At 36.2% G+C, this 144,179-nt stretch overlaps 3 protein-coding genes across 3 annotated transcripts in view; 1 reads left to right on the top strand and 2 right to left on the bottom strand.

The window, feature by feature from the left end:
- Positions 1 to 1,140, bottom strand: part of LOC135157040 (uncharacterized) — a 7,396-nt gene extending 6,256 nt beyond the window's left edge. Inside the window, exon 1 of the mRNA XM_064111439.1 lies at positions 1 to 1,140. This exon is cut by the window's left edge and continues 3,218 nt beyond it. The gene's annotated coding sequence lies outside the window, so the exon portion shown is untranslated.
- Positions 1,141 to 26,286: 25,146 nt separating this feature from the next.
- LOC129278864 (uncharacterized) lies at positions 26,287 to 122,541 on the top strand. Its single transcript, XM_064111200.1, has 37 exons — positions 26,287 to 26,321; positions 27,663 to 27,917; positions 30,983 to 31,178; positions 33,135 to 33,256; positions 36,950 to 37,246; positions 40,397 to 40,645; positions 47,855 to 48,157; positions 51,105 to 51,359; positions 60,966 to 61,223; positions 63,531 to 63,785; positions 65,336 to 65,590; positions 66,984 to 67,238; positions 68,789 to 69,043; positions 70,437 to 70,691; positions 72,085 to 72,339; positions 73,888 to 74,142; positions 75,379 to 75,633; positions 77,182 to 77,436; positions 79,906 to 80,160; positions 82,275 to 82,526; positions 87,693 to 87,947; positions 88,168 to 88,422; positions 89,106 to 89,357; positions 91,467 to 91,721; positions 91,942 to 92,196; positions 92,879 to 93,130; positions 95,245 to 95,499; positions 95,718 to 95,972; positions 97,269 to 97,523; positions 97,930 to 98,181; positions 99,708 to 99,950; positions 101,103 to 101,219; positions 102,814 to 102,941; positions 105,688 to 105,892; positions 111,504 to 111,647; positions 116,542 to 116,672; positions 117,413 to 122,541. The coding sequence occupies exons 2-37, from the start codon at positions 27,740 to 27,742 to the stop codon at positions 117,551 to 117,553; spliced, it is 8,310 nt and encodes a 2,769-aa protein (XP_063967270.1). The 5' UTR covers positions 26,287 to 26,321; positions 27,663 to 27,739; the 3' UTR covers positions 117,554 to 122,541.
- Positions 122,542 to 125,334: 2,793 nt separating this feature from the next.
- Positions 125,335 to 137,715, bottom strand: LOC135157096 (coagulation factor XIII B chain-like). The gene is made up of 9 exons (XM_064111598.1): positions 137,563 to 137,715; positions 137,005 to 137,034; positions 135,064 to 135,078; positions 133,689 to 133,868; positions 132,181 to 132,366; positions 130,315 to 130,488; positions 127,021 to 127,197; positions 125,989 to 126,165; positions 125,335 to 125,519 (listed from the first exon to the last, which is right to left on the bottom strand). The coding sequence occupies exons 1-9, from the start codon at positions 137,639 to 137,641 to the stop codon at positions 125,335 to 125,337; spliced, it is 1,203 nt and encodes a 400-aa protein (XP_063967668.1). The 5' UTR covers positions 137,642 to 137,715.
- Between the last annotated feature and the right edge of the window lie 6,464 nt (positions 137,716 to 144,179).

Genomic DNA, 144,179 nt, shown 5'->3' with positions numbered 1-144,179 from the left:
AGGCTTCAATGCACACCTTGGGGAGAAATACTTTAAGAGCTATTACCAATAGACCATCAATAAAGTATCCACCACAGATTAATTTCTTTCCTAAATAATTTTGAATTATTTCAAGCAGCAGTGTCTCGGTGGGACCTCCAAATTGTCACGTGGGAAGTGACTTTTTTTAATTATTTACTTACTGCTGCTTGACACCAAAAAAGAATACGTGAAACTGATAAATACATTTATTAAAAAGATTTAATCATATCTCTTCAATCTTTCTGATGTTCTCTTTTGATGGTTTTACAATAATTTGTACATGAAAATGTACATGGATAAAACAAAATACAACTTAACTTAACGGTAATCGTTGACTCTAGCCCCCATCGTCTCATCTGGCCTGACATGCATGCCCCACTCGGCCCTGGTGGTCGGTCCAGTTCCTGGCCTCCGCAGCTAGCGATGTCTCTTCCACTCGGCCTCGGCCTCCGCAGACTGTGTTGCCCCTTTGATGAGTAACCCCCAGATCAGAGATGTGGCTTCAACGAATTAGTGGACGAGATCGAGCCCCCAATGATGACATGAGTTTTGACGAAAACATGTCGGTGGAGAACCGGTGGCAGCTGGGGTCGTTATCTCGTCACCGACGTAGTCCCTTCAGTTATAACTTAGACTGCCTATACGAACGTCTGTAGTCTATTCTAGCTTAGGTGGTTCTCCTTGAATTATTGAAACTAACCTCCTAATATACCCTACCGTTACTAGGAATAACTGTAAAATTTCTATAACGTAATTCAAAGAATTTTTATAGCAGATGAGTGCATAAAGCAACACATTCTTAATAACAAAAAGACTTCCTGTGCATCTGTACATCTACATTCTTCAATGCTAAAGCACAGTATTAACTATTTATGACACCTGTATGAAGATGCTTAGCTAGTACGAAATATGTCTAACACTTGAACAAAATATGACATCCACCTGATCTTGGACTCTAAGGGGGGGGGGGGGGTATCAAACGTTCCCAACGCTTGCTTTTGAAACATTCAAAACATATGTACATATACAATTGTCTATAGGCCTACCATAAGCTGGACCAAGTAAATATTTTAAACACATGTCTGAACTCAACTGAAATACTCTATAATTAAATTTCTTTCCTGACACTGTTCAAATCACATTAAGTCATGCCTGGAGTATACCCTTTCAAATTGAATGTGCAGTGTGCAGCTGCCACAAAAAAAATAGAAAAGAAAGAAATGAAAATGGGTTACTTCGCCCTTTTTTCCTTTGTGCAAAAAAAAATTTGTTATGCCGACTTTGTGGCTTGAACTTTTGATGTGCAGTTCACCACGACGGTATTATACCATCGTGATTAACAAAACTGAGAGAGTGGACTCCAACACTGATGCAATAGCGTGTTTTCGCATCAAAACACAGAGCGAATTTAACAACACAGTAAATAAATCGTAAATGCCCGTCAAGTTACAATGAACATCTGGACAGTCTTTGTCGAAATTTGGTGAACTGGATCAGCAGTTTCGGAGCTGACCAGAAATTGCGAATATTTCGTTCGTCCAGAGTCCAGCACAAAACTTCGATTTTGATTCACCAATTTTCGATAAAAACTTAATGTTATTTTATTGTCATGATTGGTAATTGACAGTACATTGTCTACGTTCTTGAAAGAAGAAGAGGAAGAGGAGGAGAAAGAGAAGAAGGAGGGATGGAGGAAGAAGAGGGAGGAGAGGAGGAGAAGTAGAAGTAGAAGAAGAAGAGAAAGAAAAAGAAGAGGAGAAGGAGAAAATGGAGAAAGAAAAGTAAGGAAAGCAATACGGTCAATATTTCTAAATATGTTTGATCTCCGCGCCTGCATTACGTGTTGAGATTTTATACGAAGTCTTTTGAAAAAATATTTTAAGATGTCCCTTTTTAGGTCTAAAACTTCGTTGTCGTATTATTTGTCTATACAATATGAATTGCTTATAGAATTCAGGTCTGAATGCAATAATTAATCTCGCGCTTCGCGCTCGCAATACTTATTTAGTGGAAAACGTTTCCTGTTCATAGATCCTATCAGTAACGCTTTTTTGAGGTAGTTGTATCGAAAAAATGTTAGAATGTTCTGTTTTCGGGTCAGTTTATGAAGAAAAGCAGCTCCCGCTTTGCGTTTGCATTATTCATTTAGGTCCTGGATCTGCCCCTGGATTGGATATAGATGAGTATTGGTCGTCAGACGTCAGTAATCGGTACTGGTATCTGTTGGTAAAGGCCTAGCTATACCCATGCTTACACATTCCTCTGGTTATTACTGTCCCCCCTTTCTATCCTATGTACCCGATCCCTTCATCCGCCTATCTATATTTTCCAATTTCAATTCCCTCAACCTTCTGACATTCCTGCCAGTGAGTGAGTGATTTTCCCCATATCTAGTGATATATCATGTTACTGTCGCATATATTTTCACGTTCATATTTTTTTTAATGAGTAAATGGATGCATTTATTTTTGTTTTAACTGTGTGTATGGAAATAAAACAAATGCAAATCAATACATGAATACAACTGATTTCAATTTCAAATACCTCTTTTATAACGTCTCCAAATGAGCAGAATTGGGAACATAATGTAAACACCTTTAAAGAGGAATAAAAGAAGTATTTTGATATAAACATTGCAATTACCACTTGATTAGAAATATATCGATCACGATCCAATACATTTCATTTCTGGAATGATATACAAAAAAATAATAATTTCGACGATAAAGTGCAATCGCCCGATAGCAAATATCAGTAGTAGCAAGATTCCAACTGTTTTATTGAAATGGGCATCCCCTGGGTAACCTTTCCCACCTTCAGTGCCACTTCCAGACCTACACATCCAAACGTATGGGGGGTGGGCTGCAAAATGCAGGGCAACAGGGACTGCGAGGTGCCCAAATATCCTCATGTATTGGTAATGACCGAATGTATAATTTATGCAATATCATGTAAAAAGGCTAAATAATAATTGAAAAAAAATGTTCGCTCGCTTCGCTCGCTCGAAAATTAAAAACTGTGAAGTTGATATTTGGGCAATGATTATCAGCCCCCTCCCCTTGAAAAATGGTGCCTATACGTCAATGCCTACTACCCCCCCCCACCTTGCTCATTCTTGTCGCTTGCCCCCCCCCCCCCCCCCCTGACGAAATATGCCAGGTACGCCATTGCTGACGCTGATGAGATTCCTGGGTCCCGTAACACAAAGGTTAGCGATTAATCGTACGCCTGATTTTCAAGATTGTACATCGTATTCAAAGGAATCAATCGTACAACAATGTTCTACGATCATTGCTAAGCTTTGTGTTACGGACCCCGGGTGCTATTTGTAAAAAAAAGTACGCTTACCTCTTTGAGCAGCCGATTAGTGTGGATGAAGAGGCTAATTGTTTTGTAATTCTTTAACTGTTTTGATATTTCATTGATTTTTTTAATCCCTAAAGCAGTCCATACAGGTTTTCAGTCACTAAACTTGGAATCGACGGCAAAATTTTCATGATGGTCATTGGGATTAAAATATGATTGAAAATTAAGAAATGTTTGTTTTATTCATCGATTTCCCCCACATAATCTTCTATTTTAGTTTGCTTAGGCCTATTGTTTTTGTTTCTACTGCGAAGCCGTGAATGGTGTGGATTGTTATTAATTGATTCAATTGTTTTCGTTTCCCATAAGTAGTTAATCTGGGCCTTGTTTCATAGACTAGTTATAATAACACATTAATACACGATTTCTACTAGGAGCACCTTGAGCACCTAGCAAGGTGGATACGTGCGCTATACAAGTCATATATTATAACTAAAGAATTTACTATAAACCAGACAGATCTAATGATTTCAGTATCTTTTATTAACTGTAGTTACAAATTTGTTTATACAGTGCGTATCAAAAAAAAGTTCACACTGTAAAATTATACATTTGTAATATCCTGAAGATTTGTCCACATTTTAATTATTTAATACATTTGTATGATATATAATTTGAATTAGATTGAATATAAATATTTCCTCATTTTTTGTTTTGTATATCACATACTTTAAACTTGCCGTTTGACTCATATTGGATTTTTTCCCCCTCAAACTCAACTTTCATATAATACCGGTTCAATTATCTGCTATTTATTTTCATCTGCTATTTTGTAGACATATATACATCAGTGAAATATGGATGGATATTTATATTTATTTTGCAGATCATTGACTATGAACTTAAAACTTGCTATTTATTTTTTTTTCTTTTGAATTATATGTTTGTATATAATATGTATGTGTTTGTAAGAGACATCCCTCGCTGCCTTACCTGGAGTTGGAAGGAATGACTTGCGGGTTACAGGAATTTTACATTTCTTTTTTTCTTCCAGGCAACTCCAGGACTGCAGCGAGGGAGTCCTTTTTTAAAATTCTGTCATACTTTGTAATGTCATCATTCTATGGTTTTTGTTTGTCTGATATGCCGAATAAATAATAATAATAACATTGATACACATCCATTAAAGCAAATGACAATATAACTGTCGAATAATATATCCGCTTGAGTGAGTACCACTTACTTTTGAAAAGTTAGTGAAAAATGATTTGTGCAGAACTTTGAAAAAATATTATTAGTCAAAGTTACTTTAGTTCGCACTAGTTCTCATTGTTTATACCTTCTAATTCTTATGCATTATTCCGATTGATATTGTACTTTAAATCTGACTATGTATTGTTACTTTGATTTTGTTGTGCTTTGTGAACGGAAAATGAATAAATCAAATCAAATAATTATGCGAATAAAAGTAAACCTTAATCATGAAGAACACATGGAATTTAGCTAATAAAATTGTTTTGAAGATAACTTTTACCTTTTCTAAATTGTTTCCTTGCCCAAAACACTTCGAAGAGTGCCATAGCGCCCCATCCCACTCCTCCACACACCGAGGCCATCGTGACGATATTTGCTTTACACTGAGCTGTGATTTACATGAAGTGGCTTAGGCTTGATTTTCATTTTGTTTATCATTGTCAAGGTTGGGAATAGTGTGAAGAAACAAGTATTAAATGAAAAATGAAATGTAAACCCACTTTAAATGATAAAAAATGCTTGAGATATCTTATCTAAACTTTTGTTTAGATTCAGTTATGTCCTCAGATCCAGCTGGCACAAAAATGGTAAAAGTTGTGTTTACTAGGTGTCAACATTTTATTTTGAGTGGCAAAACTGTTACAATATGCTTGAATGTATCCGTTTTATTTCAATTGACTAAACGTACAAGGGAAATGCATGAATAATGTTTCGCAAGGTAAGTTTGATTTCGCCTTTTCCCCTTGACACAGCGTGAAAACGAGCATTTCTGCGCAAACATAATTCTGCGAGCTTTACAAAAATGGACAGTGCTCACTCAAGTGTAATATTCCTTCAGAACTTTTACTTTCATTCGATAGATGAGACCCAAACCCAAGAATATATGTGAAACAAATTACCCACATGTTGTATATTTTCTAATTCCTCTTTTTCGATACGCACTGTATAAAAGTTTTTTTATGAGTCGGGCCCCGGCTTCCCATAACCTCGATTATGTGAACTTAATCATCATTTTTGTATAAACCTGAAATAGGGCCTTCATGGACAAATTACCTCTGAACTCAACCATGGCTCTATCTTCTGTTCAGCATTGTGCATCACAATAGGTGTTTTCTTTTTGGTCCTGAATAAGTTAAAAAAACCAAGGTCATATCCTGTGACGACAAAGCACTAAAGAATGTCTGATTAATCATTAGACCAAATCAGCATGCAGTAGAAGGTCACTCTGATGAAAAGTTCATTGTAAAGATAGCAAAATTTTTACTGTGTTTACACACTGCATCGGCTCGCGGTGCAGAATCGGCTCTCGGGTTATCTTGTATCGAATTAACACGCTGTCACACTTCGCGGTGCCGAATCGGCTCGCGGGACAAATACATAGATCAGTGGATTCTATCTGCGCATATTTTGTGCCATGCGCAATGACATCATAATAAGTGAACAGGTGAGCAATAAGCTGATTGCCAGTGCAGACTTAGTCCAGATTGGACCTTGTTGTTTGGAAGTGCTTTTTCCCAAAGCTAACATAGAGGGCACATGTCTCCCAATCTCTAATCAGCGCCAATCCACTCATCTTTCCTCCCCAACAAGGTCCAGTACAAAACTTTGCTGTACCAGAAAAGCTAGGCATCAATCAAACAAGTTACACGGTAGGGGGTCAGGTGCCCTAGTCTCACACACCAAACAAGACACATTTTTACCCAAAACAACTTCACCTCAAACAGGGTGAAAAATGCAAAGTTGTGTTTTTTTTTTTTACACTGTAAACATAAGGCTCCGTGTTAATGCACTTAAAAAATATCTATTCAGCGCCTTCCTCTCTCGTCAAATGATTCCACCCATGAACCAAGTATCAAAGTTTGAATAAGTAGACTACACCAGTCACAAGGAGGCAACAGCTGGTAAACATCTCTGGCTCAGGCAGTATCAACAGATCCTGGCCCCCACCCCCATCGTGGTCAATGGGCAGTGGAGGGTCAGGGGAAACCAGACCAGTGGCCTACAGGTACGACTAGTCTCTTGTACCAAACTTTTGCCTCCACTCAAATACAAGTTTACCCCCAAGGACGATGAAAATACACAGATGTGACCGATGTTCTACAGAATAGACATATACCACCATGATAATTTGATATTCACATTTTGTTCTATTGAAATTTTTTTTCTCTTACCCAATGATTTCATCCGTGGAATAAGTATTACAGTTTATAAGACTAGACTATGAAACCCAGGACCCTGTTGCTTCCATGAAATTACCTCCTGACCTCCATGATAAGGGGCAGTCAGTGGTTTTTGTATTATGGAGCTATATATAGCTCCATGGTTTGGACATGGTTTGATATGCATGTGTTTGCAGTGTATTCCATACTATGGACATCCATGTCCATACCCAGCTAACTATAATAACATTCATGAAAGATCCTAGAAATGCTTTCAAAAGAAATTTTTAAGAACATTTGTATAACATTAATGAAACAATATTCCCCTGATGTTAAACATGAACTAAACGTTAATATTATGATGCCAAGCAGATATATTTTCCTAAATGTTACATAGATCTTTACCCATAGTTGATGAAAAAAACATTCTTAAGACACAAATGATATTTTTCTAACGCTTTTATAATGTTACATAATTAATGTGAATATTTTTTTTTTCAAACGTTCGATGTTATGACTATGATGATGATAAAAAAGTCATGAATGTTTGTTTTCAAAATATTTCGACAAAACATTTTTGATAATGTTATGATTTTCTTAAATATAGTAGATAGATGATAATTTTGCCGTTTTTGCATATTGAATTAACATTTTGATAGGAACACAATAACATTTTATTGACATCTACATGTACATGAATTGGATGTAAAAATAGCATTTTGAAAATGTTGTTAGAATACTTGAAATGAAATGATCGATATGAAATATGGTTTTACAACATCTCAACAAAGCATTCTTGAAAAATGTTTTCAAGTGTTTTCCAAAATGTTAACTTTAAAAAATATATTAGAAACATCCTGATAATTTTAACATAAATTGTTGAGAAACAAAACAGATATACAATTTTATAATGTTATATACATGTACTTACATTGGATGTGATAATAAATGTTATGAAACTATATGTTTATGTATCATTTTGACTTAACGTTCTTGAAAAAAAAAATTTCCTAATATTTTTCAAAAGCGTTAATTAAATATATCATTAACATGTTTTTCTATGTTTTATGATGATATGAATATAATTTTTTCAGAAACTTGATAATACTACTAACATTTTTGTAAGGTTATACATTTGATGTAAAATAAACATTTTAAAAATCTTGTAAGAATATTATGACAACATCAACCGTTCAACAAAACATTTTTGAAATATAATTTCCAAAAATATTTTAAAACGTATTAGAAACATCCTTATTTTTAGTAGTATAATTTTAACATTTTTTTGTATTTTGCTGACATTTTGATAAAGTTATTGGGATCTATGATTTTTAACTCATCCGGCCCGAAGGGCTAGATGAGCTTATGCCGTGGCGTGGCGTCTATGGCACGCTCATAGGGAATCAATTAAATATATATTTCACTTATAAAATATATGTTTCTCTTCCACTTAACCATTTCACTCAAAGAAATTTACATTTCACTTTTAAAAATATATTCCACTTTATCAAAAAAATATATTTCACTTTAAAAAAATATGTTTCACTTTAAAAAATAATGTTTTACTTTAAAAAAAATATATATATTTCCCTTTCCCCAAACAAAATATATTTCACTTTTCAAGAAAATATATTTCACTTTTCAAAAAAAATATATTTCACTTTTCATAAAAATATGTTTCACTTTTAAAATATATATATTTCACTTTTCACAAAAAAATATATTTCACTTTAAAAAAAAATATATTTCACTTTTTCAAAAAAATATATTTCACTTTTCAAAAAAAAATATTTCACTTTTCAAAAAAATATATTTCACTTTTCCAAAAAAATATATTTCACCTTTCAAAAAAATATATTTCACTTTTCCAAAAAAATATGTTTCACTTTTCAAAAAAATATATTTCACTTTTCCAAAAAAATATGTTTCACTTTTGAAAAAAATATATTTCACTTTTGAAAAAAAAATTTAGACGAAGATTCATTTCACTTGTTACATTTTAATTTTAAGAGAAAACAAATCCTTTCACGTTTGTTGGATAACACATGCGGCTGCCGTCTGCCGTATTATCTCCGTATACGTAAAATCCATCTTTCTACCTACATGATATATCTATCTATCTATCTATCTGCCTAATTAATATATATTTGTTCAAATATGTCTATCCTTCTATCTATCCATCCATCTATCTGTCTTTTATCTATCTCTGGATCTGTCTATTTATTTTTCTATATATCTGTCTCATAATTATCTGTTTAAATGTGTCTATCTATCTACAAATCTATCTATCTGTCTGGTTGTCTTTCTATCTATCTATCTATCTATCTATCTATCTATCTATCTAATATATATTTATTTCGTTTAATATGTCTGTATATCTATTTATTTATCATTCAATTTATATATATATATATATATATCTACCTACATGATATATCTATCTATCTCTCTGCCTAGTATATATCTATCTGTTTAAATATGTTTATCTTTCTATATATCCATCCATCTATCTGTCTGTCTATTTATCTATCTATCTCTCGGACTATTTATTTTTTATCTATCTGTCTAATAATTATCTGTTTAAATAGGTCTATCTATCTACAAATCTATCTGTCTCTTTATCTATCTATCTATCTCTATCTATCTATCTGTCCATCTATCTATCTATCTATATATCTATCTATCTATCTATTAATCAGGGGCCACGGAACGGTTTTCAAAGTGGGGGGGCATGCAAAAAATCACAATCATACGGGTCACTTTTACGTTTTTGTACACGGTTTGGGGAAAAAGTGTTGGGTGAGGGCTGAAGCCCCCCCCCCCCCCCCAGCTTCCGCACCCCCTGTTAATATATATCTATCTTCTATTAATCTATCCATCCATCTATCTATTTATCTATCTTTCTTATATGTATCTGTTTGAATATGTCTGTCTGTCTGTCTATTTATCTTTCATACTTATATCCACTCATTTGTTTAAATAATTATGTGTGTTTGTCTCTGTATCTACGACAGACCAACCCCTAATTCGTCCGCCACGACGAATTAAAATCTAGTTTCACTTGTTTCATTTTAAATCTGAGAGAAAACAAATCCTTTCACTTTTGTTGGATAACACATACGGCTGCCGTATTGGACCTACGTAAAATTCGTTCCTCACGTAAATATCCATTCCTCTCGCTGCGAAAAACATTTCACTCATGTTGCAAATTCATTTCACTCAATTGCAAAAAATACGTTCCTCTTTTTTCTCGGCCTGTAGGCGGCGCACGCCATTGTTCGCTGGCTGGCGGCGCGAGGACAACGCACCACGAGGTGGGCCCATAAACACAAATCGTAAAGTTTGAATTTATCGCTGATTATGTACAATAGCCAGTGCAATCAGCTGTTGCATTCGGCCCTATGATCAATCACTAACCTTAGCACGGTCTGGCTATACGTTTTGTAGGCATGCATGAGACATGAATACTTTATACATACGGAGCTGAATGGTCAAGGTATAAGTGTTGAAATTTCCCTTTTCTCCCTTCCGTCTGTTTTTTTTTTTTTTACTTCATTGACATACGATGATCGTAATGATTGATGAAATGAAGCTTACAAAAAGCTACATTTCACTGGTCAACTCGCTTGTACCTGCACTGCAAAACCAAATTCTCTCCATTTTGTATGAGACATGAATGGGGGGTCCCCATCCTTAGAACAGACATAAAAAGTGAGTTACGGGACTGAAGTTGGGTGATGACATCGTCGCTTTCGGTGGACATTCTCGGCTAACACCTCAGAGATGTATACTAATTACGCGTTATTAGTATATATCTCTATGGCTAACACCAACCTGTTCGGGTTGAGCGATGACGTCATCACCCAACTTTAGTCCCGTATACTCACTTTTTATGTCTGTTCTAAAGGTGGTGACCCCCCCCCCCCTTCATGTCTCGGACAAAATGGAGAGAATTTGGTTTTGCAGTGCAGGTACAAGTGAGTTGACCAGTGAAATGTAGCTTTTTGTAAGCTTCATTTCATCAATCATTACGACCATCGTATGTCAATGAAGTAAAAGACAGACAGAATGGAGAAAAGGGAAATTTCAACACTTATACCTTGACCATTCAGCTCCGTAGATAGTGTATGTATCATGCCTCATGCCTACAAAACGTTGTAGCCAGACCGGCCGTGCTAAGGTTAGCGATTAATAGGGCCGAATGCAACAGTTGATTGCACCGGTTCTTGTGTTTGTTTTTTTAGTTCAGTGGGTCCACCTCGTGGTGCATTCTCGTGCACGTGGGAAAGTGATGTAATTGGGTTCGCTGGTATTCCCATATCCTCGTTATTTTGTGTGTTGCAACCGCATTCATGATTTCTCCCCTCAGCACAGCGAAAATTTTGCAACCATCCCTTTTCCTCGTCCCACCAACAATGGTGTGCGCCGCCTACAGGCCGAGAAAAAAGAGGAACGTATTTTTTGCAATTGAGTGAAATGAATTTGCAACATGAGTGAAATGTTTTTCACAGCGAGAGGAATGGATATTCACGTGAGGAATGCATATGAATTTGTTACCCCCTATTTTGTTCACCTAATATGAAGGTTTTATTCAGCTTGGGTCGGCTGTATTTGGCAGTTAATGATACGCGTACCGCCTTGACCGAACTGTGCGAAGTCTGTGTGGTCTGTGTGGTAGAGATAGGCCGGGCCGTAAACACTACTTCCTGGGGGTGCATAAATTGCCCTAATTAAGTTTATTAATTGTGACAAAATAGAATCACTGTAATTTGTTTATGATATTGACTGTGGTACGACATAAGGATAACGGAGCAGCTTCTGTTTATGTTAAGATATAGACATATAAGGAAATGTTTTCTTCTGACCAAAAAGTGAGAATAATTTTCTCTGATTCTGTACTCCTTCCCTCGATGTACTCCCGAGTTCAGGTTCAGTTGTCTTAGCGACGCGTTGTTTACGACTGCGCGCATTGTGTGTGTACGTGATTATTGCATAGAAAGGTATTCGGCGTATTGTGTGGTGTATACACCGTTCATGCGCTGCACGTATACGTATATGCACCGGTATGCACACATTATTCATCCCTGGATTTGGCTTCTTGAAATGAGACAAGCATGATTTAACGTGAAAATTGACGGAGCTAAATATTAATCAATCAATATGAATTTTATATGTATGAAAAGCTTGCATGTTACATATCCCTGTCTGGGAACGAGGATTTCCAAATCTAACGCAAAACGCGCTGCTGCCAGGTTGAACATCGTATAACAAAATCCAAACGAGCACAGTGCGACCAATTAATGGATATTGTGCATGATAAGAACAAAAAAGTTAATTGCATAGTAAAGTTTAACCTAGAAGTGACGAATTTTTTTTTTTCAAGAATGGGCATGATTTTACATGTAATGAAAAGGAAATGTTCTCTTCTTCTTCTTATATCTAGGACGAGGATATTGTACCCCCTTTCAATTTTTGATAGGAGAGGAAAGAGTAATAGTTGATAGGCATACTAAAATAGACAATCGTGCGCAGTGCGACTAATCAATTAACGTAGATTATGCGTGATAAATACAAAAAAAAGTTCATTGGATTGTAAAGTTTGACCTAAAAAACACGGCGGTTTTTTTCAACCAATTAGGTTGAACCTTATATCACAAGAAAGAGTTACAACCTGTCTATCTGATAGTCTTTGAACTGAGACATTTTGATACGAAAGTCAGACGCTGTAAGAGAAGATCGAGCCCAAAACAGTGCAAAAAGTGCTTCTCTCACACAAAAACACGAGAAAATGTGTATTTTCAGTCAAAAAAACACGGTTGTTTTTTTAATCAGAATATAAAATGACAGATATCATGAGATGTAGAACAAGTCTAAGATTAAGAAACCGTTTGAACCCGTGAAAAACCTCGAGCGGTTTTTGAGATATGAGTTAAAAGAGCCGAAAATGGGTCTATTTTGTCAAGTTTTTGACGCCGGAATAGGGGATTTGCCACGGTGCGCGTTAAGTGAACACAACAAATTCATATGAATTTTACGTACAGTCTAATACGGCAGCCGCCGTCGTATGAGTTATCCAACAAAAGTGAAAGGATTTGTTTTCTCTCAGATTTAAAATGTAACAAGTGAAAAAGAAACTAGATTTTAATTCGTCGTGCGGACGAATTAGGTGGTCAGTCGTACATAAACAGACATAATTATTTATACAAATGAGTGGATATAAGTATGAAAGATAAATAGACAGACAGATAGACATACATATTTAAACAGATACATATAAGAAAGATAGATAAATAGATAGATAGATCGATGGATGGATGGAGAGATAAATGATAGGTGGATAGATCAATAGAAGATAGATATATATTAATAAAAGGGATTAATATATAGATAGATATAAACAGATAAATATGTATTAGATAGATAAACAGATAGACATTAGATAGATATTGATTGACGATAAAAAATACGATGAGGAGGATTATGATATTATATTTGATATACACATAGATTCAGAGACAGATAGATACATACGCAGATAGATAAACAGATGGATAGATATATAGATTGAGAGAAAATAGATTTATATATTTATTGATAGATAGACAGATAGAATAACATATTTAACAGATTTAATAGATAGATATTAAATAGATAAACAGACAAATAAACAGACATGATTATTTGCACAGATCAATAGATATTAGATTGAAAGATAAAAGGTAGACATACAGATAGACATACATATTTTGAACAGATAGACTTAAGATAGATAGATAGATATATATATAAAGATAAATAGGCAGATAGATGGAAATTAAGACAGATATACAGACATTTAAACAGCCGGATAAATCATTAGATAGATAGATAGATTGAATGATAAATATACAGATATAGATATATTAAAATAAATAAATAGATATTAGATAGATAGATAGATAAAGAGACAGACAGATAGATAGATAGACAGACATATTTAAACAGATAATTGTTAGACAGATAGATATAAAAATAAATAGTTCGAGAGATAGATAGATAAATAGACTGACAGATAGATGGATAGATAGATAGATTTAAACAGATAGATATATATTAGACAGAGAGATAGATAGATATATCATGTAGGTAGATAGATAGATAGATGAATTTTACGTACGGTCTAATACGGCAGCCGCATGTGTTATCCAACAAAAGTGAAAGGATTTGTTTTCTCTCAAAATTAAAATGTAACAAGTGAAATGATTCTTTTCAAAAGTGAAACATATTTTTTTGGAAAGTGAAATATGTTATTTTTTGAAAAGTGAAATATATTTTTTTTGAAAAGTGAAATAAATTTTTTTGAAAAGTGAAATATATATTTTTTTGAAAAGTGAAATATGTTTTTTTTTAAGTGAAATATATTTTTTTGAAAAGTGAAATATATTTTTTTTGAAAAGTGAAATATATTTTTTTTGAAAAGTGAAATATATATTTTTTTGAAAAGTGAAATATATTTTTTTTGAAAAGTGAAATATATTTTTTTGAAAAGTGAAATATATTTTTTTTGAAAAGTGAAATATATATTTTTTTTGAAAAGTGAAATATATTTTTTTTGAAAAGTGAAATATATTTTTTTTGAAAAGTGAAATATATTTTTTGGAAAAGTGAAATATATTTTTTTGGAAAGTGAAATATATTTTTTTCAAGTGAAATATATATATAATTGTTTCCCTATGGGCGTGCCATAGGCGTCCGTCCACAATTTCAAAATGCTTCTTCTTCGCCATTTCTAGTCCGGAATCAATTATGTTTGCTTTATATGATAGCACTAGGTAGGGGATTCAAAACTTCTTCATAGAATTTTGAAACTCATTAAATATGCTAATTTATGCGCATTTTTCAAAATTCACAAAAAATGCTTCTTCTTAATTAGTTGACCGATTTTGAATTGTTTGCTTCCATCTGGTAGAGCTTCATGAAGGTCACCAAACTTCTACACAAAATTTTGAAATTTGGCCGGAGTAGAAAATTATTTATGCTAACTTATGCGAAATTCATAAATCACAGAAACTGCCTCTTCTTTATTTGTTGACTGAATTTCAAAATGCTGCCCGCTTCGTCATTTCAAATCTGATTTTAATTCTGTTTGCTTTTAATATGATAGCATTAGGTGGGGGATTCAAACCTTCTACACAGAATTTTGAAACTCATTAAATATGCTAATTTATGCGCATTTTTCAAAATTCACAAAAAAATGCTTCTCCTTCGTTATTTGTTGACCTATTTCGGCTTCCTTTTGGTAGCACTTCATGAGGTTCACCAAATTTCTACACAGAATTTTGACATTTTGACTAGGAAAAATTTTATGCTAATTTATGCGAAATTTATTCATAAATCAACAGGAAATGCGTCTTCTTATTTGTTGACCGATTTTGATTTTTTTTCCATCTGGTAGATCTGCATGAGGTTCACCAAACCTGTACATCATTTGTTGATCAATTTTAATTTTCTTTGCTTTATATGATCGCTTTAGGTGGTGATACAGAATTTCAACACATAATTTTGAAACTCATGAAATATGCTAAGTTATTTATATATTTTCAACTAAAAAAATGACTTATTTATTTGTTGATTATTTTTGTTCCATCTGAGAGCTACATGAGGTTCACCAAGTATCTACACAGAGTTTAGAAATGTTGACTAGAAAATTATTCATGCTAATTTATATAAAATTTATTCATAGATCACAAAAAAGCTTCTATGTAATTTCTTCATCAATTTCAATTCTATATCCTCAATTTATGTCACCAATATAATTCACTACAGTGACGTCAACTGGGCTGATATTAAAATTGTGTTAAATATGCTGGATGAGCTCCACATCATTGATGTGCTAGTTTTAAAAGGTTGTAAATACTAGTATCATATCAATGACATCAAACGTTCTTAGAATGTCATAACTGAAACTGCTTTTATTATAGTATTTTCACTAAAAAAAGAGAGAAAATATTGTTTTAATACATATTTATGATATAACATCATCTGATCATTTAAGAAATAAATTCATTTTACTATCATCGTTTTTATAATGTTATACATTATGTGAAAAAAATAATGTTGGTAGAATATGACAATAACACAAAACATCATTCTCGAAATGTCATGATTATGATTATGCTTCTCAAATATTTTAACAAAACTTATTTTTAGAAATGCTTTTCCAATGTTTAAAAAAAAATGTTTGAAAAATGAATCAGAAACATCCTAATTTTGACATTTTTATGATATCATTTTTAAAGGACAAGTCCACCCCAGAAAATTTTTGATTTTTATAAATAGCGAAAAACTCTAACAAGCACAACGGTGAAAATTTCATCAAAATCTGAAGTAAAATGAGAAAGGTACGAAGTTTCCATTATTTTTCACATAACAGTTATATGCACGACTCGGACATGCAAATGAGAGACTTGATGTCCCTCGCTCACCATTTTTTGTATGATATTGTTTGAATTATAAAATGTATTTCAATTTTTACAGATTTGACAATAAGGACCGAATTGATCGAACCATAAATTGTTAAAACAAAGGTAATACCACATGTTCAGGGAGGAACAAAACTTTGTTTCACAGGACAACAGGGATATAATTGGAATATTCAATATTTCATATAATAAAATACAAAAGAAATAGTGAGTGATGTCATCAGTCCCCTCATTTGCATACCTGTCCAAGATGTGAATATAACTGTTTTGTGAAAATTATAAAGCGAGACTTAAAAATGTCATAACTTTCTGATTTTGATTTAATTTTTAAGTATTATTCTTGTTGGATTTTTTCTCTTTTTATTCAAATCAACTTTTTATGGGGTGGACTTGTCCTTTAAGAAACAAATAATTATCATGCCATGGGTGTGACAATAACAAACTTTCCCACAAAATTATGATAATATATATTTTTTTTTAATAACTAAACATTTTTGAAAAAAAAAAGGTTTTCTAATGTTTTCCTGAAGTACTAATGAATTGTACAACAAACATTCATATTTTGATGTTTTTATGATATCATAATTTTAAGAAACAAAATAACATTTTACTATAATATCTCTATAATTACGGTAAATATATATAAAAAATACTATCTTAAAACTTTGGAAAAAATTTAATAATAATAGCATTAAAGGTTCTATAAAAGTTATGAAAATATGTTCTCAAAATGTTTTAGTTAAACATTCTTGAAAAATGTTTTTTCTTTTGTTTTCCCAAAATGTTGAAAAAAAATATTGAACTCATATTTTTTATCGTTTTTATAATATAATTTGGATATGAACGGGGCAGCAACAGGAGGGCACCAGGCCCGACAGATGAATCATGATGATGCAAAACTATACTTTTGATCATTTCAGACATGTCTTATACTTCATAGACATCACCATTATTGTTATAAAAATTGCAATGCACTTTCCGCCTTCATCTGGTGTTTACAAATGCGAAATGATGTTGATATTTTTTTCGAGTTATACCATATTTTTAACTTTTATTTAAGTGAAACAAAGCTTGCGTGCACTTGCGAAATCTCTTCTATCCAATGAACGGCCTTATACCTCTCAAATCTTAAAGGTCAAGTCCACCCCAGAAAAGGGTTGATTTGAATAAATAGAGAACTCAAACATGAATAACGCTGAAAACTTCATCAAAATCGGATGTAAAATAAGAAAGTTATGACATTTTAAAGTTTCGCTTATTTTTCACAAAACAGTTCTATGCTCAACTCAGTAATATGCAAATGAGAGAGTCGATGATGTCACTCACTCACTATTTCTTTTGCTTTTTATTGTTTGAATAATACAATATTTCAATTTTTACGAATTGGCGACAATTAGGATCCCCTTGCTTGAACCACAAAATGTTAAAATAATGGAAGTTCAGGGAGGAATGAGACTTTGTTTCACATGACAATGACGATAAAATAAAAATATTTAATATTTCATATAATAAAATACAAAAGAAATAGTGAGTGGATGATGTCATCGGTCCCCTCATTTGCATGCCGACCAGGATGTGCATATAACTGTTTTGACAAATTAAGCGAAAGTTTAAAATGTTATAACTTTCTTATTTTACATCCGATTTTGATGAAATTTTCAGTGTTACGTTTGTTTGATTTTTCTCTTTCTATTCCAATCAGCTTTTTGTTGGGGTGGACTTGTCCTTTAAATTATAAGGCCAAATCTACTGAGAAATGATAAAATATATTTTTTTTTATATGATAGAATAATTTTGATTGGCGCATATACTATTTTTGTGAGCGCTGCTAAAAACCAAACAACAACATCTTGACTTTAACAGTGAAAATAGTAATTGTGACGATGGTACAACGTTGGAATGTAGTTTGTTCCTGGGTTGTTCGAACAATTACAGAAACATTCAACGTTGGGAAAACGTTTGGCCATCTGGACATATTCATTAGCCAGAGAATGACCAAAATTTCAGCTTATATATACGTGACTATGTTTACGTACCTGTTAAAAGTTTCACAAAAGTATGGAGCCTGATTAACATATGATTATTTCATTAAATAGATCATTCATAGGTGAAATTTTAAGGTATATATATAGAAAAATTGTTATTAAATGTATTCTGCCAGGTATCGGAGAGTCGTCTCATATATAGGAATCAATGGCAGGTTTCAGTGGATAGGTGTAGATATAGAATGATAGGTTTAAGATAAGGATAGGATTAGAATATGATAAACTATTTTATGGGATAAAGCTGTAGAGATGAACTTCACCTTGAAAGCATATTAAAATTTTTAAAACATTCACTTGTTACATTATAAGATACCATTGCAACATTTTCTCAACATTTTTAGAATACTAAACATTAACAATTATATTTTCATTTTTTTTTTAACTGTTACTGTTAGATATACTTGCTAACTTAATATACAATTGTCCATCAAATTGAATAGCTCAAGGAAGGATGAAGTTTATCAAATTTGAACACAATTGGTACTTGCCGGAATTTTCATAATTTTCAATTTCTTGATAAAAAACCCATTTGATTTGGTCAAGTCCATCCCAACAAAAACTTGATTTGAATAAAAAGAGAAAAATCCAACAAGCATGCATAACACTGAAAATTTCATCAAAATCGGATGTGAAATAAGAAGTTATGACATTTTAAAGTTTCACTTCATTTCACAAAACAGTTATATGCCGCACATCTCGGTTGGTATGCAAATGAGGGAACTGATGACATCACTCACTCACTATTTCTATTATATTCTATTATATGAAATATTTGGATTTTCTCGTCATTGTCATGTGAAATGAAGTTTCATTCCTCCCTGAACACGTGGAATTCCATTATTTGAACATTTTGTGGTTCGGGCATGCAAGGAGGTCCTAATTGTCAATTTCGTAAAAAAATGAAATATAGTATAATTCAAACAATAAAAAACAAAAGAAATAGTGAGTGACATCATCAACTCTCTCATTTGGATGTAACTGACTCGTTCATATAACTATTTTGTGAAAAATAAGCGAAACTTTTAAATGTTATAACTTTCTTATTTTACATCCGATTTTGATAAAATTTTCAGCATTGTGCTTGTCTGATTTTTCTCTATTGATTCTAATCATTTTTTTTCTGAGGTGGACTTGACCTTTAATTTCCACTTTATTTTCATTCATTTTGCACAACAAATAGTCTAATTAGACCAAATGGTAAATGGACTAAATGGCTATTGGCCAACTGGTCATTAGACGGAATGACATTAAACTAGATTGAAGTAGACCATGTGGTGAGAGGACGAACTGATGGTAGATCAAATAGACAGTTTGCAAATGGACGAATTAGCATTAGACGAATTGGAAATAACCCATATAGGAACTCAGTACCCAATTATGGAGTAACAAACTCATCAATACATTTGAAACAACTTAGCTCCATGCATGTATGTATTGCGTTACACTGACTGCCCCTTATCATGGAGGTCAGGAGGTCATTTCATGGAAGCAACAGGGTCCTGGGTTTCATAGTCTAGTCTTATAAACTGTAATACTTATTCCACGGATGAAATCATTGGGTAAGAGAAAAAACATTTCAATAGAACAAAATGTGAATATCAAATTATCATGGTGGTATATGTCTATTCTGTAGAACATCGGTCACATCTGTGTATTTTCATCGTCCTTGGGGGTAAACTTGTATTTGAGTGGAGGCAAAAGTTTGGTACAAGAGACTAGTCGTACCTGTAGGCCACTGGTCTGGTTTCCCCTGACCCTCCACTGCCCATTGACCACGATGGGGGTGGGGGCCAGGATCTGTTGATACTGCCTGAGCCAGAGATGTTTACCAGCTGTTGCCTCCTTGTGACTGGTGTAGTCTACTTATTCAAACTTTGATACTTGGTTCATGGGTGGAATCATTTGACGAGAGAGGAAGGCGCTGAATAGATATTTTTTAAGTACATTAACACGGAGCCTTATGTTTACAGTGTAAAAAAAAAAAACACAACTTTGCATTTTTCACCCTGTTTGAGGTGAAGTTGTTTTGGGTAAAAATGTGTCTTGTTTGGTGTGTGAGACTAGGGCACCTGACCCCCTACCGTGTAACTTGTTTGATTGATGCCTAGCTTTTCTGGTACAGCAAAGTTTTGTACTGGACCTTGTTGGGGAGGGAAGATGAGTGGATTGGCGCTGATTAGAGATTGGGAGACATGTGCCCTCTATGTTAGCTTTGGGAAAAAGCACTTCCAAACAACAAGGTCCAATCTGGACTAGTGCAGACTCGGCTTCGTGTTTACACGTATATATTTATCATCCTACTATTTTGGCGGTGCAAAATTACCGTGTCTGCACAGAGAGCCGATGCAAGTTAATCGCGTTTACACGCATTAAAGAGCCGATTCTACATCGGCTCTCGGTTCTGCATCGCGAGCCGATGCAGCGTGTAAAACGGTAACCAATTCAAAATATTGGTGAAGGTTTGAGAAAACTTCCTCAAAGATTTGAAAATTATCACAATTTATTTTTGGGGGGAGCGAGCAGCTTTTTCGAATATCGTGAGGTAAAAGGATAAATAAAATTTCATTTTCTAATGTTTCTTGAAAGAAACATATTTTTAGTCATCATGAACTTTTACAAAATAATGATGCCAGCGCTAAGCATGAGCTGATTTTTATTATTTAGACCTAGCACCGGAGCATTGTAAGGACATTTTGTCAGTATATATATATATATATATATATATATATATATATATATATATATATATATATATATATATATATATATAATATTCCTCTTCCTAAGCGCGAGATGAAACCTATATCTTGTAGGAGAGATGATCTTATCATCTCTTCTAAAATATGTAGACATGACGAGATTCAAGATCTTGCCATCTAATTATCTCTTATAAAATATGTAAACATGACGAGATCCAAGATCTTGCCATCTGATTGTCTCTTATAAAATATGTAGACATGACGAGATCCAATATCTTATCATGTGATCATCTCTCCCACAGGATGACGACATGACGAGATCCGAGATCTTGCCATCTGTCATCTCTTCTATAAGATGTAGACATGACGAGGTCCGAGATCTTGCCATCTGATCATCTCTTCTAAAAAGTGTTGACATGATGAGATCACAGACCATGTCATCTGATCATCTCTCACATAGACATGACGAGATCCGAGATCTTGTCATCTGATCATCTCTCACATAGACATGACGAGATCCGAGATCTTGTCATCTGATCATCTCTCACATAGACATGACGAGATCCGAGATCTTGTCATCTGATCATCACCACATGGGATGTAGACATGTCGAGATCCAAGATCTTGTCATTTGATCATCTCTTCTATATAGATATGACGAGATCCAAGATCTTGTCATCTGATCATATCTCCCACAGGTAGTAGAGTTGTAGACATGACGAGATCCAAGATCTTCCCTGTTCATCCCTCCCACAGTGGCGAGAACCGAGATCTCGTCATCTTATCCTTTTCCCTGAGAGATGTAGACATGACGGAATGATTATATGAACATAAAACTAAAACCTTGACAATGTGGGTGGAGAAAGGTAACTCTATAAAATGGTCATTCAATTATATTGGTCCGCCATGGACAGAGATTCCAACTCGAGTGTTACATCTCACCTGATATAGTAAAAGCACGTAAATTGAACTAGGAAAATAAATTAAACGAAATGGCAAAGATTGTTAGATAATTGGAGAAAAAGAAAGTTGGCTATTTTTGGTATAGTAACCATTGTCAATATACAGTCACTTAGTTCATATTCTCATGGTTGATATAATTTCTAAGAAAATTATAAGAAGACTAAACCATTTTATATATACTTTTATTAAGCAAACAAAGATTGAAAAAAGGAAACGAACTATAATGACCAAGAAACTGGACAATGGGAGGGGGGTCAACATGAATGATCAATATACCCCAAACATTCACAGAGCTTTCGACTAAGATGGCTGGGGCGCACCCTTGCGTCAAGTAAAGAAATTGGGGGAAATTTAGTTTATATTGCTTTAATATTTTAGGTGGTTTGAAAGTACTCCTTAATTGAGACTTTGATGCTTGGAATGTAAAACATGTATGCAAGCACCAACTTCCAGACTTTTACATTGAAATATTCACAGGCCTGGTTAAAGATTAAGAATAATGCTTGTTTAATATATAATCCTAAAATACACGGGTACAATACAAAATTTTGTGGCACAATAAAAATGTAACCTTTCACAACATCACCCTATTTCTTAAGGATGGTATAAATCTAGGATAGCATTTTTGAAAGACATTCTCAGGAATAGAAATTTCTTACCTACAATGAAAATGTATTCCCTTCTTAAATCGCAGAGGAGTAAGCAAAGATTGATATTTTACTACACTTTACTACATCAGGCTATCCCTAAAATGTGGATAAATAATAAATACTACAACAGCCTGTACCAATCGCTATAATTAACCTTCATTAGCAATTCCCAAAATACATGTAGGAGCTAAAAATCAAATTGAATATATTCATGTTTCAAGTTAACAATTCTATAGACTCTTATCTTCAGATGCATCGGGCACTAACAGATGTTGTTTATATTGGGAACAGATAATTGGGTCATCACTTGACTGGACAAAAATATTTAAAAGAAACTTGCATTACTGTAAAGAAAATAAACTGAAAGAATTTAATATTAAGAACGTATATAATTTATTGTCAGTACACTGTTAGAAAATTTATCCTTAAAATAAAAGAAGTTCCTGCAGCAGAGTCTCGAGAACACCTGTAATATTACCAAATTGCGTAATCTTACATTATATTACAGGAAATTGGTATTTGGCATGTTTGGTGTATAAAACTTTACAAATTTTCCCCTTTTTAAACAGACCTGTTCTGTTAAATCGCAGATAGATTCCTGTTCTATGAATTTACAGAATGATTCTGTTATTGCTTTCTGCAAAATCTTCTTTTATTTTTCTGTAAAATCAGGGTTTTTTTAACAGTGTAGGATAAATTTGTATATATGGGATGCTACAACAGATGTAGGATGCCTGCATTGTTGCGTAGACGAAGATAATGTACATGCTTTTGTTGAGTGTAGTCTAAGTAAGAGTTTTTTTTCCTATTTGACGACAATAGCTAAGTTTTAATACAATATCGATCTCAAAATAACAGAAATGCCTTTACTTAAAGCTCAAAAAGAAACTGAACAAGATTCGTTCCTAACAATTGCCCTTTGGTGTATTTATAGATTCGGAATAATTCGGACTAGTTCGGAATATTTATATGGAGTTTTGTGGCCCAGGGGATTAGTCGTCTGACTTTGAAATAGTGGGTCGTGGGTTCGAATCCTTCGGCAAGAAATTTATCCATATTGTGCTGCACTCAACCCAGGTGAGATGAATGGGTACCCGGCAGGATTAATTCATTCAATGGGATGAGCGCTGAAAGGCAACTCGAGCTAAAGCCGGGGTAATAATAATAATAATAACGCGCCTTGGAATATAATATTTCTAGATAGATGGCGCAATATAAATGCCTATCGTTATTATTATTATTACATGAAAAAGAAATATGAAAACATGTAATGTGATTTTGAATGTTTAAATATGAATATAATAAATGTCCATGCAGGGTTTAAAAAAAGTATATGAACATCTGAAAGGCACTTTTAAGCTTCCATATCTAAGGCCTATCTAAATACCTGCTGTACGTTCGAAGTATTTTTTTCAACAAACGAGAGAGTAGCATGTGATGTATACATCACAAATCAGTAAAATTGACTACATGTAGATCAGTAGTAAGCTGGGTGCAATTGATATGTCTCCTCACATTTTGACGTATATTCTAGTCAAAAATAAATCTGTTCTAGGAAAATAGTCAAATATTACTAGAATCACAGCTGCATCCAGCTAACCCGAGTAACTAGTCATTTTGACTGATTTGTTTTGAGAGTGTACAATGCTTAAACGTGAAAGGTGAACCCAACCGAAATGATTTGCTACAACCGAAAAGAAGTAGGCAAATTAAACTTCAACAGACACAGTAGAACAATTTAAAAGTGATGAATATTGAATCTTTTTTTTAATGGCGATATTGGCCACTCCCAACAAAGGCAGGTGATATGTACGTACTTTTCGCAAAGCGACGAATCCTGCAATGCACCTTCCTTTGAAAATGGAAGTCAAATCCCAATGAAGTTTTTATCGAGGGCCAATGAATCGAAAAAACAGTTTTGTCATTGGCTTTATAGACAAACGACGATCGACGAAACTGCTGTTTCGGTTCCCCGACCCTCGACGTAGACTCCATTTGAAATTATTGAGTTCTTGTTTGTTTCATATCAATTATTGCACTTTCATTGAATGTCATCGCAGTGATTCAGTCTAATTTTTTTCTTCTTCTTTGTCCTTTTTTCCTCCTCTTTTATAATTCCAGCAAGCTCTAATTCGGGTAAGTAGGCAACCGATTCCGTTAACCATTAATCCCTCTTAACTAATTGACCCACAATAAGATGTATTCTCTAAACAAATAAATAATTGGAAAAATAGTTCATTATGTGTATCCTAACATTATTAAAACGGTAGGAAAATTAATAACCAATTTTAACCAACACTGCTTAATAAACTGGCCATATTACTCTTTGGTTAAATTTTGTCCGACTGATATTGGGTAAATCGGTTTGATAATTTATTTTTTTGGGGGGTAAACCTAACAGCCCATTCGTTCGTAATCAATCAGAATTTACCCAACCCTAAAATTGCCTAACAACTGATTAAATTTTCACGTAAGAATTTTGTCCCCACCTCCAAAACCGTACAATTTGGCAATAGTAGATTTAGTTAAATCTTCCAACTATTGGGTAGTAATATATTTAGTTAAAATTTCTAGCCACTGTGCATGAAGTAGGTTTAGTTTAAACTTCCAATTACTGGGTAATAGTTGGTAGTTTCAACTTAATTTAAATATCTCACAGGTGAAACTTAAACTTGTATTAGTCACCCGAGTATAGAACTATACATAATAAAACAACTGGGCACAAGCACTTATGTGTTTCAGTCTTGCAAGCCAACGTGAGAATATGTTGCATCTGGTGCTGGTTTGTACTTTTAAATGTATCTTTCTTTAGTTGTTTTAATCGTTCAATCTGTCCCAGAAAGTTTTCGTAATTGTGGATAATTGTTTGCGACCATTATTTTATTACAGTTTGACTTTTCTTGAAAAGGGCAGTATTTCTTTGAGATTTTATTAATGTTTACCAAGGGCCCACTCTGATGCTGATTACACACAAATTCTAATGATATTTATGTATATATATATATATATATATATATATATATATATATATATATATATTACCCTACTATCAGATGCCCAATGATATTAACCCTATTATGGGCAAACTGTTCCCAACCCTCATTACTACACGATGTTGATAAAACACCGTCAAAGATTTGAGTAAAACTGTTACTTCCTATTAATGGTTAAATGATCGGACTGCTCAATTGGTCCGCATCTGTTTCTATTTATGAATTCTTTTTCGCCAAGGTATCAAGCAATGTCGGTAATCCTAATGCACCGAAGTGGATAAATTTATCTATTTCTTTTAATTTTGTTTTGTTTACATATATAGTTGCAAAAGAAGATACATTACTGGAAGTACGAACAGTGATTTAATAGCTGAACAAAGAGAAAAGTAGTCATGAACATAAAGTACTTACATGTTACATGTAAATACGCAATTACACCCACACAAATACACACACACAACCACACTCGCTCGCACACACACCCTCCCAAACACGCACACACACACACATATATATATATATGTAAGTGTATATATGGGTGAGTGTGTGTGTTACAAAGACGATGTGGATATCGTCGAAAATTTGTGAACAGCAGACAAATTAATAAATACGTTGAAATAAGCATGATAATTTCCTTTTTTTTTAATTCGTAATATTGATCAAACACGAGTACTATCTATCGAATATACAATTATATTCGTCATTTTCTTTCATTTCCCCCCCTCAATTTTCAGTTCAACATTTCGGAAAAGTTATCATCGGCGTCGAAAGTAAGTAGGCCTAATTATGATTATGATTGGCACTAAACAACTCTGTGACATATTTGACTTAGTAATGATAACTTATTTTGATTGCGCTTTACTAACGGAAATTAACGAATCTCAATCGCAAATCCCTCTAATATGAATGTGACAATGCCCCGTTCAGTATGTTTGTTTTGGGCGCCCGTTCACTTGTATTGCGAAGAGATAGTGTTGTCTGATGCCCTAAAAGCTATTTATTGAAGGTACCAATATTCTTGGTGTTTATGATCCCCTAACTTGATTTTGAAAATGAGGGGGTGTTAAAACTAACACCAGTTGGTGTCCATAAAAGACCACACACTAAGATGTTACGATTGAGCAGAGCGCCGAAGAGTTTAAAAGAAACATAAAAAACTGTTGCAATTATACCAATAGTCTCCTCCCTTAACCCACCTTTTAGAGGAATGCCCCGCTGATTGTCTCGAAAGAGATGGGCCTCCACTACTCCTACCACATCCACTCCCGCTCCGCGAACCCAGACTTTCGTCAGAAGCCTTCAGCAATAGTCAATATTCGCTTATTAATTTTTCATGTTTTCGGTAGCATTGTTCATATTTTTTTAATAAATAAATAAAGTCTAACATACGACTACCTTTGAGATTATATGGAACGTTGTGGCCCAGTGGATTATTCTCTAGACTTTAGAAACAGAAGGTCAGCGGTGTGAATGCCAGTCATGGTGTAATTTCCTGCTGCAAGAGATTGGTCCACTGTGCTGCACTCGACCCAGGTGAGGTAAATTGGTACTAGTAGAGTGTATCAGGGAATGACTTGTCAGACTTTTTGTCTGACAAGTCATGTTCTATCCGACAGTTACAATATCAGAATCAAGGAAAGATTTCAGAGCTGACTTGTGAGACAAAAATGATGATGAAACGCACCCCCCCCCCCCTGTAGCATTAATTCCTTAAATGCGCTATAAAGCGTTGTTGATATAATGGTACCTCGAGGTAAACCGGGGTAAAAAAAAAAATAGATAGTTGCTGATTTGTATCATCTGGCTGAAAGCGCTATATGAATACAGCTATCATCAAAATTATTAATTTCGTTTTAAAATCTTATCATTATTATTAGCATTATTGCCATTATTATTATTGTTATTATCATCATCATCATCCTCATTATTATCATGAAGATTATAATTATTAAAGTTGGGGGTAACGATAACATTATTCATCACTGGGGAAAACAGTTTTCGGAACAAAAGTGGCTACCTTGGGTAAAATATGAAGAAAAAATTATTATTGTTCTTAATTATCATCATCGTCATCCTCCTCCGTATCAATCTGTCCCTCATTTTATACTCAGTCTGCCGGGATGTGAACTGTACCGTGATTGACGGTATTATCTACTCTGCCGATCTTCCCACAACATTTTCAAACGTCATGGACCTTGAATATTCCGGCTTCAATTTGAGTAGTTATATCAATACCGAGGAGTTACTACCTAACTATGTGGACTACGATCCTCTTGAAGAAAGATTCTACTTCATGGAACGGTTTGGCGCTGGAGTGAGCGTAGATGGCATGGGTAGAAACGCAGTTTTCTTCGCCAACGGGCAAGGTATGTCGGTTTGTGCCATGTCACATCATGTTATAGCGTCATGTCGGCCAATCGCGTAACACTACCGTTCGAGAAAAGAGCCCCATGAATTCCCGAAAAGGTTGGATGTAGTTTATCCTACCTTTTGGACATTTGCCTGACATTTTTCGCAGAACATGGAGTAAATTTGATCCAACAATCATATATTCCTAATGATGTATTTATCGGTAGCGGAAATATCTCCCAAAAGTTAGGGGGGACAAGGGGTTGGAAAAAAATGTAAGGTCATTTCGACGAAAATAAATTTGACAGGCAAAAAAAAAAGGTTATCATCCCAAAAGTAAGGTCGTCTCGTCCAAAAATGTTTTATTTCGATTTTGAATGATGTATTTCTTACCATCATAAAATACCTTAATAGTAGGGGGACATTTGATATTATGCCCCCCCCCCCGTACTATTTTGAGTAGGGGGGACACGTCCCCCTGTCCCCCCTGGGATTTTCGCCCATGGTATTTATAACAAAGCGTCGGGTAAACTGGATTCGATCTTTCGGGAATTGTTAGGATGCCCTTTTCGCAAATATTGTCAGGTTGCGCGATTGCAGGACCAGACGCGATAACCCGATGTGATGGCACAAGCCTGTAAGTCAATTCGAGGAGATTTATTCTTATCAACATTAACGTTGTGTATTCTGTAGATAGCAATATTTTCTTGAAATGCTTGCGATCCGCAAGAACACGCTTCGGGATTTTATCCAGGGTAATAATGCTCAAGTCATGCGCGCGTGGGGATGATTAATTATGCCGTAAATTGTACTTTATTTTTTAAAAGAATGTGCTAAGTAGTGAATTAATCTGCTTATCCCACACTGCAAAAACTCCGGTGTTGTTTTAACACCAGCCCGGAATATATGTCCACACCAGAGAAGTATTGAAACAACACCAGTTAGAATCAAACCAATGCTGTTTTAATACTAATTGGTGTTGTATAAACACTTTTCTGGTGTTAGACCAAAACAAAACTGGTGTTATTTAACACTTCTCTGGTGTGGACATATACAGATTCCGGGCAGGTGTTAAATCAACACCGGAGTTTTTGCAGTGCATAAGTGGGTCTGTATTACCAGACTACACCGCTCAGAATGGTGCATCATGGGTTAGGAACCTGACAAGGTTTGAATAGTCGGGGACTTGACTACGCTACTACACTACATATCGGACGCATCCGCCCGGCTTCGCGATCTGAAATGGGAGTCAGTAACAAATTATTTGTATCCCTTCATAATTATGTAACCAACAAAATAAAAAGGTCTCCATTCTCAGGTTTTAATGAGGGAGGGGCAACAAAAGTACATCCGAAATAACTCACTACGGAAACAGTATTAACCAAATATACGCTACGTTTACTTACCATGGTGGAGATTGGTGGAGGGTCTTCATGGATGTTATCGTTTGTTATCCGATCCCACCCAACTAACAGTTTGTAGCCTAATTAAAAGTCGAGTATACAGTATGTGCCATCTAAACTATCTTAAACTCTTTTAAGGACTTCTTGATTGTCATTTTTTGAACCATACAAAAGGGTTGCTTTCTACACATGCCTTAAACAGGGATAGTTTTTTTGACAGATAATTTCTGATTCCAAAATCGCAAGAGCTTTCGTAGATAGAAAGGCAATTCTTGAGTCGCATATGTGTGAACCTAAAAAATCACCAACCTATTTGAGGTTGTACTTTAATGTTACAGGTCTGCTTCTATATAAATATCAATTAAAACAAGATATCAACACAATTTGGACCTATAATAAAGATTTTTTTGGAAAGATGTATACTCCAATGTAGGGCTTTAGTTATTGTAACAACGATAAGACTAATATTCTTTGATCTAGATGTTTCAAGATTATTAAGGGGAACGTCAAAACTGACAAAAGTTAATTGTAAAACTAGCAGAAAGAATAATCAAATAAATTGGCGCAGGTTTGAGGAAAATCCAAGTCAGAAAAAAAAACAAGGTTATTAGAATTATTTAATTTGTGATCATGATAGCAAATATTACACTGAAACTCGTTTTCGTTTTTTCTTGGACGCACTGTATAATACGAATACCAGTCCTCTAGATTTGATTATTCTTTCTCTAAAACTTGTACAAAATTGCTTGAAATGATTGACGAGGCAGCGGAATGTTGAAGCGTCGTGGTATAGAGGTTCTGACCCTCGCCTTGTCATCCGAGGGTCGTGTGTTCGAATCCCACCATGGCCTAGCGTCCTTTGGCAAGGCGTCAATCCACAATTTGCCACTCTCCACCCACGTGTTAAATTGGTATCCAGTAGGATGCGAAAGCCTATGTAGTGTGCATAGCAATTGAGTCTTGGAACTCTTGTTGGACTGCTCCCAAGGGGGCGGAGAAGGTACATACTTTGTATGCGGGCATGTCAGGATCCGATGACCGATGTAATAATAGCGCCAAGAGACGTCGCTTCGATGTATTAAGCGCTATATAAAAACGGATTATTTTTATTATTATTATCATTATTCCAACAAATCGGCAGACAATGGCTTCCGCTGAATGAGTGAAAATTTTGAGGTTGGCTTGAATGATATGTTTAAATTCTTTCTGTAAAAAAAATTACTTGAAATAATTGACGACGCAGGGGCGGCAGTGGGGTGACTTAAATAAAGAGAAACAACATTATGAACCAAAATTGCTTTCTCCTCTTTCTCATCTATTAACATCAAAATAGTTATAGACATCATAATTTGAAACAAAATTTGAATAGACTTTAAATCTGTCTCGTTTTTTATACGCTCTGTAATGTGAACCTCCCTGAAAGAAAAAATTTGCCTACGGAGACTCACTGGTAACATAACAATAAACTAACAGACAAAACAAAAACAAAATTAAACTAGAATTAAACAAAACGTATTGCAGTATTTAAGAGCATGTACGGGACGACAAAAATGAGAAACAAACATAAATTGTTGAAAGCTGGATTTGCCCTTGTACATTATCATAACGTGATAATGCTTAAGAAATAAATGAACCTTAAATGATGCTTTGTGTTGCTTTGTTGTTTATATTTTTCATAGACCAAGTGGCTGGAATGAGGGTACACCCAATGGAAGGACGAGTTTTCTGGGTCGAACACAGAGGAACTATACACTCCGTCGATAAGGACGGTAATGATCACATTGAGTTCGGCCTGGGTGATGAGCCGGACGGGAGCTCCACGTGCGGATGCAAAAGTCCCCGGTATCTTGCGCTTGAACTCGATGAGATTAACGAGTACGTAATTTAAATCACTTAACAAAAATATTCAGGTGATAATTTATCGGAGCTGTCGCACCGCAATGCAGAACGCTTTCAAGAACATAGAAAATGTGTTGTCAGCCAAGAAGCCTTTGAAGAAAATTGGCGAATCAAAAGAGCAGTTTCGTCCTGGGGGCCGTTTCATAAAGCTGTTCGTAAGTTAAGAGCGACTTTAAGAACGACTGGTGAACCTTTCTTACGCGCTAAATAATCACCAATGAACATTAATGGCGAATATCATTTACCATAAGAAAAGATCACCAGTCGTTCTTAAAGTCGCTCTTAACTTACGAACAGCTTTATGAAACGGCCCCCTGGACTCTGATTGGCAAGCGACATATTTGCCTTTTTTCGTCAGCTCCGAACCTAAGGGCGAAAATGCATGCTGTTTCGGTTCAACAATTTTCGACAACGACCTCCCAGCTTTTCTTTGTCATTTGAGGGTATTTTCAATTTATTTTCACTTCGTCCTAAAATTCCCTCATGAATATTATGAACAGATAAAAGATATTTTACGGTGGAGGCTATAATAACCATTTGACTTTGCACCCTTGAATATATCTATATATATATATCCACTTGGTTTGGGATTGGTTGAGGTTTCCAAAAGTGCTCAATGCCAGAGCAATATATATATATTCATACCTTTGTCAGTTCGGTCTACTACCGTCAGTTTCACGCTTTCGGCGATCTTCAGGCAGACTGATGATTTGACGACTTGGTTGTGTCTGTGTGCTGCGATGGGTCGTCACACCTGATTGGTTTTCTGGGGGGTCTTTGCCGATGTCTGTGGCGGCTCTTTGAGATTATTCCAAAGTGCCGAATTGACATAGGTATGAATATATATATATAATCAGGGGCGGATATGGGTTTTGATAAGAAGGGGGTTTGACAAGTGTACAAGTGTGATTTGCGGATCCAATTTGCTTATGTATTCTAAATCTTCCTCCAAAAGATCCACCACTGTTTTCCTTGCGCTGCTGTCATCACCAGCAGGGAAGGGGTGCTGTCGGAGTATGATCCCCGATCCTTTTGTTTAAGAAGCCCCCTAAACATCCCCTCCCCCTCTCCTTCCTAGATCCGACAATAGTATGTCAAACATGGTTTCGCCTCATGATAAAGTGTGCGTAATTCAAACCGCAATTTTTTTTCTTCAGGTTATCCTGATGACTATAAACAAACGTAGGGCTCTATTTGACGGTCAAGCTATTAACAACCATTTGATTTTAATTTGCACCCTTAAAATGCCTGTCAAACCTGGAGAGCGTTTCATGAAATGACTTGTCGGACGTTTTATCCAACAAGTCCTGTTTTATCCGACAGTTGCCATAGTAACAGACTCCTCAGCCAATCAAAACCAACGAAAGCTGTCAGATCTGAAAACTTGTCGGATAGAAATGATGATGAAACACTTCCCATGTTTTGCCTAATCGACCAACACTTATTTAAGAGTTGCACCCATAAATGGTAACCAGCTAGGACGAAATTCCTCGAATACTTGAGCACCTTGGGGTGTTTCATGAAAGGACTTGTCGGACGTTTTATCCGACAAATCTCATTTTATCCGACAGTTACCATAGTAACAATGCCTCTCAGCCAATCAGAATCAGGGAAAGTTGTCAGATCTGACAACTTGTCGGATAAAAATGTTGATGAAACGCTCCCCGGATCAACATAGCCGTGCTAAGCCAGGGTATAAATAATGTTATCATGTTAAGCAGGGCTCGCTGGGTGAACAGTTTTTTATTGTACATTATTATTATTATCATTTATATTATCATTATTGTTATTATCATTATAATTATTATTATAGGCTTATTGTTATAATAATCATCATCATTATTGTTGTTGGTGTCGTTGTTATTGCCATTTATTATTATTTATTTAATATTATTGTTATCACTTTTTCTCCCTCTTTTTCTCTGGCATCAGCCACCTTTTCATATCGACAAGGACAGACATATTTCACGTTATTCGTACCAATCTTACAGGGGGCGATAATCTCACATTGTCAGATTTAGATTGGATGCCTATTAGAGATTTACACTTTGATGGTGAGCATATCTGACCCTTTTGACAATGGCCTATATTCTTAAGTTTTTTTAACCATCGCTATAATATAGCAACAACGCGCTGTTTTAGGGCCACAGGAAACACACCGTGTTTACACAGTGACTTGGCTCGAGGGTTCGACGCGCGAGCCATGCTCAACACGGCAATTTTATGCTGTTTAAACGCGATCCGTGGGATCCGCGAACCGTGTGGAACATGGCTTTTTTATCTGCCAAATCGTAGGTTCCAACCTGCGAGCCGAGTCAGACTCGCCTATTTTTCGTGAGTAAACAGAAAGCCGTGTCGAACCCGCATGACCTAGGTCAAACACGGCATATTCGTATACGTCTATTCTACTTCCATTTGTGTAGTGCTTCATTAAAATTTTAACTTAAATTCAAAGCTTGGAGAAATCTTTTTTTCGTAAGAACCCTCAAGGTGGTAATCAAAATTTATGAGACCTAACGTACTGGTATGACCATAAAACAAAGTGTAATTTGGGGAAAAACTTATGGACCCCACCAGTGGCGTACCTAGGATTTTCCACAGGGGGGGCAAAACCGTCCGCCAAAAAAATTGACAAGCAAAAAAAAAAAAAAAAAAAAAAAAAAAAAAAGGTCTTCGATCACAAATAAAAAGGATTTCGTACCAGAAAAAAATTTGACAAGCAAAGAAAAAAAAAAAAAAAAAAAAAAGGTCTTCAAGCTCGTCTGGGGGGGGCAAAAAAGGTTTTTCAAGCCCGTCAGGGGGGGGCAAAGATACGTTTTTGCATGGGCTTTGACTCGTCAGGGGGGGCAGAGTGCCCCCCCTGCCCCCCCCCCCGTAGGTACGCTAGTGGACCCCACCCCCATTCCATCCTAGGACATTTTAGCCACTTCCTTTTTACATGAAGGACATATACGTGCCCTAAACTACATGGCATTTAGTATGTAGCCAATTTTACATCAAAACAATAAACAAATTACGAAGAAATCACGTACTACTTCTTTGGGTTCCAGGATTTTTTAAACATATTAACTAGTTTTATCAAGATCATTGCCAAAATTATACTCTTTAAATGCAATACCTCTTACCTACTCCCTAATTACTCTTTCCTCGGAGTGATACTAGGGTGTAATCCATTAAGAGTGAACTGTGCACCCTTATAGAGTGCATTGTAGCTCCTTCTAGTTAAAAAAAAAACTGCGCATCTTTTTTTAGACACTTTTAGTCAAAATAAGAAGTCAAATCCACTCCTAAGAAATGCAAATCCCCCCCCCCAAATGGACTGATCCAAGTCTGACACAGACCCTGATTGAAACTTTGATCAAGTGGGTCTCCACGCAGAGACCATGAAGACCATGGGACATATAAAGCTTGAGTGAGAGGGCCTTCAGTACACAAAGCATTACAGGCTACACAAACGAACGTAGAGGGCAGCAACACACGGCAGTGTTGCTTTTAGGAAGGTCCACTTCGCATAGATTTTGTGACCATTTTCTCCCAGAGCACTTTTTTTTTTAAGATTGTAGAGTTGATTTTTTTTCATTTGTTCAATTTTGCTATTTTTTATGGATAATGAAACCTCAAACAAAATATGTTAAATAATATTATTTTTGTATGTATATATTAAAAAAATGTAAGACAAAAGGAAATCATTATTCTTGTAGTTTACATACCAATAAAAATGCATAGACTGATGACATTTGTGTTACCGTTCTTCTGCTTAATTTCGCTGTCCCTACCAAATCTACACAAGCTAACGCCAGAGCCAAGACCGTGATGTTCTGGTCTGGCCGTGCCGAAACTTCCCCGGTCACCTCGGTGCGCGTACTGCGCTGCGCGAATGATATGCTGGCCGCACTGCACTGGCAGGATAATCTCGACTTAGCTAGATAAGATATAGACTTGGTCTGTCATTGATGTGTCACTATAGCGGATGAGCAACGCTAAATATTCTTGGTTAGAATTTTAATTTTCATTTACAGTGTAGATTGTAGTCTAGAAAATCTAAAATGATTATGCTATATTCACAAATCCAACCCACATTTTGCAATTTATCAGGCAGGAACGAATACGGCCACTAAACTAGCAAAGTCAAGTCCTAGTCTAACGTTAGACCTAATATTAGACAGAAATTATTTGGTTCAGTATTGTATATTCCGACGGGTCTTGACTTGGGAACTATCAAGGGGCGAAGGTCAATGTCACATTTACTATTTTCATTCCATAATTTTACAAAAAATTTGTGTTAAATAGCATATGCATGCAGTCAACCGTACCCTACCTCAGCACCGACCGGCCCGAGGCGCCGGCGCGGTCAGCCATGGCGCTTGTATACTCAAGAGGCGGTGCTGGATTGTTTAGGACATTATGGTGCAGCGAAATTTAGATGAAGACGTATCAACCTCACGTATACTTGTTATCATATTGATATGCAAAGTCATAAAACCGTTGTCACCACCATGTAATATTTTAAGAAAAATACAGGGAAAAGTATTTCATATTTTTAAGCATGATATTTGATGTAAAAAAAATTCAAGCAAAAATAGTGATAAAGAGTAAATTAAAATAAATCAACTCTTGACTACCTGTCTACAATCTACTTAAAAAAGTGCTCTGAGAGGATTTCGGTGGGCACAAAATGAGCTTGGCTAAATCCGGGTGAAATTAGCGGACTGGTTTATTTATGACAGAATTTAATCCTGTTTACTGAAGATGTACACAAAATTATGACGATAACTTAGTGATATATTAATTTTAAAATGTGGTACATTATTATTTTTTTTTTTGTATATATTTGTTTTTATTGATTGAATCTACTATTGTCTTAATATATTATACAAATAATGCACGTAAGCGCGTGCATGCAGGGCCAAATAATGAACGATGTGCCAGAAGAGCCAATGGAAATACTGCACGAGGTCCGCAGGTATATCCATTTGGCGAGTCGAGCACAGAGTTCATTATTTAGGTCCTCTATGCACAAGAATGCGTGCATTGTTTGTTTTATACAACCCCCTCCTCTCCCATGTTACTGACTTGCCGCGAATGCTATTATTTGATCTAAATTCTAGATAATTCTAGATCATTCCAGACCTCGTACTATCCTGCACTCTGACGTCAGAGTGCAGGATAGTACCTTTGGTATGACGTCAGAGTGCAGGATGGTGCGTTTTGGATGCAATAGTGCAATTCGCTGAATATCATGTGATCCGATTTGGACCAATCAGATTACTGAGCATTCTGAGGAGTTGTATAATAGTTTACCTCTATTTTGCTACCACCCCGTGACTGTATTGTATCGGTTCATGGTGTCGTTGGCATGACTACCAAATTGTTCGCGCACTTCATTTCTATGCGCGTATCGAGTGGACCTTCCTAATAGCAACACTGATGTGTGTTGCTGCCCTCTACGTTCGTTGGGCTAGAAGTACAGACCCTTTACGCAACTGAAGGGTTTGCACAGCAGACTGACTGATCCATCTTCTCACTCCGAATAGTGCAGGGGCCGCGGAACTGTTTTGAAAGTGGGGGCTGCAACAAAATTTGGAGAGGGACTGACCATGCAAAAAAAATCACAATCAGATGATAATTTGTACGTTTTGTATGGAATGGAAAAATAAGTGGGGGGCTGAAGACAACCAATCACCGAACCCCCTTATTTCCGCGGCCCCTGGAGTGTGCGACTAGGTACTAGGTATACTTTGTTACAGGTGTTCGTCTTTTCTACGCATCTGGTTTCGGGGAACTAGGACATATAAACCCCGACGGTGAGGAGAAAACCATCTTGTACGTCGCCCCCGGCTCAAACCCTTTGCTATTCAACATCGCCAAGTATGGGGAACTGGTATTTGTCCACGAAGATCTATTCAACACAGAGTTCAACGACTACGCTCTCTCCATCATCAACATCCCTGATGAATCCCTGATTGAGCAGAGGACAGGCTTCGCAACATCCGATGGCGAACATGAGTTTGGGCACATTGATCGGTTCCGGGTCCGGCTTCCACGTAAGTTTCCCTCGCTTCGAAATTAATGCACTCTAAAATGGCATCATCTTCGTCACCAAATTTCTATCGTAATGGCGTGACACACGAGAAAGATATTGCCTGTATAAACGTATACGTAAACATGGAAACTAGGTACGCTCAGTAGTGTAAACACTCATGATTTTACGAAGGCGGCAGGTTTCCTGCAAGGTTTCCTGCAATAGTATATTGCAGGAAACTGGCAGCCTTCGTAAAATCAAGAGTGTTTACACTACTGAGCGTATATATACATATATATATATATATATATATACAGTGCGTCCCAGAAAAAAACGAAACCGAGATTTAGCGATGATTTATCATAACTTAATCACAAATAAAATAGACAAATGACCTACCAATGTAAAGCTTAAAATCTCCTCTTTAATCTGGTATTACTTAGATTATTTCTCCTTCACGCATGAGTGAGCAAAAACAATTTGAAGAAAGGATACCAAAAACTCATTTGGCGGGGGGTATCTGAATTTCAACAAGAAAATCACATGTCTTAAAAGCTCAATATCTGCTCTTTAATTTGATACCTCAATTACAGAAAATAGTCAAGAAATAACAAAGTTCTGGTTATTTGAAATAAGGCTTGAATTTCCATAATTCCATTAAATAAACTGTTTTCACCGGTTTCCCACAGAAACTATCGCATCGTTAACAAGAGACTTAATGCATGGCTGATCGTAAACAAAACGGAGTGTCGACTGAGTTTGAACGCTAGCCTGTAAAACCTCTTCATTTTATGAAATTATTGAAATTCAAGCCTTATTTCAAATAACCAGAACTTTGTTATTTCTTGACCATTTTCTGTAATTGAGGTATCAAATTAAAGAGCAGATATTGAACTTTTTAAAAATGTGGTTTTCCTTTTGAAAGCCCGATACAACCCGCCAAATGACTTTTTGGTATCCCCTCTTCAAATTGTTTTTGCTCACTCATGCGTGAAGGAGAAATAATCTAAGTAATTTCAGATGAAAGAGGAGATTCTAAGCTTTACATTGGTAGGTCATTTGTCTATTTTATTTGTGATTAATTTATGATAAATCATCGATAAATCTCGGTTTCGTTTTTTCTGGGACGCGCTGTATATATATATATATATATATATATATACATATATATATATATATTTATATATATTTTTATATGTACATATATAATGTATATATATATATTATATACAGTGGCGTACCTAGGGGGGGTAAATTCGTCCGCCAAAAAATTTTACAAGCAAAAAAAAAATAGGCCTTCAACCACAATTAACACAAAAAAAGGATCTCGTCCGCCAAAAAAAAAGGTCTTCAACCACAAATAAAGGATTTCGTACCAGAAAAAAATTTGACAAGCAAGACCCGTCAGGGGGGCAGGGATATGTCCCTTGCATGGGTTGTGACTCGTCAGGGGTTGGCAGTCTGCCCCCTCTGCCCCCCCCCCCCCGTAGTTACGCCAGTGATTATATATATAGGTTGCATATGTAATACATTTAATATAATGCATTGCATTATTTTGAACGCTGAAATAAAATCAAGCAAATAAAATGTTTCACATCACGTATTTAAAAGGCAAATGTTAAAGTAGATATACACGTGTCATGACAAGATACAATTTCTTCTACTAATTGATATCAATTAGACAAAGACATACAGTACTTTTTATGAGAATTATTCTTTTCGTTTATTTCCAATTCTACTGAAAACAAATACATAAAAAATATATCTAAAAAAGAAGACTTATAAATATAAATGCAAAGAATATGAAGAGCCAGCTGAGGCCATTTGCCTTTCGCAGGCTGGTCTTCAATATCATAGCCAGGGGCGGATCTAGGATTTTCAAAAGGGGGCATATTTTTCTAAGGAAAAATGTGACAAGCAAAAAAAAAGTCTTCATTTTCAAAAGGGGGGCACGCTTCTCTTTAAACGGCATTTTTACATTACAGGTTCAAATTGTGCCTCTCAGGGTGGGGTCTCATCCAGATCAGCAGTTTCGCCGTATCATTCGAAGTTGACGAAGCATTGCAATATGTCGTTTGTCCATAAAACAACCTTTTTTCATTCAGCAATTTTCGACAAAGACTTCCTGCTTTTTTTTTGTTATGAGGGGCATTTGGCAATAAATTTAATATTTTATTTAAAGGGATGTTCCGGGCTGAAAATATTTATATCTAACTAAATAGAGTAAAATTAACGGAGCAAAATGAGGGAAAATGTCATCAAAATCGGATAACAAATAGCGAAGTTATTGGATTTTAAAGTTAAGCAATATTTTGTGAAAACAGTTATATGCACATCTTCATGAACATTCATGAGGTAGGCTGATGATATCACATCCCCACCTTCCCTTTTCTTATTTTATTACATGAAATCATAAATGTTTCTTTTTTCATACATGTGTAAATGGTGTGTCTCCATTATGATGAAATAAATTGCGGCAATAAATAACTAATGCACTTAATCAGTTGTCAATCCCATTGTTTTACTTCTTGGTAGGAAAATTTTGAATAAACCTAATTTCATATAATAAAAAAGAACAAGTGGGGATGTTACATCATCAGCCCACCTAATGAATATTCATAAAGACATGCCTAAAACTGTTTACCGGAATAATGCAAATCTTTAAAATTCAGTAGCTTCGTTATTTGTTATCCGATTTCGATTTTTCGAATTTTCAGCATTTTGCTTTGTGAATTTTACTCTATTTATTGAGATATAAATATCTTCAGCATGGACCATCGCCTTAATACATCGTGCTTCAGTCACATCTTGCTTCCTTTCGCAGTACAAAATATATGTATACAGAAACGTAGGTTTCACTTCGGCGGCGCCAGATTATCTCGGGGCGAGGGGGCGTTGAAGACTTTAAGGGGACGTCACTTGTTCCGAATTAAAAAGGAGGCTAAGTATAGACTTACACATATCAAACCTCGTGGTGATACTCATCTGTATTTTTCTTCCGTTGCCTCTCTTTTTTTTTTTACTTTCTACCTCTCATTTTTCTCTACCTAAAAAAAATGTAGCACCGCTCCGGGTAATATTATAACAAAGTTCGAATAATTTTTTTTCTTTTTCAATATAATATTATTTACCTCTGTCATATATTGTTCTCTTTCTTTATTTTTGGTGCCAGCTAATGCGCATCCTCCTTCGATCACCTGCCCGAGCAATATGAATGTCCCCACGGAGAGCGGTCTCGCGACGGCCCGCGTCTCGTGGGCCGAGCCTTCCTATGCAGACGCGGAGACTGTGTCCTTCCTCAAGTTCTTCGGACCGAAGGATAACGATACTGATTTTCAACTCGGAAACACTAGGCTAACTTACATGGTTGTCGACGAAGGCGGCAGGACAGCACGATGTTCCTTCATCGTTACTGTCTTTGGTAAGTTACTTTTTCATATTGTCATTAGCCTTACTGAAAAAAAGAATTAGGTAAAATATTTACTTGTATGGATACATATATTTTCCCTATTCTATGCCCAAAATAATTTTCCAAATTTTGCCTTCCAATTTTTTTTGTTTAATTACATATTTATTTGACTTAAAGTCAAGCTTTTACCTTATAACTCGACTGATTGTATCATTATACTATGTTATTGCATACTTCTCAGTTGTTTATAATGTAATAGTTTTGCATTATTGTTACTACTTTTTATGTGAATCAGATGTTAATGAGAAATATGAAAATAAATGAAATGAGGTGAAATATGTTTAGTAAAACAGTTTGCTATATGCATGTGTGTGTGAAGGTGTGTGTGGGTGTGCACGTAAATGTGTTTGACTGACAGAAATTTCAATTTAAAAATATTATGGTCTCAAACTTCTGAGCATAGAATTCCTCCTGTCATTCTGTTGTTTATGCGTACGTTGGAAAAAAATGTTGTCAATTTGAGTTGATGAATTTTTGCTAATTCAAGTGGATTTATTGATTTAGCTTCATGAAATTGTTTGAGTTATTATTGTCGACTGAGGGTAGGAAATTGATATTAAAATCACCAATAATAAAAGTATTTTTGTTTTCACTATATATTGTATGGAGATATTGCTCTGTTTCCTCAAAATAAATCAAAATTAGAGCCTGGCGGTCTATTAATATCATTGTACCTATGATGAAAATATTAAATCCTGCGTTTTGAATTTCAATGATTCTTTAAACACAAAATGGAGCAAATTTGAATTCATTGAATATTGAAAAGGAACGAAACAATTAGGGATTCAAGACAATGTATATTTTTAAAGAGAAAATGTGCCGGAATGAAGGATGCTTTCGACAAAAGTAATTACACAGTGCGTCCCAAAAAAAACTATACACTTTTGAAAAGGCTGCCAAATAAAAAGTATATCGCTTTTGGGGAAAAAAATTATATATATGGAAAGACAATAAAGTCATCTTTTAAATGACACCAAAATGCTGGAAAACTATTCATGCTTGAGTGAGCACTACCCACTTAAACAAAGGGTATGAAAATTAGGGTGGACAGGAATTAGCCTTTCGGTTTCTTTCCGTTTTTGAGAGGCGAGTCCCTTGAAACTTGCAAACTTGAGGGTGTTGTGATGAATTAATGGTCATTTATGATCTATTTAAAATGTTAGAGCAAATTTCATGAATTATCAAATTGAAATGCCATGCATGAGTGAGCGTGAATTGCAATCTTTAGTGCAGCATTTTAATTTTACAATGTGGGTCTCAGCCGTGTGTTCATTGGAGTCAGGAGAATAGGGGTAAGAAATGAATCAGTGGGTGAAGTAAGCTGATGGGAAAAGGGTCAACAGAACGTTTAGCCTCCCTCCTACAGGTCCGTTCCGATCTATGTGATCAATCAAATATTCACCTGTTTCAATAAATTATTAATCAAACATTCAGCTTTTTCAATAAATCATTTCATAAATCATCATAATAAGTCAAGTTCTTAATAAACATTCAATGGAAAATAAAGACCCATGAACCATAAGTCACTTGGCATTTAAGTTTTAAATACCATCAAGGAGAAAGAAAGGGGGTGGAGGGCGGGGGTGAGTACATGACATGTAATTTGTAAGAGAACACAAATAAGAATGCCCCTTTAACCCAGTCTTACCCTATCTCACCCCCTTGAATGTAACAGGTACCATCATATTACTCTGACTCTCACAAGCACACTTGCTAAGATCCACATAATAAACTAAAAATGCTACACTAAAATTACAATTCCTGTTTACTCATTCATTACATTTCAATTTAGTTACTCATGAAATTTGTTTTAGAAACCAAAACTGATCTCAATTCATCAGAAATTTAGCATAACACCCTTAACTCTGCAAGTTCCAAGGGAATCACCTCTAAAAAAACCTGGAAGGCTAATTCCTGTTCACCCTAGCAAAGGCTAGTCTCGCATGAGGGGTGAAAGGGGTAGAGAGAGAGAGAGAGAGAGATTGGTCTAGTGTTTATAACACTGACGATGTCGATCTATCCTTTTTTAGGCAATTTTTTAAGTATATTTAAAAAACATCTAGATGATCATATTCCTAAAAAGAATGATAATCGAGTTAATTATAAAACATCTCCCAGACTTCCATTGATTTCTAACTCCCTCTTGCGCTCAATTAAAAAAAAAACGACTGTACTATAAATTCAAAATAAAAAAGAATGAACATTCAAAAATTAAGTATACTTCTTATAAAAATACATAAATAAAAATCTTGCGTGCAGAAAAAAAGAAATATTACTCAATTCAATTAGAACAATATAAACATGAAATGAAAAACACATGGAAAGTTATTAAACAAGCCCTGAATATTTCAAAAAAGAAATCAAATATTACTAAAATAAGATTTAATAATCGGAATATTGAAGATCCCACAGAAATCGCCAATGTTTTAAATTCATACTTTTCTACCATAGGGGAAAATCTGGCACAAAAATTCCACAATCTAATAAGCATTTTTTTCTAAATTCTTGGGACAACCTAATGCCAATTCCATTTTCTTCTATCCGACTACTATTTATGAAGTGACCGATATTGTTTCCTCCTTAAATAGTAAACACAGTGCTGGTCATGATGACATAAGTAATTTTATATTAAAAGGTATCATTTCGTCTATTGTTGAGCCCTTGACACATATATTGAATAAATCTATTTTAAGTGGTATTTTTCCTAAGCAAATGAAAGTTGCGAAAGTTATTCCCTTATTTAAAAAGGGAGACGAGCTTGATGCTGGTAATTACCGTCCTATATCTTTACTCTCTTCTCTTTCTAAGATTTTAGAAAGATTTTTTTTTTTTTAGAACAACTAAATTTCTTAAAGTCAATGATATATTTACTAACTTTCAATTAGGTTTTAGACAAAAACATAGCACTATCCACGCTCTTTTAAATTTTGTGCATAAAGTAGCCCATTCTTTGGATGCTCATTCGCATCTAATTGGTATATTCCTGGACTTCTCCAGGCATTCGACACTATTAACCATGACATTTTACTTTACAAACTTTATCATTATGGAATACATGGAATTGCCTTGGAGTGGTTCAGGAATTACCTTAAAGAAAGAAAACAATATGTTTATTTAAATAATCACATCTCTGATCAACATTACACTAATTGTGGTGTCCCACAAGGTAGTATATTAGGGCCTCTTTTATTCATTATTTACATTAACGATTTTCACAGATCATCTGACATTCTTTCGTTTATTCTTTTTGCAGATGATTCCAATGTATTTTTTGCTCACAAAAACCCTCACACCCTAGTTCAGATTATGAATTTGGAATTGCTAAATTTGACTCAATGGATAAATGCCAATAAACTATCTCTTAATTTAAACAAAACCAAATATATGATATTTAGTAATTATATTGAATATTTACCTTATGACATCGTCTTTGATGTTACACCTTTACAATGTGTTTCCCAAATCAAATTTTTAGGAATTATAGTTGATAATAAACTTTCTTGGAAACCCCACGTTCTTAATGTGAGCAAAATATTATCTCGTAATATTGGTGTATAAGTTAAAACACTCTTTTCCTTCCGTCACATTACTCATGTTATACTCCTCTTTGATTTTACCTTACCTTAATTATGGAATATTAGCTTGGGGTAATACCCACAATTCTTTATTGGACAAAATATTAATTTTACAAAAGAAAACACTCCGAATTATATGTAATGCACCATTTCGTTCTCATACAGATCCATTGTTTCTGAAACATAAAATCATGAAAATAAAAAAATTATATTTGTTTCAATTAGGTCAATTCATGTTTAAATATACAAATAATTCGTTGCCACGCATATTTGATTCCATGTTTCCCCGAAACCAATCCCTCCATAACTATCCCACCAGGCAGTCAAATGAATATCACTTACCCCTTCTTAGAACGCTTCTAGCACAAAATACTTACTTATATACAGGTCCAAGATTTTGGAATTCCCTTGACGATGAGATTAAAGACGCCCGTTCTTTACTGTCCTTTAAAAACAAACTAAAACTTATGCTCCTAAGTCTTAATGAATTATGTTTATTATTCCAAACTAAAATTTTGCCTTATTGCTAGTCTATTATCTATGTTTATACAGAACATGACATATTTTTTTCAATTAGACATACAAAAGTTATAGCTTGTCTATACATTATATTCTACTTTTTATATTGTGTATGTGTGTATGTCCGTATGTATGTGTGTGTATATGGTTGCGTGTGTGTGTGTATATGTATGCATATATATATATATATATATATATATATATATATATGTGTGTGTATATATATGTACATGATGTGTATGTATGTGTAGACATAACACATATGCAGCAGATTAGCTTTGCATCCCTCTCCCTATCTCTATTTTTCTTTCTATATTCTAGGCAGTTGTCATCGTACTATTGTCCACCCTCATGTACCTGTGTTGTGTTGTGTCGTGTTATTGTCTTTTGTCTCTGATTTTCACAATCCTGTATATAAGATTTTTGTTTGCCCCTTTCGTTATCTTCATGTATTCCTTTACGTATATTTCAATATTTTTTCTATCCTAACTTTTTGAGGGGTTCACAATTTACAAGCTTTGCTTTTCAGTGGACCCCTCCATTCTTCTCATGATATATGATTATATTGATTTAATTATATTTAATTATATTGATTATATTGATTTAAATTTGACATGCATGTTAATTTATATTTGAATCACTTATTGAATATGTATATTATTTATTCAATGTTGAATTTTGTTCCTGCTTTTATTTGAATTGAATTGATTTATCATGTAATTATTTGTATTATGTTGAAGAATGAAAATAAATTGAATTGAATTGAAAGTGTTCTGTTGACCCATATCCCGTCAACCTACTTCCCCCACCTAAGTCCTATCCCCATTCTGACTTCCATGAACACATTGCTCAGATCCACTTGAAAAAGTGAAAAATTGTTATTTCATGTTCACTCATGCATTAATTTTCAATTTAATGATTCTTGAAATTTGCTCTAAAAACCTTAATTGATAATGCTTGATCATTGATTTATCAAAACACCCTCAACTTTGCAAGTTCCAAGGGACTCGCATCTCAAAAACTGAAAGAAATTGGAAGGCTATAAATTCCTGCCCACCCTAATTGTCATACCCTTTGTTTCAGTGGGCAGTGCTCGCTCAAGCATAAATAGTTTTCCGACTTTTTGGTGTCATTTGAAAGTTGACTTTATTGGCTTCCATATTTGCAAGAGTTTTCCCTAAAAGTGATATATTTTTTATTTGGCAGTCATTTCAAAAGTGTATAGTTTTTAGGGACGCACTGTAGTAATTCAGCGTTTTAGGGGTGCAAACAATCGAGGGTTAAAAAAATCAATAAAAAATAGTAAGCAGGTGTGTTTTTCTGTAGCTTTTATAACCATGATAACTGATTTGATGTTTCCTTTGGGCGTCTTAGGTTCTCGAAAGATGATAGAATGAGATATCTGTCTGGCATCCTGATGAATTTAGCGATTATCGGAGCGGGTCGGGAACGGGCTGTGGCGCCGGCGTCTGGGGTCCTAAGTGGGTTGCGACTGGCACTGGGTAATCGATGTGCGTTGCTGAGTTGGATACCGTTTCCTCTTGCCTCGTCAACACCAAGGAAGATGAAAACTTTTAGCAGTGTGTTATATATATCCTCATTAGGCTCGCCATTAATCCCGGAAAATAACAGACTGGGTTTTCGGTCGTAGATTAGCTCCATCAAGATAAGTTTCTCTTATAAATGGGATATTTCATCTTGTAGTGGGGCAATGCGAGCTGGTATAGAATTCTCAACCTCAGATATTTTGATAGTAAGAATTAACCTCAATTGTAGCTTACACATCTGGAAGGCGGCGATTAAAGGATTGAAGTTCGGTATTGATGTTGTCAAGCTTAGACAAGATTCTGTCGGAATAGTTGGCAATATCACGCTGTAATTCCGAATTGGAGGGATCTGGAGAGATTGGAGAGCTAAAACGCACTTTGTCAGCCACGGTCGCCGATGGGGCGGGCTGCTTACTAGCAGTTTGTCGGGTAACGGGCCTTGGGCCATGGGATACCATAATTCATAGTTGAGAATTGTGTGTAATTCAGTAGGTTACGAGAGGTCTGCTCAGTGTGTCCGTTCAGCTCGAAATCATGTCATTTGTGAAGTGGATATGGATCGAACTCAATAAAGAGCTGATATTTTCATTATTATTACTTTTGACATAGGACCGGGACATTCTGAGGACATTATGTCATCATATGAAAATGATGACTTTCTATTCAGATAAAACTTGTCGATATTGCATTCTGAAAAGAGGACAATTTAATAATTGAATTAATATGTTATTAATCTAATAAGCCTAATGAGAGCAGGAACTCTGTTAGAATCATGGCCTGAAAATTGGAAATTTTAAGCACTTTTGCAATTATGAATAGGATGTATGAGTTAATATTTTCTAACAATTGATGCGGGCGCAAACCGCAAGCCGAAAATTTTGATAAACTGTCATGAAATAGGAATGTTAAATAGTTTGTTATAGAATTGATATTAAGATGTACATAACTCATCAATCAAAATGCGAACGTGCAGCGCATTACGCAGATACGTTTTTACAATCAGACATGGATAGGGATATTTTGAGAACTTTATGGAACATACGAAAATATTAAATAGGTACCTGGCAAATCAAAATTTTCGAGGGCACAGCGCGAGCAGAAAATGAGCCCTTAAAAGAAATCAATTTGTAAATCAAACAAAATAATGAAAGTTCGATTTCCGAGCTGAAATATTGACTTCCAACCTTGATATTTTAAGCTCCGTATTAAGCAAGAATCCCCTGACAGGCAATGCGAGTGCAAAGCACGAGCGAAAATTTCCTAGTCAACATGAAAGTTTTTTTGTCAAGTCTTTTCCTCATCTTATTTTATTCACTCGTCTTCCTCCTCTTCTGTTTTTCCTCCTCCCTTTTCTCTCCTTTTTTCCTTTGTTTCCCTTTTTTCTCTTTTTTTGCTCCGCCGATAGGGGGGAGGGGGAGGGCCCCTCCCCCTGGATCCGCCTATGGATATGAAATCAAAAGAAAATTATTAACGGACTGTTTACTTATTTTTTTCCTACATCTCCTTTTAAATTCATGTAGATGACGAGGCTCCAGTGTTTGATTACTGTCCACTGAGTTTAACCGTCATTACTGCTCGAGGCAATGCGACTGCACACGTGACTTGGCACGAACCTCTGGTATCCGACAACTCACCTAGACCGGTTGCTGTTGTACCCGCCATAAACCGAAATGATAGCGAATTCAGTTTGTACCACAGCGGATCGATGTCCAATACCGGAAACAACATGGAATTCGATATAGGGATATATACCGTACAGTACAATGCAACTGACGGTGCAGACCAGGAAGCCGACCCATGCTTTTTTGAAATACATGTCATAGGTACTATATTATCTGATTTTTATACCATTGTATGAGCAATGCACGGTTGGAAGAAACAGAATAATTGAAGAATGTGAACTTCTAACAGTTGCAATTTAAGACTATAAATAATTTCCCTCGCTATATACTTATGCCAAAATTCAAATGGAATAATTTTACTTATTGGACCTTTCAAATCAAATGCAAAATTCGAGTTATTAAAATGAATCGGGTAGTATCGGGGGTGGTGAATCATCGGATGGACTAGTACCATTTGGTCTACCTATCGCTTCGTCCAAATTCCATTAGTCTAAACCCATTTCGTCTACAACCAGTTCGTGTAATATCCAATTCGTCTGATTCCCACTTGGTCTAATATCCAATTCATCTAATTTTTATTTGGTGTAGTGAACAGTTGGGAAAATTCCCACTTGGTCTTATATTCAATACGTCTAATGAACAGTTGGGCTAACACCATGAAGTTAAGTCTAATTTCCAGTAAGTCTAACACCACTTGGTCTAATTTTCAATTCGGCTAGTTTCTACTTAGTCTAATTTTCATTTCGTCTGAATGTCACATGGTCTAAATAAATGACCGTTGTTCTAATTTACACATGGTCTAATTTCCATTTAGTCTAATTTCCACTTGGTCTAATTACCACTTGGTCTAATGGCCAAATGGTCTATTGACAAGTTGGGCTACTAATCAAATGGTCTCATTTTCATTTCGTCTAGTTTTCATATGGTTTAATGATCGTTTGGTTTAATTCACATTTGGTTTAATATGTCCATTTAGTCTAATATAAAATCATTCATTATGATTTATTTGATCTAAAATTAACAAATATGGTTAATAATAATAATAATAATAAACAGTTCTTGTATAGCGCATATCACGATTATGAATAATGTCTCTATGCGCTTCCAAAGGACTTGGATATTATGAATAAATAAATACACCATGCATCTGTTAATACATGTCGCCAGAATCCGGAGGGGTAGAGCGGGGGGCGCGTTTCCGTTTTACACCCTGGCGAAGGCATTTTCCGCAAAAATAGCCACAAAGCGACTAGTGAAGAGTCTACACACGTCGCTGGTTGCAGCGTGCGACACACCACCGCATTCAATCAGCTCAGTTACTGATATAATATATGATCAGAGCACAGAGTTCCTCGGCATTTCATGTACAGAGAGCAGTCATAATCCGAACATGCTTTTGCAGTTACGTTTTTTTTAAATGAAAGTTAATGACAGACAAAATAAAAATAAACAGATACCTATAATAGAAATACAAATTGAAGTTTGATGGATTGATACACATAGATGCCGAAAGATAGATATATAGAAGACTGATAAATAGATAGAGACATAGATAGATAGATAGAAATAGAGAGTGAGAGAAAGACATGCAGAGAGATGGATAAATATAGATAGATGGGGGAGAGAACTTGAGAGAGGGGGAGAGAGATGTTATAGATAGATAGATAGATGTATGGACGGATAAAGAGAGATAGAGAAAGAGAGAAAAAAGACAAATGGATAGATAGATAGAGAGAGAGGGAGAGAGAGAGAATTTGAGAGATAGATAGATGTTCAGATAGATAGATAAAGAATGAGAGAGACATAGAAGATAGACAAATTAAAAGATAGATAGATAGATAGATAATGTAGTTACATAAATAGATAGATAGATAGATAGATAGATAGATAGAGAGAAATACAGACAGATAGATAGATAGATAGAGGGGGAGAGAGAGAGAGAGAGAATTTGAGAGATAGGTAGATGTTAGATAGATAGATAGATAAAGAGGGAGAGAGACAGAGAAGATAGACAAATTAACAGATAGATAGATACTGTAGTTACATAGATAGATAGATAGAGGGAGAGAGAGAGAGAGAGATAGACAATTTGAGAGATAGATAGATAAAGAATGAGAGAGACAGAGAAAAAAGACACAGATTGATAGATACTAGTAGATAGATACTGTAGTTACATATATAGATAAATAGATAGAAGATAGATAGATGGGGGAGAGAACTTGAGAGATGGAGAGATATGTTATAGATGGATAGATATATGGACGGAAAAAAGAGAAATAGAGAAAGAGATGAGAGAACAAAAGACAGACAGATGGATAGATAGATAGAGGGAGATAGAGAATTTGAGAGATAGATGTTCTGCGGATATCTTCGGTGCGGACTTTTGGATCGCGCGCCCAGCTGATTATGTAAACAAACGTAGACGTAGACTCTTCACTAGTCGCTTTGTGGCTATTTTTCCGGAAAATGCCTTCGCCAGGGTGTAAAACGGAAACGCGCGAGCGGGGGTAGGGCTGATGGCGGGCACAAAAACCTCTCCGTGAAGGACTATACCCATGATGTGATAGTCGCTCATCGAATGAATTATTATAATCAAATAAAATTCTTATAATTTGGCAGATATCGATTATCTATGATGCTAAAAATTATATCATACTCATATTCCTTAGAACACCGCATGCAATATAGACCAAATTAAAATTGGACCAAGTGACGATTAGCCCAACTGGGCATTAGACCAAATGGCTATTAGACCAAATGGTCATTGGACCGGTTGGGTATTAGACCAAGAGGTCATTGGACTAATTGGTTAGCAGACCAAGTGGTCAGTAGACTAATGAAAATTGGACTAAGTGGGTTTAGCCCGAATGTTGTTTGCCAATCTGAAGAGTAGACCAAGTTCTATTTGACCAACCGTCAGTAAACCGTATCGGGTCCTGTAAGGTGCGCCAGGAAATATACATAAAAATCGAATTATATTGTTTACAAATAATGAAAAAAAAACCATCAGGTATGATATTTCTGGTTGTTATGGTGACGCTGGTTGTTTGTGCTTGCTGCTTGTCTTGGGAAACAATCATTATGATCATTACATGCATGTGAAAGTCAATGTTTAGATAATGATAAGCACATTATCCTTTTCCTCTAGACATTGAGGAACCGGTTATAACTGGTTGTCCGCCATCCATTACTGTACCCGCTTCAAGGAAAAAGAAACGTGCTACTGTGTTTTGGGATACACCAAATGCAACTGATAATTCAAATAATGTTACACTGACTTTCAACGAGGAACACACCTGGGGCAATCCTGGCTCGTTTCCCATTGGATTCACCAATCTTTCTTACACAGCCGAAGACGCCTCAGGGAATAGCGCCACTTGCACGTTCACCATAACTGTCATAGGTAGGTTGGTACATTGCGTGAGTATGAAATCAAAGCTCCATATCTTACAATGAGTTGCGATCGATCCGGTCCAATACAACAATGGACAGTCAGCAACGTCAACATCCAAATTGAACGTTTGTTCAAGATATTTTTATAGATATGATGTACATTCATACACTCATCGTTCCCTTGAAAATTCAGTGCGGTTGGTTGTTGTGTGTGTGTTCCTACAAAGGACATGGTTTGTTTGTTAGTTTGCTTTGCTTCTTCTACTGCATTCCAAATATATAATGCGATATCAAATGTGACATATTTACTAGTATATACACAAAAATCCATATCGTTACACAATCATAATACAAAATAACGATGAGAGCATAAATTCACTATTCAATGATGATAATAATATCAATAACAATGATAATGATGATAATAATAATTATAATAAATGATAATAACGATGATAATAATAATAACAATACTTTATGAAGACAGGAGACCGCAATCGCAAATTCCTGTTTGATAAAATATTGACATATATCGATATATTTTCGACATCCCCCACACGGATAGTTTGATGTCATGAATTTTCGTGAAATTACGTCCAAAATCGGATTAATCGTCAGTGTTTGGAAGATGGGACCAAATGATCGATATTTTAGCTTAAAGGAGAATGAAACCCCTGAAACCAGCTGAATCCATATCAAAGAGAAAAATCAAAGAAACATATTGTTGAAAGTTTGAGGAAGATTGAATGAATAATAAGAAAGTTATGAGCATTTGAATGTCGAGATCACTAATGCCATGTAGATCCTCCAATTGGCAATGCGACCAAGATCTGTGATGTCACACACGTACAACTCCCTCATTACTTTAGTACTTATTTCACTTATATTCTCACTTTTATAGAGTCTATCACAAGGTGAGGTGTTCTCTTTATGAGAGGACAAATACAGAGGTTTCACAACATTATATCATTGATGAATCGTTTGTCATATGATTAGAATGAGCAAAAAGAGATGTTTTGGGGTATATTTTCAGTGTCCAAAAGGGGAGAGTTGTTCATCTGTGACATCATAGATCTTGGTCGCATTGCCAATGGGAGGATCTCCATAGCATTAGTGATCTCGACATTCAAATGCTCATAACTCTTCTATTGCTAGTCCTATTTTACTCAAACTTTTGTTGATCTTATTCTTTGATTTTTCTGCTTTCACTAAAGCTAACTTGCTCCAAGAGTTTCATTCTCCTATGTATTTGAATAACACCATAAAAATAGATCAAAGCTTGCGGATCAGGGGTGAAAATTAAAGAAATATCTCAAATTTCTAAATCCTATTTCTCGATTAAATATATTCAGTAGCCTAATATTCATTCTTGTTTTACCATTGTAGCGATGGAGTTCATGTGTAGAGGAATGATATTCCAAAAATTATTAGGACATTTACTCGGATCATGATCACCATCTTACTTGCGTGTTTACCATTGCAGTTATAGGTAGATTGAAGCTGATACATTACGTTTTTACAATCAGACATGAAAAGGAATATTTTAAGAACTTTATGGAACACACGAAAACAATAGGTACCTGACAAATCAAAATTTTCGAGCGCGCAGCGCGAGCAGAAAATGAGCCCTTAAAAAGCCATTTGTAAATTTGATATTTTAAGCTCCATATTGAGCAAGATATGTCAATCACCTAACAGGCAATGCGAGTGCGAAGCGCAAACGCAAACAGTGTTCTTTGTTATTTGACAGGTATTTAAATCCATAATGGTTTTTTGAATCCTCCGTTTCGGAGCGAAAACTCCCTATTCTTAAATGTGTATTGTAGAATGTGTGTGAATACCGTCATTGCTTTATTTGCCATTCGCCAAACCTTTGCTTTGTCTATCACAATATTAATTGAAAGTAAAACACAGTCGGCTACTTTTTTTTATGATATGAGATAAATTTGCTCGAACGTCTCAGGTTAGTGCATATCCCCGGGGGTGATATAGCATCCCCATCATTTTCCCAGGGGATGCTACGTGTATTATTCTCCATAGGCAGCATCCTCTAGCACTGTGGTAGGTGTGGAAGATTTGAAAAAAATGTAAGGGATATGAGCGACATTTTCTGTCGAGACCAAAAAAGACCAAAACGACCTTTATTTTGTGGTGAAAACCCTTTTTTTTTTGCTTGTACATGTAAAATTTCTTGGTCGAGATGAAGGCAGTAGGACGGAGCCTCAAACAGAGAAAGATCTTACAGTATAGCAAGGCTGATCGGGATGGGCTTGCCCGAAGCACAATAATTCCATCTCAGGACATAGAACGAAGGGCTTCCACGTCTTCTGTAAATGAACTATGGACAGATCTGGTGAGTGCTGTAGAGAAGTTCATCCCTCTTAACATGACAAAGACTAAGTGCAATCTACCTTTGGTTACCAGGCAACTCATCAAGAAACGAGACAGACTGAGTAGATCAAGAATCGTAGATTGGAAAGACTTGGACCTGCCCCTCTTGCCATGCAAAAAGCACTTCAAGACACTAAACGCAAACTCCAAGCCGATCTTAGGAAGGCGTATTGGGTCTACCATGGACCTATTACAATAGGTCCATGGGTCTACGTAGAGTCCATCTTTACTCCTGCTGATGAGAATGGTGCATCACATAAGTTTGACTCTATTAAAAGGCTTCTGGGGCTTCAACAAGCACAACAGGTCTGACAATACTGGCATTGCAAACCTCAGGACAAAAGAAAGCACAGTGACAGACCCAATTACTGCAAAAGTCAACACCCTAAATCGGCAGTTTGAGAAAGTCTTTACTCATGAAACACCGGTACCACCACATCTCTTGCCATAAGTATCCCGCTATCCACACATGCGAGAAATTGACATACTCTTTGAAGGTGTTAATAAGCTGCTGAAGAACCTCAAGTGTCGCAGATCTCCAGGACCTGATGGCATTACACCTAGAGTGTTGAAACAGTTATCGAAAATCATAGCTCCAATCCTTACCACCATCTACATGATCTCATATGACACTGGCGAGATTTCAGATGACTGGCGCCAATCAAATGTGGTTCCAGTGTACAAGAAAGGCAACTGACTGGACCCTGGTAACTACCGCCCAATATCACTTAAGTGCATTTGCTGTAAGCTCTAGAGCACATTATATGTGACACTTGGCAGTAAAAATAATATTCTTTACCCTCTTCAACATGGGTTTTAACAAAAGAAATCATGTGAACTGCAGCTGTTTGGGCTTTGTCTCAGACCTGCATGAAAACCTAGAAAAGGGTTTACAGACAGAACTGATGTCCTTGTCATGGATTCCAGCAAAGCCTTTGACAAGGTTGGTCACCAGAGACTCCTACGCAAGCTGAAATACTTTGGAGCAAGTGGGAAAACAAAAGGTTGGATCTCGTGCTTCCTTCACCACAGAAAAAAGGAGGTAGTGCTTAATGGTCAGCATTTTTTTTATCAAGGAATGAGCTTGTAATTGGATGATGGAGCTCAACACCCAAAATGTGAAGTTATTAGAACCTCAAGAAAGAGAACGGGAATTGCTCATAACTACACTTTGAACAATGCTCCCCTTAAAGAGACCGATTCTATCAAGTATCTTGGAGTCACCATCACAACTAACCTAAATGCGAATTGGCTCAGTCGGTAAAGCGTCTGCCCGTCGAACCAAAGATCGTGGGTTCGAGTCCACCCCGGGTGGATGACTGAAGCCAGTGCGTTGTGTGTAAACGTCTCTCCCCTGTTTCATAGATGCAGGTTATGTTACAGTGGAAAAAACTCCGGCCCTCGGATAGGACGTTAAATGGAGGCTCCGTGTAGAGGAGAATCACCACCTTTGCACGTTAAGAACCCACTGCACTATTCGAATAAGAGTAGGGGGAAACCCCGGTGTAGTGGTCCACCTGCATTCCCCCAACCAGTTATCGGGAGGAGAGACCTGCGGGTCACAGTTCTGTGTGCGCGCCCTTGTAGGCGACCCAGATGGGCTGGCTCCTCCAATGCGCCTTTGAATGTCTTTGACAGATATATGGCGCTATACAAATGCTGTGCATCATCATCATCATCAAATGGAACGTGCCTAATTTTTATAGGAAACATCTGTCGGAAGACCAACACTACTCTTGCTTTCCTCGCCCCAACTGAAAAATACCGTCTACAAAGAGCTGATACGCCCACTTGTAGAGTTCAGTAGTTCTATTTGGTATCCTTCCACTAACCAACTGATACATCAAGTTGAAATCGTCCAGTGTCGAGCGAAAAGTTTTGTGATGAACAAGTACCACAACACCTCAGGCGTCACACCCATGCTTCAGAACCTCGGTTGGATACCTCTTGAAAAGCGCAGAGAAAATTAAGGACTGGTGCTCACGTACAAGCTACGCTGCAATCTTGTTGATTTCCCAGTGAAGGAGTACATTGTCCCACTCACTGGTACTTCAAGAACTAGATCCTCACATGCAGCTGGCTACCAGATTCTCCCACTGCAGGACAGAACTCTACGAACAGTCGTTTTTCCCCAAAACTGTCAGAACATGGAATGCTCTTCCATCCAGCTCCATCAATGCCTGTAATCCAACAGCCTTCCGTCAAAGTACATAATACACACTGCACCTGAATCCAGCTACTCACACACACCGCATTCATAATATCTGCAAAATTCTTCAATCTTTAAGGAGGCAGATCAACCTTCATTTTGAGTTAACTTGAAATTTACTTCAGCACCCCAGCCAAAAATATCGTTCCCAGGGCCCTGTGGTTTCATGATGTCAGCTTAACTGTGTCTCATGTTAATTTAGATACTGCAGTTTTAATTTGTAAGAAGTGAAAACTATGATTGGAGAAAATCATATGAATTTATTCAAAGTTTGCCGTTAGAACATTCTTTATCTATACATAATACATACAAAAACTTCAACTTAATTGTTGTAGGATTTTTTACAATTTCAACAGATAAATTATTTCCTTTCGGTGTGATCGTATTTAAGATTCGTGGATGTTATTAGTTATCATTTTTTTTCTACAGATAAAGTGGAGTCAGGTATACATTACTGCCCACCTTTCATGTCTGTATCCAAGGAAACATGTCTTGCTTAAACTATGGTGTCCTTGACTGCACCAAATGTAACTGACAATTCTAATAGCGTCATACTGACATTCAATGTAGCTGCATGACGGCTGGAAAAATCCCGACAGACTTTTTGTAGGATTCATTTCTCTATCTTACAAAGCTGAAGATATACTGGAAATGAAGCGACCTGTATGTTCCCCATACTAGTGAATTTGAGGCCAGATTTGTGAATATGATATCGGACTAAAAGTGATATAAGTTTATTTAAAGGGCACAGAATGAAATGTTTCATGTATATTCTTTTTTTTTGGGGGGGGACAGACGTAGCGATATTGAGATCTGGAAGACAAAACTGCTATGAATTACGAAAAAAAAAAAAATCAGAACCATCAATGTCCTGGGGCTAGAATTGAACCAAACATTTTGTGTTTTGATGGTATACACAGATAAAATGAGTCAGTTTGATTCTAGGCTAGCGGCTTTCAATGCATTCATATATCATTTGATGGAAAATAAACTTATGCCCGGTATGCATCGTCGAGGCATAGGAAATAGAAGTTTTGTTTTACAGATCTTAATATCGCTACGTCTGTTCTTTTTCCCCCAAAATCCCTCTTTTTATGCATGAAGAAAAATTCATTCTGTGCCTTTGAAATAAACGTACATCACTTTCAGTCCAATATTATATTCACAAATTTACCTACCAGTCACTGATATGGAGAACACACAAGTCGCTTCATTTCCAGCTATACCTTCAGCTATGTAAGAAAGAGAAATGATTCCTACAGAAAAGTTGTCACTTTTATCACTTTTAGTCCAAACTCTTTTTTTCCGTTTGTGCCTTGATTGACAAGCATGAATATTCATGTGTCCGAATATTTCTTCAAGGCAGTTCCGATTATATTAGATCTATTTCAAGTTAGTACTCGATTAAGCGATCTGGTTGTCTCTCTTCTTGTAGTGTATGGATGTGTTGCGGTTGATCTTGACGGAATATCCAAAACTCGAGATACTGCTGGAAGCTCGGCATAGTCATGCCTCGGATGTTGAACTTAAATGACACTGACGCGACGGTAGTTTCTTTGACGTGTCAAAATTTCTTTAGACTGTATCATTGGACCAAATAAAACACACTTGGTAGTTTTGCCTTCACAACACATTATTTCGACCATCTCTTGATGTGCACGTCCAGAAATCTGGTATGTCGATCAAAATACGAAATTCTGCGAGATCACGATCATGTTTCTGTTTTGCCCGCTGCCTCTCTGTCCTTTCCTTCCTTACTGTTATGTGGCTCAACGAGGTTGTCTAACTTGGACATGTTAGATCTTATACGGGAGTTGATGATTAGTTCTGCAAGAGACTTGCCACAATCAAGTAGACAACTCCGTTTACCTTCTGTCCGTCTGTAGACCTGGAGTGCTTGGTAGTTATATTGACTACCATGCTCTAACTGTCTGAGAACATTCTTTGTAATCCTTACTGCTTCCTATTCAGGACAATTAGATCACGGATAATAGACTTCTTGCTGCAAAAAGGCTCACTAAGTTGAATATGCTTCGAATTCGAAGACTTACATACTGAGGAGTTTCGAGTTTGAAGCTTTCACATGGCAAAACGATGTATCTGAAAATTTTGACTTTTTCAGGTTTTGACATTTGGTGGGGTTTTTCAGGGAGATCGTTTCATTTATTTTACTCTCATAATTACAGGCATTTTAGTTTTCAAGATAGCTTGGGCTATCTGCAATACGTTTTTCAAATTTGCCAACTCGTTTGATGGTAAAAGGATGTATCTTACAGATACACTCCAAAAGTGCCGCAGTAGAGCGCAATGTTCTTTGGTAAAAAGATGTATCTGTTAGTTACACTTTTCTTCCATCAAATGAGTGAGCGCACCCAGCTCCGTGAAATATGGCAAAAGGATGTATCTGCAACATACATCTTTATCCACAAATTGTGCCCAAAAAGACAGATACTAGTTTATGGTAAAAGTGTGTATGTGCAAATTACACCCTTTTACCAGTTGTCGTGTCTTTTAAGTTTAAAGGCTTGTTTAATGGCTAAATTGAATTTGACCATAAACATAAAATGATGTATCTGCAGATACACCTTTTGCCATGATATCGCCGTAGGAATTGTATGATGTATCTGCAGATACATCATTTTGCCATAAACGTAGGACTAATGTGGACAGTTGAATATTTTGGCTATATGCTGTATCTACATAAAAACAGTTATTTTGATGAAAAACAAAAGTTGAATGTTATAAAAACTATTAAGGAAGATGAATTCAATGACATTCTTATGGATATAACTAAATTCAACACTGGGAAAATTTCTTTTGAAGAAAGACAAAAGCTGTAACTTCAAAGTGATTTTTCTAAGAATGTGCATTTTCCAGATACATCGTTTTGCCGTGTAACGGCCGTGAGGGCGTGTGTATGTGTGTGTATTCATTTTGCTTTTAGCTATATGTTTAAAGGAGAATGAAACCTTTGGAACAAGATAGATTGTGTGAAAACAGAAAACTCAAAGAAACACACCAACGAAAATTTGAGAAAAATCGGACAAATAATGAAAAAGTTATGAGCATTTGAATATTGCGATCACTAATGCTATGGAGATCCTTACATTGGTAATGCGACAAAGATGTGTGATGTCACTTGTGAACAACTCTCCCCATACTTTAGTATATATTTCACTTAAACTGCCTCTTTTATCACATCTATCAGTAGATCATGTGTTATTTCTATAAGAGGGCATGTAATACAGATTTTTAAAGAATACATTATAGATAAAGAGTTTGTATCACCATAAGAAAAAAGAAAAAAGATACATTTAGGGGTATTTTATAGTCCATCAAAGGTAAAAATGTTCACATGTGACATCACACATCCTTGTCGCATTGCCAATTGGAGGATCTCCATAGCATTAGTGATTGCAATATTCAAATGCTCATAACTTTCTCATTATTTGTCCGATTTTTTTCAAACTTTCTTTGTTCTTATTCTTTGATTTTTCTGTTTCGACACAAGCCTAATTGTTCCAAAGGTTTCATTTCCCTTTAAGGATCCAAGTCTATGGTGCTGCCAATAACAGACTTATAATATAATGATATCATCGATTTTTACCATTATCGTGTAAACATCTTTACCTACTGTCCAAAATTTTCCTCTTGAATGTAATGGTGTTTCAGACGTTCTTGTTCTCTTTTATAAACCCCTCAAAAAAAAATTGAAATCTGTGTTTGGCCATTTATTCCTCCCAACTGCCAATTTTACACAATGCATATTTTACATCATTCAAAGGATCATTTAATTATATTTAAAATAATACCATGCTTGTTATGATCATGCCATCACGAAAAGAGCAGGATTCAAAAGTGCTGGATGAGGTCTGAATTGAAAAGCTGCAAAAAAACGAGCAGAAATAGTCATAAAGGGTCAATACAGAACATGATTCCTTTGTCCGTGTCAATAGCTAGAGATGAAAATCCATTCAAATCAAGCCCCTGCTTCTGTGATGGTTCTGTGAGATAACATGGTTTGAGTCGTGGTTTGAAATACCCATGCATGTTTGTTTGTTTGTTATGTGTTTGCTTGTGCAGAGGTGTGTTTGATTCCATGTTAATTTTGATGTGAAGGTGCATGAACAAAATACAAAAAATACCGCTGAGAAACCCACTCATCACCACTGAAAAAAGAACAGTGACTTTCAATATTGTGTCATTTTGCAACATTTGAATTTTGACTTTGGCCCACATTTCAAGGCACTGCACCTCAATGTAAACCATAATCATATCATGTAGGGTATCATTTTAAAGAAGATTAAATGCCCTATTTATTGATATTAATTACACATTGATATTTACTAAAACCGAGGAGGAATTTTCGATCAAAGACAGATTTCCAAACTTTTTTTGAGGAGCTTATATTACAAGCTGAAATGTACAGTTGTGATTCATGTCTTTGATATTTTGATTTTTTTGTGGCCAATGTGAGGCTTTTTTCGGACACTTTTCTATGTGTCCTACGTGCGTGTACTTGATCATTTGTTCTCTCACAAATTTGTTACTAGTATTTTTTATGGTTGAAGATTGGCTTCGGGATACTGCACCTCTTACATTCCAGCAATTCCTGACAATAGACATTGGTGTTTTGCAGCTGAGCATCTTGCTCTGCTTCATATCTTCCTTTGATATACAGTGTCATTTTGTTTCTCGTTCCTGGTAGTTTATGTTTTAGAAATAACCTTAACATAAACTTTTATCTACTGACCTCAAGAGTTATGAACTTGCCAGGCGTGAATGATTCGTTCAGGTAATACCTTTGTAACCTGATCAGAAGTCTTGTGATCTGTAATGGACAGACACTTTTGAGGTTTGGTAAAAAATTGAATGAGCGGTTTATGATCATTCTAAATTTCTGTCACTTAAACAATGACGATTATGAAAATTTAGATTTTCGTAGGTCTAATTAATGAAGTTTAATATTTCAGATTGAATTGATATATCATATGGATCATATTGATTTTTCTCCAGATAATGAGGAGCCAATTATTCGAAACTGTCCACAATCCATGTCTGTTCCCATGATCGAAGGAGAGAGTTACGCGACAGTGTCCTGGACTGCACCAACCGCAAAGGATAATTATGATAACACAGTCTCACCTGAATTCAATGAACAAAGTGTCTGGAGCAACCCTGGTAACTTTACTGAAGGAATCACCTCTCTTTCCTACACAGCAGAAGATTCTGCCGGAAATAAAGCTACTTGTATGTTCACCATATCAGTTATTGGTAGGTTGACTAGGTCTTACAGATAGTTACGATTGGTCAAGCCAGCAACGTCAACATCTAAAACACATGTTGGTTCAAAATATTTTTTGACATAATGTATATCTATACATTCATAGTTTTCTTGAAAATTCAGTGTGCTTCTTTTTCTTTACAAAGGACATTGTGCATTTTTTTTGGAAAAAATGTGACATCATTGGATTTCCGTATAGTTAAGGTTGATCGGACCAATCGTAACTCATTGTAAGACGTTCCCAGCTCTCCATAGTTCCACCTCCCTCAGCCATAAAATTCAACCGTCCATAATATTCCCCATCTGGGGTGCCATTAGGGAGTTTTCAGAAACACTACGAAGACGCTTTCTTAAACGTAGAGAAGCTAATGTCAAAAGCCCTTTCATTGAAAAACAGTCTTTGTCGAAAATAGGCAGCAGTGTAGTTCGTGATTCTGGACAATTTGTTTGCAATTTTTCGTTAGCCCAGAATTGTAGGACGATGTGCTGTCCCGGTTCACCACTTTTTACAATGACCTCTGACCGTTTATTGTGATTCGATAAGCAATTTCAATAGATTTTCGACGTTCTAACAATTGTTTGCGAAGTTGATGCTAAAATATGTTAGTAGCTAATGATCTATAAAGATATTGCAACTTGTGTATTTTGATTTTGAAGACTACGACCCATGGATGATGAAGCTGGGGTCTTTTGCGTCAGACGTATTGCTGACGTTTCGCGAAACAGAACTTACCTCGTAAAGGCAAAGACAAAAGTTGCGCTGCCTCCGCCTAGATTATATTCTGGGGTGATATAATCAATCACATTCTTGGGGGGTGCTTTCAAAAACTTTTTCTCTCTTTTTGGTTCTAACGCTTTGCTTTGTCGTTCTTAGCAGTGGCGTGAGTACGGGGGACATGGGGGGCACGTGCTCCCCCCCCCCCCCCATCGGCTGGCAAAAAAAAACCGGGGAAAAGGAGAAAAAGAGGGAGAATGGAAGAGAAACGTAAATTATAATTATGTTATGTTACTGTATACTTCATAAGAAACTTTTTTTTCATAACTTTATGAAACACAATTTGCTCAGGGCCTATGTCTTCATTGTTCTTGGTGCTCGCACTGTCTGTTTAACTAGATATAATAGATCAAATACTTTTTTTCGGAACTCTATAGTTTTCAAGTATATTTGAGGGACCTAACGTTTTCAAATCAAGTCAGTATTTACCAATTATATTTCCTCGCACTTCGATTTTTATTTAGTGACATATGCTTCTTTTTCATGACTACTTAAAGTGATTGCCCCTTAAGGTCTTAAGGTCTTCATTTTATAAAACACGTCCTGTCCTAACCCAGGGAGCTCCGCGAAGCGGGCCGGAGTCCAGGAGTCGACCGTGCAAAACGAGGGAGACAATGAGGTAGATTCGGGTCTCAATAGTAATCTCAATAAAATGTGGAAACAGAAATTATGCACTTACCAAGATTATATGGATGAAGGTCTATCGTGACACACATCCTGACATCGAGGCACAGACTGAAACCTCAAAAAACGAAAAGTTCTGTCGCGATACCTCTCCTTTTTTCAAAATTCAAAACAGAATGGCCGATCGAGACCGAGGCTTTATATTTTTTAACTCATTTTGTACGACCCCTTACTGGTTTTGGATAGCAGATCAAAAGCAAATGAAACAAAACATTATGTCAAAAGCTCAAAGTGTTCTTCCTCCCATATACGCACAACGAAAAGACGAGTCCAATATCAAATTATTGTGGAAACCAGCTGGGCACTGTCTTATAAAGACTTGAGATTGATCCGATCAATCACAACTATGGAAAGCCAGTCACGTCAACATCTAAAATGTATGTTTGTTTCTAAATGTTTTCTTGATATCATATATACTAACACATTATTCCCTTGACAATTTGATTTGCTTATTTTTGTTTAAAAAAGAGGTTTGTGCAAACTTTTGGTACGAAAATTATGACATAAATTGATTTTTTTCGGAACACTCTCGTTTTCAAATATATTTCAGAGACCTGACGTTTATGTTTCCTAGCACTTCGAGTTTTTATTGTTTTATGTAGTGACATATGCTTCTTTTTCATTACTTATTAAAGCAATTGCCCCATTTTAAGGTCTTGATATAAAACACTTGCTGTCCGTGTTTACGTTAGCATAAATGGATTTCCATATGGTTGAGATTGATCGAATCAATCGCGGCTCTTCGTAAGACAGGGCCTAGATTTCCATTTTGGTATTTTCTCTACGTATATCCAAAATACATTGTATTTGGAGCATGATTCTTTTATATTTTTTGCAGATACTGAGGAGCCGGTAATACAAAATTGTCCATCCTCCCAGAGCGTTCCCATGGAAACTGGTCAGAATTACGCCAAGGTATCGTGGATTGCACCAAATGTAACGGACAATTCTGATAACGTGACACTGACATTCAATGAAGAACGCAACTTGACTAATCCTGACAATTTTCCCGAAGGAATTACCTCTCTTTCATATACAGCTGAAGATATAGCCGGAAATAAAGCAACTTGCATGTTCACCATATCTGTGATTGGTAGGCGAATCTTATACGTACTAAAGTCAGTTTTAATTTTCATTGCACTGTTCGGTGGTTATTATTCCGTAGTAATAGTAGTAGAAGTAGTAGTAGTAGTAGTAACAATAATAATAATAGCGATGGTGATGATAAATAGGTTTAATTAATGAAGTTTAATTTCTCAGATTCAATTGATATTTCATATGGACCATATTGATTTTTATCCGTCCGTCACAAACCTTATGACACATAACTGCGCATCCGTAAGTCACTTTTCAACCAAACTTGGATGGTAGATGGACTTGGGGGACCTACATGTTATGCTGCCTTCGGAGGTCACATGGTAAGGTCAAAGGTCATTTTTAGGTCAACGTTAAAGTTTACATGCAAGACTCTCTTATGACACCTAACCCCGCAACCGTAAGCCACTTTTCAACCAAACTTGGATGGTAAATGGACTTGGGGGACCTACATGTTATGCTGCCTCCGAAGGTCACATGCTAAGGTCAATGGTCATTTTTAGGTCAACGTTAAAGTTTACATGCAAGACTCTCTTATGACACCTAACCCCGCAACCGTAAGCCACTTTTCAACCAAACTTGGATGGTAGATGGACTTGGGGGACCTGCATGTTTTGCTGCAGTCGGAGGTCACATGGTAAGGTCAATGGTCATTTTCAGGTCAACGTTAAAGTTTACATGCAAGACTCTCTTATGACACCTAACCCCGCAACCGTAAGTCATTTTTCAATCAAACTTGGATGGTAGATGGACTTTGGGGACCTGCATGTTATGCTGCAGTTAGAGGTCACATGATATGATCAAATGTCATTTTCAGGTCAACATTAAAGTTTACATGCAAGACTCTCTTATGACACCTTACTCTTCAACCGTAAGCCACTTTTCAACTTAACTTGGATGGTAGATGAACCTTGGGGACTTGCATGCTATTGTGTTGGGAGGTCACATTGTATGGTCAAAGTTCATTTTGAGGGCAACATTAAAGTTTACGTGCAAGACTCTTATGACAAGTGTTATTCCATCCTAGTCATTTCAAAATGAAGTTTTGATACAATTCGGTTGCTTGCCCTCGCAAATCATGATATTTCTGGTTATTTTCATTAGTGGGCGAGACACAAAATCGCTTTTGCCTTGTTTTTCTTTTTATTCTAATGCTTCGCTTGCTTTGTTGTTCCTAGCAGGGGCATAACTACGGGGGAAATGGGGGGGCCCATGCCCCCCATTTTTTTCGGAACACTCTCGTTTTCAAATATATTTCAGAGACCTGACGTTTATGTTTCCTAGCACTTCGAGTTTTTATTGTTTTATGTAGTGACATATGCTTCTTTTTCATTACTTCTTAAAGCAATTGCCCCATTTTAAGGTCTTGATATAAAACACTTGCTGTCCGTGTTTACGTTAGCATAAATGGATTTCCATATGGTTGAGATTGATCGAATCAATCGCGGCTCTTCGTAAGACAGGGCCTAGATTTCCATTTTGGTATTTTCTCTACGTATATCCAAAATACATTGTATTTGGAGCATGATTCTTTTATATTTTTTGCAGATACTGAGGAGCCGGTAATAGAAAATTGTCCATCCTCCCAGAGCGTTCCCATGGAAACTGGTCAGAATTACGCCAAGGTATCGTGGATTGCACCAAATGTAACGGACAATTCTGATAACGTGACACTGACATTCAATGAAGAACGCAACTTGACTAATCCTGACAATTTTCCCGAAGGAATTACCTCTCTTTCATATACAGCTGAAGATATAGCCGGAAATAAAGCAACTTGCATGTTCACCATATCTGTGATTGGTAGGCGAATCTTATACGTACTAAAGTCAGTTTTAATTTTCATTGCACTGTTCGGAGGTTATTATTCCGTAGTAATAGTAGTAGAAGTAGTAGTAGTAGTAGTAACAATAATAATAATAGCGGTGGTGATGATAAATAGGTTTAATTAATGAAGTTTAATTTCTCAGATTCAATTGATATTTCATATGGACCATATTGATTTTTATCCGTCCGTCACAAACCTTATGACACATAACTGCGCATCCGTAAGTCACTTTTCAACCAATCTTAAAGGGTAGATGGACTTGGGGGACCTACATGTTATGCTGCCTCCGGAGGTCACATGCTAAGGGCAATGGTCATTTTTAGGTCAACGTTAAAGTTTACATGCAAGACTCTCTTATGACACCTAACCCCGCAACCGTAAGCCACTTTTCAACCAAACTTGGATGGTAAATGGACTTGGGGGACCTACATGTTATGCTGCCTCCGGAGGTCACATGCTAAGGTCAATGGTCATTTTCAGGTCAACGTTGAAGTTTACATGCAAGACTCTCTTATGACACCTAACCCCGCAACCGTAAGTCACTTTTCAATCAAACTTGGATGGTAGACGGACTTTGGGGACCTGCATGTTATGCTGCAGTTGGAGGTCACATGGTATGATCAAATGTCCTTTTCAGGTCAACATTATAGTTTACATGCAAGACTCTCTTATGACACCTTACTCTGCAAACGTAAGCCACTTTTCAACTTAACTTGGATGGTAGATGAACCTTGGGGACTTGCATGCTATTGTGTTGGGAGGTCACATTGTATGGTCAAAGTTCATTTTGAGGGCAACATTAAAGTTTACGTGCAAGACTCTTATGACAAGTGTTATTCCATCCTAGTCATTTCAAAATGAAGTTTTGATACAATTCGGTTGCTTGCCCTCGCAAATCATGATATTTCTGGTTATTTTCATTAGTGGGCGAGACACAAAATCGCTTTTGCCTTGTTTTTCTTTTTATTCTAATGCTTCGCTTGCTTTGTTGTTCCTAGCAGGGGCATAACTACGGGGGAAATGGGGGGGCCCATGCCCCCCATTTTTTTCGGAACACTCTCGTTTTCAAATATATTTCAGAGACCTGACGTTTATGTTTCCTAGCACTTCGAGTTTTTATTGTTTTATGTAGTGACATATGCTTCTTTTTCATTACTTCTTAAAGCAATTGCCCCATTTTAAGGTCTTGATATAAAACACTTGCTGTCCGTGTTTACGTTAGCATAAATGGATTTCCATATGGTTGAGATTGATCGAATCAATCGCGGCTCTTCGTAAGACAGGGCCTAGATTTCCATTTTGGTATTTTCTCTACGTATATCCAAAATACATTGTATTTGGAGCATGATTCTTTTATATTTTTTGCAGATACTGAGGAGCCGGTAATACAAAATTGTCCATCCTCCCAGAGCGTTCCCATGGAAACTGGTCAGAATTACGCCAAGGTATCGTGGATTGCACCAAATGTAGCGGACAATTCTGATAACGTGACACTGACATTCAATGAAGAACGCAACTTGACTAATCCTGACAATTTTCCCGAAGGAATTACCTCTCTTTCATATACAGCTGAAGATATAGCCGGAAATAAAGCAACTTGCATGTTCACCATATCTGTGATTGGTAGGCGAATCTTATACGTACTAAAGTCAGTTTTAATTTTCATTGCACTGTTCGGTGGTTATTATTCCGTAGTAATAGTAGTAGAAGTAGTAGTAGTAGTAGTAACAATAATAATAATAGCGATGGTGATGATAAATAGGTTTAATTAATGAAGTTTAATTTCTCAGATTCAATTGATATTTCATATGGACCATATTGATTTTTCTCCGTCCGTCACAAACCTTATGACACATAACTGCGCATCCGTAAGTCACTTTTCAACCAATCTTGGATGGTAGATGGACTTGGGGGACCTACATGTTATGCTGCCTCCGGAGGTCACATGCTAAGGGCAATGGTCATTTTTAGGTCAACGTTAAAGTTTACATGCAAGACTCTCTTATGACACCTAACCCCGCAACCGTAAGCCACTTTTCAACCAAACTTGGATGGTAAATGGACTTGGGGGACCTACATGTTATGCTGCCTCCGGAGGTCACATGCTAAGGTCAATGGTCATTTTTAGGTCATGGTTAAAGTTTACATGCAAGACTCTCTTATGACACCTAACCCCGCAACCGTAAGCCACTTTTCAACCAAACTTGGATGGTAGATGGACTTGGGGGACCTGCATGTTTTGCTGCAGTCGGAGGTCACATGGTAAGGTCAATGGTCATTTTCAGGTCAACGTTAAAGTTTACACGCAAGACTCTCTTATGACACCTAACCCCGCAACCGTAAGTCATTTTTCAATCAAACTTGGATGGTAGATGGACTTTGGGGACCTGCATGTTATGCTGCAGTTAGAGGTCACATGATATGATCAAATGTCATTTTCAGGTCAACATTAAAGTTTACATGCAAGACTCTCTTATGACACCTTACTCTTCAACCGTAAGCCACTTTTCAACTTAACTTGGATGGTAGATGAACCTTGGGGACTTGCATGCTATTGTGTTGGGAGGTCACATTGTATGGTCAAAGTTCATTTTGAGGGCAACATTAAAGTTTACGTGCAAGACTCTTATGACAAGTGTTATTCCATCCTAGTCATTTCAAAATGAAGTTTTGATACAATTCGGTTGCTTGCCCTCGCAAATCATGATATTTCTGGTTATTTTCATTAGTGGGCGAGACACAAAATCGCTTTTGCCTTGTTTTTATTTTTATTCTAATGCTTCGCTTGCTTTGTTGTTCCTAGCAGGGGCATAACTACGGGGGAAATGGGGGGGCCCATGCCCCCCATTTTTTTCGGAACACTCTCGTTTTCAAATATATTTCAGAGACCTGACGTTTATGTTTCCTAGCACTTCGAGTTTTTATTGTTTTATGTAGTGACATATGCTTCTTTTTCATTACTTCTTAAAGCAATTGCCCCATTTTAAGGTCTTGATATAAAACACTTGCTGTCCGTGTTTACGTTAGCATAAATGGATTTCCATATGGTTGAGATTGATCGAATCAATCGCGGCTCTTCGTAAGACAGGGCCTAGATTTCCATTTTGGTATTTTCTCTACGTATATCCAAAATACATTGTATTTGGAGCATGATTCTTTTATATTTTTTGCAGATACTGAGGAGCCGGTAATACAAAATTGTCCATCCTCCCAGAGCGTTCCCATGGAAACTGGTCAGAATTACGCCAAGGTATCGTGGATTGCACCAAATGTAACGGACAATTCTGATAACGTGACACTGACATTCAATGAAGAACGCAACTTGACTAATCCTGACAATTTTCCCGAAGGAGTTACCTCTCTTTCATATACAGCTGAAGATATAGCCGGAAATAAAGCAACTTGCATGTTCACCATATCTGTGATTGGTAGGCGAATCTTATACGTACTAAAGTCAGTTTTATTTTTCATTGCACTGTTCGGAGGTTATTATTCCGTAGTAATAGTAGTAGAAGTAGTAGTAGTAGTAGTAACAATAATAATAATAGCGGTGGTGATGATAAATAGGTTTAATTAATGAAGTTTAATTTCTCAGATTCAATTGATATTTCATATGGACCATATTGATTTTTATCCGTCCGTCACAAACCTTATGACACATAACTGCGCATCCGTAAGTCACTTTTCAACCAATCTTAAAGGGTAGATGGACTTGGGGGACCTACATGTTATGCTGCCTCCGGAGGTCACATGCTAAGGGCAATGGTCATTTTTAGGTTAACGTTAAAGTTTACATGCAAGACTCTCTTATGACACCTAACCCCGCAACCGTAAGCCACTTTTCAACCAAACTTGGATGGTAAATGGACTTGGGGGACCTACATGTTATGCTGCCTCCGGAGGTCACATGCTAAGGTCAATGGTCATTTTCAGGTCAACGTTGAAGTTTACATGCAAGACTCTCTTATGACACCTAACCCCGCAACCGTAAGTCACTTTTCAATCAAACTTGGATGGTAGACGGACTTTGGGGACCTGCATGTTATGCTGCAGTTGGAGGTCACATGGTATGATCAAATGTCCTTTTCAGGTCAACATTATAGTTTACATGCAAGACTCTCTTATGACACCTTACTCTGCAAACGTGAGCCACTTTTCAACTTAACTTGGATGGTAGATGAACCTTGGGGACTTGCATGCTATTGTGTTGGGAGGTCACATTGTATGGTCAAAGTTCATTTTGAGGGCAACATTAAAGTTTACGTGCAAGACTCTTATGACAAGTGTTATTCCATCCTAGTCATTTCAAAATGAAGTTTTGATACAATTCGGTTGCTTGCCCTCGCAAATCATGATATTTCTGGTTATTTTCATTAGTGGGCGAGACACAAAATCGCTTTTGCCTTGTTTTTCTTTTTATTCTAATGCTTCGCTTGCTTTGTTGTTCCTAGCAGGGGCATAACTACGGGGGAAATGGGGGGGCCCATGCCCCCCATTTTTTTCGGAACACTCTCGTTTTCAAATATATTTCAGAGACCTGACGTTTATGTTTCCTAGCACTTCGAGTTTTTATTGTTTTATGTAGTGACATATGCTTCTTTTTCATTACTTCTTAAAGCAATTGCCCCATTTTAAGGTCTTGATATAAAACACTTGCTGTCCGTGTTTACGTTAGCATAAATGGATTTCCATATGGTTGAGATTGATCGAATCAATCGCGGCTCTTCGTAAGACAGGGCCTAGATTTCCATTTTGGTATTTTCTCTACGTATATCCAAAATACATTGTATTTGGAGCATGATTCTTTTATATTTTTTGCAGATACTGAGGAGCCGGTAATACAAAATTGTCCATCCTCCCAGAGCGTTCCCATGGAAACTGGTCAGAATTACGCCAAGGTATCGTGGATTGCACCAAATGTAACGGACAATTCTGATAACGTGACACTGACATTCAATGAAGAACGCAACTTGACTAATCCTGACAATTTTCCCGAAGGAATTACCTCTCTTTCATATACAGCTGAAGATATAGCCGGAAATAAAGCAACTTGCATGTTCACCATATCTGTGATTGGTAGGCGAATCTTATACGTACTAAAGTCAGTTTTAATTTTCATTGCACTGTTCGGAGGTTATTATTCCGTAGTAATAGTAGTAGAAGTAGTAGTAGTAGTAGTAACAATAATAATAATAGCGGTGGTGATGATAAATAGGTTTAATTAATGAAGTTTAATTTCTCAGATTCAATTGATATTTCATATGGACCATATTGATTTTTATCCGTCCGTCACAAACCTTATGACACATAACTGCGCATCCGTAAGTCACTTTTCAACCAATCTTAAAGGGTAGATGGACTTGGGGGACCTACATGTTATGCTGCCTCCGGAGGTCACATGCTAAGGGCAATGGTCATTTTTAGGTTAACGTTAAAGTTTACATGCAAGACTCTCTTATGACACCTAACCCCGCAACCGTAAGCCACTTTTCAACCAAACTTGGATGGTAAATGGACTTGGGGGACCTACATGTTATGCTGCCTCCGGAGGTCACATGCTAAGGTCAATGGTCATTTTCAGGTCAACGTTGAAGTTTACATGCAAGACTCTCTTATGACACCTAACCCCGCAACCGTAAGTCACTTTTCAATCAAACTTGGATGGTAGACGGACTTTGGGGACCTGCATGTTATGCTGCAGTTGGAGGTCACATGGTATGATCAAATGTCCTTTTCAGGTCAACATTATAGTTTACATGCAAGACTCTCTTATGACACCTTACTCTGCAAACGTGAGCCACTTTTCAACTTAACTTGGATGGTAGATGAACCTTGGGGACTTGCATGCTATTGTGTTGGGAGGTCACATTGTATGGTCAAAGTTCATTTTGAGGGCAACATTAAAGTTTACGTGCAAGACTCTTATGACAAGTGTTATTCCATCCTAGTCATTTCAAAATGAAGTTTTGATACAATTCGGTTGCTTGCCCTCGCAAATCATGATATTTCTGGTTATTTTCATTAGTGGGCGAGACACAAAATCGCTTTTGCCTTGTTTTTCTTTTTATTCTAATGCTTCGCTTGCTTTGTTGTTCCTAGCAGGGGCATAACTACGGGGGAAATGGGGGGGCCCATGCCCCCCATTTTTTTCGGAACACTCTCGTTTTCAAATATATTTCAGAGACCTGACGTTTATGTTTCCTAGCACTTCGAGTTTTTATTGTTTTATGTAGTGACATATGCTTCTTTTTCATTACTTCTTAAAGCAATTGCCCCATTTTAAGGTCTTGATATAAAACACTTGCTGTCCGTGTTTACGTTAGCATAAATGGATTTCCATATGGTTGAGATTGATCGAATCAATCGCGGCTCTTCGTAAGACAGGGCCTAGATTTCCATTTTGGTATTTTCTCTACGTATATCCAAAATACATTGTATTTGGAGCATGATTCTTTTATATTTTTTGCAGATACTGAGGAGCCGGTAATACAAAATTGTCCATCCTCCCAGAGCGTTCCCATGGAAACTGGTCAGAATTACGCCAAGGTATCGTGGATTGCACCAAATGTAACGGACAATTCTGATAACGTGACACTGACATTCAATGAAGAACGCAACTTGACTAATCCTGACAATTTTCCCGAAGGAATTACCTCTCTTTCATATACAGCTGAAGATATAGCCGGAAATAAAGCAACTTGCATGTTCACCATATCTGTGATTGGTAGGCGAATCTTATACGTACTAAAGTCAGTTTTAATTTTCATTGCACTGTTCGGTGGTTATTATTCCGTAGTAATAGTAGTAGAAGTAGTAGTAGTAGTAGTAACAATAATAATAATAGCGGTGGTGATGATAAATAGGTTTAATTAATGAAGTTTAATTTCTCAGATTCAATTGATATTTCATATGGACCATATTGATTTTTCTCCGTCCGTCACAAACCTTATGACACATAACTGCGCATCCGTAAGTCACTTTTCAACCAATCTTGGATGGTAGATGGACTTGGTGGACCTACATGTTATGCTGCCTCCGGAGGTCACATGCTAAGGGCAATGGTCATTTTTAGGTCAACGTTAAAGTTTACATGCAAGACTCTCTTATGACACCTAACCCCGCAACCGTAAGCCACTTTTCAACCAAACTTGGATGGTAAATGGACTTGGGGGACCTACATGTTATGCTGCCTCCGGAGGTCACATGCTAAGGTCAATGGTCATTTTTAGGTCATGGTTAAAGTTTACATGCAAGACTCTCTTATGACACCTAACCCCGCAACCGTAAGTCACTTTTCAATCAAACTTGGATGGTAGACGGACTTTGGGGACCTGCATGTTATGCTGCAGTTGGAGGTCACATGGTATGATCAAATGTCCTTTTCAGGTCAACATTATAGTTTACATGCAAGACTCTCTTATGACACCTTACTCTGCAAACGTAAGCCACTTTTCAACTTAACTTGGATGGTAGATGAACCTTGGGGACTTGCATGCTATTGTGTTGGGAGGTCACATTGTATGGTCAAATGTCCTTTTCAGGTCAACATTATAGTTTACATGCAAGACTCTCTTATGACACCTTACTCTGCAAACGTAAGCCACTTTTCAACTTAACTTGGATGGTAGATGAACCTTGGGGACTTGCATGCTATTGTGTTGGGAGGTCACATTGTATGGTCAAAGTTCATTTTGAGGGCAACATTAAAGTTTACGTGCAAGACTCTTATGACAAGTGTTATTCCATCCTAGTCATTTCAAAATGAAGTTTTGATACAATTCGGTTGCTTGCCCTCGCAAATCATGATATTTCTGGTTATTTTCGTTAGTGGGCGAGACACAAAATCGCTTTTGCCTTGTTTTTCTTTTTATTCTAATGCTTCGCTTGCTTTGTTGTTCCTAGCAGGGGCATAACTACGGGGGAAATGGGGGGGCCCATGCCCCCCATTTTTTTCGGAACACTCTCGTTTTCAAATATATTTCAGAGACCTGACGTTTATGTTTCCTAGCACTTCGAGTTTTTATTGTTTTATGTAGTGACATATGCTTCTTTTTCATTACTTCTTAAAGCAATTGCCCCATTTTAAGGTCTTGATATAAAACACTTGCTGTCCGTGTTTACGTTAGCATAAATGGATTTCCATATGGTTGAGATTGATCGAATCAATCGCGGCTCTTCGTAAGACAGGGCCTAGATTTCCATTTTGGTATTTTCTCTACGTATATCCAAAATACATTGTATTTGGAGCATGATTCTTTTATATTTTTTGCAGATACTGAGGAGCCGGTAATACAAAATTGTCCATCCTCCCAGAGCGTTCCCATGGAAACTGGTCAGAATTACGCCAAGGTATCGTGGATTGCACCAAATGTAACGGACAATTCTGATAACGTGACACTGACATTCAATGAAGAACGCAACTTGACTAATCCTGACAATTTTCCCGAAGGAATTACCTCTCTTTCATATACAGCTGAAGATATAGCCGGAAATAAAGCAACTTGCATGTTCACCATATCTGTGATTGGTAGGCGAATCTTATACGTACTAAAGTCAGTTTTAATTTTCATTGCACTGTTCGGTGGTTATTATTCCGTAGTAATAGTAGTAGAAGTAGTAGTAGTAGTAGTAACAATAATAATAATAGCGGTGGTGATGATAAATAGGTTTAATTAATGAAGTTTAATTTCTCAGATTCAATTGATATTTCATATGGACCATATTGATTTTTCTCCGTCCGTCACAAACCTTATGACACATAACTGCGCATCCGTAAGTCACTTTTTAACCAATCTTGGATGGTAGATGGACTTGGGGGACCTACATGTTATGCTGCCTCCGGAGGTCACATGCTAAGGGCAATGGTCATTTTTAGGTCAACGTTAAAATTTACATGCAAGACTCTCTTATGACACCTAACCCCGCAACCGTAAGCCACTTTTCAACCAAACTTGGATGGTAAATGGACTTGGGGGACCTACATGTTATGCTGCCTCCGGAGGTCACATGCTAAGGTCAATGGTCATTTTTAGGTCAACATTATAGTTTACATGCAAGACTCTCTTATGACACCTTACTCTGCAAACGTGAGCCACTTTTCAACTTAACTTGGATGGTAGATGAACCTTGGGGACTTGCATGCTATTGTGTTGGGAGGTCACATTGTATGGTCAAAGTTCATTTTGAGGGCAACATTAAAGTTTACGTGCAAGACTCTTATGACAAGTGTTATTCCATCCTAGTCATTTCAAAATGAAGTTTTGATACAATTCGGTTGCTTGCCCTCGCAAATCATGATATTTCTGGTTATTTTCATTAGTGGGCGAGACACAAAATCGCTTTTGCCTTGTTTTTCTTTTTATTCTAATGCTTCGCTTGCTTTGTTGTTCCTAGCAGGGGCATAACTACGGGGGAAATGGGGGGGCCCATGCCCCCCATTTTTTTCGGAACACTCTCGTTTTCAAATATATTTCAGAGACCTGACGTTTATGTTTCCTAGCACTTCGAGTTTTTATTGTTTTATGTAGTGACATATGCTTCTTTTTCATTACTTCTTAAAGCAATTGCCCCATTTTAAGGTCTTGATATAAAACACTTGCTGTCCGTGTTTACGTTAGCATAAATGGATTTCCATATGGTTGAGATTGATCGAATCAATCGCGGCTCTTCGTAAGACAGGGCCTAGATTTCCATTTTGGTATTTTCTCTACGTATATCCAAAATACATTGTATTTGGAGCATGATTCTTTTATATTTTTTGCAGATACTGAGGAGCCGGTAATACAAAATTGTCCATCCTCCCAGAGCGTTCCCATGGAAACTGGTCAGAATTACGCCAAGGTATCGTGGATTGCACCAAATGTAACGGACAATTCTGATAACGTGACACTGACATTCAATGAAGAACGCAACTTGACTAATCCTGACAATTTTCCCGAAGGAATTACCTCTCTTTCATATACAGCTGAAGATATAGCCGGAAATAAAGCAACTTGCATGTTCACCATATCTGTGATTGGTAGGCGAATCTTATACGTACTAAAGTCAGTTTTAATTTTCATTGCACTGTTCGGTGGTTATTATTCCGTAGTAATAGTAGTAGAAGTAGTAGTAGTAGTAGTAACAATAATAATAATAGCGGTGGTGATGATAAATAGGTTTAATTAATGAAGTTTAATTTCTCAGATTCAATTGATATTTCATATGGACCATATTGATTTTTCTCCGTCCGTCACAAACCTTATGACACATAACTGCGCATCCGTAAGTCACTTTTCAACCAATCTTGGATGGTAGATGGACTTGGTGGACCTACATGTTATGCTGCCTCCGGAGGTCACATGCTAAGGGCAATGGTCATTTTTAGGTCAACGTTAAAGTTTACATGCAAGACTCTCTTATGACACCTAACCCCGCAACCGTAAGCCACTTTTCAACCAAACTTGGATGGTAAATGGACTTGGGGGACCTACATGTTATGCTGCCTCCGGAGGTCACATGCTAAGGTCAATGGTCATTTTTAGGTCATGGTTAAAGTTTACATGCAAGACTCTCTTATGACACCTAACCCCGCAACCGTAAGTCACTTTTCAATCAAACTTGGATGGTAGACGGACTTTGGGGACCTGCATGTTATGCTGCAGTTGGAGGTCACATGGTATGATCAAATGTCCTTTTCAGGTCAACATTATAGTTTACATGCAAGACTCTCTTATGACACCTTACTCTGCAAACGTAAGCCACTTTTCAACTTAACTTGGATGGTAGATGAACCTTGGGGACTTGCATGCTATTGTGTTGGGAGGTCACATTGTATGGTCAAATGTCCTTTTCAGGTCAACATTATAGTTTACATGCAAGACTCTCTTATGACACCTTACTCTGCAAACGTAAGCCACTTTTCAACTTAACTTGGATGGTAGATGAACCTTGGGGACTTGCATGCTATTGTGTTGGGAGGTCACATTGTATGGTCAAAGTTCATTTTGAGGGCAACATTAAAGTTTACGTGCAAGACTCTTATGACAAGTGTTATTCCATCCTAGTCATTTCAAAATGAAGTTTTGATACAATTCGGTTGCTTGCCCTCGCAAATCATGATATTTCTGGTTATTTTCATTAGTGGGCGAGACACAAAATCGCTTTTGCCTTGTTTTTCTTTTTATTCTAATGCTTCGCTTGCTTTGTTGTTCCTAGCAGGGGCATAACTACGGGGGAAATGGGGGGGCCCATGCCCCCCATTTTTTTCGGAACACTCTCGTTTTCAAATATATTTCAGAGACCTGACGTTTATGTTTCCTAGCACTTCGAGTTTTTATTGTTTTATGTAGTGACATATGCTTCTTTTTCATTACTTCTTAAAGCAATTGCCCCATTTTAAGGTCTTGATATAAAACACTTGCTGTCCGTGTTTACGTTAGCATAAATGGATTTCCATATGGTTGAGATTGATCGAATCAATCGCGGCTCTTCGTAAGACAGGGCCTAGATTTCCATTTTGGTATTTTCTCTACGTATATCCAAAATACATTGTATTTGGAGCATGATTCTTTTATATTTTTTGCAGATACTGAGGAGCCGGTAATACAAAATTGTCCATCCTCCCAGAGCGTTCCCATGGAAACTGGTCAGAATTACGCCAAGGTATCGTGGATTGCACCAAATGTAACGGACAATTCTGATAACGTGACACTGACATTCAATGAAGAACGCAACTTGACTAATCCTGACAATTTTCCCGAAGGAATTACCTCTCTTTCATATACAGCTGAAGATATAGCCGGAAATAAAGCAACTTGCATGTTCACCATATCTGTGATTGGTAGGCGAATCTTATACGTACTAAAGTCAGTTTTAATTTTCATTGCACTGTTCGGTGGTTATTATTCCGTAGTAATAGTAGTAGAAGTAGTAGTAGTAGTAGTAACAATAATAATAATAGCGGTGGTGATGATAAATAGGTTTAATTAATGAAGTTTAATTTCTCAGATTCAATTGATATTTCATATGGACCATATTGATTTTTCTCCGTCCGTCACAAACCTTATGACACATAACTGCGCATCCGTAAGTCACTTTTCAACCAATCTTGGATGGTAGATGGACTTGGGGGACCTACATGTTATGCTGCCTCCGGAGGTCACATGCTAAGGGCAATGGTCATTTTTAGGTCAACGTTAAAATTTACATGCAAGACTCTCTTATGACACCTAACCCCGCAACCGTAAGCCACTTTTCAACCAAACTTGGATGGTAAATTGACTTGGGGGACCTACATGTTATGCTGCCTCCGGAGGTCACATGCTAAGGTCAATGGTCATTTTTAGGTCAACATTATAGTTTACATGCAAGACTCTCTTATGACACCTTACTCTGCAAACGTGAGCCACTTTTCAACTTAACTTGGATGGTAGATGAACCTTGGGGACTTGCATGCTATTGTGTTGGGAGGTCACATTGTATGGTCAAAGTTCATTTTGAGGGCAACATTAAAGTTTACCTGCAAGACTCTTATGACAAGTGTTATTCCATCCTAGTCATTTCACAATGAAGTTTTGATACAATTCGGTTGCTTGCCCTCGCAAGTCATGATATTTCTGGTTATTTTTATTAGTGGGCGAGACACAAAATCGATTTTGCCTTGTTTTTCTTTTTTATTCTAATGCTTCGCTTGCTTTTTTGTTCCTAGCAGGGGCATAACTACGGGGGAAATGGGGGGGCCCATGCCCCCCATTTTTTTGGAACACTCTCGTTTTCAAATATATTTGAGAGTCCTGACGTTCATGTTTCCTAGCACTTCGAGTTTTAATTGTTTTATGTAGTGACATATGCTTCTTTTTCATTACTTCTTAAAGCGATTGCCCCATTTTAAGGTCTTGATATAAAACACTTGCTGTCCGTGTTTACGTTAGCATTAGAGGATTGGTGAGATATGTCTGCTCTTCATGAATTCCTAAAATCAGTCCTTGTCCCTTTTTCTAGTCTGAATACCAAAAAACTCAAGCTCGCGCTTCGCGCTCGCATCATTTCGTTAGAGAAATACGTTTGGACTTAGTGAATTCCTTTAAACAAGCCTTAGAATGCCCCTCCTTAGGTCTGAATTTCCTAAATTTTCAGTTCGCGCTTCGTTCACGCAATATTTGATTAGTGAGATGCCTATGATAATCATTACAATAACTACAAAAAGTGCTTCATGTGTTTAGATGTAATTCTAACAAAATCAGCAAGCGCTTGGCACTCGCATTAGATGACAATGGTGAGATATGTATACTCTTAATGGATTCCTTCGGATGCTCTGCTTTCCATGTCCACCAATTTTCGACAAAAGCCTCTCAGCTTTCCATTGTGATTTGCTTTGCATTTGCAAAAGAATTGGCGCGTAGTAGAGAGCAGCCGCGTCGTGATTGCGAAAACACTCTATTGATATTAGTCGCCAGGAAAGGTTCTCTGTGAATAGCCAAAATTGAATTTTTGGTGTTCAAAAAATAAAAAAGTAGGAAGTTAATATATCTGAAATTCCAAATTCAAGAGTTGATAAAAGACAAGATACACAAGTATCTCTGACACCTTCTTTCTGGACTGCTTGGAATTGTCACTGAGATTAAAGATTGTGCACAAATTGTTGCTTGAGGTAATCCCGTACTTAAAACTCGTTCTCTTTTAAATCTTTGAATTTGTCTCTCAATTTCCTCTACATTCAATGAAGTACTTGCGGAGAAACAGTTATGACAAGTTAGTCTACTTTATACACCACTTAACCAGTAAAGTCTAGGTTGTACTTTTTCAAACTCATAACTCATTTTTGTACGAACCCCTTACTGGTTTTGGATAGCAAATCAAAAGCAATTAAAACAAAACATTATGTCAAAAGCTCGAAGAGTTCTTCCTCCCATATACGCACGACAAAAAGACAAGTCCAATAACAAATTATTGTGGAAACATAGCTGGGCCCTGTCTTATAAAGAGTTGAGGTTGATCCGATCAATCACAACTATGGAAAGCCAGCCACGTCAACATCTAAAATGTATGTTTGTTTCTAAATGTTTTCTTGATATCATGTATACTAACACATTATTGTCTTGACAATTTGATTTGCTTATTTTTGTTCATAAAAGAACTTTGTGCAAACTTTTGGTAAAAAAATTATGACAATAATGGATTTAAATACAATTGCGATTGATCGAATCAATCGCAACTCTTTGTAAGACAGGGCCCAGATTTCCATTTGGTATTTTCTCTACGTATATTCAAAATACATTGTATTTGGAGCATGATTCTTTTTTTTTTGCAGATACTGAGGAGCCGGTAATACAAAATTGCCCATCTTCCCACAGCGTTCCTATGGAAGCTGGTCAGAATTACGCTAAGGTATCGTGGATTGCACCAAATGTAACGGACAATTCTGATAACGTGACACTGACATTCAATGAAAAAGGCGACTGGAATAATCCTGACAATTTTCCCGAAGGAATTACCTCTCTTTCATATACAGCTGAAGATATAGCTGGAAATAAAGCAACTTGCATGTTCACCATATCGGTGATTGGTAGGCGAATCTTATACTACTAAAGTCATTTTTAAATTTCATTACACTGTTCGGTGCTTATTATTCCGTAGTAGCAGTAGTAGTAGTAGTAGTAGTAGTAGTAGCAGTATTAGCAGTAGTAGTAGTAGCAATTATAATGATAGCGATGGTGATAAGAGTAATACATTGCAGTTTAAATAATGATAATTATATAATTAATATTAATGATAACTACAATTTAATTCTTCATGAGGACGAGTCAGGTGATCTGTCTCTGATATCATGATCACGAATACAATTACCATGTTTATTGAGATCAATTTGATCATTATGATGAAAACTGAACTATTCTTACGACAAAAGAACATGAAATGAGAAGATTGGTGAAATAGGTGTAGGCGATACACATGGTACATGTTATATTACAATGGATTTTAATATCTATATTGTGCAATATTTTATTTGATATACCTCATTTGATATACCTTAATGGTCACAAAGGACCATTTGTGAAATGTTGAAAAGAAACAAAAAAGAAGAAAAAATCTCACGTTCAACCTTGGGCTCGAACCGAGGACCCTTGAGACGCAAATCTCATGCCTTACAAATTGAGCTACATTATTTCCCATAGACTTTACACGTAAGGAAAATACGAGAATTTCAAATCCAATTTTGTAAGTGGAATACAGGCATGATCCCGGCATCTGTTTGGAAATGGAGATAACACTACCGATAGCTTAGAATCTCAGCTAGAGCATACTTAAAGCTTGAGAGAAAGCTGACAAGAAATAATGGCGATATTGCTCGCGAAATACAGGAATGTACAATCCAGTTTTTAGAAAAAGTCATTTTCCCATAGAGATTGCATGCAAAATGAGCGAAAATGACATGACTCTATGAATTGCCGTTTTTAATGATGATCCGTTCCTTAAAATGAAATTATAACACATTATATAGAGTAGTTCCTCAGCTACAACATATTGAAAACTGAGCGAAAATGACCAATATTTACGGAGTTAGAGACACATTTTCGTAACTATGATGACGTCATAAGTAGCAAAATGGAAATTTTGAGTTCCCACGCCATTTTGATGACGTCATGATAAAATTTAGGGTCAAATGTGATATGAAATCATATCTCCCATCCATACTCTATTCGAATATGAAAAAATGGTGGTCAACGGACTTTCTGAGGAGCTTTAATCAATTATGTATAAGCATGTTTTTGCACATATATGGCCTATGGCGAAAGCGCGCGTGCACGCGTGCTGTAAGCTTTGATGGAGGCTAATTCCGTTATTACTTGTCATATAAGGTTGATCAAGGTATCAAATTGCCAAGAATTATATTATCAATGCATTAATATAACAAAGACGGCGATTTATGTTCGTAATGCCGTTACGCGCGAAAACGCACGCGTAATTCTGCGCGCACGCAATTTTTTGAAATGCTTAGAATTACCTGAAACGTACTCGGTCAAAAAGTGATTTTGAGCATTTTCAAATTTTGACGCGCAAGTACGCGCACGTTGTGACCTTTACGTGACCTTTGATGACATGAACAGTTGACCCTTGACCTAAAGTTGATGCGATGTAAATATTGTTGATTTCTGATAATTGATAATGGAGATATGATTGATAATGAGAATTTACAAAATGGCGCCTAGATGACGTTACAATGACTTTTTTTTTAAAATATGTTTCGTGCACATTGCATAATAAGTCCACATAACTGATAAAATTTTGAAAAAAAATTGATGGAGGAGTTTAGTTTATTTTGGTGGAACAAGAAAAGGGTGGGAAAATTAAAATAAAGAATAAATAAAAAAGAAAATACGTACGAAATTAATAGTTGATCTGTCGATTGACAGATCACCTAATAAAATGATAATGATAATTGTAAAAAAAAAAAAAAATCCCGATTCTTTTATGTTGAAGACAACTGTCTTATTTATCCTCCCCTGGCAGATGATTTGAGAGTGATATGAGCTGATGCATGTAACCTCTAATATTAGGGATTTATGTTGGCTTTCCAATGTTAGACCACAACTTTAGACCATGTAGGGTGCATATGTTTCAATGTCAGAAGACACTATGCCATATGTAATTACATTATTTCATTTTGTTCTTGACCAGATAACGAAGAGCCTGTAATAAACAATTGCCCACTTACACAGTCTGTTAGCACGGATCCAGGCCAGGATTTCGCTACGGTTTCATGGGACGAACCTACCGTGATGGATAACTTGGATCAAAACATTAACCTCACATTCACTGGGAATGAGACAAATGGCGGCAACTTTCCACTGGGAATAACATCCCTTTCTTATAAATCGATTGATGCACATGAAAACGTAGCAACATGCATGTTTTCGATTGTTGTCAGTGGTACGTTGTTCCTTTTTTTTTTTAAGTTTACAAAATCTCGGAAAGGTTCGTGAAGATGATTCTATTTTTGTTCATTTTGATAAGAAAGCTCGTTTATGCATGGAATTATCCGTTGAAAATGGTAATACCAATGAAGTTTCCATTATCATGGTTAGTATACAATATAATTAAAACTGCACAGTGTATTTATGTCACGACCAAGCATGGACCTGGGATTATTTTCCATAGGCAGCACCCCCACGAAATCAGGTTCCCCTGTATTTTTTTAAATGTACATAATTATCACATCCGACAATCGCAAGTCATTTACATAGTCTTTCACATATTCCAATAACATCCCTCCTATAACGCGACTCAATAAAGCTCCGGCATTCCGATACAGACGTGGTCGCGCGCGATACGTGATAACCATAGTTTACACACTACTCGATAGCAGGGAGTGACATATGAGGTATGGGTGTGGTTGGACTTGAAACTTCCAGGTATTATGTCGAATCAAGTGTGCGCGCGCCTGACCGCCCGTGTTTTGTATAAACAATTACAAGTCAGACAATAGAAATCAAATTTCACAGTCTTTTTCGCCCTGCCCCATGGCGCTGGGAAGCGGGAGTGCTGGGGGTGAAGCACCCCCAAAATTTGGGGGTGCTGCATGTGTTATTTTCCATGTTTTCCAGGCAGCACCTCCTAGAAAGCTAGTGGTAGGTATGATAAATGACAGAAATGTACTAAAAATGAACGACTATTTGTAGCCCCCCCCCCCCTTCAGAATTTTTACGACACAATACTTAAAAGTGTGTTTAAATTCACCCTTTTTCAGATCGGAATATCAAATATTTTCTCCCCGCGCTTCGCGCTCGCATTATTGATTTTTATAATAAAAAAATATATTTAGAATGCCCAGATACTAGTTCTAACTATAAACACTCGCACGCATGTTTATTTAGATACGCAGCTTGTTTTGGGGTACTCCGGGCTGAAAATATATATTAAATACATTTTATCAAAATAAATTAATTTTATGAAAATCTGATAACAAATAGTTAAGTTAAATTCTAAAGTTTAGCAATATTTTATGAAAATGGTGATATGCAATGTCGTCATGAATATTTAATAGGTGGGTTGACATGGGCGGAAATCTGTCCCTAAAGGTAGGGGGACCAGGGCCTCTAAAATTTGACAAGCAAAAAAAAAGGTTATCACCCAAAATGTAAGGTAATTTTAACCCTAACAAAATTTGACAAACCCCCCCCCCCCCCCCCCGCACAAAAAAGGGTTTTCACCCGAAATGTAAGGTCATGTAGTCCAAGATACATGTATTATTTCGATTGTGAAGTGATGTATTATTCTCCATCTTGAAAGACCAAAAATAGTAGGGGGACATTTGATATTGTGTCCCCCTACTGTTTTTGGTAGGGGGACACGTCCCCCTGTCCCCTCTGGGATTTCCGTCCATGTGGGTTGAAGATGTCACATCCCCACTATCCTGCATTTTTTTCTTGTGTTATTACATGGAATTAAAATTGTATAATTTTTTTTCATACCAGTGTGAATGATATATCTCCCTTATTATGAAATAAGATGCTGCAAAGAATATCTAATGGACTAAATCAGTTGTCAATTCAACTGTTTTTGGTTCTTGAAGTGAAAATATTGAATGAACCTAAATTCTATATAATGAAATACAAAAGAACAAACATCATCAGTTTGCTCATTGAATATTAATGAAGACATGCTTAAAACTGTTTTACCGGAATAATGCTAATCTTTAAAATGCAATAACTTTGATATTCCTTGTCGGATTTTGATCAAATCTTTATTCTTATGTTCGTCTGATTTTTCTTTATCTGTTCAAACCGTATTTCATTCAGTGCGGAGTTTCAGATCAGAATATCAAAAAATTTCTGCTCGCGCTTTGCGCTCACATTATTAATGTCAGAATATGTCCAATTCCCCGTCATTTTCTTGATTTACAAAACATGAATAGAATGTCCTGTTTATAGGTCTGAAATCTCAATTTTGTTTCCGCTCGCGCTTTGCGCTCGCATCAATTGTATAGTTATATACCTATCCTGTTCTTGATTAGAAAAGTGCTAAGATGTCCTGTTTTTAGGTCTGAAATCTCATTTTTATCTCCGCTCGCGCTTCGCGCTCGCATCAATTGTATATTTATATACCTATCCTCTTCATGATTAGAAAAGTGCTTACAATGTCTCGTTTTTTGGTCTGAAATCTCAATTTTGTTTCCGCTGGCATCAATTGTATATTTATATACATTTCCTGTTCATGATTACAAAAGGTGATTAGAATGTCCAGTATTTATGTCGGGATGTCAAATTGTTCAGCTCGCACTTCGCGCTCGCATTATTTGATTGTTGATATATGTATCGTCTTAATGGGTAACTGCAAACAGTCCTTATAACACGTCCCTTTCGATCAGGCCAGAGCGTATATAAAAATATCTGCTCGCGCTGATCATGTTCGCAGTTATTATTTGTTACATACGCACGTTGTTCAGAACCACAAAAATTGCTCAAAATGTTCAATTTTCAGGGCAAAATAGATGAAATCCCCCCCCCAAAAAAAAAAAATAGCACGCGCTTCGCGCTCGAGTTATCCAATTATATATCGATGTTCTTTTATAAGAAGAAAGCTAAGAAGTGACTGTCATATATGTGTGTGTGAGTGTGTGTGTGTGTAATTATGTAAAACTCAATTGTGACCCCCCCCCCCCGCCTTTGAAGAGAGATTTCAGCACTGACCCCCACTGAAAAATCGTTCCCAGGTCCCTGCCACCAAGGTTAAACTCTTAACAAGTGGAACGCCTCTGGCAGTCTCGCCTGCATTACGCAATTTAATATAGCAGCAGTGCTAACTTTGAAAACTACTATAAAATAATCATTCACAAAAACATCATTCATATAATGACATAATACCACGTTCATTGACCATAAATGACATTTGAACGGAGACTTAAGACTGTCAATTACACCCATGTCCACATTTCATTCACTCTCTCCATAAACTTTCAAAGTTATGATGGCACTTCAACAATTACCCCAACATGGCCTAAGTTAATTTATTGACCTTAACTGACCTTTGACTTGGTTTTGTGACCTGAAACTAAAAGGGGATGTTCAGTGATGCTTGATTACTCTTATATCCCAAGTTTTATGAACTAGATCCATAAACTTTCAGAGTTAGGATGGTAATTCAACAAATACCCCCAACACGGCCAAAGTTCATTGACTTTTAATGACCTTTGACCATGGTCAAGTGACCTGAAACTCGTACAGGATGTTCAGTGATACTTGATTTGATTACTCTTATGTCCAAGTTTTATGAACTAGATTCATAAACTTTCAGAGTTAGGATGGTAATTTAACAAATACCCCCAACACGGCCAAAGTTCATTGAACTTAAATGACCATTGACCATGGTCATGTGACCTGAAACTCGTACAGGATGTCCAGTGATACTTGATTACTCTTATGTCCAAGTTTCATGAACTAGATCCATAAACTTTCAGAGTTAGGATGGTAATTTAACCAATACCCCCAACACGGTCAAAGTTCATTAACCCTAAATGACCTTTGACCTTGGTCATGTGACCTGAAACTAAGACAGGATGTTCACTAATACTTGATTAACCTTTGTCCAAGTTTCATGGACTAGATCCATAAATTTTTTAAGTTATGATAGTAATTCAACAAATACCCCCAACTTGACCAAAGTTCATTGACCCTAAATGACCTTTGACCTTGGTCACGTGACCTTAAACTCGAGCAGGATGTTTACTAATACTTGATTAACCTTATGTCCAAGTTTCATGAACTAGGTCCATATACTTTTTAAGTTATGATGTCATTTCTGCTATGCAGGCGAGACAAAAACTAATGAACCGTAACATTTTTTATGGATCCTTAAATGGGACTCGAATGAACTAAAGACAGTATACTACTAAACTTGATACTAACTTGATATTACTAAAAACTTTGTTTTTACTTAGAACCGCTTTACAACAACTTTTATTTTAATTGTTTTCAATGTACATGTAAATTCAATGTAATTTCAAATTGAAACACCGTTCAATTTTCTCAGTCTTCAGCAAAATTGATGGAAATTGGTTTATATCAAACACACATCTTCCAAAAGAGATTTCCTGAACCAATATTACATGAGCATTATACCAATTGAAATGTATCATAATGTATGTAATAGTGATTGCAATGATCGATTTTTTTTTATTTTTTTTTTATAATTTTGATTATTTGTTATTATTTAGAGTACTTTTATTCTGTTTTGTGAAAAAGTGTCAATTTCAGCTATAAAGCTGCAAACTAATGTTTTCAATAAAACTAAAATCTTTAATGTAAATTCCAAACGTGGCAATGATCTCAAAATGAGTTCGAATAGAATCCAATAAAACTACTAACCCCGTGTTTCTATGTATAAGGGGAAAATAGGGCCTATGTAGCAAATGGCCGTGGCTTAGAATCTGTCAGTAATAGGGAGTTTTCGCAAATGCTACGAATTCTACAACATAGTAAATCTATTAACCGTCAAATCACAATGAACAGCTGAGAGGTCTATGTCGAAAATTGGTGAACCGGGACAGCAGATCGTCGTAAACTTCTGAGCTGACAAAAAAATGGCAAATATGTATTGTATCCAAAGTCACGGACGACATTGCTGTTTCGATTAACCGATTTTCGACAAGGGCTACTTTGTCATGCAGGTCTTTTAATAATAGATTCTCTACGTTCCAGAAAGTGTCTCCGTAGTGTTTTCAAAACTCCCTAACGATTCAAGACAGACCACATATTTCAATTCAACTCGTCCTTGTAATCTATCGGGTTGCTGCATTCATGTTTTCTGATTATATGCTGATGGAGTCCTGTCTAGTAACATAATCGGTTCGACTTTTGCTCTGGCGACAATCGCTCTAAATTCTACACACGAATTGAATAACTAAATTCAACCCTGGGTTTAACACTATACCCTACCTTAAACCTAACATAAAACCAAATTGCAACCATAACCCCAACCTACATCTTAGACGAAATTAAGCCCGGAGCAATTGTCGCAGGAGAAAATGTCTTGTCGACTCATAATCAATTAGGATGATTCACTCGGTTTATGATCATCATGATTTCATCGTCTTTTTAGATAATGAGGAACCGGTTATAGACGACTGCCCATCCTCTGTGACTGTTCAAACAAACAACGGACAGAGTTACTCTACGGTGTCGTGGACTTCACCAAAAGCAATTGATAATGCAAACGATGTTACACTGACATTCAATGAGGTAGACCGCTGGAGCAATCCTGGTAACTTTACCGAGGGGAGAACTCATCTTTCCTATACAGCTGAGGATGCCGCAGGAAATAAAGCTACCTGCATGTTCACCATAGCCGTTATAGGTAGATCATTTGAATACTGTTATTATCATGATTAACACGATTACATACTACGTCTTCCTTTGAATGTATGCACATTACTGTGTTACACAAACTCATGCATATTACCCTTTGAGGATTGTTTGTGTGAAGGTGACTCTATTGTGACTCTTGAATGAATCTTATGTTCAATTTTACTTTAGAAATATGTCGTCTCTACTTCTTTGTCTTTTTTTTTGGACAGAAAAAGAGGAGCCAGTTATACATAACTGCCCACCTGCCATTTCTGTACCCATGGAAACGGGTCAGAATTATGCTACGGTGTCGTGGAACGAACCAACTGCAACGGACAATTCTAATAATGTGATACTAACATTCAGTGAAGCAGGCGCCTGGAATAATCCTGACAACTTTTCTGTAGGAATCACCTCTCTTTCCTACGTGGCTGAAGATTTCTCAAGCAACAAAGCGACCTGCATGTTCACCATATCAGTTAATGGTAGGAAAAACTTGTCCACATAATAAATAATAATGAGATAGATGAATTCAGCAATTTTTCTGTTCTCCAGTCAAACCAGAAGAGCCGAACGAAAATACCGTGTGACCACTTCCGCTGTCATCCCCAATCCAAGAACAGAGACTTTTCGCAATCACTACGCGGCCACTCTCTAAACGCACCAATTTCTGTGAACATGCAAGTAAAATCACAATGGAGAGCTGAGAGACTTTTGTCTCATGACTCTGGACAACGGCATATTTGCAATAGTCCGGTCCAAATCTTTGAATGATTTGCTTTCCAAGTCCACCAACTGTCGACAAAAGCCTCTCAGCTTTCCATTGTGATTTGACTTGCATTTTCAAAAGTAACAATAATAATAATAATAATAGCGATGGTGATATAAACAATAATGATAATTATATAAATAATATTAATGATAATGATAATTGTAAAAAAAAAAATCCCGATTCTTTAATGTTGAAGACAACTGTCTTATTTATCATTCCGGGCAGATGATTTGAGAGTGATATGAGCTGATGCATGGAACCTCGAATATTAGGAATTTATGTCACAATTGGCTTTCCATAGTTGGACCACAACTTTAGACCATAGTTTTTCATATGTTTCAATGTCAGAAGACACCGTGCCATATGCAATTACATTTTTTTTCATTTTCGGACCAGATAACGAAGAGCCTGTAATAAACGATTGCCCACTTACACAGTCTGTTAGCACGGATCCAGGCCAGGATTTCGCTACGGTTTCATGGGACGAACCTACTGTGATGGATAACTTGGATCAAAACATTAACCTCACATTCAATGGGAATGGGACAAATGGCGGCAACTTTCCACTGGGAATAACATCCCTTTCTTATAGAGCGATTGATGCCCACGAGAACGTAGCAACATGCATGTTTTCAATTGTTGTCAGTGGTATGTTGCTTTTTCTTAAGTTTACAAATTCTCGGAAAAGTTTGTAATAATAATAATAATATTCCGCATTTATATAGCGCTTAACACATCGGAACGACGTCTCTAAGCGCTTTACAGATATATTATTATTATTATTATATTTGTGAAGATGGTTTCATTTTTGTTCGCTTATTGATAAAAAAGCTCGTCCATGCATGGAATTATTCGTTGAAAATGATAATACCAAGGAAGCTTCCACTATCATTATTATATAGTATACAATACAATTAAAATTGCACAGTGTATTCATGTCACCGCCAAGGTTATGGGCTTCAAAACTAATGAAGCGAAACATCTCAATGGATGTATTAATGGGAGCCGAATGAACTGAAGGCATCAAATAACCTTGATATTATCAAAAACAATACATATGCTTGTTTTTACTTAGAACTGCTTTACAACAACTTTTATTTTACTTAATTGTTTTCAATGTACATGTTAATTCTTGTAATTTTATATTGAAACACCGTTCAATTTTTCTCAGTCTCCAGCAAAATTGATAGTGATTGATTTATATCAAACACACATCTTCCAAAAGAGATTTCATGAACCAATATTTTTTTTTTTATTATTTGTTATTATTTTGAGTACTTTTATTCTGTTTTGTGAAAAAAGTCAAATTCAGCTATCAAGCTGCAAACGTATGTTGTGAATAAAACTAAAATATTTAAAGGTCAAGTTCAACCCAAGAAAATGTTGATTTGAATAAATAGAGAAAAATCAAACAAACGTAACGCTGAAAATTTCATCAAAATCGGATGTGAAATAAAAAAAGTTATGGCATTTTGAAGTTTCGCTTATTTTTCCCAAAACAGCGATATGCACAACTCAATGAAATGCAAATGGGTCAGTCGATGATGTCCAACACTCACTATTTCTTTTGTTTTTTATTGTTTGAATTATACAATATTTAATTTTTTACATATTTGACAATAAGGACCAACTTGACTGAACCATATAGTATTAAAAAATGCTAATTCCACTTGTTCAGGGATGAATTAATCGTTTTTTCCCTTGACAATGAGGAGAAAATTAGAATATATCATATTTCTTACAATAAAATACAAAAGAAATAGTGAGTGGATGACGACATCAGTCTCCTCATTTGCATACCGACCAGGATGTGCATGTACCTGTTTTGTGAAATTAAGTGAAATTTTAAATTGTCATTCTTATTTTACATCCGATTTTGATGAAATTTTAAGGATTATGTTTGTTGGATTTTTCTCTTTCTATTCAAATCAACTTTTTGTTGGGGTGGACTTGTCGTTTAGTGTAAATTCCAGACGTGGCAATGATCTCAAAATGAGTTCGAATAGAATCCAATAAAACTACTATCCCCGTGTTTCTATGTATAAGGCGAAAATAGTGCCTATGTAGCAAATGGCCCTGGCTTAGAATCTGTCAGTAATAGGGAGTTTTCGCAAATGCTACGAATTCTACAACATAGTAAATCTATTAACCGTCAAATCACAATGAACAGCTGAGAGGTCTATGTCGAAAATTGGTGAACCGGGACAGCCGATCGTCGTAAACTTCTGAGCTGACAAAAATGGCAAATATGTAATGTATCCAAAGTCACGGACGACATTGCTGTTTCGATTAACCGATTTTCGACGAGGGCTACTTTGTCATGCAGGGCTTTTGATAATAGATTGTCTACATTCCAGAAAGTGTCTCCGTAGTATTTTCAAAACTCCCTAACGATTCAAGACAGACCACACATTTCAATTCAACTCGTCCTTGTAATCTGTCGGGTTGCTGCATTCATGTTTTCTGATTATATGCTGATGGGGTCCTGTCTAGTAACATAATCGGTTCGACTTTTGCTCTGGCGACAATCGCTCTAAATTCTACACACGAATTGAATAACTAAATTCAACCCTGGGTTTAACACTATACCCTACCTTAAACCTAACATAAAACCAAATTGCAACCATAACCCCAACCTACATCTTAGACGAAATTAAGCCCGGAGCAATTGTCGCAGGAGAAAATGTCTTGTCGACTCATAATCAATTAGGATGATTCACTCGGTTTATGATCATCATGATTTCATCGTCTTTTTAGATAATGAGGAACCGGTTATAGACGACTGCCCATCCTCTGTGACTGTTCAAACAAACAACGGACAGAGTTACTCTACGGTGTCGTGGACTTCACCAAAAGCAATTGATAATGCAAACGATGTTACACTGACATTCAATGAGGTAGACCGCTGGAGCAATCCTGGTAACTTTACCGAGGGGAGAACTCATCTTTCCTATACAGCTGAGGATGCCGCAGGAAATAAAGCTACCTGCATGTTCACCATAGCCGTTATAGGTAGATCATTTGAATACTGTTATTATCATGATTAACACGATTACATACTACGTCTTCCTTTGAATGTATGCACATTACTGTGTTACACAAACTCATGCATATTACCCTTTGAGGATTGTTTGTGTGAAGGTGACTCTATTGTGACTCTTGAATGAATCTTATGTTCAATTTTACTTTAGAAATATGTCGTCTCTACTTCTTTGTCTTTTTTTTTGGACAGAAAAAGAGGAGCCAGTTATACATAACTGCCCACCTGCCATTTCTGTACCCATGGAAACGGGTCAGAATTATGCTACGGTGTCGTGGAACGAACCAACTGCAACGGACAATTCTAATAATGTGATACTAACATTCAGTGAAGCAGGCGCCTGGAATAATCCTGACAACTTTTCTGTAGGAATCACCTCTCTTTCCTACGTGGCTGAAGATTTCTCAAGCAACAAAGCGACCTGCATGTTCACCATATCAGTTAATGGTAGGAAAAACTTGTCCACATAATAAATAATAATGAGATAGATGAATTCAGCAATTTTTCTGTTCTCCAGTCAAACCAGAAGAGCCGAACGAAAATACCGTGTGACCACTTCCGCTGTCATCCCCAATCCAAGAACAGAGACTTTTCGCAATCACTACGCGGCCACTCTCTAAACGCACCAATTTCTGTGAACATGCAAGTAAAATCACAATGGAGAGCTGAGAGACTTTTGTCTCATGACTCTGGACAACGGCATATTTGCAATAGTCCGGTCCAAATCTTTGAATGATTTGCTTTCCAAGTCCACCAACTGTCGACAAAAGCCTCTCAGCTTTCCATTGTGATTTGACTTGCATTTTCAAAAGTAACAATAATAATAATAATAATAGCGATGGTGATATAAACAATAATGATAATTATATAAATAATATTAATGATAATGATAATTGTAAAAAAAAAATCCCGATTCTTTAATGTTGAAGACAACTGTCTTATTTATCATTCCGGGCAGATGATTTGAGAGTGATATGAGCTGATGCATGGAACCTCGAATATTAGGAATTTATGTCACAATTGGCTTTCCATAGTTGGACCACAACTTTAGACCATAGTTTTTCATATGTTTCAATGTCAGAAGACACCGTGCCATATGCAATTACATTTTTTTTCATTTTCGGACCAGATAACGAAGAGCCTGTAATAAACGATTGCCCACTTACACAGTCTGTTAGCACGGATCCAGGCCAGGATTTCGCTACGGTTTCATGGGACGAACCTACTGTGATGGATAACTTGGATCAAAACATTAACCTCACATTCAATGGGAATGGGACAAATGGCGGCAACTTTCCACTGGGAATAACATCCCTTTCTTATAGAGCGATTGATGCCCACGAGAACGTAGCAACATGCATGTTTTCAATTGTTGTCAGTGGTATGTTGCTTTTTCTTAAGTTTACAAATTCTCGGAAAAGTTTGTAATAATAATAATAATATTCCGCATTTATATAGCGCTTAACACATCGGAACGACGTCTCTAAGCGCTTTACAGATATATTATTATTATTATTATATTTGTGAAGATGGTTTCATTTTTGTTCGCTTATTGATAAAAAAGCTCGTCCATGCATGGAATTATTCGTTGAAAATGATAATACCAAGGAAGCTTCCACTATCATTATTATATAGTATACAATACAATTAAAATTGCACAGTGTATTCATGTCACCGCCAAGGTTATGGGCTTCAAAACTAATGAAGCGAAACATCTCAATGGATGTATTAATGGGAGCCGAATGAACTGAAGGCATCAAATAACCTTGATATTATCAAAAACAATACATATGCTTGTTTTTACTTAGAACTGCTTTACAACAACTTTTATTTTACTTAATTGTTTTCAATGTACATGTTAATTCTTGTAATTTTATATTGAAACACCGTTCAATTTTTCTCAGTCTCCAGCAAAATTGATAGTGATTGATTTATATCAAACACACATCTTCCAAAAGAGATTTCATGAACCAATATTTTTTTCTTTATTATTTGTTATTATTTTGAGTACTTTTATTCTGTTTTGTGAAAAAAGTCAAATTCAGCTATCAAGCTGCAAACGTATGTTGTGAATAAAACTAAAATATTTAAAGGTCAAGTTCAACCCAAGAAAATGTTGATTTGAATAAATAGAGAAAAATCAAACAAACGTAACGCTGAAAATTTCATCAAAATCGGATGTGAAATAAAAAAAGTTATGGCATTTTGAAGTTTCGCTTATTTTTCCCAAAACAGCGATATGCACAACTCAATGAAATGCAAATGGGTCAGTCGATGATGTCCAACACTCACTATTTCTTTTGTTTTTTATTGTTTGAATTATACAATATTTAATTTTTTACATATTTGACAATAAGGACCAACTTGACTGAACCATATAGTATTAAAAAATGCTAATTCCACTTGTTCAGGGATGAATTAATCGTTTTTTCCCTTGACAATGAGGAGAAAATTAGAATATATCATATTTCTTACAATAAAATACAAAAGAAATAGTGAGTGGATGACGACATCAGTCTCCTCATTTGCATACCGACCAGGATGTGTATGTACCTGTTTTGTGAAATTAAGTGAAATTTTAAATTGTCATTCTTATTTTACATCCGATTTTGATGAAATTTTAAGGATTATGTTTGTTGGATTTTTCTCTTTCTATTCAAATCAACTTTTTGTTGGGGTGGACTTGTCGTTTAGTGTAAATTCCAGACGTGGCAATGATCTCAAAATGAGTTCGAATAGAATCCAATAAAACTACTATCCCCGTGTTTCTATGTATAAGGCGAAAATAGTGCCTATGTAGCAAATGGCCCTGGCTTAGAATCTGTCAGTAATAGGGAGTTTTCGCAAATGCTACGAATTCTACAACATAGTAAATCTATTAACCGTCAAATCACAATGAACAGCTGAGAGGTCTATGTCGAAAATTGGTGAACCGGGACAGCCGATCGTCGTAAACTTCTGAGCTGACAAAAATGGCAAATATGTAATGTATCCAAAGTCACGGACGACATTGCTGTTTCGATTAACCGATTTTCGACGAGGGCTACTTTGTCATGCAGGGCTTTTGATAATAGATTGTCTACATTCCAGAAAGTGTCTCCGTAGTATTTTCAAAACTCCCTAACGATTCAAGACAGACCACACATTTCAATTCAACTCGTCCTTGTAATCTGTCGGGTTGCTGCATTCATGTTTTCTGATTATATGCTGATGGGGTCCTGTCTAGTAACATAATCGGTTCGACTTTGGCTCTGGCGACAATCGCTCCGCTCTAGATTCTACACACGAATTGAATAACTAAATTCAACCCTGGGTTTAACACTATATCCTACCTTAAACCTAACATAAAACCATATTGCAACCATAACCCCAACCTACATCTTAGACGAAATTAAGCCCGGAGCAATCGTCGCAGGAGAAAATGTCTTGTCGACTCATTATCAATTAGGATGATTCACTCGGTTTATGATCATCATGATTTCATCGTCTTTTTAGATAATGAGGAACCGGTTATAGACGACTGCCCATCCTCTGTGACTGTTCAAACAAACAACGGACAGAGTTACTCTACGGTGTCGTGGACTTCACCAAAAGCAATTGATAATGCAAACGATGTTACACTGACATTCAATGAGGTAGACCGCTGGAGCAATCCTGGTAACTTTACCGAGGGGAGAACTCATCTTTCCTATACAGCTGAGGATGCCGCAGGAAATAAAGCTACCTGCATGTTCACCATAGCCGTTATAGGTAGATCATTTGAATACTGTTATTATCATGATTAACACGATTACATAGTACGTCTTCCTTTGAATGTATGCACATTACTGTGTTACACAAACTCATGCATATTACCCTTTGAGGATTGTTTGTGTGAAGGTGACTCTATTGTGACTCTTGAATGAATCTTATGTTCAATTTTACTTTAGAAATATGTCGTCTCTACTTCTTTGTCTTTTTTTGGACAGATAAAGAGGAGCCAGTTATACATAACTGCCCACCTGCCATTTCTGTACCCATGGAAACGGGTCAGAATTACGCTACGGTGTCGTGGAACGAACCAACTGCAACGGACAATTCTAATAATGTGATACTAACATTCAGTGAAGCAGGCGCCTGGAATAATCCTGACAACTTTTCTGTAGGAATCACCTCTCTTTCCTACGTGGCTGAAGATTTCTCAAGCAACAAAGCGACCTGCATGTTCACCATATCAGTTAATGGTAGGAAAAACTTGTCCACATAATAAATAATAATGAGATAGATGAATTCAGCCATTTTTCTGTTCTCCAGTCAAACCAGAAGAGCCGAACGAAAATACCGTGTGACCACTTCCGCTGTCATCCCCAAACCAAGAATAGAGACTTTTCGCAATCACTACGCGGCCACTCTCTAAACGCACCAATTTCTGTGAACATGCAAGTAAAATCACAATGGAGAGCTCAGAGACTTTTGTCTCATGACTCTGGACAACGACATATTTGCAATAGTCCGGTCCAAATCTTTGAATGATTTGCTTTCCAAGTCCACCAACTGTCGACAAAAGCCTCTCAGCTTTCCATTGTGATTTGACTTGCATCTTCAAAAGAATTGGTGCGTTGTAGAGAGCAGCCGCGTCGTGATTGCGAAAACGCTCTATTGATATTGGTCGCCATAAAAGGTTCTCTGTGAATAGCCAAAATAGTATTTTTTGGTGTTCAGAAAGAAAAAAGTAGGAAGTTAATATATCTAAAATTCAAAATTCAAGATTTAATAAAAGACAATATGCAAGAGTCTCTCTGACACCTTCTTTTTGGACTTGCTTGGAATTTTCACTGAGATTAAACATTATGCAAAAATTATTGCTTGAGTTAATCCCGTACTTAAAACTCGTTCTCTTCTAAATCTTTGAACTTTTATCTCAATTTCCTCTACATTCAATCAAGTACTTGCGGAGAAACAATTATGACCAGTTAGTCTACTTTATACACCACTTTACCGGTAAAACTTAGGTTGTACTTTTCCAAGCTCATAACTCATTTTTGTGCGACCCTTCTTGGTTTTGGGGATGGCAGTTCAAAAGCAACTATAAAAAAACATATCAAAAGCTCGAAGAGCTTTTGACATGTTTTTCCTCCCATATACGCACAGCAAAAAGACGAATCCAATAACAAATTATTGAGGAAACCTAGCTGGGCCCAGTCTTATACAGAATTGAGATTGATCCGATCAATCACAACTATGGAAAGCCAGCCACGTCAACATCTAAAATGTATGTTTGTTTCAAAATGTTTTCTTGATATCATGTATACTAACACATTATTGTTTTGACAATGTGATTTGCTTATTTTGTTTATAAAAGAAGTTTGTGCAAAATTTTGGTACAACATTTATGACAATAGTGGATTTCCATGTAGTTGAGATTGATCGAATCAATCGCAACTCTTCGTAAGACAGGGCCCATATTTTCATTTGGTATTATCTCTACGTACATTCAAAATACATTGTATTTGGAGCATGATTCTTTTATATTTTTGCAGATACTGAGGAGCCGGTAATACAAAATTGCCCATCTTCCCAGTGCGTTCCCATGGAAACTGGTCAGAATTACGCTAAGGTATCCTGGATTGCACCACATGTAACGGACAATTCTGATAACGTGACACTGACATTCAATGAAGAAGGCGACTGGAACAATCCTGACAATTTTCCCGAAGGAATTGCCTCTCTTTCATATACAGCTGAAGATATAGCTGGAAATAAAGCAACTTGCATGTTCACCATATCGGTGATCGGTAGGCGAATCTTCTACGTACTAAAAGTCATTTTGAAATTTAATTACACTGTTTGGTGTTTATTATTCTGTAGTAATAGTAGTAGTAGTAACAATAATAATAATAATAATAGCGATGGTGATATAAACAATAATGATAATTATATAAATAATATTAATGATAATGATAATTGTAAAAAAAAAAATCCCGATTCTTTAATGTTGAAGACAACTGTCTTATTTATCCTTCCGGGCAGATGATTTGAGAGTGATATGAGCTGATGCATGGAACCTCGAATATTAGGTATTTATGTCACAATTGGCTTTCCATAGTTGGACCACAACTTTAGACCATAGTTTTTCATATGTTTCAATGTCAGAAGACACCGTGCCATATGCAATTACATTTTTTTTCATTTTCGGACCAGATAACGAAGAGCCTGTAATAAACGATTGCCCACTTACACAGTCTGTTAGCACGGATCCAGGCCAGGATTTCGCTACGGTTTCATGGGACGAACCTACTGTGATGGATAACTTGGATCAAAACATTAACCTCACATTCAATGGGAATGGGACAAATGGCGGCAACTTTCCACTAGGAATAACATCCCTTTCTTATAGAGCGATTGATGCCCACGAGAACGTAGCAACATGCATGTTTTCAATTTTTGTCAGTGGTATGTTGCTTTTTCTTAAGTTTACAAATTCTCGGAAAAGTTTGTAATAATAATAATATTCCGCATTTATATAGCGCTTAACACATCGGAACGACGTCTCTAAGCGCTTTACAGATATATTATTATTATTATTATATTTGTGAAGATGGTTTCATTTTTGTTCGCTTATTGATAAAAAAGCTCGTCCATGCATGGAATTATTCGTTGAAAATGATAATACCAAGGAAGCTTCCACTATCATTATTATATAGTATACAATACAATTAAAATCGCACAGTGTATTCATGTCACCGCCAAGGTTATGGGCTTCAAAACTAATGAAGCGAAACATCTCAATGGATGTATTAATGGGAGCCGAATGAACTGAAGGCATCAAATAACCTTGATATTATCAAAAACAATACATATGCTTGTTTTTACTTAGAACTGCTTTACAACAACTTTTATTTTACTTAATTGTTTTCAATGTACATGTTAATTCTTGTAATTTTATATTGAAACACCATTCAATTTTTCTCAGTCTCCAGCAAAATTGAAAGTGATTGATTTATATCAAACACGCACTTTTCCAAAGAGATTATCTGAACTAATATTACATTAGCATTATACAATATATTATTTGAAATTTATCTATATATATGTATGTAATAGTGATTGTAAGTATCGACTTTGTCTTTTGCTTATATGTTATTAGCCTGAGTACTTTTATTCTTATTTGTGAAAAAATGTCAAAGGCAGCTGTCAAGCTGCATTCTTATGTTTTAAATAAAACTAAAATTTTAGAAGTAGATGCCAGGCGTGGTAATGATCTCAAAATGAGTTCAAACATAATCCAATAAAATGACAACACCTGTGTTTCTATGTATAAGGAAAACATAGGGCCTATGTGCCAAATGGATGTAGATTAAAATGTGTAATGACAGAGAAATGGGCAAAATAAGCACAGCATTTCGTCAAAATATCGGCTCTTTTTTCAAAGGAATATGAGTACACATTCTATTGAAAACTTATTTGATCTCCCATTAACAGTTAGAAAAAATGTGTTTATTCAGGAGAATTCAAAATTTTATTCTTTTTCGTTTTCTATTGTTGTTGTGTGTTGTGTTTCTTTTGCTTGAAGCGCCATGAGCACCGAAAGGTGGACCTACGCGCTATATATAAGTAGCCACCATTATTATTATTATTGTATTGATCATTTTGATCTCCATTTTTAGTGATCTTCAACAAATTTCTGTTATTTTCAGCTAAGATATCATGATTTCATAAACTTAAGCTAAAGTTAATGTACTCCAGAGGCGGATCCAGTATTCTCCAAGGGGGGCACACTTGTGTTAAAGAGGCATATTCACGTTAGAAATATTGAAAATGGCTCCCATGGATCCACCACTGATGTACACGATCTACAAACATATATATATATATATATATATATATGACGATAAGGCTTGATTTTTAAAGACTTTCTCATGAAATAATTATTAGTTGCAACTCCATTGTTCTACCTTTATATCGTGTTTTGTATTAAGATAATGAAGCCCCGGTCATCACCAACTGCCCGTCCGCTCAGACTAAAACTTCAGAGGTCGGAGCTGAAACAGCAACAGTTCATTGGCCCGAGCCCATCGAATCTGATAATTCCGGAAACGTGACACTGGACTTGAGTCATAACAGCGGAGATTCATTCCCCATAGGCCAGACCGTTGTCACATACACAGCGCGAGATTTAAGTGGGAACATGGCAACATGTACCTTCGTTATATTGGTGACGGGTAAGTGCATGAGAGAAAAAAGGTGTGTCTTTTACGATTTCAAGGGGGGTGTTTCACAAAGATTCAAGTGTGGTTTAGAGTCGCACTTAAATTCAAGTGGCGTGTGGTAAATAAAACATCACCACATTGGTCAAATCATGCTCAGAAAATGAGAGGATGCGCGCCACTTAGTATCCATCAATGAGATTGCGCGTTTATTACGTGCGCGTCCGCCTTAGGCAAGACTTTAAGTTACACGTATATATTTGTAAAACACCCCCCCCCCCCCCCATTTCGATTGATTTGAGCAATTTGCTGATAACTTTTGGTCACTTTCTGTCAAAGGGTACTGGATAAGGACACGATTTGAATAAATAGGAAATAAAATGAAAAAAAACTTTAAAATTGCTCCCACATAATGGATTGTGAAATATAGCAATAAGCAATACGCTATTCATCATGAATATGCAATGACAGTGACGTCCCCGCTTTTCACCTATACATTATCTTTTATTATGATAATGAAATCTTAATAATTACATTTTCCTCATTACCCACACATATCTCCTAAGTAACAAATTATGTATACTGATTGAGGTTTCAAACATGGATAGATACTTTAGCCACAAATGTTTACGTCAATATAGCGAATGGGAATTAGTGCGATGATGCAAGACTTCGCATAAGGTGGAAGAAAGATGTTCTATATTCAACTAGGCGTAGCCGAGCTGAATATAGAATGTCTTCTTCTTTCGCCGAATGCGAAATGTCGCACTATAAGAATATTCGCTATTATTTTGTGTTGTACAACGCTTCGGAAGATATCAAAATAGCGAACAATATTCAATTTTTTCCTATGTTCATTTAAGAAAATAAGAATCATTGAAAGCGAAAAGCAAAAATCCCTCAAACGCGCATCTGATCTGATCTGATTTAGCCAGTAAGCCTCCTGCGTATTACACACGCATTGATTGATATTTTTTTTTAATAACGTCACCTTATTCCTGACTGTGCAACAGTAAATTATGGACGATGCATTCAGGACAGTACGGTGCAACGGTATGAATATTTGACATTCAACCTCTCAATTGATCGCGTACATAAAGCTAAGTAGGCGTTGCACAAAATATAATATTTTCATCTATCTCCTCTTCATTACTGTATCTCGCCTAGCTCCACCCGGGTGTGTAAACGATGGTGAGTGCGGAGAAGCAGAAACTTGTGTGCAGAGGGAATGCCAATGCGCAACCGGCTTCATTCGACTCAACGGTGCTAACAGTTCTTGCACAGGTGAGATGTAATTTCTTTTAGCATCTTTCCCGTTTCCTGTCAAGGCCTCCTGCAATTTCATGTAACCTTAAGATGGCAGTCCCCTTCAATTTAATTGATGATTTCATGTGTGTGTGTGTGTGTGTATATATATATATATATATATATATATATATATATATACGTGTGTGTGTGTATATACGATTATAATAATAAAAATAATAATAACAATAATAAAATAATGATATAGGATGACATCCGATGACTTCTATGGCGAAGTGTTTTATGATGAGGTTTTGTTGTTAATTGACATCACATGAAATTCATGCCAAAATTTATGCAATAGGTTATTGTACTTATATACAAGTCGTGAGTGATAACATTTAGGACACTTAAGATATTGATGTTGAAGACGCCGCCACCAACGTTGGAAAAGCGGTGAATCTCTTTCTCCCTTCTGCTTTAATTGGAGGCGAGACTAACCGCCTTTCTTTCAAACGGAAAAAAATTCGTAATTTGAATGATGATTCTAGTGCACGTCTGAAACCAACCTGGAACATGATTAGAATCACGAACGCTAATCACAATCAAGAATTTAAATTCTACTCCGGAGGTGAATTCCAGTTAATTTTCACTCAAATTAGGGTACAAATTTTGCGTGTGAAAGGCTTGACTTCTACGACATCTGTGGGGAGTGGAGCTTACATGACCGTTTAAGCACTTCCGTAGATAATACAATTGTTTTGCACTCATCATAGCGATGCAGTGCTTTGATTGAAAAGTCACCAAGGACACATACCGACTGTGCTCGGGAATTCGAATTCAAATCACAGTTTTCGAGTGAGCGGGAAAAGTTCCGATGATTCTAAAGACGAATTGCAATCATTACAATGATGATTCAAGATTCACGTGTGAAAAGGCCCAAAATTTTAACGAATAGAATTTTTAAAAAGATTTACGCGTTTGTTTAACTTTGGGAAGGGAGAATTGAATAATCAAATAGCCTGTGGAGTCATGCTGGGAAACCTATTAATTAAACTTGGCTTGAACCCACACACACATGGATTGTTTCAGTGAACCCGAAAACAACTATATATATATATATATATATACATGTATATATTCTTAGAAAAGTGTCATGCAATCATATCTTACGTTGATTACTATCAGTCTTAGCGTTATGTTTGTGCGATTTTTTATTCATAATTTTCATCACCATCGTCTTCACTCGTATGATCACTATTTTATTCCATGTTTTGTATAGGTTTGTATCATTACATCATCATCGTAATCTTCAGTAGAATGATCATTATTTTATTTTTTTATTAGTTAGTATCATTGTCAATGATATAAAATTCCCCATCAGTAGAAGTATTCAAAATTAGACTACAGATCTAACATTTCCCTTTTAATTTTATTTTGTTTTCCAAGCATTTCAGGAACTCTTACAGCGCTGACGAAAGTGTATATTACGTTAACATTGCATTACTTTTCTATTATTATCATTGTTGTTATTATTGTTATCAATATCATTATCTTTATCATTGTCATTATTGCTATTATCATCGCAATTATAAATGCTCCCATTAACATTGTTTGAACTTTTCTTTCGCAGCTGTGAACATGTATACAGTACAAGTAACCGCCCTCGCGGAGAACAACGTCGAGTATCAATTCTCGGCCGAGTTGAATGATCCCAATTCTCCTGAATTTCAAGAAGTCGCCAATGCTTTCATAGTCGTGGTATGTCTCTTTTAGACCTAATTACGTCTTTTCCTCTGTATCTTTTTTTCTCGATCTTTTCACTCCTCCTTAATTTTCTATTTTTACATGGGCAAGTTCCCCCAGATTTTCGCAAAATATATAGGCGGAACCGGCACTGATATGCTTAGTATCTTGGCTACTTTTTAGGGATCCGACCCAATCAGACCAAAAAACAACATACCGACACAGGCGCTAGGCCAAATGTGCAAATAGAGTATGATACAGGGCAACGTCACTAGTCAGTTTGTGTCGGTGTGGGATTGGGTATGTTTGCGCGTTTGTGTGTGTGTGTGTGTGTGTGTGCGTGCAGGGGTTGGCGGGTCCAGCTTTTGCCAAATTAGCGTAAACGCCAAAAGAAATTAAGTGCTTGACGATGTACCGTAAATAAGTACGATGAAAAGTAAGGCAAAAACTTGCCAGGAATTCATTTATTAAAATACGGCAAATTTCTTCCAACTTGCTGCAAGAATTCAGGATTAAGTGACCATGGTGACTGTGAAGTAATTCCTCAAAAAGCTGTGCGCACTGGAATCGGTAGACTAGCTTAGTCGGGGTTATATAGGAGCGCCTTGAGCAACTAGCAAGGTGGATACGTTAAACTCTGCAAATCCTACATTATTTTATTATTATTTAAAAAATAATTCCTTTTCTTTAAACAATTTTATCAACCAACTTATCTTAATATTCACTTAGAATCATTATCGGTTTTTTTTTCTAAATTTCATTCTTATACATGTATCGGTTATTATATCGTTTTGTCCTTGAGGGCCCCTGAGATAAAAAAAAATCAGTATGTACAATATTTACAAAGAATACATCAAAATAACATACAATTAACAATGAAATACAATCAAATAAAAGACAAAATTGAATTAAAAGAAGAAGGTACTGATTATTGTACTGTCCCTATAATAATCCAATAAAACCATACAAAAGGCTCCACTTTCTGAAAAAAATGCTGCTAAATAATTTGTGGTTGATTTTGAATAAGTCTACAAGCAGTTGATAAACTTCTCGGATGGCCTAATATCACATATCTTTGGGCTAAATCCTTGTATGTATGATGTTTAAATTACCGTTTGATATATAATGCTCACTGTCTAAGCCAAGGCCGAGTTAAATTTCCACTTCGCCTGATTCTTATCTCTCACATTGTCACTTAACGATTTGGTCCATATACAGGTCGGCTACTCTAGAAATTCCGTAGATTAAAAGTCAGACTGTGGTTAGGGACAAATCAAAAGTCTTAATTGAATACTAGTAAGATTGAATTCTAAATATATTGAATCCATCTTTAGATTTGTTCCTGATCGCAATCTATTTCAATCTCAGGAATTTCGAGAGTAACCATAATAGACCCATGATATAATAAAAATGGGCATAGCCCAACTGCACAGTAGAAAAATTGTTATTCTGCTAGATGGCAATATTAAAGACTTAACCAAATGGTTAATAGTAGACGAACTGGTTGTAGACGAAGTACAGTACAGGCCAAAAGTGTGGGGTCACCCTCAGATATCATATAGAATCATACAAAACACTAAATTCTGCATTCATTCAAATGTATTGATACTGAATGGCAATGGCAATTCTGTCACATCACACAAGCATGTTTCCAACCTGTTTTGATTGAATTTCATAATATATTCAAATTTTATGCATGCATACCATTAAACTTTGAAAGTATGCATAAACTTTGAATACATTTAAAACAATTTTTTTTTAACAATCAGAAAGTTTGTCGGGCGTTTATCTGACATAGCAACCAATAATATACAGTATGCAAACTGGCTTCTAGCAAAAGGTGGTTGAAGGTTACCATGGTGGCATAAACAATTACTGCAGTAGTTTATACGGTACTCCATATGTAAAGTCCTGGAGCCCGGAACACAAAGCTTAGCAATGATCGTAAAACAAATTTTTACGATTGATTGCATTGACTACAATATACAATCAATCGTAAAAAATCAAGCGTTCAAGCAATCGTTATGCTTTGTGTTACGGACCCCTGGACAGATAAAAGTGGATAGAGGTAGAAGAGAAATGGAGAGGCGAGAAAGTGGAGGTTAGAAAGTAAAGTATCGTACGGAAATGATTATGTAAACCAGAAAGAGTGGAAAGCTTTAGCAGCAGGCAGGAGGAGAGGCTTGAGGAGAAGGCTGGTTGAGTTGGAGGGGTGAGAGAATATTGAGTAGATGAGAGAAAGCCGACTTGAGTTAGCGAGAGGATCAGAGGCGGGAGGGAGGATTCAATGTTTCAGGCAGGTTGACTGTCCGATTGACAGGTTGACTGTCCGCAGGTTGACATATTATTTGTTGCTCTATCACATAATCCTCTGACAAGCTTAATGTTTGCGAAAAAAATTGCTTTAAATATATTCTAATATAATGCAAACCTTTAAACTTGAAAGGTATACATAAAATTTAGATATGTTTTTAAAACCGACTGGGATTTGACAAAAGTGCAATCAAAACCGTTTGTGTGATGTGACGGCAATGTCATAGCCCACCCAGTATCAATACATTTCGATGAATGCAGAATGCAGGGTTTTGTATTATTTTCTATCAAATCTGAGGGTGGCCCCAAACTTTTGGCCTGTCTTGTAGGATGAGACCGTGTGGGTGAGACGAAAAATGGAAAGTCGACAAAGCAGGTGAAGACCAGTCAAAAATCTACCTAAACGGTTATCTATTTCTAATTTCTTGTTACCATGGTTACCCTGCAGATGATGGAAAACACCCAGAACATTTACGATATTCAAGTTAATCAGATTATGAGCGGGAGTCTCATCTTTCTAGCCGACGTCACTACCGGGCCTTCTACAACGATGTCCCAACTTGAACAAGACATACAGAATGCCATTCAAACTGGCTCTGCTACGGCAGGGCCCACCACCATATTTTTTGTTCCCAACGACACAGTCATATCTGGTGAGTTTTTACCTTTTGGGGAAAAATTATAAGAATGGTGGATTATAATTGTTTGTAATAGGCATGTCCACTGTTTCTAGAAGGGTTCTTTTTAATTAGTAGGTATTGACTAAACCCCCATAGAACCAGGTGCCATCACTATTACAAACAATATATATCATTCACCATTCTTACTATAGTCCATTCTTCTATGTACACTGAATAAGTTGATATTTCAAGGTTTACACAATCCTGCTTCCACTCTTATTATATTTCAGTACATTTTCTTTATTGCATATGTTATTTATGATAAATGACTAACTTAATCCCAGGAGCTAACGATATGCAATCCCAGCATTATAGGTGGATATCTCCGTCCCCAGCTAAACATTATGGCCCGCATTCTGATAGCCTGGTTCAACTTAACCCTAGTCTAAGTGTGGTTAAACTACCATATTCAAACCTAGGTTATGAGTTTCGTATTCCGATAGCAAGGTTTAAGTTAACCCTGGTCTAAGTGTGGTAATCCTAAAATAAAGTTAAACTCGCGCAGGGGGTAGTTAAAGGAGAATGAAACTCTTGGAGCAAGTTAGCTTTTGTGAAAGCAGAAAAATCAAAGAATAAGATCAACAAAAGTTTGAGTAAAATAGGACTAGCAATAGAAGAGTTATGAGCATTTGAATGTCGAGATCACTAATGCTATGGAGATCCTCCCATTGGCAATGCGACCAAGATCTATGATGTCACAGATGAACAACTCTCCCTTTTTGGACACTGAAAATATACCCCAAAACATCTCTTTTTGCTCATTCTAATCATATGACAAACGATTCATCAATGATATAATGTTGTGAAACCTCTGTACTTGTCCTCTCATAAAGAGAACACCTCACCTTGTGATAGACTCTATAAAAGTGGGAATATAAGTGAAATAAGTACTAAAGTAATGAGGGAGTTGTACGTGTGTGACATCACAGATCTTGGTCGCATTGGCAATGAGAGGAACTACATGGCATTAGTGATCTCAATATTCAAATGCTAATAGCTTTCTTATTATTCATTCAATCTTCCTCAAACTTTCAACAATATGTTTTTTTGATTTTTCTCTTTGATATGGATTCAGCTGGTTTCAAGGGTTTCATTCTCCTTTAAAGCCTGGTTTAAATCCAACAAACCATGGCCAACAAATTTTAAGAATATTATTTATGCCTATATTGCATTCCGAGCTACTTCCTCAGTTTTTTAACCGATTCTCATGGAATTTGGAACACACATTGGTCTTAAGAAGAGGTGCAAGAATTTCTTCTTTTTTCTATTTTTTTTGCTTTTTCGGAAATTGTGTTGCCGTGATAACAATTATGGCCAAAAAAAAATGCCGTTTAAAATACACCAGTTTTCTACCAATTCTTCTGAAAGTTGGCTCACACATTGGTTTTGAGGAAAAGATGTGCAAGACATATTTTTGCATGTGTCAGAAATTGTGTTTCCATGGTAATGGCATATTAAGGCAAAAATTATAAAAAAAATCTTGCAGTTCCAACTTCTTTCCAAGTTTTTTACCAATTCTCATGAAATGTGTCACAAACATTAGTCTTGATGTTAAGATGTGCAAAACATATATCATGCATGTATCAGAAATCGTGTTGCCGTGGTAACAACATATCAAATAATGAAAATTAGGTGAAAAACTTGTGGTTTTAACTACTTTTTCATTTCTCAACCATTTCTCATGATATTTGGCACATACATTAATGTTGAGACATATATTTGTGTGTGTTAGAAACTGTGTTGATATGGTATCAGCATATCAAATCAATAAATGTGTAAACAGCATCTTGTGGATTGATCTACTTCTTCATTCCATGACATAGGCCTATGCTCATGAAATTTATAACACAACAGTTTTGAGCTAAATTAATCTGCAAGACACATTTTCTCATTTATCAAATATGCGTTTCTATGGTTCCTATGCTCATTAAATTTATAACACAAAAGATATGAGGTAAATTAATCTGCAAGACACATTTTCTCATTTATCAAATATGCGTTTCTATGGTTACAACACATTATGCCCCCCCCCCCAAACAAAAAAGTGGGTGACTGAGTATTAGCCTAGGTTTTGGCCGGTGCTCATGATAGTTGTCACAAATATTCAGACTTGGGGTAAAGACATGCAAGATCTATTTAATGTTTTGGAAACTGCATTACCGTGGTAACTAATAGGGTAATGGTAGTAATGAAAAAAATATACATGTAGGTATTTGCAACTTTTTCATTAATTCTGGCACAACACTTGATTTCCTTAGCCTTTTTCATTAATTGGTAATTAATAAGGTCAGCCATGGCCTGCCCCCTCCCCCCACCCGCACCTTCCCCCCCCCCCAAAAAAAAAAAAAAAAAAAAAAAAAAACGCCTAGATAAATGGTTTTCAAGTTTCAGACAAAGGACAGAAGAAAACGAAAGGGACCCAACTCCTAGGCATGAGTCTTAAACTCAATTATTTTTAAATGAGCATTTGGGAAAGGCGGGGTTAGTTGTGACACTTTTTGCATTTTGCTTGTTAGAATTGATATGAGTAATAATAATGTAGAAATAAGTAACTTGCCTTTAAATTTTATTCTTGGGAAATATTTTTCACTTCTATAACTTTCTACCCCCACACTGAAAGTCATTGTGACCTTTACAAAAAACGATGTCAAATGGCTCAACTTGCCCCATCTGTGGGGTAAGTTGTGCCACCTTCTTGGGTAAGTTAAGCCACAAAAACTATGTGCAAAATGTATGCGGGAAGAACCTGCATGTCATTTTTTAATGTAGTCTTTTCACTTGCTAATTCTCTATAAATACAAACATCCTCTAACGGTAAAAGAACTGTTATGTGAATTTGCTCCTTTCTGTCGGCATATCAATGGATTTTAAGGTTTGCATCTTTCTTTAATACATTACCATACAAGAATTACCTTGGCTCTACTTGCCCATGTTGGCTGGCTCATTTTACCCCAGTCCGAACTTCATGCGATATTTTCACATCCACACATTTCTTATGCATCCATCATGTAAAAGACAATAACAAGAATGAAAATCCATACCTGGACTAACAATATTGTTCTTTTTTCTACATTATATTTAAAGACGTGTGTGGGTAAAAAGCACTGATTTATTTCACACCTTTTTTATACTTTTTTGTTGACATTTGTATCTTTCCCTCTTAAAAATTACTTTTTGTTTCAAAGTTGAAACAATGTGGTGGGGTTAAGAGTTATGTAATGGGTCATCAATATATGACACCACCACAATGTCTTACTCATTCATTATTGGCCTGGGGGTGGTGGCCCAACTTGCCCCTATGCTCAACTTACCCTATTCATGGACAGGCATAAATTTCAGAGCTAAACAACATTCAACTGGTTACATGAAACGTCACAAAAGTCTAGACTGAAAGAGTCTAGACTTATCGGCCTAACTTTGTAAGATCCGGGGAGCGTTTCATGAAAGGACTTGTCGGACGTTTTTTTTCCGACAAGTCCTGTTTTGTCAGACAGTTTCTGTAGTAACAGTGCCTCTCAGCCAATAATAATCAAGGAAAGATGTCAGATCTGACAACTTGTCGGACGAAAATGTTGATGAAATGCCCCCCTGTATTGTAATTAGAAATTTAACATGATTATAGATCAAAATCTACTTAAAACGTGTAAGCCGCAGACCAAAGAAAAGGAAAACCTAAATTTAGGTCATCTAGATTGAACCCTTTTAATTACAGCCTGGCACAGGGCTATAGGCATGTCTCTAAATATAACCTTATAAACAAAAGTTAGAGTAGCTAAACCATTGAATCTAGCAGCAGGCCTAGGTATACTACATGTACATTGTAGGCTAGAGACAGAGTCCTCTAACCTTTACTGCTAGATTATACGCCAAAATAAGATTAAGACAATGGAAAATGCTAACATTTGTTTGGCTACACAGAGAACTTAATGTAACTGCAGGCCTAGTTCTAAGCTTTAAGGAGGAACCTAGATCTCGAACTACTACAGTCCCAAGCTTTTATTAAATCTCCTATAATCTAGATTCCTAGCCTAATTCCTTTTTTGGGCCTAGATTAGTAGATCTAGACTAAATTTAGACCTAGATCTAGAATTTACATTGAGATACTAGTCTCTAGATCTAGACCAAGTACTATTACAAGTAGACCTAGATTGATATAGATCTAGAGATTCTAGTTCGATCTAGATCTAGATAGGGTCTAACTTTTAGTTTACGTTATTTAGATCTAGTCTAAAATCTAGATCTAGGCCTACGTTAGAGATTTTCGATCAAACAGTAGACTAGATCAGCCAGTCCTAGCTGGGGCTTCCGGCTAGCCTACGCTAGAAATAAAATCTAGGATAGCAAGCACAGACTAGGCCTAATATTAGATCTAAATTGTTACATACTCCGGGGACATACTAGTAAGTAGTAGAGTAGAGCTATATAGTATAGACTCTACATCTAGATCTTGGCCCTAGTCTAGACTGAGCTGTTGGTCTAGGTTTGGGTCTGTTTCCTAGTCCTGGAAAACAAATAGGTCTAAACAAGTCCAATTTTTTTTTTAATAAAATAAAAAATCCAAAGACACAGAAAGATGGACCTACGACTACGAGTACTACAGGAGTAGGACTAGGTCTAGATATAGGTAAGCAATGCCAATATGCATAGATCTAGATCTAGTCTCAAAAGTTACCAAATTTGTCCCTTAAAGTTAGAATAAAAATGTTGACCTTTAAGACTTACGTTAATCTATTAGATAGTAGTCTAACGTTAGACTCTAAAGTGTGTGAGGGGAATCCATTCTGATTCTCTTTCTAATTTAGATTTTGACAAACAATACATGAAAAGCAATAAATGGGACTGATACACAAAACAACTGCGCAAGTACGTCATTCGGTTTGGAAATGAAATGTTTTGGTAATTGACATAAATATAGATAATCTGAATAAAAAAATCTTACCTTATATGGGTTATGGGCCTTGTCCTAAAATGATTAAGTCACCTCCCTTCTCGTAATTAGTCCCCATAAAGACCAAATTTTTTAATAAAACCCAATTTTAGTTACATTTTTTCAACTTTGTTGCAGCCTGCAGTAGTAACTTACCAAAAATGTGCTAGTCTTGGTTAAAAGAGGATTATTATTCCCAAAAGCAATTATAATCCCGGGTTTGACCCTGGTTTAGTTAAACCTGGCTATCAGAATACCAAAATAATTAAACTACACTAAGACAAGAGGTGAGGTTTAGAGGAGGTTTAGTTAAACCAGGGTTAACTTTAGACCATGTTTAATTTAAAACTGTTATCAGAATATGGCCAAGTAATTCACCAAAGTTTTATTTTTTAATTGAAATGAGTTATCAATTTTTGATTAAAATAAACAATTAAAACATATTAGATTCCATTTATTCTACTTTAATACTGTATTTTAATGAAAGTTGTCTGTTTAAATTTTGAATTTGATATTAAAAAAACTGAAAATTTCATAAAAGACGATAGGAAATTACACCAAATTGAAACATGACGGGCTTCATATATGCAGCGGAATAGCCTACCTTTATTAGAAAAAAAGGATGATTTTTTTTATCATTATTGCGATATTCATTAGATATCAATGAATGTGCTAGCTCGACAACCAACGATTGTTCGCCAAATGCCGACTGTACCAATATGGATGGGTCTTACACCTGCACCTGTCACTATGGTCACACTGATTCATCACCGGCTGGAGTTGGTCCCGGTAGAGTATGTGGTAAGATTAAGAAACTCATTTACTGTATATACCCGATTCTCTAATATTGTTTTCATTATCACACTTGCCCATTCACTCTTTCAAGTACTTCCGCTCTCACTCTCTCACCCTAACTCGAAACCGTCCTCTCAATCACTTACCATGCACACTCACTCTCACTCACCCATATTCAAACTCATCCAAATACACTTACCCTCTCTCTGTACTTATCTCAATATATCTCAACTATACCAACCCTCACACACACTCAATCACTCACACTTACTCTCACCAAGGACCTACTCGCCATCATTCAAACTTATGCTCCCAATCACAACCATTCACGAACAGGGTCGTTCTCTCTCACTCAACCTCACACTCATTTACGTACTCTCCTCTTCCTCTCACTCACTATCTCAATCACCAACACTCAGATCCACGCACAGGTAATCTCCCACTCACTCTCACACATCCTTTCATTCTCACTCACTCGCACTCACAATAATTCTCAAAAACACTCACAACCATTCACGCACACTCTCACTCGCCCTAACACTCATTCTGTCATCACTCACACTCATGCATGCACACTTATATACTCTCCCACTTATTCTCGCTCACTCGTCCTTTCTCACACTTATTTCGCACTCTCTCTAGCCCTCACTTGCACTCCTACATTCGCCAAATCACTCAGAATCATTCACACACATGCGTGCTCTCTCCCTTAACCTTACTATTCTCACTCTCACTCCCTAACTTAGTAACACTCTCTCATGTTTTTTCGGTATGTTCTTAAGGATTTTAACCCAAAATCAATTACATAAACCCAAGCTAAATAATTACAATAAAAGTTACAAATCTTCCTTTTGTGTCAACAACAACCTACAAAATATTTACAAACTATTAAAGCGAAATAATGATAAATAAATGCCTAAAAACATACTAGTAAACTGAGAAAACTAAACTTAGCCCGACCCTCTATGCAGACCTAGTAATATATAGATATTTACTCATTTACACATTTTATCCTCTTACTCCCACACTAACTCATAATTGTTTACTCTCATTGACTTACACCTATTCTCTCACTTAATCATCCACACAAATTAACACTTATTCACGCACATATCTCGTCCATTTTTCACTCTCACACTTCCACTCACACTCGCCTACGCTCACTCATTCACCCTCACTTCCTCTCTCTCACTATCTCAATCACCAACACTCAGATCCACGCACAGGTAATCTCCAAATCACTCTCACACATCTTTGCATTCTCACTCACTCGCACTCACAATAATTATTAAAAATACTCACAACCATTCACGCACACTCTCACGAACACTCATTCTGTCATCACTCACGCTCATGCATGCGCACTTACTCTCCCACTTATTCTCGCTCACTCGTCCTTTCTCACACTTATTTCGCACTCTCTCAAGGCCTCACTTGCACTCCTGCAAATGCCAAATCACTCAGAATCATTCACACACATGCGTGCTCTATCCCTTAACCTTACTATTCTCACTCTCACTCCTTAACTTAGTAAAACTCTCTCACCTTTTTTCGATATGTTTTTAAGGATTTTAACCCAAAATCAATTACATAAACCCAAGCTAAATAATTACAATAAAATTTACAAACCTTCGTTTTGTGTCAACAACAACCTAATTTACAAACCAATAAAGCGAAATAATAATGAAATAAATGCCTAAAACATACTAGTAAACTGAGAAAACTAAACTTAGCCCGACCCTCTATGCAGACCTAGTAATATATAAATATTGGTAGTGGGTCCTAAAGCTGCGCAGGTCCTAAAGCTACGCACCACTCATCGCGCATGCAGTTTTTATGGCAAATGCGCACTCTGTGTGTGGAACTGTGACTGCAGAGTGACGAACGATTCCTATTTAATTTTATTTACAGAGGCTGCAGTAAATCTCTAAATGCAGAGAAAACCAACAAATGTTTGGAATTTTGGAGTTATATTCGCTTTAATTTCATTTATCTTATAATAATTTGAATATATTTTAGAAATTGAGTCACAGGCAATACTATTTTTTTAATGATAAATCGAGTGCGTAGCTTTAGGACCCCTTCTACATCGGGCGGTGAAATCAAGAGGTGTTCGGAAAACACGGCGGGATTTTCGTATTAGTGAGTTTTGCGATATTTTCTTCTTGGTTAACGATCTTTAGAATGTTTGCCAAAAATTAGTGAAAGATGATTTGTTGAAATAGTAGAATTGGGATAGTATTTATTGTTTGAAAACAAAGTGCGTAGCTTTAGGTCCCCCCATCATACACATTTTATCTTTTTACTCCCACACTAACTCATAATTGTTTACTCTCATTGACTTACACTTATTCTCTCACTTAATCATCCACACAAATTAACACTTATTCACGCACATATCTCATCCATTTTCACTCTCGCACTTCCACTCACACTCGCCTACGCTCACCCATTCACCCTCACTTCCTCTCACTCACTATCTCAATCACCAACACTCAGATCCACGCACAGGTAATCTCCAAATCACTCTCACACATCCTTGCATTCTCACTCACTCGCACTCACAATAATTCTCAAAATCACTCACAACCATTTACGCACACTTACTATCACTGTCACTGACCCTTACACTCTCATACACTCGCCCTCACTCACAACCATTCACGCACACTCTCACTCATCCTAACACTCATTCTGTCATCACTCACACTCATGCATGCACACTTATATACTCTCCCACTTATTCTCGCTCACTCGTCCTTTCTCACACTTATTTCGCACTCTCTCTAGCCCTCACTTGCACTCCTGCATTCGCCAAATCACTCAGAATCGTTCACACACATGCGTGCTCTATCCCTCAACCTTACTATTCTCACTCTCACTCCCTAACTTAGTAACACTCTCTCACCTGTTTTCGGTATGTTCTTAAGGATTTTAACCCAAAATCAATTACATAAACCCAAGCTAAATAATTACAATAAAAGTTACAAATCTTCGTTTTGTGTCAACAACAACCTACAAAATATTTACAAACCAATAAAGCGAAATAATAATGAAATAAATGCCTAAAACATACTAGTAAACTGAGAAAACTAAACTTAGCCCGACCCTCTATGCAGACCTAGCATTATAATTAGTAATATTTACTCATTTACACATTTTATCCTCTTACTCCCTCACTAACTCATAATTGTTTACTCTCATTGACTTACACTTATTATCTCACTTATCACCCACACAAATTAACACTTATTCACGCACACATCTCTTCCAGTTTTACTCTCATACTTTCACTCACATTAATTCTCACTTGCCTCACACAATATTACTCACATCCACTCATTAGCGGATTTTTGCAATAGCACCGGGAACGAAATCTACAACACAGAAAATCTAATGAAAATGCCCGTCGAATCACAATGCAGTTGAGCGGTCTCTGTCGATAATTCGTGAACCGGGACAGCTTAAAGTCGTAAGATTCTAAGCTAACGAAAAATTTTTAATATGTCGTTGGCGTGAGTCCAGGACGAAACTGCGGTTTTCATTCACTCATTTTCGAGAAAGACTGCTTTATCATAATGGGCTTTTGACAATAGATTTTCTGTGTTGTAGAATCCGTCGCGATTGCGAAAACTCCCTAATCACACTTACTCTCGCAGTCACTCTCACTCTTTGACTCGCTGGAGTCAATCCCCTTTGACTCCACTTTCTCCCACTTTCTCACTGAGCTCCATTAATTCGGTTTTTTTTTATCATTGAATTCATCACTGTGATTCTAGAATTATTACTAGAATTTGCACCACTACAATTGTATAATTGCAATTGATACTATTGATATCATTCTGTTAGACATTGATTTGTTTTCAGGTCACTTCTGTTTTCAAATCCGTTAAACAGGCACCTCAATATCTAAAAGATTGCTTTACCCTTTACTCCCTAGCAGGAATGTACAAGGCACCATTGACCAACTTCATCACAAGTACAAAAATACACGGAAACTGCCTGAGGATAGGACTTTTATTGTAACTGCTTCAAAATATTGGAATATTTTGACAATTACCATCTGTCTCTTATTTGAAATGGACTTGATTGCACTTTAAGACATTTTTTGTCCAATCCAGAGTGTTAGGACTGCAAGATGTATTTTATACTTTGGCATATTCATTTTTCTTGTTGTAAGCGCTTAATATTAGAATGATAATAACAATGATAATATTTTATTATGATAAAATATACAAATATACCATGCTTTGAGTAAGTAGAGCAGGAATTATTCATCCGAGGTTGGACTGGCATTAATATTTTTCCCGAGGGAGGAAGCCCGGAGGGGAAAATAGTAATTTGGCCAGTACAACCGATGATGAATAATTCCCTCTATACTCTGTTTTATATCCTACTTTAATAAGTTAATACGTTAGAGCAATAGATCTTGATAATCTAGTTCTTGTACTCGTAGTTTATCTTTTTTAATCTGAATCAGATATAGGTAACGCACTGACTGACCTACTTGTCTTGAAGCCACGCGCTCGGCGCGCCTAACGCGTATTAAGTGCCTACGGCGCTGTCATGATCTGTGACGTCATTAATGGAATAGTGCTTTATTCCATCATTGACGTCACGGAATAGAAAATTTTCTTCAGTGGGGGTTCATTTTCAACATCATCGCATAATAGTGAGAATATGTTTGATCACATGATGCTATTTAAACCAATCAACACACAGGATTTATTTTATGTAGGATATAATATTAAATACATTACTATTGGTATTATTATCATTGTTATCATTAATGTTATTATTATTGTATTTATCATGATCATTAGTAGTATTATCATCATCATCATCATTATTATTATTATCATTGATATAATTACTTTGGGAACATTGATTTCATTTTCAGAATTCACTTCCGCTGGTAGCGTGCTGGGTGTGGGCGGATTGGTTGGGCTTGCTGTGGGAGCTTGTGTTCTTGTTGTCATATTCTTCTTCTGCTGTCTCATTGCTATGAGAAGAACGAACTACAAAGAAGAAGTAAGTATATTTATCAATTAAAGGTAGTGTTTATCTATTGTTAGGCCTATTTACCTAACACTGAAATATCCTCAGTGATTGCAGTTTTAATTAACGCAACTTATGAAAATTAATCGCAATTAGATTTAGGTTTTATGTCTTGAACCTCATCCATTCCAACATCATTTTTTAATGATTAATGTCTCTTACATTTTACCCAACATTAATCTAATTATGTTTCATTTTGATTAAATATGGCTGTGTTTTGTAATAATCTTGCTGATAAAACAGCTCTGTAATTTCATTGCTGCATTGTTTAAAGGCGATTATTTTTGTTTCTCTTTATGTTTTGCTCCTACTTACATAAAAAAAAACTACACTGTTAAAAAAAACCCTGATTTTACAGAACAAAAACAAGATTTTGCAGAAAGCAATAACAGAATCATTCTGTAAATTCATAAAAACAGGAATTTTTCTACAATTTAACGAAACGGGTCTGCTTAAAAAGGGGAAAATGGTGTTTTATTTAAGGAAATTTGTAAGGTTCCATACACCAAATACCAATTTCCTGTAATTCTACATGATATAATGTAAGGTTACGCAATCTGGTAAGATTACAGGTGTTCTCGAGACTCTGCTGCAGGAACTCTTTTATTTTAAGGATAAATTTTCTATCAGTGTAGGAAAGTTAGCCATACAGGTATGAATATCGGAAGATGGTAATTTATTGCTGTTATTATCCCACTGTTTCTAATTCGTAGGCGTTAAAGAGAGATGACCCAGTTCGTTTATCGTCATTTCGTCCTAGACGCGAAGGTGATGTCTTTCGGCATAATAGCGACAAAGGCAATTTCTTCCGCCCCTATATAGCCCCAGGTAACTCCCGGTCGGAATACATGTGATGATCAAGTGTCGTGCTCGTCTTAAATAATTATTCAAATGTTTCGTGTCTTGAAACAATTACACCATGAGAGAAAGTGTTGATTAAGTGTGAAGTCCGACCTCGTTATATTTTTACTATGCAGATATTCTGACGTCATAAGAAAACAGTTAAATGATCCAATCGTATTAGGTAAGAGTAACTCTCCAAGCAGTGGCTCCCGTGAGTCATGGCAAAGGGGGGGGGGGGCTGCTGACTATCGAGTTTTCTGAACATATTGTATCTATATAAACACATGAGAGCGCGGTGAGCGAAGAAAACTTGACTTTTTTTTTATTGTTTCGAGAACAGAGTCCATGAGAATGTTGAAATGCGTTATGTTGCTCGATCAGCAAATAACCTTTATTCATCTGGGGGAATGCTTCAGACTGCCAAAGTTACCTCACCCCTGGTAGATCGTAGAAACTTTCCTCGGTAGTTTTTGTATAAAAAGCTGACCTTAGAATTTGATTGCGATATTAATCACAATATCCTCTAAGTATAAATTTTTATTTTTTTTCAAATTTTTTCTCTATTTTTTTTTTTTTTTTTTTTTTGGGGGGGGGGCAAATTTTACGTCATTGCAATAACGTTATAAAGGGAAAGTAGAGGCCTTTAGACTAAGCCATCTGGATATATATATATATTTTTTTTTTTTTATTATATATATACATCAATTAAGTTCACATTTTGAGAGAAAGGAGTCGTGCCATCTATATCTTTTAAACTCATTTATTGATATCAATTACCATCATCATTTATATAATTGAATTTGTATATTACATGAATTGACTATATGCTAAATGCTATTGGTGAACAGTATAGAAACTGAGTGTTATATGATTAAAATCATTATACTAAATAGAAGTGGAAAATATTTCGTAGCACGATACACTACCAGGTCCATGAGGTAAAAGAAATTTCTTACTGATCTTAAAATCCTGAATGAATGTGTTTGAATAATTAAATGAACAAACTGATTGATGCATTGACCATGCTGTTAAAAATTAATGATTGAATAAATGAATTAATAGATAGATGAATAGGTATACGTTTTATGACTTTAATGAAATATAATGAGAAATTAATTGATATATATGTATGCTCTTTATAAAAGAAAAATTCGCCTTGCTCAAATCAATGATAACCATCAGTTTTATTCTAAAAGTGAAAATGCGTTGGACACAGTGAAAAAAAAAATCTTTTTTTATATAGAACACTTGGAATTTTTATTATTATTTTCACGTCAAGAACATCAGATTGGCATTGATATTATATTTTATGATGCAAATTTCATTTAACGTTTGTAGATTAAATGCATAGAAATCATACACCGAGATCCCCAAGAGATGCTTTGAAAGCAAGGGTTTCATTTACTGACATTCCCAGCAAACTGTTGAATGTCCTTGATTTATTAAGCAAAGTAGAAGAAATCGCAAAAACGTTCCTCTTATGCCATGGGTTAGCGCTTCTTTGTTAAGATCCATTTAAAAAAAGTTGTATTATTCGTAAAAAGTGCGTGGAACTGAATCTTCACGTAAACGTTATGTGAATTATAAAAAATAGTCTTACTTCAATCCTTAGTACTGCAAAGAAGTCATATTATCGCAACCAATTTCAAGCAACAAAAAACAATATCAAGGAAACTTGGAAAGTGATTAAGAAAGTATCTAAGTCAAAGGAAAAGATATCTCATGTAAAAAGTACTAAAATTAACGGTCATTTTGTGGAAGAAAGGACAATTATAGTAGACAATTTTAATGATTACTTTTCAGCATTGATCCAAACCTTTCACGGGCAGAAACGCTTTCTCAGCAGAATTACAGAGATTTTATGAAAGAACAAAATGGTAAAAGTTTATTATTCTTACCAGTACGTAGTTCGGGTAGAATTCCTTACCATTGTGAAATCTTTAGAAAAACGGAAACTTAATTAAAGAAATTATATTAGGAATTATTCAACACCTACTTCATGTCTTCAATCTATCAATGTCACATGAGGAAGTTCCTGCTGACATGAAAATAGCTAGGGTCGTGCCCACTTTTAAGAAAGGAGACCTTCATTGCCTTACTAATTACAGACCTATTTCTCTTTGACTGTATTCTCAAAGATTGTTGAAAAAGTGATTAATGTTAGAACTTTGAATTTTTGTCAACAAGAGTAAACACACCACCACCCATGCCTTGCTACATTTTATTGATAAAGTATCACAATCCATAGATTTAAAAAATGCATACAATTGGTATATTTTTCATTATTCGAAAGCTTTTGACAAAGTAGATCATGATATTTTGATTGGCAAGTTATCACCTTATGGTTTCAGGGGTACAGCATTTGACTGGTTCAAGAGTTACTTAGCTGACAGGAACAATTTGTCTCGATAAAAGGGGTAGAGTCAGGTTTACAGAATGTCACTTGTGGTGTTCCCAGGGATCTCTCCTTGGTCCCTTGTTGTTAGTTGTGTATATTAATGATTTTCATTATTCCTCTGATATTTAATCTTTCATTATATTTGATGATGATTCAAGTTTGTATTGTTCCCACAGAAATCCCAAGCCCCTTAAAAACGGTTAATAGTGAACTGTGAAAAAGTCACGATTTGCAAGCAAATAAATTATCTCTAAATTTGCAGAAAACAATTTATATGCTCTTTAGCAACACGATTAGAGAAGTTCCGGATGATGTTAAATTTTAATGACGTGTTGATAGATAGAGTTAAGACGACGAGGTTCCTGGGGTTACACATAGATGAAAAACTGATTTGGAGAACCCATATAAATCATCTCTTTAAGACAGAATAAAAAAAGTTGTGTGATATACACACTGAAATTATTTTTTTCTACTGATATATGATGTATTCAACATTAATTCTCCCGTATCTCAATTACGATGTCCTTGCATGGGGTAATTCTCTTAAAACCAATCTTGAAAGGGTGTACTTGATTCAAAAAGAGTTTTAAGAATTGTTTGTAACGTTAACTATCGCTCGCATACTACCACACTTTTTAATAAGCATAGAAGTCTAAGATTACAAGATATCTGTGATTTTCAACTTGGTTCTCTAATGTATGCATACAATGCAGGCATCATGCCACCAGCTCTGGTTACAATGTTCATGAAAAATAGTGACATACACAACCATTATACACGAAATGCTTCTGCATTCCACTTACCCAAGTTACGTGCAAGCTTTGCTTTTAGGACGTTGTAAGTACTGGACCTAGGTTCTGGAACTCTCTCAATTCAAATATAAAAAAACGGTAAGAATTCATACTTTTCAGCGTGTACTTAAAGACTATCTTCTTAATTGTTATTTGTGAGTTGCTCTAGCTTAAGATATGTTTTTATATACCATTTTATTTTACTTTTGGAGCCTATAAAAAGTGTATAGAAGACTGGATAATGTTATGATATATCAATATCTATTTATCTTGTATCTTGTCTAACTGGATTCTTTTGCAGAGGGTAAGTCCATCTTTTTCCTTTTTGTATTCTTTTCTTGTATTATTTTACCTTTGTCATGTTTTGTTTTTACGTTGCTACTATTATTGGTTCTTACATTCTTCCTTTTTTATGTCATGTTATCCAAACTTATTTCGTTTTTCATCATATATCACTTAATTATATTGTTTTTAGTGTATTACTCTTAATAATTGTACATTCAAGCAATGTATTCTAGTTTTTGTCATTGTTTAGTGTTTTTTTTTTTTTTTCGTTTTGTTTTTTTAGTTTTAAAGATATTACATGTATAAACATGTAAAAAAAAATACTATTCAGTCATGTACTTGAAACAAAGGAGACCCTAGCCTTACAAGCCCTGCTTTTTCAGGGGTTCTCCTTGTCTTTCGTTCAATACGTAATTCGTTATTTGCTGTGTTCCTTTCTCTACTGTAACAATGGTTTATGATTAACTGATTTTCATTTGTAGAAAGTGAAATCACACTTGTAAGACAAAATGTATGTGCAGAAAGAAAGACGAATTAATATATTGTCTTATCTTATTTGTTTATAATTTCATGTTTACTTTTTCATATATATTGCTAGTTAAAGGGGTGTTTGAACGGTGTGAGAGAGAGAGAGAGCGTGGGTGTATGTGTGTGGGCGGTCCGTGTGTGTGTTTGTGTGAAAGAGAGTAGGCAGGCTATGGAAGGTAATCAATTTTCCTCTTTTTTTCAAATTAAGATAGCTGATTCCATTATATTACTTGTGTTGTATATCATGCTTAAACTATAATATCGAAAAATGAAATAAGAAATGTAAAATGTTAAAATGGTTAAGTTTTTTAAATGTTTTTGTTTTCTTTAATCTTAGTGGTATCGGATGAACAGAGGGTGTACCCTATTTACCATTAGCTCTCAGGGAAGTGTTATGTCTATCATACACAATGAAATGAATTAATATTGATAAGGAAGTCGTCTGTTTTTTACTTTGTGACTCAGTGAATATGTCTCCGTATATTGAACTACAAGGCCCGGGGTTCAGATCCCACCGAAGCAGGGCCGTTATTTCGATTTGTCACTCTCCACCCATGTGGAGTAACGGGTGCCCGTTAGGAAAGAATTCATTGAATGCTTGAGCGCCCGATCAGAGTAGCCTTGCTGAACCCTGCATAATTTAACAGTGCAGCGCATCTTAAGGAACACTGTATTAAACGCGGTGTTGAATATAATATTGTTATCATTAATGTATACAGCAGCATTATTCATTATAATTTTTTTAATCGGTGTAAAGGGTATAAGATTTCAGAAATGTATTAGACATGCCATATCTGTTTCATGTTCAGGATATTTTTGTGTTCCTTTAAAAAGTAGGCAGGGAATATCACTATTCGTTTTGCAGGGTATTTTGTGAAGAGGGTCAATTTTAATGTTGTAGCAAGCACCCTAAATAACTTTTTGTGCTTATAATCGTATTATTTGCATTTTTTTCTCAAAGAAATAGTTAACATTACAAAGAATTTTGAATACCGAACTTTGATGTGTATTGTATTGAATATTGTTATTATTGATTTCCAAAAAACAGAAAGGAAGGAACTAATCAAATTTTGCATAGTCTTTAAAGGTATCCACCCGGGTTCTAATCATAACACATGTATATAGAATACAAGTGGAATGCCTCTGGCTGTCTCACCTGCATCACGCGATTCAATATAGTAGCAGTGCTGACTTTGAAAACTACTATAAAAAATATTCACAAAAAAACACCATTGATATAATGATACAATACTACGTTCATGGACATTTGACCTTGATCATGTGACCTGAAACTTGTCAGTGATACTTGATTACCCCTATATCCACATTTTATACACTATATCTATAAACTTTGAAAGTTATGACAGCAATCTAATAATTACCTCTAAAATGGCCTAAGTTCAATTACCTTAAATGACCTTTGACCTTGGTCATGTGACCTGAAACTCACAAAAGATGTTCAGTGATACTTGGTTACTCTTATGTCCACGTTTTATGAACTAGACCAATAAACTTACAGAGATATGATGGTAATGCAACAAATACCCCCAACATGGCCAAAGTTCATTGACCTTAAATGACATTTGACCTTGGTCATGTGACCTGAAACTCGGACGGAATTTTCAAAGATACTTGATTACTCTTATGGCCAAGTTTCATGGATCAGATCCATAAACTTTCAAAGTTATGGTAATTCATCAGATACCCCCCCCCAACATGGCCAAAGTTCATTGACCTTTGACCTTGGTCATGTGACCTGAAACTTGCTCAGGATGTTCAGTGATACTTGATTACTATTATGTCCAAGTTTCATGAATCGGATCCATAAACTTTCAAAGTAATGATGGTAATTCAACAGATACCCCCAATTTGGCCAAAGTTCATTGACCCTAAATGACCTTTGACCTTAGTCATGTGACGTGAAACTCGAGCGTGATGTTTAGTAATACTTGATTAACCTTATGTCTAAGTTTCATGAACTAGGTTCACATATTTTCTAAGTTATGATGACATTTCAAAAACTTAACCTTAGGTTAAGATTTTGAAGTTGATTCCCCCAACATGGTCTAAGTTCATTGACCCTAAATGACCCTTCATCTTGGTCATGTAACCTGAAACTCGGGCAGAATGTTTAATAATACTTGATAAACCTTATGGCCAAGTTTCATGAACTAGGTTTATATACTTTGTAAGTTATGTTGTCATTTCAAAAACTTAACCTTAGGTTAAGATTTGGTGTTGACGCCACCGCCGTCGGAAAAGCGGCGCCTACAATCTCACTCTGCTATGCAGGTGAGACAAAAATGGGGGGTGTTTTAGGGTCACTTTGTTTGTTTTTTTCGAGCGCAATTCAGGTCTTCATGTTAACAACATATTACACAAACGGATGAAAAATGGGCCATTTTAGCTGACCTTTTATTATGTAGAATGTCATTAATGTAACAGTAATAAATCAATATCGGTACGGGTTTATTCTCATTGTTATTAACGGTTCGATTAAAATATGAAGTTGAATGATTTATATAAACGATAAACCTACAATGGTGCATTCTCTGTGTTTGCTGCGGGGGGTATAAGACAGTGTAAGTATTTAAGTGTCTCTATAAAGGTGGGTGTAAATGTATGTTTGTCAGTGGTGTGCATGGGCAGAAATCCCAGGGAGGAAGCGTCCCCCTACTCAAAATAGCAGGAGGGACACAATATCAAATGTCCCCCCTACTTTTTGTTTGTCTTGTATGATGGAAAGAAATACTTCATTCAAAATCCAAATAAAACATGTATTTTGCGGGACGAGATGACCTTACACATTAGTGGTGATAACCCCCCCCCCCCTTTTTTTTTTTTTTTTTTTTTTTTTTTGCTTTTCAATTTTTTCTGCCCCTGGTCCCTCTACCTTTCGGTAGAGATTTCCGCCCGTGGTGGTGGGGGTTATTGTTACCTACTTCTAGGTACACTTTCGTACATTTATCCCGCCATCAACCAAGGACTTCCTATAAGTCTTTCCAGATAGCCATGGCAATTAATATCTTATCGTAATGCTTACAATTTCCATAAATAAACTTATGATTAGTAAAGAGTTTCCGTAAAGCAAATTAAATCCTAGTTGTGCGATAAGGGCGGAAGCTTACGTAAGCCTATGTCCGAAATTTGCCTGTTCAGTGGATTTGATTTCTAAAAACATGAGTGCATGCGACCGAAAACACACGCCCCCACTTGGCGATTAATGATAAATGAGATCCTGGCTTTCAAATGTGTATGTGGGAGGGTGATGGTATACGAGATTGTGTGGGTGTGTGTGTGTGTGGATGCATCTTAGGGTGGTGATATTTCTTGGATTATATTTCAATGTATCATCATGAATGTCAAGATTTGGAGAAAAGAGTCAAAACGTTTAGCGATTAGAATAGTTAAATAACATCTTAATGAGATATAAATAGTAGGCACATTTAGCTGTATGCTTTACGAAGTCTCAGTACAATTCTTCAGCAATTATCTTGTGCATTTTCTGTGATGAAAACTACTATAATGTCAATAATCCCGTTTTGTTATCAACGTCTGTCTGACAGACGTTGATACGATACTCTCCTGAGTTAAGCAAATTAGAAACATTGTTTGTGCGTCATATTGTTATACATTGATACAAGTGGAATTGCAGCGCATCTTCATGGACGGTTGAATTGAAAATAAGATGCAAGGAGTTATTAAAACATCTTAAAAGCAAGCAAGCATAGACTAAGTCGATGGGTTCAATTCCTTTCGAGAAACAATACATCTTTGCTAATTTTCTATATCAATATGAACCGTAACATGTAGGAAGTCCTGGAGATATGGTACCATTATCACAAGAAAGCTCTGTCGCTCTTGATGTACCCGTTGAATAGCCGTTATCGCAAGTTACATTAAAAATAGTACCGTGTATAACCGTGCTACCAGCTGAATAATCGGAATAAGGCACCTCGTCCACAACACAATTTTCTAAAGAACAATATAAGACAAATATCAACAGTGAATTCCCAAATGTATGCCTCATATCTATTCTTTCCATACGATTGTCAGTTGCTTTATATTTTGCATTCGTTCTCATTATGGCTGCGATAATAGCACCCAAACAATCTATATAGTTTCCATAACCATTTTTCTTCTCAAAAATAGTTTATGACTTTTGGCAATCTGTAATTATCATTATTATTATTAGTAGTAGTAGTAGTAGTAGTAGTAGTAGTAGTAGTAGTAGTAGTAGTAGTAGTAGAAGAAGTAGTAGTAGTAGCAAAAAGAAGAAGAGCAAGAAGAAAAAGAAAGAGAAGGTGGAGAAGAATAAGAAGAAGAAGAAAGAGGTAAATCAATGATAGCTTGAAAACAATCCACCAACGAGCATATGCACACACAGTCGCGAAATACAAATCTGACAAGAAGGCTCCAAACAAGCTACAGCCAGACGGCTTACCTTTGCAGACAGGTTCGTCATCAGTCCATTCGCCATCGTTACATGTAATGACGGGGGAACCAACCAAGCTGTAGCCAGTGTTACAACGGTATGACACCTGTTCCTCGTGGTAGAAAGGTGTAGTGTCTCCAGAACGAACACCGTTGTCAAATGTTGCACTCAGTGGTGGACAGTTCTCTGCATCAATAACAGTCAAATCATAAAAACGCTGTTTAAAATTTGTATGCAACGTTGTTTACTGTACAAACTTTTCAGCAGTTGTTTAACACTTTAAAAATGGTGTTTAAAATCTGAATTAAAGATTAATCTTTCCATATTTCATCTTCAATCAATTAAGCACGGTGGTTTAATTGCTTATCCAGTTATGTAAAGTTCGGGTATAGTAATACAAAAAAGCGTTGAATAACATTTGAACCGCGCTTTTACGATATGAATATAGTTTTCGTAAGAGTATTGTTCAATCGGAGAAATGTAGCGACATTGAGAGGACACCGAATAATAGATCGAAATAAAAAAAATCTACAAGGGAAGTATAGTTGTCTACACCGCCATCGATGAGGTAATTAGGAAAGTTTTTTTAACAAGAGAGTTATTTGGTTTTCGTAACTGGGGGCCGAGCTTCGAATCCATTTGAGTAAACTTGAACTGAACACCCTCGCCCTCAGTGTAACGTAAACATTGTGTCCACCATCAGGTCCTTGGAGATATCTGATGTTAAAAGTCTGTGTAACTAAGATCGCTCTTGATTACAAGAATTTCTTATCGCTGGGGTATTCGGTCGAAGTCCATAAAAATTCTAAAATTATTTCTTCAACTTCCTATTAAAGATGTTATAAGTAAGATGATAAAGCTGCGCAAGAGCCAACATGGCCAATCAAAATCAAGGATTACATGCCGCTGGGTTGTAAATTTACCATGTTGGCCTTTAACTCTAGAACCATTTTTCATACCTTTTCGCGATCTACTTTTTCTAGCTCGATGGATTTTTTTTTAGAATGACACGAGCAGCGAAAAGATGAGAAGGATAATTACCATAACATACTGGCGGATCGTCGTTAAAATTGCCGTCATTACATGTCAAGTCTTGGTCGGTACCGGTTCCGGTTGAGTATCCATGGTCACATTCTATCGTAATCGTGGAGGCGTGGTCGACCGGTGGTTGTTGCACATTGTAGTCCGAGTTTTCAACCACACGTGGACTACACATACCTGGAGAATAATGTAAAATGATATAATTATACAGTACATCTTCATTTCACACTCTATGGCCGTATTCCAAAGTCGGGTTTATCTTAAACCAAGGTCGAACGTTGTGCTAAAATTATGGAAAGCAAACAATGTCAAAATTTTGTTTACTTGGCATGTTTCCAATACTGTGCTCTTTACCAATTCCTTAATGATGAAGATAAATATCTGAGCAATCGTTCCCAGACAGTTAATAATGATGCAAGAGTCAAAATAGCTGATACATTGAACATGTACTATTAGATATTAATGTCACGACCGGCTCTCCATAATTAAACACCAACTTTAAGGCACAGTATATTCCAACTTAGTCCAGGATAGAAGAGGCATAACCTTGTTTTTTTTTCATATATACAATATTTTGTTATGGTTTCTTGTCAATTCGAGGGTGCTGATTACGAATCTGAATGATGCCACTCGTGTAACCTTGAGCATTTTCCGCAAATTGGCAAAGTCCAATATGGCCGCCAAAATATGCAAATTACCCATGAAAATCATGAAATTGCCAGCAGTCTGGCTACAAAATGTATGTTATTGTGTTGCAGGAGTGAAATACTCTCTGAAATAATGTTTTTTTGAAAAAAAAAACATTTTTTGATATTCAAAATGGCCGCCATAAACCTCAGTATACACTATTATGTACAATATGAATAGGGAAAACTAATTTTCACCAAAATGATCCCTAAAATTCAAGTAATTGTGATCTATGGGCAAAACAATGTATGAAAATCATCAATGCTAACACGATATATAATTTATTATGTCATGTATGGGAAAACTGTTGTATTTTATATCCAAAATAGCCGCCACTGGCCCAAATGGTATTATGTACTATAGCAAAGGGGGACAAAAAAATCACAAGAGTGAGCACTAAAATGCATATTATTAAGATAAACGAGTGGAATACTGACTAAACACATAATTGTTCACAAAATATATTGTTTAATATGTCATGTATGTGATAAATGTTGTATTTTGATATTCAAAATGGCCGCCAAAGGTCCTAAAAGTATTATGTACAATGAGAAAGAGGACCAAAGAAATCGCAAAAGTGAGCACTGAAATTTGTGATATTTGTGATAAATAAATGGGATGCTATCTATAAACATCATTTTAAAAGAAATATATCATTCAGGTTTAAAGTTTGTCTTTAATACTGTATTTGACTTTCAAAATGGCCGCCATAAACATTGAGTGTATTATGTACAATGAAAACTGGGAAATCAATTTTCACAGGAGTGAGCACCATAAATGCACATAATTCTGATATATGAGTAAAATATTGTTTGAAAGCATAATTTCTAACAAGATATATCAGTTCTCCTGCCAGGTAGGTGATAAATACTGTATTTTGAAATACAAAATGGCTGCTACAGGCCTTAACATTGTTGTGTACAATGTGAAAGGGGACAAATAATTTTAACAGATTTTTCACTTTGCTTGACTAAATGGTGGTGCATAATTAAATAATTGTCTGAAAACATGATTACACATTGTACGAAATATATCACATTATATAAAATTCAGGTGATTAATGTTATATTTCAAAAATCAAAAGGGCCGTCATATGCCCTTTTGTGAAAATTATCTGTCCTCATTCAAATTGTACATATAAAGTAAGGGCCTATGGCGGCCATTTTCAATTTCAGAATGCAGCATTTATCACCTTTATTACACCAGATATGATATATCTCGTTAGAAATTATGGTTTTGGACAATATTTCACTCTTACATCACAATTAAATGCAATACTTATAGACAAGCAAATCCAAATTCTGTCAAAATTATATTATGTACCAAGTTACTATGTACATAATACTTTTAGGGCCTATGGCAGCCATTTTGAATTTCAAAGTACAGCATTTATTACCTCCCTGACCAACATGTGATGTATTTATTTAGAAATCATATTTAAGACAATATTTTTACTCGTACATCACAGTTACATGCATATTTTACGATTCCCACTGAAAATAAGTTTCCCTAAACGCATGTAACATAAATAACATTTTACTCATACAAAAGGATTACATGGATTTCATAGTCAAGCAAATCCAAATTCTTACAAAATTACATGTCCCAATTTACATTGTAGATAATACTGTTAGGGCCTACATGGGCCATTTTGAATTTAACAATGCCGCATTTATCTCATGCATGACAAAAGAAATATGTTTCGCTAGAAAACATGTTTTCATACAATATTTTACTCATATATCACAATTACATGCATTTTATGTTCTTATTATCGCGAAAATTAGTTTCTCCATTCGAATTGTACATAATGTATAATGGGCATATGGCGGCCATTTTGAATTTCAAAAAAATACAGCATTTATCACATAAATTGCATTTTAAATATTATATTTCGTTAAAGTTGTGTTTTAGTCAGTATTCCACTCGCTTATCTTAATAATATGCATTTTAGTACTCACTCTTGTGATTTTCTTCTGTCCCCATTAACATTATACATAATACTGTCGGGGCGTTTGGTTGCTCTTTGAATATTAAAATGCTTCATTTATTACATACATGACATAACAAATGATACATTTTGTTAGCAATCATGTTTTCATCCATTAGTTCACACAAAACACTCACAATTATTTACATTTAGTGCTCACTTTTGTGAAAATTATTTTCCCCATTCATATTGTACATAATGTTGAATACAGCGGTCTATGGCGGCCATTTTAAATATCAAGAAAATAAATATTTTTTATCAAAAAATCGTTTTTCAGAGAGTATTAACTCCTGCAACACAATTACATACATTTTATATCCAATCTGCAGGCATTTTTATGATTTTCATGGGTAATTTGCATATTTGGGCGGCCATATTGGATTTTGCCAATTTGCGAAAAATGCTCAAGGTAACACGAGTGGCATCATTCAGATTCGTAATCAGCACCCTCGAATTGACAAGAAACTATCAAAAAATATTGTATATATGAAAAAACAAGGTTTGGTCAGTTTTCTATGGAGCCTATCCTGGACTACCTTTGCTGTCGCAAATAAGCGTTTTCAATAGCATGAATAGTGTATTATTTTCTCTATTTATAAAGAAGAACATAGTCTTACTGAAGCAGGTTGGTAACGTTGAAGGATCGTAGACCCCATTGCGGCAAGCTGTTGTAGAAACTCCGACCAGTGTATAATTTGTATTGCACTCATAGTTGAGTACCTCTCCATTCATATAAGATGTTTTATCAGGATCAACGTATCCGTTTGCTAAAGTTGGTTTGTCACAACTTGCTGTTAAAGAAACAATGAATAGACAACGATTTAACAACATTATAAAACACTTCCAAAATCATATAGCGAATGAGTGCATCCGAGTGCATGCATATGGGATCAGGTTTGTGAAGGATTGTGCGTCTCAAAGTAAATACATGTATTAATACAAAGATTGTTGCACGCAGTTTGTGCATACAGTACAACAAATTGCAAATTTGTATTGTACTCTACATAGTAACATAGAGAAGGAGAACGAGAGAAAAGAAGACGGGGATGATGAAGAAGAAGAAGAAGAAGAAGGAGGAGGAGGAGCAGTGGCGTAACAGGCGGGGGGCAGGGGGGAAGCTGCCCCCTGGCGGATTTCACCGGGAAAATAAAAAAAAACCGGAAAAGGAGAAAAGGGAGGGAGAAAGAAAGGGAAAGGGGAAGGAAAGGGGAAAAGGAAAGGATGAAAAGGAAAGGGAAAGGGAAAAGTGAAAAGAAAACGAAGAAAATATATATTTTTCTTAATGAAACAGGAAGGAATTAAGCGGGAAAAGGAACGAAAGAAGAACATTTGAGAAAGAACAAATCATTAATACATTATGTCTTACCTTCAATCACTGCCATATAGGCGCGGGGGTCTTGGTTCCACACTTTAGAGGAAATAATTACAGGAGACAACGTATAATAAAATTAATGGAAACAATGAAATGTGTTATTTGCTGAATATAATGGAAAAATCTATCACATAATTTGAATTTAATTTCAATAGGCACTTTTTTTGCAGCTCACTCTGCTCGCTGGCGACTTGTTGCAAATTTTCCCACATTGCTTTGTTTTGCCCCCTCAAAATATTTGGTTCATTACGCAACTGGGTTGAATAAATGTGTTGCGTTAAAGCTATATTCTGTATATACCCGCGATTTGATTAAAAATAGCGGCAATCTGCAAGGTTTAAATGGCTTTCATCAAGACCCCAACCGAATTGCACTGCCGTATATGAGTATGGAAGGGTTGGGCCATGGCCCCAAAAGTTCTACAACCAAGAGCAAAAAAAAAAGAGGAAAGAAAAGCAAAGGAAAAGTGAAGGATATGATTTTATTTACTGAATATAATGTCAAAAAATATCTCAAAGTTAGATTCTCATGAAAAGGTGATTTTTTTCTCGCTCGCTTCGCTCGCTCGGGACTTATATTAAGCAGCTTTTTAGCACATGTGTCATACTGTGCCCCTGGTTTTTTTTTACGCTTCACGCTACTGCCGCAAAGAATCCTGTTCACAGTGGCGTACAGACCACAAAAAAGGGATGGAAAGAGAGAAGAATGAAATATATTATTTTCTGGATATCATGTCAAAATCTATCACAAAATTTGAATTTTGTATTAAAAATGTCAAAAGTTTTGCTCGCTCGCTTCGCTCGCTCGCAACTTTTTTTAAAGATTAATTCTGCCCGATACGCAATATCTGGCCCTCTCAAAATCGTCGCCTCATTACACCATTACGCCTGTTCATACCATGATATGACCGGGAAAATGTTTCCTCTTGCCCACCCCCCCCCCCCCCCCTGGCCACCGACCCCTGTTACGCCGCTGAGGAGGAGAAGAAGATGGTGAAGAAGAAAGACAAATAATAAAAGTAGGGAAAAGGAAATAGAGAACATGAAGAAATACCAGGTGTAGCAGATCTCTCAATCTAATGATATTCAGGTTCTTCTTAACAAAATCTTACCTTCGCAGGAAGGTGTCGTAGAAGGGTTCCATGTCCCACCCGATTCGCAGACGGCTTCGTCGGGACCTACCAGTGAAAAACCTACGTTGCAGGCGTAATAGATCCGTGTATATAGATCATATTTAGCTTCATCCGGATTTATACTGCCGTCTGATGGTACCGTAGGCTGCGGGCATGAAGTCACACCTAAATCATGAAAAAATGTAAAAGATAAGCATTGATCATTGATTATTGATGTGACATGCTTATGGTAAGCATGGTTCTCTTTAATGAATTATTACTTCTTTGTAAAATACGAAAGATATATATAATATCATGTACAAGATATTTACAGTATTAAACAACATGAACGGTTTGCGCAATAATGTTTTATTATGGTATGGCAATTGCAAAAATGGAACATATTTTTAACCTGATATCTATCCCTCAACCCAATCCATAAATCAATAAAGATGATATATATCATGTAATTTGAATAAAAATTAACAAAGAAATGATGGAATTGCAAAAAAAAGTTAGAGTAATATCTATCTTTATAGCATAAGAAATAAACTATAGTTAATAATAAAAAAAATGAAAAAATGCAATATTTATAAAGATGTCCGACATTTTGTATGATTGTTTGTACATCTTTTAATATGAAACAAACTGAATATATCTTATTTACTACAAAATGGTGTTAACGCTTTGCTTCGAGCGAATGTAAAGCAGATGAAAAAGAATTGTAACACGGGTATTGGCATTTTGCGCCGACACCTATCATAATTATGCGTGAAGAACTGACATAGGAACAAAATCAAAGAAAATAGAAGGCAACTGTTGCAAAAATCTTGTCTGAATGACCTGGTATTCAGTGAGATTTTGAGGATGCCAACAAGGAAAGCATCATGAATATATTTGGAAAATTTATAAGGATGAGGCATGATCCAAAAAAATTATGGTAATTAATGGAATGATTGATCCCCAAGAAATTTAAAATCACGGTATAGCAGGTAAAGCGGAGCCTGTGTAGACTGGGCTCCTAGAAGAATTGTAAACTACTATATTACCATATTTTTGGGGAGGAATTTACGATTGATAATTAATGTGTAATTTACTTAATTCAGTACCACGATAAACAATATGTTTAAGAAATCCATATCTGCCGTTTCGGTATCACCCCTCAAGCAGGAAACGGGTTAGATGTTTAAAAGTTAAAAAAAAATTATTCGCATACAACTTCTACCTCTAATGTGTATAAGTATTCAAACGGCACTGATTACAAAATTGATAAAAAATTATTTTACTGAGATATCGTTATAAATAATGAGGGGGGGGGGGTCAATCAATAAAAAGTGATATAACAGCCGATATGCTTTTGCAAGATTATAGAGGCAAATAATAATTCACTAAACAAATCCATTAAATTCAATCGATCTAAGGTCTACACTCTATAGATGATAAAAAAATATAATATTTAGCCTTTAACAAAGCTTTTAACATGCTTGCCAATCTTCAATGTTTCCTACCTTCACACGTTGGAGCGAATGGATAAGACCATGCTCCATTGTTGCAAATCTGGTTAGGGGGGCCTCTTAGATTCCCGGTACAGGTGTAGTTCACTGTACTTCCACTGGTATAGCAGACTTGTACAGGCTCTATGCCACCTACGTCTCCTAATGGAACTGGTATGGCATCGTAACAGCATTCTATATTTAACAAAGAGAACCATAACTAGGAAGTTGAATAATGTGTCAGAAAATATTAACGGAGCTTTAATTTCTTTTCATAGATAATTGTTTCAGATAATTACTCTATGTTTGGTGTTTTACAGGTAAGAAGAATAGTTTTCCTTTCACGCATTTCCTCAAATTAAATTAATGACCCATAAGAACACAATCAAAGTATACATGGAAGTTAAAACTGGCTAGCAAAATATCTTATTTTTCTCTCCACACAAAAATAAAACACATAGGGTTGGGGTCCTCATTTAAAAGTCCTCATAAGACAATGACAATATATTTATGCCTATCCGGATTGATTGCTTGATATATAAGTAAATAGGTACACAAAATTGGCGGATCCAATGGGGGCATTTCTGGCCCGTGCCCCCCTCTATTGAGAGTCATAATTTTTTAATGTTAATATGTCGTTAATACACATTGTCTGATTGTCTAATTTCCCTTTAGAAAATGTGCCCCCCTTGGAAAATCCTGCGTCCCACCCTGGTACAAAACGACACAATGAAATGAAAGGGAACATTTAATAGCAGCCACTGTTCGTAGATTTCCTTTTCTTACCAAACATATAACAGACTCGCAAAGGCAAATGCAAAGGATTCAGCCTCCGTCTGGATTATAAGCTTTCGAAACTTTGGAAATCATCGCCAGAGGCAGGCAAAAGAGAGATGCCTTCTATCACCATGAACCTCCATGCTATCACAGATTCCTATGATGGGTATTGAATATCTCAGAGTGGAACCACATTACAGAAATAAAGAGGAGTAAGGCAAACCAGAAGTTGCTCAGCCATGATCATAAAACCAGGGGATTGTTACGAAGGCTGACATGAGACTTGGTCACGCCCCAGGGAAGGCCAGAATTGTCATGACGCCCGTCACTTAGGAACCAAATGAAGGGGAAAAGGAGAAGGGGAGCTGGGAAGGGGAGATCACATTTAACATAGAGAACAGTCAACATAGACCGAGACATCACATGAACGAAGCAGTCCTCATAGCCCAGAACCTATTCCAGTGGCCAACATTTGCAGAGCGGGCAATTAAGCCCCTCGGGATTGCCCTTGTGGTGGAGGGATATAATGAACGAAACCATTTTTGTTTGTTTCACTTACAACGTTTGTTGTACTTAAAAAGAACTTATGAAAGTAGGAATGTAAACATCTTACCTGATGCAGTGCAGTCTTGTCCAGACACGTTATGGTATGAAGAAAATTACACAAAAAAATGAGAATTAAAATAAATGTTTGTGAAAAAGAAATTAATTAAACTAAAGAGATCAAGAATCAAGCTAAATCAGGCAAACAATATTAAACACGAAACAGAGCATGCAGAGTGCGTGTTGCCGTTGTATGATGGACGTTTTACCCTTTTAGGTCGTTTTGAACACAACATATACTTTTAACACTCCAATATGTTAGAATAATGTTTATTCTAGCTTCATTTTAAGGGTGGAATAGTGTCCTATTTCTACACAAAGGGAGTAGATTAGTGCCTGTCAGTAAATCAAATATATATGTATAAAAATAATACAGCTATGGCCATCGATCCTCTACAAAATAACGTGAAATTCGAGACCCTGTTCCCCGAATACCTTGCATGATTCAGTTGAAATGAAATCAGATTTTAAGTGCGAAAAAAACAATTGTGTTCATTAATGCATTGGAACTAGAAAATGAGATGAAATAAAATTCACAAATGAATATTCGAAAGCTGATTTTATTTTGGAGAAAGATACGAAGCCTCAATTTTCAAAAGATGGTTTATGGTGACTAGAGTAGTAGTAAAATACAGGGTATTGCTTAAATACTTTTATCTCGCGTTCTGATTTTCCAAATTCCCTTAAAAAGAATAAATACATTACCTTGTTCTTTGTTCTTGAACATTTCACAATGTAAAAGGTGTAAGATTTTGACCAGATTACAAGGATGTTACATATTGCCAATCAAACAGATGCCTAATCATCACCGAAACTATTAACCATTAGCCAGGGTAATTATGTCGCATTACTTTTAAAGGAGAATCCAGCCTTGGCCATAAAATGTTGTTTTGGGAAGGAGAAAAATAACTTAAACAGAATGGTGAAAATTTGAAAGAAATCGGACAAGCAATAAGAAAGTTATAGCTGTTTTAAAATTGAGATCACTAATACTATGTAGATTTCAAATTGGCAACTGGGTAAGTAAATTGTGACAAGGTACAAGGACAACTTTCCCATAGGCCATGTACTTTATTATCAGAGATTTGTGTTTTTCTCCTAAGTACCCATTCCCCTGGGGCAGTAATCTAAATATAACCCAGGTAGTATATTGTTTTATGTCCTCATGAAAGAAAAATATAATTTGAAATTAAACTTTTTGGAAAAATGACATTTTAGCCATAATATGTAATGGAGTGCATGGAAGAGTAGTCCTTGCCTTACATGACATCCCATATGCGGCCAGTTTGAAGTCTCCATGGGTGTAGTGATTACCAATATGTACAACTTTCAAAAAATCATAACGTTCTTTTTGTTTGTCCAATATTGTTCAAACTTTCACCTATCAACTTGTCTGATATTTTTTTCCTTATAAAAACAATATTTTATTTGGGTTGGATTCCCCTTTAAGCCCAGACACTTCAGACAAAGTAATTGTTAAGCGCAATAATTATGATCAAGGATAATTATTATTATCAACTGTAATATATTCAAGGACAGTCAACAGAATAAAACAATACTGTATAACCATTTGATTTTTTCAAGAGATTATGACACAAAAACACTCAACATATCACCCTTGCTATTATTAGAAAAATAATATTGCGCAATAAAACTTAGATCAATGATTATACACTCTCGGAATGTTTTCAATCAACCTAACACTTGGTCAAATTCAATTTGCATGTAATTTTGTTTTATAGGTTTTTGTTTGTTTTGATAGGTTCAAATTTGAACCAACTTGTCGGTTGGTTAAAATCAATATGAGAGTGATCCACAAGGTGAAATTATATTACTCTTATTTATTTACCAGATAGAATGTATTATTGTCTTTAGTGACAATCTATGAAAAAAAAATTAAAGGCTGGTGTAAAAATTAGAGAAATGACGAAAAAATCATTATTATACTCACCGGTAGCACAATTGCCCTTTACACCTGAAACTAAATTAAGAGACAAGAAATAGTTATATTTCCACATCATGAAACAGTGCTATACAAAGTCTTTTTTAATTCCAAATGCCAAACGACCAATTCGAGTAACATTAATTACTTCATCCATTTATCTTTGTTTTCAGTAGGCCTACGTGTATTTATTTCCTTTTCTTTACATTACATTGTGTCGTATCCCGCCACAAGCCTTTGCTTTTAGGATATACACCTTCTTCTATAAACCTAATATGTACATACTTATATTCTTCATAACAAACTGATTTTTGTATGAATCTATGTTTACGATAAATGTGGAAATTTGTGAAATGTAAGAAAATAGATGTTTTATTTGAATTGAAAACATGTCATTGATCGTAATATTCCCGTACATCGTTCCATATCTTCAGATATGTATAGCGAAACCTGTTTATTGATATCAATTATTTCCACAGGGGTTGCGTTTTGGATTACTAAAGTATGTTCAGTAAAAAGAAACATTAATAAATGCAGATATAAAAAAAATCAAATTTATATACAAACTAGAAATCAATCCAACCCAGAGAAGCACAAATCCGATGAGAACGTTTAGCTTCGACATTATTATCATTACACTTTGCATTTATTCCATAACTAGGCCATGCTTCTATACAGTCTTAAATCCAGGAATAGGAAATGTTGTAGGATCTGCTAAATGCAGATTTGAAAAAAATGGCCGACTCTTGATCGATTACGAGCTAAGCATTCTTTACTAAGCGATATCATTTGAAAAAAGAATATTGACATGCAACGAGAAAAGAAAACAGGGCAAATACAGTACTAAAGATAAGGACATATACTTTGGTCAGGCACTTACCCTGCTTACGTGGTGTCGTTCATGGGGTAGTTTGCACACCTTATCAGTTAAAACAAACGAAGGAAACTTCGACAAAAGAATTCATAAAACTACTCAATACAATTTGAAGTTACAAAAGGTAGATATAATGCTTCTTTTTGTTGGTTAATTATTTACCAATAACTTCGACAGAGGGTGTGATTTGTTTTCTGAGGCCGCCTATCCCTACAGTAAGCTGTAATTATTTGCGTTTATTATGACTAAACATCCGTGATTGGTATAGATCGATATCTGTGATAGACAGATTAGTGGCGCGTGACAGGTCGCCCCTCTGAGCTCTCTTGGTTTTGTGAATTTTGTTGTGTCTATTTGGAGTTATCTGTCTTCAGTTGTTTACTAGTGGTTTGTTTGTGTGTTGTGGAAGCTGGTAGGCTGATTTCAGTAAATGTTATTTCTTGGAAAGGATACACTAACAGTGGAAAGATTTCGAGGTAAACTGTATCTTATCCATATCCTCCATACTACTTTCTCCTGTCATTGAATTTGTTTTCTATTGTTAATGTTCACTAGTCCTCAGCTCTATAGTGCCTGAGACTTTTCAGTTGCAAATTGATCCTTCTTTGGACAATGGGATTACCCAAGCTAATCCTCTGTCTTCTTTTGTGTACTGTTGCGAAGGTATGTGTAGCCCAGGTTCACCTTCATGTGCTATACGACACTTGTATTAACTTGCAGCAGTATGCTAATGGCATATTACACACCAAACCAACCAAATTATTTGGGTCCCGCCTTACTTATTATGCCAATACAACTGCTACTTTTCAACTTGAGTCTCCTAACGTCGGGTGATGTACAGTCAAATCCTGACCCATTTAGACCACCAACTACTAAGAATAATATTGAGACCATCAACTACTAAGAATAATTCTCATCACAATTCACATGTTGATGAGAGCAATATGTAGTAAAACAGGATGTGGTGATGCACATTTACTTGCACGCTGTAAGCAATTTTTTATCGAATAATGTACATACACTTGCTCGCTGTACTTCACCAGTACGACAATACACCAGACGGTGGACTGTACTGTTTCCAGAAGAAGAAGAAGAGGGTTAATGCTGTGATGGCACGAGACACGATACAATGGGTGGGCGAGTGGTTAAACTAATGACATGACACTACTGACAAGGGTTAGGACTCACGAATATCACGAATGGGTTACCACGGTATAATATTCACATGACACTTGTACAAACGATGACACACGGTAGATATACAGGTATACTAATTATATGATGCTTCTAGCTAGTAACAGACCATGGCGCCTTGTGGGGAACAGCTTGGATGCATGTCCACACTCGATGGCGTCTCGGGGTCTTCTCTTTGTGGTGTCTGAATCCAATCTGTTATCCCAACCAGGCACCAACTTGTGTACGTGCTGGGCAACGCACACACGTAGAAGGCGTAGGAGCATATCAAGGCTGCTCTTAATCAAGAGCGCTCCTCGCATACACACAGCACACACACAGACTTAATATACATGAACATAGATCAATACATATACTTATACATATAGGCTACTACAGGTACATGGCCCAATTACTACATTCCTCCCGGTTCCATCAGATTGCGACATATATTGACAAATCTATGAATTGGCTATATTGTGCAATCTCAATAGAAAAAACAGATATAGAACTTTGACAGAGGAATGCAATATAGGCCTATATGATTAAAAACTGATTGAAACATGACATCAATAAAATACCTCAAATACATAAAAAATGTGACCTGAGGACATGAACTATTCTTAACAACTTGTTCATTTAAAAAGGTTGCTGGTCCAGCAATATCTTATCACTTGAGACCAGCAAATATACACTTGGAGAAACAAGAACAAGTTAATGGTAAGTAATCCCGCCATTCTGGTCCAGTCTTGTCTATGTAATGATAAAAAGAATATCTTATTCAGTGCAAGTTTGAAAAACTGAAAGAAGGTACTTTCATCCTTCAAAGTGCACTACTTAACATAGATTCTTAAAATTGACTCTTGGTCAGTGTTTATATTAAGTTGCATATTGTACTATTAAAATAATTACAATGCAATAAAGCCAATTTGGCTGGAACTCTATTACCAATTAATATAGGCCTGTACAATGTGACCTTTACAAATATGATATATGATTGGTAATATGTTTAAGCTCTTAAAAGCATGTAATGTAATGATACTTCAACCCGATCTGGTGCAAATGATATATAACAACCTGGACTTGACATACATACATAGTATTTTCCCTTGAGAAAAAACTACTACTATTTCAACATCCTGTATGACAATATTTCCAGGGTTGTTTATAAAGCCTTTGCAAACAAGGTAAAATATCTGTGGTTGAAATATCTATATCTTATAAAAGAGCTATCTATTGCATAAACAGAGTTTGCACCTCAAGAGATAAAAGCTATTGAAAATAAGAGGTGTGCCTTCACCTTATGGATTGTGTTCATGAAATAAATTATAATGCCTAACAGAAATTTCAATTGCAGGACTTTCAGCAACTGATCAAGGAGGTACTTCTCCATTCTTGAAGTGGTGGCCAGGGAGGAAGGAGCCACGGACAAGGTATAAGAAATGGGTCATTACTTAAACTACAGACATATCTCTGGTTCCACCAGAGAAGAGAACTGAGGAATTCAAGGATGGACAGCTTAGTAGGGATACTTCCCCAAAGCATTTGCACAGTATAGGCTCGACTGTCCTCTGACACAGTTACAAAACTTACATTATCTACACCTACGGTATTAGCTGTAACATCACTTACACATGTAGTATTGACAGTTACATCGTCTACACATGTGGTATGTACAGTTATATCATCTACACTTAAGATATCTACATGTTTTACTGCTAAACGTTCTGGACAGTTTCTCTAAAGTGTCCAGATTTGTTGCATGCAAAACAAACATCACGACAAGAAAACTGGGATTCATTGTCTTCTGTCGAAGGAGAATGTGTATGCCTATTCAGCCCTGGGACAGCAGTTACCGATCCCTGGACTGAGGACTGGAAGGACTTCATCTGTGCCCCTGGAGCAGTTTGAATATCAACCTTCTTCTCCAGATTAGGCACTCGGTCCTCCAGACTGTCCTGACGGGAGGACTGCTGAGCATTAGAGGCATGCCCAGAAATGCCCATACGCTTATTTCTGAGATCCTCCTCGACAGTATCGTAAGACCTTTGTCTTGCATACTTTAGCCGATGCTGAAACCATCGAACTAAGTAAATGGCTAATTAAGATTCCGAGGATGTGATCTGATAGCGCATTTTCCCGCCTCATGGTCCAATGAACCCTGACAAAACTTTCGCACTATTTGCCTCTCTACAATCTCCTCAGGCAATCCGTCAAAGACGCGTGAAGCGTAGGATAGGACACGGTCGGCCCATTCCCCTTTGTTTCGGTTGTTGCCTGCTGCGCAAAATCGAATTGCAATTGTGCGACAGGAAATTCTTTGGAAGCAAATCTTTGCTCAAGCTTCGTGACAATATCTGTATAGGGAATGTTTAGTTTGGAAGAAACAATAATTGATGCAAAATATTTGATTGCGCTTCCCTCAAGACAAAAGCAAAGTTCATTGAGCTATTGGGCTTGACCGAAACCGCGATCTTCCGAATACAGCTGGAAATTACGTATAAAAGTGTGCCAATATCCTCTACCATCGAAGGTCACGGACTTGGGCAACGAGGACACTCGCGCACAAGGAGTACACCCACGAGAATTAGATCTCAGGGCATCGCAACCTCGATCTAAGGGCGGAAGCCTTGAATCTATAGCAAGATGATTTCAGTTCTTCTGACAATGATTTCATTTAAACAGCCATACAGTGCATCATCATTGCTATATAACCATCATCTTTGGAATGATCATTAGAAGTATGACAGGAGGATTGTGGATACGAATCATGTTTATTTGTAATCTGAACCCTACTGTTTGATCTGGGTTCACGTTGAGTATAAGATGAAAGTAAATGTTTGGAATCCTCACTAGTATAGGGAGTACCAGGAGCATATCTAGAGTGATCAGTATATTGTGAATGATATCTATCCTGATCAACCTTGGAAGAACCATATGAAATATGACTGAAATTCCTTGAACAATCTTCATGATGATCAGTCCTAGAATAACAAGATGCATCAAGACGCATATTGTCAGCCTAAGGTTTTCTACCAGTATTGGGTACAGCATACTTATATTGGCATTTATCAGCACATTCAACAGATCTGTTAAATCGAGATCAGATAAATAATGTATCCTTGAACAATCAAACCTCTCATAAACAAATTCATCTACAAAATTTCTTGGATAACCAAGCTTGCACAGATTATTTGCCAGTGAATGCCCATATATGTATCCATTACTAGTATTACGACTGTCTATAATGTCTTCAACCAATCTTTGTTTTACTCTGGCGATGTCACTTTGCATCATTATGAATTCCAAATAAATTCAGGAAAGTATTATTGATGATCACCCTGGTGATTCAAGGGCATATTCTTAAACATATTTTAAATGATACTTTCATAATTCAAATTCAATGATCTACAATGTAACCTAACAAAATATAGCTTGCAGATCAGTGAAAGAATTTAGCTAGGTTTGTACTTCTTTAATCTTGTGTCACTGAATACACTTACCGCCAAGGAAAGAGTGAAATATGGCAATACTTGTACTGCAAGAACAAACGTCTGAATATTAATAATAAATGTATGTACGCACTCCTGTAGCAATCGATGTATTCAGTGAAAGTAGGTTTACAAATTACAATGCAGCTTCAAGTTTCAGAAACTACACTTGTAGAATAAAATGTATCAAACTTGTACTACTCTGAGTAATCGCAGAAGTGTCAATAAGTTTTACTTACTCTACGACTATTAAAAAGAACCTTACAAGGATTCAACTTATTGAAGCCTCAACGATTACAGGAGTAGCCCTTACAAAAAATTCCTGCAGTACTTTAGTGGTACTCTGTTGTACCTGTGTGATACTTCTGTCGTACATGACGGTACCACAGAATTACGACAGGAGTTCTGTAGTATCACTCTGTGATAGTTCTGTCATACTTCTGTGGTACATGAAAATTAGAAAATTTCCTGCAATACCTTAATGTATTTTAAAGACGACTCGGCGATTTAAAATGATTTATAGGTCGGCGAACAAAGCCTGGGGAGCGTTTCATCAATATTTTCATCCGACAAGTTGTCAGATCTGACATCTTTCCATGATTTTGATTGGCAGAGAGGCACTGTTCCTATGGTAACTGTCGGATAAAATGGGACTTGTCGGATAAAACGTCCGACAAGTCCTTTCATGAAACGCCCCCCAGGTCATGAAGGTGTTTGTAATTTGGAATGACGCGGTTGATACGTCACAATGGCGCGCCAGACTGTATGGTTTATGCGCACAATGACAATAATTTGTACTGGGCGCAAGAGCGCGCATGATTTGGCGCGCGCGCCTAGGTGGAGGCGCGAAAATCCTTCATTTTAGTCTTGGCTTTCAACGGAGATGAACGTCCAAAATATTCGCTTGTAATTTTTCTTACGACCTTGCGTTTTGGAGACGTCGTAATTTATAAAGAACAATTAGATAGAAGAATTTTTGTTGAAACCATCATCGATCAGGAATCATCTTAATTTTGCTTAATGCAGCTGTAAATGCAGGCCGAATTACTTTAGAGGATTCTCTATTTCTTGCCTGGTCTAAATAACGATTAACCGTCTGCTTTGAACCGAGTTTTATATACGACGAGGAGCTACGCTACGTGTTGTCGCTATAACAGCAGATCGGCTGGCTCCTAGACCTAGATGGCTAGAAGTAGAACTTTTTGGTTTCAGCAACGATGAGAAATTGACTCGAGCTGCTAGATGGAATTCCGTTCAACGACATACGGTCGACTGGGATTCATCATGATATGAGTATTGAATGTTACGGTAGTCAGAGCCCGAGTCAGAGGTCCTACTCCTACTACTAGCTCCCGAGTATGATGTGAAGCCTGTGGCTGTGGCGAAACAACGGTCTGGATTAGCAGACGGAACGGGGTTCGGTACCATACAATTTACAAGTTCCAGTCTCTGCAAGACCTAGCCTATCCGGTGAGTACGGGAGCAGGAATAGATCTAGGCTAGACTCAGTCTGGATTAGTGTTAGTACTAGTAGTAGTACTACTACTGCTAGTAGGCCTAGCCCTAGGCCTAACTTAAGGCTTAAGCCTATTGTTAGTGTTACATACTTAGGCTTGTTGAATGATCGAGGCCTGCTTTAGTCAGAG

This window comes from Lytechinus pictus, chromosome 16 (genome assembly GCF_037042905.1).
Source record: "Lytechinus pictus isolate F3 Inbred chromosome 16, Lp3.0, whole genome shotgun sequence".
Taxonomy (NCBI): domain Eukaryota; kingdom Metazoa; phylum Echinodermata; class Echinoidea; order Temnopleuroida; family Toxopneustidae; genus Lytechinus; species Lytechinus pictus.
Note: the sequence above shows the minus strand (reverse complement) of the source record. Positions and strands in the feature narration are given on the sequence as shown.

What these genes read in the sequence shown, in the direction of transcription:
- LOC129278864 (XM_064111200.1), top strand. Translation starts at nt 27,740, where the DNA reads ATGGACCTTGAATATTCCGGCTTCAATTTGAGTAGTTATATCAATACC. An exon ending in GTTTTCGATTGTTGTCAGTG is followed by an intron (nt 82,527 to 87,692) that starts GTACGTTGTTCC and finishes TCGTCTTTTTAG; the next exon opens with ATAATGAGGAACCGGTTATA. An exon ending in GTTCACCATAGCCGTTATAG is followed by an intron (nt 91,722 to 91,941) that starts GTAGATCATTTG and finishes TTTTTTGGACAG; the next exon opens with AAAAAGAGGAGCCAGTTATA.
- LOC135157096 (XM_064111598.1), bottom strand. Translation starts at nt 137,641, where the DNA reads ATGCAAAGTGTAATGATAATAATGTCGAAGCTAAACGTTCTCATCGGA. An exon ending in CTGGGTTGGATTGATTTCTA is followed by an intron (nt 137,035 to 137,562) that starts GTTTGTATATAA and finishes CTCTTAATTTAG; the next exon opens with TTTCAGGTGTAAAGGGCAAT. An exon ending in TGACGAACCTGTCTGCAAAG is followed by an intron (nt 125,520 to 125,988) that starts GTAAGCCGTCTG and finishes ATTGTTCTTTAG; the next exon opens with AAAATTGTGTTGTGGACGAG.